General features: G+C 37.4%; 5 protein-coding genes across 12 annotated transcripts; 3 read left to right on the top strand and 2 right to left on the bottom strand.

The window, feature by feature from the left end:
- The first annotated feature begins 18,276 nt into the window (after nt 1–18,276).
- On the top strand, nt 18,277–21,099 carry LOC149817247 (uncharacterized). Its single transcript, XM_089987915.1, has 2 exons — nt 18,277–18,493; nt 20,179–21,099. Exons 1-2 carry the CDS (start codon nt 18,280–18,282, stop codon nt 20,943–20,945), a joined length of 981 nt encoding a protein of 326 aa, XP_089844041.1. The 5' UTR covers nt 18,277–18,279; the 3' UTR covers nt 20,946–21,099.
- Nucleotides 21,100–32,715: 11,616 nt separating this feature from the next.
- Nucleotides 32,716–37,759, top strand: LOC149817248 (scarecrow-like protein 1). 4 transcript variants are annotated; one of them, XM_089987228.1, is made up of 4 exons: nt 32,783–33,061; nt 33,400–33,437; nt 35,750–35,782; nt 35,984–37,759. In XM_089987228.1, the coding sequence occupies exon 4, from the start codon at nt 36,115–36,117 to the stop codon at nt 37,666–37,668; it is 1,554 nt and encodes a 517-aa protein (XP_089843354.1). In that variant the 5' UTR covers nt 32,783–33,061; nt 33,400–33,437; nt 35,750–35,782; nt 35,984–36,114; the 3' UTR covers nt 37,669–37,759. The 4 variants fall into 4 exon arrangements, with proteins under 4 accessions (XP_089843353.1, XP_089843354.1, XP_089843351.1 ...); XM_089987227.1 differs by lacking the exon at nt 32,783–33,061 and adding an exon at nt 32,716–32,735 and having other exon boundaries at nt 35,750–37,759; XM_089987225.1 differs by having other exon boundaries at nt 35,750–37,759.
- A 4,253-nt stretch (nt 37,760–42,012) lies between these two features.
- LOC149817249 (small RNA degrading nuclease 5-like) lies at nt 42,013–79,853 on the bottom strand. Of its 4 annotated transcripts, none has more exons than XM_089988207.1 (14): nt 79,433–79,853; nt 70,901–70,957; nt 70,755–70,820; nt 67,427–67,560; nt 66,889–67,001; nt 66,233–66,340; nt 66,071–66,141; nt 65,405–65,464; nt 46,787–46,842; nt 46,154–46,214; nt 45,759–46,026; nt 45,292–45,473; nt 44,895–45,190; nt 42,013–42,220 (listed from the first exon to the last, which is right to left on the bottom strand). In XM_089988207.1, the coding sequence occupies exons 1-14, from the start codon at nt 79,652–79,654 to the stop codon at nt 42,097–42,099; spliced, it is 1,818 nt and encodes a 605-aa protein (XP_089844333.1). In that variant the 5' UTR covers nt 79,655–79,853; the 3' UTR covers nt 42,013–42,096. The 4 variants fall into 4 exon arrangements, with proteins under 4 accessions (XP_089844333.1, XP_089844335.1, XP_089844334.1 ...); XM_089988209.1 differs by having other exon boundaries at nt 44,873–45,190; XM_089988208.1 differs by lacking the exon at nt 70,901–70,957 and having other exon boundaries at nt 79,433–79,723.
- Nucleotides 79,854–81,466: 1,613 nt separating this feature from the next.
- LOC149817250 (putative gamma-secretase subunit PEN-2) lies at nt 81,467–85,924 on the bottom strand. Of its 2 annotated transcripts, none has more exons than XM_089988211.1 (3): nt 85,811–85,924; nt 84,388–84,684; nt 81,467–81,790 (listed from the first exon to the last, which is right to left on the bottom strand). In XM_089988211.1, the coding sequence occupies exons 1-3, from the start codon at nt 85,836–85,838 to the stop codon at nt 81,630–81,632; spliced, it is 486 nt and encodes a 161-aa protein (XP_089844337.1). In that variant the 5' UTR covers nt 85,839–85,924; the 3' UTR covers nt 81,467–81,629. The 2 variants fall into 2 exon arrangements, with proteins under 2 accessions (XP_089844337.1, XP_089844338.1); XM_089988212.1 differs by having other exon boundaries at nt 84,388–84,675; nt 85,811–85,916.
- A 6,443-nt stretch (nt 85,925–92,367) lies between these two features.
- On the top strand, nt 92,368–103,260 carry LOC149817251 (thioredoxin M5, chloroplastic-like). The gene is made up of 2 exons (XM_089988213.1): nt 92,368–92,683; nt 102,782–103,260. The coding sequence occupies exons 1-2, from the start codon at nt 92,678–92,680 to the stop codon at nt 103,103–103,105; spliced, it is 330 nt and encodes a 109-aa protein (XP_089844339.1). The 5' UTR covers nt 92,368–92,677; the 3' UTR covers nt 103,106–103,260.
- The last annotated feature ends 37,064 nt before the right edge of the window (nt 103,261–140,324 follow it).

Genomic DNA, 140,324 nt, shown 5'->3' on the forward strand with positions numbered 1-140,324 from the left:
TTGCAACAATTAGACTTAGTTTTTGCTAGTTAAGTTTATGCAGAAGTTGACCTTTGTGTGTCTAGAAGAAGGTAATTTTGTATGTTTTCACTGTGGCCTCAATGCTTTCATTAAAATCTAATGCTTCACACCAAAGCAAACAGAACATGGAAGTTGAATGTAATTCTTGAGCCAATATATCTGACAAGTCTCTTTTAGCACTTGCAACTGGGATTAAACAAATCCATCACACACACAATTGCAAGAGCACAACCACAGAGAGAGAGAGAGGTTCAAATCAGTCTCTTGAGGTGTTGTTGAGCTAACCAACACACCAAGGCATGCATGGCTAATTTGAATCCACTCACCCCACAAACCATATTTTTATGTTTTTGTTGTATTGTAAGGCAAATCATGCATAACTTCCCTTTACGCCTTTCATTACCCAAAAAAAAAGAGCCTTCTCTTAACCTACATATGGATTTCACTCAGTTCATAAACAGATTACCATAACCAGCTATGGTGAATTAAGAAATGTTTAATTTCATGGTTTTATTCAGACAATTACTAATCAATAGATTCGTGGCAATGGGAAGTTGAGAGAGAGACCAATAATTATTTGTATCCTAGAAAGAAAGAAAAAGTACCTTTATTTAGCCAAAACTACCTCAAACAAATTGCTTTATACCAATAACATGTTCAGTGATAAAATTCTGCTGAAAGAGGTTTTAATAGATAATTAACAAGAACAGCAGGCATTGTGGAGAACATGATCTAGAATACAAAAATCGACTTGATGTTCAAATTCAGTCTTGTGATGGTAATTATAGTCAATATTCAGAAATCTAACAGTCAATAAAAATATTTGAAAGTTAATATTCCCCCAATCCATGCTTACAATGGGATCTGGGACTAATTCTTAGAGAAATATAAGTCAATATCCATCAAGACTGGCATTGCATTGGATAGCTATGCAACTCCTTACAGATTTTGCCAAGGAGGTGTTAAGCTCAGCTAAATATTCCATGTAATAGAATCCTTATTAAAGAAAGAAGTAAAAAATAGTTTCCATAATCAGAAATGATTTTACATAAAGTTTTTATTCCATGTCCTTATGAATAGCTGCAGCAACCTAATTCCTCTCACTATATGTCAAAAAACCTTGTATGGGATTAAATTGTTGATGAATAAAACTGTGCATCGAAAAAGTGAGCAACAGTTAGAAGTTATAATCAATATAAATTAGCACATTAATGGCACTAGTGGTACCTTGTATTTTTAAGAAATAGGCACAAATAGATATAGATGAACAGTCATCCTCAAACCAATTAAAGATGTAAACTGGAAAGCATTTAGGATATGTTTATGGAAATTGGTGGACTTAGGGACTGATGTTATGTTCAATCTTTTTCCAAATCTTTTGGTTAAAAATAGCACGTATGCCCGATTGTGAATGTGCATGTGTGGGTGTGCACTTGTGTGCGTGTTTGTGTGTGTGTGCACTTGTGTGCGTGTTTGTGTGTGTGTGTATATATATATATATATATATACATATATATATATATATATATATAGAGAGAGAGAGAGAGAGACGGCATAACGTCAGACACTTAAAACGTCCAACGTTAATCGAACAGGGTGCAGGCCATTGATTGCATGTGTGGATCAACGCACACTGTGCGTCAAAAAAGACACTTTAGCGGCGGTCGTGACCTAAAAGTGTTTTTTGCAAAAATCAGACCTGCAAGGCGTGTCCGACTTGCATTTGACGATTTGGGTGTCCGATGATACACCCCACTATATATATGAGTGGACTATCATTGGACGCTCAAACAATCGAACGAGCGTCAGACGGGCAAATGCACACCAACTGTATGAAAAAAAATGCTTTAGTGACGATTTCAGGGGTCTTACAGAAAAAACCATGTTAGCCTAGAGGGCTTTTTCTTTTAATAATGTGTGTCCAACGTAAACGTGGAACGTTACCCCTTACTATATATATATATATATATATATATATATATATAAAGAGAGAGAGAGAGAGAGAGAGAGAGATGCAGTATGGGTGTTTTTGGAAAGGGCAAATTCCATTTAAGGGCAAACCTTTTATCTTTAATTACAGCAATGACCAACACTTTTTTGAATTTCTTGATATGGGCCTCATATTTCCTGAAATTTGTCGAATATAGTTCTCAGGTTAATCTCAACTATCTTGGAAATTGTTATTCTTTTTAGTTTTTATATTTACCCTTTTGAAACTGAAAAATAAAGATTTACCCTCGTAAAAGGTGAAGGTTATGTATTTTATTTATTTAAAGGTATTATTGTCATTTCACTGAATTTAAGATAAGATTTTAGCTTGAGTTCATGGTGAATGGCATGAGAAGGTCTCTGTTTGGCAGCTTCCACTAAAAAACAGAGGCCAATATCAGAAATTTCAAAAATGTGAGGCCAAATTTTTCTTTTTGTTATTTTTAACCAGTTATACAACTATACCATTGGGTTTTCAACCTGCAACGTCCCAACACATGGTAAAGAAAAAGAAAAAAACAACCAATATTAACATTGCATTTGCTTAGGAGGCAAGTTGGTTGAGGGTGACTACAAAGTATCCATGTTTGTCAATGTCAATGCACACGCGCAGCATGCATACTCACAAAAGAATCCTCTAAAAACGATCCTATGATGCGGCATATGACGCATAGGATCCTATGTCAATCCTAACCATCCAACTGATGCATCTGGATATCTGGGATTACTTCGGCTGAGAATACGGATAATCCTAACCATTGCATAGATAGACAGGATCGACATTGGATGGATTCAATCATATGCCATATGATGGGATCCATGTTCATCCATTGATGCTAGACACAATATCAACTGTAGCAGTTGCAAACAAGCTAATTAATTAACCCTAAGATGTCTCCATGCATTTGCTTGATATCAAGCAGCCCTTCTATGCTCTAATTTTGTGATAAAATCTTCACATGGGACAGCAAAAATCCCTTGTCGCAAGGTCAAAACTGAGTATACTCCCTAGTGGGTCGTATATGGGAGACATCTAGGATTTTTACCAACTGAAGGTCAGCCAATTTGAAGGAGAGAGGATCCTGTCAAACGCTGGGTGACATTAGCAATATGTCACAGTATCCGCTCTCAATTTGAAGTCCGTCATGGGGGAGGGGGAGGGGGTGGTAGTGGTAGTGGTGGTGGTGGTGGTGGTGGGTTTCCCTTGAACTATCCAAAAGAAAAAAGATTAGTCATGAGAGAGTGAGGCAACTTGATCCACCAAACTGCTTGAAAGCTAAGATTTAGGCAAATTGATGGCTGCCACTCTGTTAGCCTAACACAATAAGGTAAGTTTGGTAGTTAGAGAATTTTGTCAACTTGCTAGTTTGTCAGCCACCCGTACCTATTTTTTCACACAGACTGCCAAATGAACTTAGCCCCATTAGACCTCGTACCAGCACCTCAAATAAAATCAGATCCGGGTTCGGTCCCACCTGAGTCCAGATCAGATCAGATCAGATCCGTTGACCCTATCTAATAAGCTCCAATTCCAAAGTTCAAGGTCCTGCAAGTTTTTGCAGAGGCTAACCTTCCGTCCTTTATTTGATGACAAAATAATCCTAAAGTGAAAGGACCATCTTAACTTAACACTATTTTTAAGTCTTGGTTTCAGGCCTAGACTTGGACCCTTTAGCTTGACTTGAATCAATGACCAGACTCACCAGGAATGCACTGGACCTACATGAAATCTAGCAACAACCACATGTACACCTTAACTGAACTGCCCCATACTCAAAAGACCCTAAAACAGGAGAGACGATGGCAAGCACATTTAGAGCAACTCAATAAGCCTGATTGGAAAATGGGCCAACCCTATTTCCAGATCCAATTCCAACAAATCAATCCATGAGAGGTGTAGACCCAAACCCAAACTTTGGGTCAGGTTTCGAGTTGAAATCTTGAATCTTCATTGCAGCCAAGGAATTGAGACGGCTTGGGCTGTAAATGAGGTGAGCTTGTACATAGCTCTGAGGCTCGGACGAGCAAACGAGGCAAGCTTGATCCACCGACCGAGCTCGATAAGGCTCGGTTAAATATATATTAAATTAAAATATAATATAATATATATTATATGTTTTTTTTCACCGGCCCCCTTCCGGGTTTTTTTGCCGAGTTTTACGATCTCCCCCTCACCCCTTCATCTTCCTCGCCACGCAGTTGCCCACCGGTCATGGAGGAGGTGGGTGCAGATTGGTCCGAGCTGAGGAAGGAGGCCCATGGATCGGAGGAGAACTCTTTTTTTTTCTTTTTTTGGAGACTTGCAAGAGGCAGTGGTGTCCCACAGTCAGTGGACTTTCCAGTGGTCAGGCAGAAGGCCACGACTGGGCGGATGCGGATCGCCTTCTTCTTAAGGCCCTTGTTTGCCCCGCAGGGTCATCGTCGCAGCCCCGCTCAGATCCAAGTCCTGATCCATATTAACTTACAGAAATAGACTGACTGAGCCTAAATCCCATATCCAAACCCAAGATTAGGTTGATCTCTTAAATCACATCTAGATATGGATTTCAAGTTGGGACCTGGGCCCTGCCCTACGCTTGGATCTACAAGCTCTTGTTTCAACAAACGGGGTCGGAAAAAGAAAAAAAAAGTTAGTTGCCCACTTAGAAATATTTTGGATAGTCCAAAGAAAAAAGAAAAACCATCACCCGCCTGCATATTGGCTGACCTCTGGTTGGTAAAACCCTTGAGGTACCTTCATTTATTAGTCTTTTAATCATAATTAGTATAAAATTTGACCAAGTAAGGGTTGACCAATTAATTAGGATTTTTTTTTGTTTTGCAGATTAATCACGATTTGTCAAGGAATTTAAACAGTGAGGTTGACCATTTTTTTTGCCGATTAATCACAATTTGCGGATGGAAGCACTTTCAGATGTTCAGATAAACCACATCAATGAATCGGATTAATGTCAAAGACACATGATTACAAATTATTTTCTACAAAAAACAGAGCAAATGTGAATGTTAGTAATTCACCACCAAGGTGGTATGTCATGTGGTAAGCGGGTCTCATGTCAAGCTGAAGGCCCAGGATCGAACCCCGCTGTCACATTGGGCTGCTGTTGCTTTTACACTGTTGGGGGCATGTAAGGCTGGGTGGCAGTGTGTCCCCAACTCGGAGTTTTACCTTTCAGGGAGGCTAGTGACCCGGTTATCGGTGAGGGTTCCTTCATCAAAAAAAAAAAGAATGTTGGCAAATCTAGATTCTCTTTAGTCTTGTACCACAATCTGGCAAAATGACATAAAGTTCCAAAGCAGTTGTCAGCATTCCCCAACTAGATCAATAATTTCAATGCCTAACCTTGCCATATTCAAAAGTAAATGAAAAAACCTTGTTCTAGTTGAGGCCCTACCTCCAATTACATCTCCAAGTAAACAAAACAGTAGGCTTGTGAAAAAACTCATATTCGATGCAATGAACATGTTCTGAGTCCACCTTATTGCTTTCCTGTTTTGTTAGGTTTTATTTGTTGTGTTCTTCTTGTGAAAGGGACAATAATAGTTGGTGATTTGGATCCTATAAAAAGCTCCAGTTTTCATTTTGAAAACTCACCAACATACAATTCTTACAATGGGTATGGCAGCAGAAGAATGACACTTGGATCCACAGTGGCCCAACCACACGGATTTACTGACGATCGCTTCTCACATTATGTCTGCAAACTTTAGAAATCCTTATATGGCTTAAAATAGGTGCCTCGGGCATGGTTTCATCGCCTCAGCACCTTCTTACTTATCCTTGGGTTTACTGCATCCAAAATTGACACCTCTTTTCATGGCATTCTCAGGGAATTCTATTATTTACCTCCTCATTTATGTTGATGACATCCTTGTCACTGGAAGCTTCCCTGCTCTAAGTTCTGACATTATCACTCTGCACTACTTTTTAGGCATTGAAGCCAGCTTCAACTCTCAAGAACTTTTTCTTACACAACATAAGTATATGATGAACATTCTTAGTCAAACAAATATGCAGGATGAATAGGCATTCCTTTGTCTCGTTATGATGGAGATCCTTTGCCCTAACCCTACCCCGTATTGACAAGTTGTTGGGTCACTTCAATACTTAATACTTACCCTGATTTGACTTATGCAAATTAATAAAGTGTGTCAGTTCATGCAAAATCTCTCAATCATGCATTGGGCTGCAGTCAAAAGGATCTTGCGCCACAGCAAACACACCATTGGACATGGCCTTCTAATTTGTCCCACCACCAACTTTCACCTCACCGCCTACTTAGATGTTGATTGGGTCAGGAATCTTGATGATAGAAAATCTACTAATGGCTTTGCAGTATTTCTTGGGGAGTCTCTTATTTCTTGGTCTACTCGCAAACAGCTCGTTGTTGCTCGCTCCAGCACCGAGGCTGAATATCTAGCTTTATCTTCTATTGCTGCTGAAGTCTTGTCTCTAGTATATTTCCTTCAAGAGTTACACATACCACTAGCTTTTACCCCTCGCCTTTTTTGTGACAATGTCGGTGCTGCTTACTTATCAGCAAATCTTATTCAGCATCAGCGCACCAAGCATATCGAAATAGTCGTACACTTTATTCATTGAAGTATGTTATGTTTCATATGCCGATCAGCTAGCTGACACCCTGGCTAAGTCTCTGCCTCGAGCCCGATTTGAGTTGCTGTGAGTCAAGCTCAACACCCTCACTCGGTCATTGAACTTGAGGGGGCTATTAAGGAATGTTTATCTACTACAAGCAAGAGAGGATGTAAAGATAACTACTGTACTCAAAAAGTCAAGCTAGCAGTGAAGGAGGATAATGATAAACATAGCAAAGTTGTTACAATAAAAAAATCTATCCTTGTAAAACAAGAAAATTCAGGATATAATGTAACAAACTATTATAAAGAAATAATAAAAATGTCTCTCAGCTTAGAAAAATAAAGAGGAGAGATTGAGAGAGCATTCCCTCTGGTGGACGTAGACTCATTCAAGAGGCAAACCACGTATATCGTGTGTCCCTCTATTCTTCTGCTTGTTTTTCTTATAGTTTGAAAACAACAAGATGGTGCAATTCCAACGCGTCCACAATTCCATCATTTGTATTTTTTTGTATGATGAGGAACCCTCACCCAAGCGAAGAAAAACCTTGGGCGGGAACCCACGACCATGCTGCCTAACTTGACCCACCTCTAAAAGCTATGGACTAGGGATGGCAGTCGACCGGGGGGAAACGGAGCCCCGCCTCACCCCGTTTGGACCGGGGATGAAGGGCATGAAACGTGGATGAAGGTTAAAATCCATCCACGTGCGAGGATGGAGGTGTGGATGGACTTATGCTTTCCTCTGCCCCATCCCTATCACTATCCCCACCCCGTCCCATCCCCAATCCTTCCAAAGGATGGCACTAGACCAAGGGAAAATAAGGCCCCGCCTTGCCTCTATTTGAACCGAGGATGGAGGTGGGGGTGTAGGTTAAAATCCATCCCTATGTAGGGATGGAGGTTCGGATTTTGAGATGGGGCAAGGGTGGAGACCTTGTCCCCCGCCCGGTCCATTGCCATCCTTACTATGGACACATCCGTGTGACAGCAGAATTTGATCTGGTGCCTTCACTAATGGAGTTGAAAGAGCTCTACTCATCTGACAGAGGCAACTTTATGAATGTTATAAAGTTGACGCAGCGTCACGAATTACAAAGCCATAGGGTGACATCCCTCGCTGCAAGGCATGAAATTGAGAGGGTGGTGTATGTCCCCCCCCCCCCCCCCGATGATTCACTGAATCCCACGTCTGTGTTCGGGGCTTTGAATAAGCATCACGTATACAAGCACATGGGGCTTGTATTCCCGTGTATGTTGACATAACTTTGCATCGGACTCTGGTGTTGTTGCAAAGACTTTAGTACCCTTTCTTGCTATTCTTCTCATAAAGTGATGGTTTGAGAAAATGACAAAAATGCCCTTCATTCAAAAAAGAAAAACAAACAGTTCAAAAAAAGGACAAACATGTCCTCTATCCAGAAAGTCGACGATGATGTTGACTCTTCAAAGTATTCTTCTTCTTTCTCCGTTCAAAAAAAGGACAAACATGTCTTCCATGCAGAAAGTCAAGGATGATGTTGACTCTTCAAAGTCTTCTTCTTCTTTCTCCGTAAAACACTGTAAAACCTTCTCTTTCTCTCTAGAGAAGAAATCAAGGGAGGCAAAGAGTTCTTTCTAGAGAAGGCCATGAACATCAACCCTCTCACTCTCTCTCTCTTCTCTCTCTACTTCTGTGCACATCCAACAGACGATCCTACATTACTCCATCAAACACCGACTGACCTGCACACTAACTGTAGCATGGTTCAACTTGATGAGTTGTGGAGCCAGATTCAGAGATTTTGCCCTTACGGGAGGGGAGTTGGGGGGCTCCCACCGCTGTGGGTAGCATCGTTCAACTTAATAAGTTGTGGAGCCAGATTCAGAGATTTTGCCCCTACAGGAGGGGGGTTTGGGGCCTTCCCCCGGTGCAATAAAGTGTTTTGTTTAATCGTGGTGCTCATGTTTCCTTTGATTGTTTCTTGCTAAAGGTTTTTGTAACACCCTTTCCCATGATTTTTCTGTTTTTTTTTTCTGGCTTGAAGATGGTGACTTCTAAAAATTACTGTTCAATTTCAGAAAATGAACTTGTTATAGAGATCAGATTTCAAATCCGTAAAAAACGGTGTCTTTTTTATTGAGTCTAGTTTATTTCTGACAAATTTCAATAATTTTTATGATCATTTCATTCCCCATTTTGATTAAAAACCAGACTCCTATTATTCTGCATTTGCACAGGTTTTTAGTTCATTTTGCAAGAGTCATATCTCTCCAACGGGAAATCATTTTCTAAATGTGTAAAAAAGGTTTTCTTCTTTTATTTGTCTAGTTTATATCTAAAATTTTTTATAACTTTTTATACATATTTGATATTTTAAATTTGTTAAAATTCGAGACTAGTTACAGATTAATCTTATTTTCACCATGATTAAACAAAACAGTTCCAGTTTTTTAAAAATTTGTAATATCAAATAAATATATAAAGTTATAAAAAATTCTAGATATAAACTAGACAAATAAAGAAAAAAAAAACCTTTTTACAGATTTGGAAAATGATCTCCCATTGGGGAGATATGACTCTTGCAAAACCAACAAAAAACCTGAGTATCTAAAACGATATAGAGTGTGACAGAGTCTTGATTTTCGACCAAAAAATGGTATGAAATTACCATAAAAATTATTGAAAATTTGCAAAAATAAACTGGACTCAATAACAAAGATGCCGCTTTTTACGGATCGGAAATCCGATCTCCGGTTAGGGAGATACGCTCCCAACAAGTTGGTCTTGATTCAAATAGTGATTTACGTGTGACGGCTTACTGAATAGCGATTTGTAGTGTTATTCAGTAAGCCGTCACGCGTAAATCGCTATTTGAATCAAGATCAACTTGTCGAGGGCGTATCTCCCTAACCGAAGATTGAATTTCCGATCCGTAAAAAGTCGCATCTTCATTATTGAGTTTAGTTTATTTTTGTCAATTTTCAGCAATTTTTATAGTAATTTCATACTTATTTTTGGTCAAAAACCAAGACCATGTCACACTCTATATCGTTTGAGTTACTCATGTTTTTAGTTCATTTTGCAAGAGTCATATCTCCTCAATGGGAGATCATTCTTCAAATCTGTAAAAAAGGTTTTTTTGCTTTATTTGTCTAGTTTATATTTGTAAATTTTTATAACTTTATATATTTATTTGATATTTCAAATATATAAAAAAAATGGAACTATTTTGTTTAATCATGGTTAAATAATATTAATCTGTAACCAGACCTGAATTTTAACAAATTTAAAATATCAAATATATATAAACAATTATAAAAAATTTCAGATATAAACTAGACACATAAAGAAAGAAAACCCTTTTTACAGATTTGGAAAATGATATTCCATTGGGGAGATATGACTCTCGCAAAATGAACTAAAAAATATGTGCAACTTAAATAATGCAGAATAATAGGGGTCTGGTTTTTAATCAAAATAGGAACACAAATGACCATAAAAATTGCTGAAAATTGACAGAAATAAACTAAACTCAATAAGAAAGACACCGCTTTTTACGGATTTCAAATCCGATCTTCGATTAGGGAGATATGCCCCTGACAAGTTGGTCTTGATTCAAATAGCAATTTACGCATGATGACTTACTGAATAGCGATTTATAGTGTTATTCAGTAATTCGTCACGCGCAAATCGCTATTTGAATCAAAACCATCTTATTGGGGGCGTATCTCCCTAACCGGAGATCAGATTTCCGATCCGTAAAAAGCGGCATCTTCGTTATTGAGTCCATTTTATTTCTGTCAATTTTCAGCAATTTTTATAGTAATTTCATACCTATTTTTGGTCGAAAACCAAGACCTTGTCACACTCTATATCGTTTGAGTTACTCATGTTTTTAGTTCATTTTGCAAGAGTCATATTTCCCCAACAGAAGATCATTTTTCAAATCTGTAAAGAGGGTTTTTTTGCTTTATTTGTCTAGTTTATATTTGAAAATTTTTATAACTTTATATATTTATTTGATATTTCAAATATATAAAAAACCAAAACTATTTTGTTTAATCATGGTTAAATAAGATTAATCTGTAACCAGTCCTGAATTTTAACAAATTTAAAATATCAAATATATATAAACAGTTATAAAAAATTTCATATATAAACTAGACACATAAAGAAAGAAAACCCTTTTTACAGATTTTGAAAATGATATTTCATTTGGGAGATATGACTCTCGCAAAATAAACTAAAAATATATGCAACTTAAATAATGCAGAATAATAGGGGTCTGGTTTTTAATCAAAATGAAAAAATAAATGGCCATAAAAATTTCTGAAAATTGACAGGAATAAACTAGACTTAATAAGAAAGACACTGTTTTTTACAGATTTGAAATCCGATCTCCGGTTAGGGAGATACGCCCCCGACAAGTTGGTCTTCATTCAAATAGCGATTTACGCGTGACGGCTTACTGAATAGCGATTTGTAGTGTTATTCAGTAAGCCGTCACGCGTAAATCGCTATTTGAATCAAGACCAACTTTTCGGGGGCATATCTCCTTAACCAAAGATCGGATTTTCGATTCGTAAAAATCAGCATCTTCGTTATTAAGTCTAGTTTATTTTTGTCAATTTTCAGCAATTTTTATAGTAATTTCATACCTATTTTTGGTCGAAAACCAAGACTCTATCAAACTCTATATCGTTAAAGTTACTCATGTTTTTAGTTCATTTTGCAAGAGTCATATCTACCCAACGAGAGATCATTTTTCAAATCTGTAAAAAGGGTTTTTTTTTATTTGTCTAGTTTATATCTGGAAATTTTTATAACTTTATATATTTATTTGATATTTCGAATATATAAAAAACCAGAACTATTTTGTTTAATCATGGTTAAATAAGATTAATCTGTAATCAGTTCTGAATTTTAACAAATTTAAAATATCAAATATGTATAAACAGATATAAAAAAATTCAGATATAAACTAGACACATAAAGAAAGAAAACCTTTTTTACAGATTTGGAAAATGATATTTCATTGGGGAGATATGACTCTCGCAAAATGAACTAAAAAATATGTGCAACTTAAATAATGCAGAATAATAGGGGTCTGGTTTTTAATCAAAATAAGAAAACAAATGACTATAAAAATTGCTGAAAATTGACAGAAATAAACTAAACTCAATAAGAAAGACACTGTTTTTTACGGATTTCAAATCCGATCTCCGATTAGGGAGATATTCCCTTGACAAGTTGGTCCTAATTCAAGTAGCGATTTACGTCGTAAATCGCACACGATTTATTGAAAATACTATAAGTTACAATAGCGATTTACACATAATGATTTACTGAACAACACCATAAATCACTGTAGTGACTCATGAAATACACTAAGCGATTTGTAGTGTTATTCAGTAAGCCGTCACGCGTAAATCGCTATTTGAATCAAGACCAACTTGTCGGGGGCGTATCTCCCTAACCGGAGATCAGATTTCTGATCCGTAAAAAGCGGCATCTTCGTTATTGAGTCTAGTTTATTTCTGCAAATTTTAAGCAATTTTTAAGGTAATTTCATACCTGTTTTTGGTCAAAAACTACGACCCTATCACACTCTATATCGTTTTAGATACTCAGGGTTTTTGTTCATTTTGCAAGAGTCATATCTCCCCAACAGAAGATCATTTTTTAAATATGTAAAAAGGGTTTTCTTTCTTTACTTGGCTAGTTTATATTTGAAAATTTTTATAACTTTATAAACTCATTTGATATTTCAAATCTGTTAAAAACCGAAACTGATTACAGAACTTCTGGTTCTGTAACAGGTTCATTTCTTGAAATTGAACGGTAACTTTCAGAAGTCACCATCTTCAAACCAGAAAAAAAAAACAAAAAAATTGTAAGAAAGGGTGTTACAAAAACCTTTAGCAAGAAACAACCGAAGGAAACATGAGCACCATGATTAAACAAAACACTTTATTGCGCCAGGGAAAGCCCCCAAACCCCCCTCCTGTAAGGGCAAAATCTCTGAATCAGGCTCCACAACTCATCAAGTTGAACCATGCTACAGTCAGTTTACAGATCAGTTGATGCTTGATAGAGTAGTGTAGGATTGTCTGCTAGATGTGCACAGAAGTAGAAAGAGAAGGTTGAGAGAGAGGGTTGATGTTCATGGCCTTCTCCAGGGGGGATTCCTTTCTCGGATAATTCTGCAGTGCATCAAGTTGAATGATGCTACCCATGATGGAAAGAGCCCCCAAACCCCCCTCCTGTAAGGGCAAAAACTATGCTACTAACGCTAGGAGGAGCCTCCAAACCCCCCTTCTGTAAAGGAAAAAACTTTGAATCATGCTCCACATCTCATCAAGTTGAATGATGCTACCCACGTTGGGAAGAGCCCTCAAACCCCCCTCCTGTAAGGGCAAAAACTATGCTACCCACGCTGGAAGGAGCCCCCAAACCCCTCTCTAGTAACGGCAAAAACTCTGAATCAAGCTCCACAACTCATCAAGTTGAATGATGCTACCCACACTGGGAGGAGCCCTCAGACCCCTCTTCTGTAAGGGTAAAAACTCTGAATCAGGCTCCACAACTCTTCAAGTTGAATGATGTTACCCACATTGGGAGGAACCCCCAGACCCCTCTCCTGTAAGGGTAAAAACTCTGAATTAGGATCCACAACTCATTTAGTTGAATGATGCTACCCACGCTGGGAGGAGCCCCCAAACCCTCCTCCTGTAAGGGTAAAAACTCTGAATCATGCTCCACAACAGTAAATGTGTAGGTCAGTCGGTGCTTGATGGAGCAATGTAGGATCTTCTGCTGGATGTGTACAGAAGCAGAAAGAGAAAGGAGAGAGAGTGAGAGGGTTGATGTTCATGGGCTCCACCAGAAGAGATTTTTTTCTCGGATAATTCTGCAGTGCAGAGACTGGGTCTTAAATAATCATCTTCGGGGCACTTAAATCTTTACAATCACTCATTTTCTATAATCATTATTTTTTTTGGCACCAATGGAGGAGAGGGTAATTAAGTCTTTGCAATCGCATCAAACTCCAATGCTAATTAATGCTGACAAACATGGGGATACGAGATGCATAGTCTTAAATACGTGGTGCTTTTTGGGACCCCCGAGCATGAGATGCTCTGTTCGGGGGGGGGGGACATATAACCTGCTTCGCATGAAATTAGTTGCATTCTCCTGTGGGTTGGTGAGACCTCAAGTGTTTTACCCATTTTTTTTAAACCCAATGACACATCAGTAGGCTCGTTCATAATTGACTTGTGACTCGGTCGGGTTATGTTAACTTTATTTTTTATCTAAAATATGTAAATATATATATATATATATATAATTTTTAAGATATTACTAATATATTATATATAATATTTATTATATGATGTTTTTATAATATATTTAATGCATAAGTTTATTAATATATATATAATCATCTTTTTATGTATAAAATACATAATATTTATATTATATATCATGTAATATATATAATTATATATGAAATATATAATATATTTGTATGACTCGGCCAAATCATGAGCTGACTTGACCAAGTCATACTAAAACTCGGCTGACTCAGGCCGAGTTTTGTTCATGTATAGGTCATCCACTGGTTTGACCCAGTAAATAACCTGAGTTGACCAGGTGAGTTTTTAAACTGCAGTTTATACAACCTCAGACTGTGCAATTTGCAGTGAGTGCTTGGGTTTTCCTTGGCCTAGCTAAAAAGAGTTGCAATATCGAAGTCTTTGACCAATTTATATAGTTTCGCCATGAAATGAATTGATTAAGAACTAATTTACATGCTTAGAAAAGTGGTCAACTTGGGCCAAGAGAGAGAGGGAGAGAGGGGTGGGATTTATGTTGGACCACATATTTCAAGATCATCATTGATTAGGATTCGGGTCTGGGACATATCAATAAATATCCATGACCAATTTTTTGTGCTGTCCAATGGAATTTAAAGCTTTAAATTCTTATTCTTGTTAACAATAAGGGGAAAAGAGATAAATTCAAGAAAAAGGAAAAAAGGGTCATATAGAAACAAGAAAAAAGAAAGCCACATTGAGTTCATTATAGTTACATTAATAGGGATTTAAAAAAATTTTATTTTTTTATTTTTTTTGATAGGCAAGCTGGGGTTAGGCGCAGAACAACAGCCGCTCCATGTGGCAGAGGGATTTGATCCTGAGCCTTCAGCTTGACACAGGACCCCGCTTACCACATGGGATACCACCTCGGTGGTTGAAATTTTAAATTTTTCAAGACAACTAGTGTTTATGTTTTTCTTTTAAGATGAGAAACCCTAGCTGAGAACTAGGTCACTTAACGGGCCTGCCCCCTGCAAGGTAAACCCCAGGTGCGGTCACCGACAGGCTCACTCCGGCCGGCTCCGGCGACTCGAGTTGGTGTCAACTAATGCCTATTTATTGTTTTAATTAATTACTAATTTATATTGATGCACTAAATTTACTTAATATATATATTTAAATAGTGATGGGCAATGATAATGAGGTAATTTTTAGCTGGTTTGAAAGCTTATGATGTGCACTTTAATTTTTGTTTCCAGTGCAAGCTTGAAAACATCATCTTTTAGGCAAAAAATGCATTTGAAAATTGTTTAAAAAAAAATATTTTGGGTAAAATCCCTATGATTATGATTGGTTGAAATTGGGTCATGATAGGACGTTCAATTGGAATAGCACTATTCTTACATATAGTGTTGGTTCCTATTACTCTTAAGGGCTTTGAAGAGAGAGAAATATCAGGATCACTTGTGATATATGAAGATCAGGATCTCTTTTGATATCCAAAATGAATGTACCCGGGTCCAGAATTGGGTCCATCAATGGTAATACTTGCTTAGTCCACGTTGTCTCAAGCAGACTGTGTTGCATATAGCTTTCTTTGGTATAAGAAAGTTCCAGTCTGACCTGGATCCAATCCGTCTTGTATAACTTGTAGGATTATGTGGGCTGGGATCAGTTAGAATTTGGACCAGATGCAGTTAAGGAATATGTTATCTAGAGGACTCCAAAAAATGTACGAGGAACAAGGGGTGGGCATCAAGAACAAGTAGGGTTGAAAACGGGTAGGATGTACTCATACAGACTATATCCACTTCTACGGGTATAAATAGGATCCAAATCAGTTGGAGTTCCAACCCAGATCCAGATCTAACCCATACTGTTGGATCCACATAGTATATATCTGAATCCTGGTTGGATTTGGATAAAATACAGCCGAATCAAGTCAGACCCAGGTTAAAACCGACTTAGCATATAAGGTTGGATTTGGATCAGGTTTGGACCTAATCTAACCTCCTTTAACTTTTCCACATGAAAATTCATGTGCTAATTTTCAGTAGGTCCAATATACAAGGACTCATTATCATAACCAGGCGCAGAATCTGCTATGAGATTATGGGTTTGTTTTCAACTATGCAAGACAAGAATGTGGACTTGAATGCAGTATCACTCTATATGGACATAGACATGAACTACGGGCGTAAATGGATCAGATATGTTGGTATCTGATCCAAATCTTGCATGTTGTTTTTGGATTCCAATCTCAAAAGTAAGATCCGAATGTACATTGGAAACAGATTCAGATTTGCTAAATCAGATTATTTTTTTAATTCAGATCAGTATTTCTGGTCGGATCTAATTCAGATTCGGACCAAATTCTGACACAATTGTATTTTACATGTAAAAAGCTTGTTTTTAATTTGTTATTACTGGATCGATCCAGTATTAAACAAAAGACTTTTTTTTTCATTTCTTCTAAAAAATGTATAAAAATAACTAAAAAATGAAACACATATTATATTAATTACATCTAGGAGTGTCAACGGGTTGGGTTTGGTTCAGACCCAGGTGCGACCAGACCTGGCCCCGATTTTCGGGTATGGTATTGAGTCCAAACCCAGGTCTAATCGTATCTACCATAAGAGAAACCATTCCCAGACCCGTTAAGAACGGTATTAACCAGACCCGGGCCATACCCGGTACTTTTTATCATTTTTACATTGAAAAATGTGGGTCTTAATCAGAACTCAGGTTGGGCCCAGGTCTGGTATAAAATTTCACAAACTATACCTTGATCGGACTTTTGGGTCCCGGCTCCGGTCTTAATCAGGTCTTCTTATTTATCACCATACCCAGACTTTGGTACGGGTCGGGTCCGGGTAAACCTGACCCTTTGACACCTCTAATCACATTGTGTTAATATCGCGATAAAATGTGGCTCTCGAATTAGGAAATACATTGAAAATAACATTCTTTTTAGACATTAAATCAGCTTATTGATGGGTCAAATGAGACGGCTTGATAGTTAGGTCATAGTTAGGTCAGACTATCATAATCAAGGGCTCTCAGGTTCAAATCCCATTGGTGTTATCCCTTAGTTTACCTAAAAAAAAAGAGGCGCACATCACGTCAGATGCAGCTCTGACGGAGCTGCCTTGGATGCCCTTCATCCACTTGATGAATGGCATCCAGAATACCATGGTTGGATAGGGTGATTCTTGGATGGATCGCACAATTTTTTTGGGACCCATTCAAGATTTAGATGAACGGGGCGGGGCCTACGGCCTAAAAAATGAACGGCTGAGTCCAAAAGAAATGAGATGGTGTTCTGGATGCCGTTCATCAAGTGGATGAGCCATTAAATCATCTTATTTTGTGAATAAAAAACCAGCGAATGAGAATGTTGGCAATTCTGAATTCTCCTAGGCCTTACCATAATCAGACAGAGAAAATAACACAAGCTTCCAAAGAGATTGCCCAACTAGATCAATAATTGGCCCCGGGGGCAGGTGTCCTAGCCTCGGAGTTTTACTATGCCGGCACGACGATCGTAAATATGGCAGGCTGAGTCAGCGCGATCAGGTCTTCGTCCCGGCGGTGCGGTTTCTTCGAGTTATAAATCCACAAAAACAAAACTAGATCAATAATTTCAATGCCTAACCTTGCCATATTCAAAAGTAAATGAAAAAACCTTGTTCTAGTTGAGGCCCTACCTCCAATTAGGGGTGGCAATCGGGTCGGGTTGGCGGGTCATCATACCTCAACCCGAACCCGACCCGTTTATTAAATGGGTCGGCTGTGGCAAACACTAACCCGACCCATTTAATAAACGGGTAACCCGACATGACCCGCCAACCCGTTTAATAAATGGGTTGGGTTGGGAAAACGGGTTGGCGGGTAGCAGGCGGGTTAGCGGGTCGGGTTGGTGGGTGGGTTGGCGGGTTAGCGGGTTGACCTGCCCGCCTAACCCGTTTATTAAACGGGTCAGCGGGGCTGGCGGGTTGGCATACCCTCAACCCGAACCCGACCCGTTTAATAAACGGGTTAGGCGGGTCGACCTGTTTATTAAACGGGTTGGCTTAAGCCCAACCAGAACCCGCCTAAGAGGCGGGTTGGCGGGTCGTGTCAGGTTTTGCCACCCCTACCTCCAATTACATCTCCAAGTAAACAAAACAGTAGGCTTGTGAAAAAACTCATATTGGATGCAATGAACACGTTCTTGAGTCAGCCATATTGCTTTCCTGTTTTGTTAGGTTTTATTTGTTGTGTTCTTCTTGTGAAAGGGACAACAAGAGTTGGCAATGTATGATTTGGATCCTATAAAAAGCTCTAGTTTTCATTTTGAAAACTCACCAACATACAATTCTTACAATGGGTAGGGTAGCAGAGATGAGAAGTTGCATTCTTCTTTGCTTTTTGATGATCATGGTATCTGTTGAATGGGAGATGGTATCAGCAGGACAGCCCTATGGGGCATATTGTAAGGACAAGAAGCAATCTCATTGCTTCTTGTCTTACTACAGGTGCCCTAGAGATTGCCCTTACGATTGCGAGGTTGATTGTGTCTCTTGCAAGCCGGTCTGCCGTAAGTACTCACAAACTTCTCCATCTTCCAAAGTCTGAAAAGACTTTATGTATTACCATTTTTTTGTCGCTAAAAATACACCCTCCACCAGGGCTCTGCTCATCTGCTAAGGGCAACTTGTGAATATCACCAAGTTGAGAGAGTTCAAAACCCATGCATGGATTCCCATCCCTTGTTGCAAGGCAGAAGCTGGATGTACTCTCTTGTGGGTAAAGGAGACCTGGGGTTTTACCTCCATGAAATCAATGATGAGGCATTTTTGTTCCTGATTATTCCAAAAAATAGTCTCTGTATAGAATCATCATAGTAATTAAGTGTAATATATGAGGAAAGCATAACATATATAATCTCCTTATATCATCCATCTATCTATCTCTCTATATATATATATGCTAGATGGGTTTTTCAGCTTCTTTCGGGCCCTATAAATGTGTTGGGCATGGTAGATTTACTAAGAATCCACAATTGGATAATGTGTTTTTGATAAAAAAAAATGATGTTTGGAGCCTCAAATTTTTACAATGATTTTGGTCCGATGATTTTTCGAACTTTATAAAAACTCACCCATGTATTGGAATCCAACGCTTCAAGAGTTGATCCCTATAAAATCAAGTGCACAAATCACATTTGTAAGGTCAGAATTTCAAAATAAAATAAAAAAATCCCAAAAAATCTATTTAGCATTCGATTTAGCACCAAATGGGTTTAGCACCGACCCATTACTCTATATATACATATTAGGTGGCAGCCGCCTCCCACATTTCTAACCTACCTTTATCCTACCATGCTTTTGAAGGATTTTTTCATGTTTTATCTCAAATCTGACAGTACAGATTTATTCTTCATGCTTGATTTTATACGAATCTACTCTTGGATTGTCCGATTCTGATAGGCAGATACATTTTTATCAGACTTAAAAACCAACAATCTAAGATTTTATTAAATATTCAAGGCTAAAAAAAATTATTAAAAAACATGATTCAAGTATCCTTTTCTAGCAAATCGACCATGCCAAAAACATATGTAGGGTCAGACTTGCAAAAAACAATATGAAAATATCATTCACTAGTGGTAGGCTGGTGGCAGGCAGCTATCACTTTTCCTATATATATCACTAATCTTAAACTAGTTCTTAAATAGTTGGTTTTATAATTGATAATGCTCGTGGAATAGAATATTAATAATGATTAACTTGACTAAGTCCAATCTCTTATTATGCGTCGTGTTGGACTTAGGGTTGCAAAGGGGGATCTGGCTTGGATCTGTTTTGCTAACTAGTGGTGGATCCAGTTTTCCCTGAGTGAGTCTTGGTATAGATACTCAGACAACATGGTAGAGTTCTAGGGATCCGGTTGTGATCCAATCTGGTTTGGCATTCTATCAACGAGAAACGGGTGAAATGTATAGGTTTTCCTACAAAATATGTAAATCGGGTCAGGTTGGAATTTTATCTGACCCATGTCTGACCCTATTTCTTTATCCAATTCTGACCCAGATCTGACTGGACCCGAAATCAATGTTCCAAATTCAATACATTTACGAAAATTGGAGCCGGTTTTATGATCGGCATCCACCCAATTTTCATCTGGTCAAATCAGAATCAGATAAACATCCAATCCATTTGCAAAACTGGAATTGATGAATGTTCAGATCCATAATCTTGATTGATTTTGAATGTTTGACAGGTTGTGACAAGCCGGGTGGGGTTTGCCAAGATCCACGGTTCGTTGGTGGGGATGGAGTCACCTTCTATTTCCATGGCAAGAAGGACTCGGACTTCTGTCTTGTATCAGATTCCAACATTCACATCAATGCGCATTTCATAGGAAAAAGGAGTGAGGGAATGCAGAGGGACTTCACCTGGGTCCAATCTATAGCCCTATTATTTGGGTCCCACCAAGTCTACATTGGTGCCAACAAGGTTGCTACATGGGAGGACTCAGTTGACCACCTAAGGGTCCTATTTGATGGTGCCCCTATCCAGCTACCGACTCATGCGGATGCAAACTGGGCTGGGCCTGAGCTCACTAGCATCACACGCACACATCACACCAATGGCATCACACTTGAGGTCCCGGGACATTTCATGTTGACCGTGCGTGTCGTGCCGATAACTGAGGAGGAGTCACGCGTGCACAACTATGGAATCGGAGGCGATGACTGCTTCGCACACCTTGACCTTAGCTTCAAGTTCTTCTCACTTAGCCCAGATGTTGATGGTGTTCTTGGTCAGACTTATCGTGATGAGTATAGAAGCCCCGTGAAAATTAGCGCCTCGATGCCGATTATGGGCGGTGACCGGAAGTTCTCCTCCTCACATCTCTTCGCTACCGATTGCGCTGTGGCACAGTTCAAAGGCCGCACTGATGAGATAACAGTACCAGGCAACTTAGAGAGTGTCATGAGCTGCACCAGTGGGTTCAGTGGGCGTGGTCTTGTCTGCAAGAAATGAAGAAAATACTAAAACTAAGTGATTTGGTATAATAAAGACATCTTAAAAATATGGTATTGGATAACGAAGAGTAAAAGAAGTTTGGCAGGATCTTGCATTATATCTATTATTTGACTATGTACTAAATAAAAGTTAGTTGCTTCTCAAAAAAAAATGTGCATCTCTCTGTGAGCTTCATATTTTTTTATTTTGGTGCTACTATATGTATATTTGCAGGTAAAATTATCATTGTTTCTTGAATAGTCTACAATTTGAATGTGAAATCAATGTAATGAAGCAGTGGTTAAACTTTATCTATGGACATAGTTGGTGTACTTTGTGTTCTTTTTTAAGTGAAGGAGATACCAGATAACTCATTTCCCTCCTAGCATAAGCTCATCGATGTGCATTTTGCATAGTTTATTACTACCCTAATAGGTTTAATCAAAATCAATACATCATAATCAAGATTTGGTTTAGAAGGTGCTGGATCAAACCCCTCTGGCACATGGGTGTGTCTGTAGCTTTCGAAGGTAGGCGACATAAGGCAGGGTGGTCGTAGGTGTGTGGCCACACCAATGGTTTGCCTTGCTGGGCGCAGGTCCATTAAGTGGCTCGGTTATCGGCAAGGGTTCCTCGTCATCAAAAAAAAGTTAAGATCTGATTTTCAAGATAATGAAAAAACAATGGCTTACAATTCCATCGTTAGTATTGAATGGAACTGTGTGTACTTCCTGATGGGCAGGGGTGACCTCAAGAGTTTTACTGACCAGAGGCTTGGCAACGTGTGGTTGGTGGGAGAGTGGTTAGGATAGAGATCTCATGAATCTCAGATGATCTTGAATATACCCGAGAGAATCCAAAGACTCTAAGTCAAATAGTTTGAATAATCTCAATTGGACCACTAAATCACCAATAAAACTTCTGATTCTCTAGCTAGATTTCACATTATGGTAATTTATTTCATTGCTATGATTGATTTTTAAATGAAATAGGAGAAAAAAACATTTTCTGCGATCTCTATCTCCTTAAATAAATATGAGAGCAGGGGTCGAATGACATGTTGGATATTTTGAATGGTGTTACATAACTTTTAATGAAATCCATAGATATTCAAATATGCATTTGATTATGTTTACAAATTATTATTTATGTATTGCATGCAATTATGACTTATGGAAGATATTATCTTAGTTTTTATCCGTTGTGGTTGCAGGATGAGCTCATTTGAAAACTTATATAAGTCGTGTTAATTTAGACAATAAAAAAAACCTCAACTTTAGAACTTTGGATACACATGTGAGGTTAAGGATAAATCTTGAATGAGTTGAGGTGATACAATGTGACATTTATTTATTTTTATAATAGGATCTTCTAAAGATTAGGCCTTTAGGAAATGGACCTACTCACAGTGCTATTATGAAAAAAACACCTAAGGATTCGATTGAAAACCATAAATCATGCATTACCTATACTTGCACTAAACCCAACATTATCTCTGCCAGTTAGGCAATTTGTTATGTTTGGAGTAGGTAGTTCTGTTGAGAGGTAATGATTGATAACCACATTTATTATTTGCCTTCGAGATAAGATTGGCTATGTAAACTTTTATCTTAGACAATCAATGTATCCTATAATGGTATTATATGTTTATATATTGAGTGAGCAAAGTTGTTTTGATGCTCATAATGATGACTAGCTTGAGTGCATTATATTAAGATCAGACCTGTAGTATATGTCTTTCAATATAGTCTCAGTTAGTATGTTAGCAAATATGCATATATTGATTTCAAGTTGTGATTTTCCAAACAAGTTTTTTGTAAATCGTTTTTGGGACATGTTTAGAATTATCATTCTTGTTAAATTTTGTTTTTTCTATCCCTAAAATCAGTATAACTTCTAAAGTTTTATTTTAAATATAAATATTACCTAATAAAGGATGGTGTTGTCAATTAAAAATTATGATTAGAGGTTGGCATCAATTGTGACTCATTTTTCTTAATGAAAGGTTAGAGTCCCAATACTCTAAAAATGGGGGGTCTCCCTTTTAAAGATGAGCAATAGGAAAATCCTTCTGGGTAGCCTTGTGCTATGTAGCCAAGAGGCAAGTTCAAGTCCACCTCATTCAATGTGCTCATAAACCTAGAATGGACACAATAGCTTGAGTTTGATTCTTTTTTTATTAGGGGTGAAAACAGGTCCGATTGAGGCAAGATCATGCCAAATTCGAATCCTAATATGAAATGCAAACAATAGATTTGAATCTGAATTCATATTTGAATAAGATCTAAAGATGTTAGATTGAATCTAAATTCGAAATGCATGTGGTAATACTAGATTCGAAAAAGAATAGAACAAAACAAACTTTACATGTCAAAAATGCATTCAAATCTATTGTTGACCTGAATCCGGCCCAAATATGAAAGTGATATGATTGAACATATCTGAATCCGATCCAAATCTATATTTGGATTTTACTTAAAGGATCCATGTTTAGAAAAAAGATATGTTAGACTCTGATCTGTTTGCAACCCTACTTTGCATAATGATTAGAGTTAAAGTAAGTTAATCTAGTCTTGTGCCTTAAAAAAAAAATCATCAATATAGATTGGAAAGTTTTTGCTAGTGGAAGGTATGCTTTCTCTTTATCTTTTTTAATGTTGTTATCAACTTATATATATTATTTATTCAATTTTATGCTTGGATCCTATTGATTTGGAGAAGGCTTACGATAGAGTACCTAGGGACGTTCTCTGGTGGACAATGATAAAGAAAAATGTTTCTCTCAAGTACATTAGTATAATTAAAGATATGTATGAAGGAGTAGTAACCAATGTCCGCACTTGTGGAGAGGTGACAACCAATTTTCCTATAACGGTTGGGTTACATCAAGGATCTGCTTTAAGCCCTTTCCTATTTGCTATAGTGATGGATGAGCTTATGAGATCAATTCAAGAAAATGTGTCGTGGTGTATGTTGTTTGCTGATGATATTGTTTTGATTGATGAGTCTAGAACTGGGGTTAATGCTAAGTTAGAATTATGGAGACATACATTGGAAGCAAGATGTTTTAAGTTGAGTAAGAGTAAGACAGAATACATGGAATGTCGATTTAGTAAGCAACGAAATAGAGATGGGAGTGTAGTGAAGCTTGGTGAGCAAGACATACCGGTGGATGATTCTTTCAAATATTTGGGATCTATCATTCAAAAGTATGGAGAAATTGATGGAGATGTAAATCATAGGATAAAGGTTGGGTGGATGAAATGGAAGAGTGCAACTGGATTGTTGTGCGATCGTAGAATGTCATTGCGGTTGAAGGGAAAGTTTTATAGGACAACTATTAGGCCCGCTTTACTATATGGTACGGAATGTTGGGCTGCCAAGAGATATCATATTCAAAAAATGAGTGTAGCTGAGATGCGTATGCTGAGATGAATGTGTGGAAATACAATAAAAGATAAGATTCGGAACAAGGAGATACGTAAGAAGGTAGGCATTGCACCCATTGAAAATAAGATGAGAGAGAATCGTTTACGGTGGTTTGGACATATTCGACGAAGGCTTAATGATGCTCCAGTTAGAAGGATGGAGAAATGGGAAAATATATTAGTTAAAAGAGGTCGGGGTAGGCCTAGGAAGACATGGATGGAGGTGATAGGAAAGGATATGAATGCTTTGAACCTCACCGAGGACATGGCATTGGATAGAAATGAATGGATGAGAAGGATTCATGTGGAAGACCCAGAATGATTTTCTTTGTTGGTTCATATCGCCGACCCCAATTGTATTGGGATGAAGGCGTAGTTGTAGTTGTTGTTGTTGTTGTTGTTGTTGTTGTTGTTGTTGTTGTTGTTGTTGTTGTTGTTGTTGTTGTTGTTGTTGTTGTTGTTGTATCCTATCATAGCCCGAAATCAAATATAAAGTCATAACTTTGCAATCGAATATCAAAATTTTATGATTTTTAATATATTTTAAAGCTTATTCAATTATGTAAATTTTGTATTTTTAGGCCCAAAGAAAATTTCTTTTCTTTCGTATCTCAAATTGTATAACAATCATGTGATGATTGTTTTGGCAAACTCTATTATTTACTTAAATAAACTTGATCTTATTTCTGATCTTGATTAAAATCATGTCGATGATTGTTGATTAAAATTACATATTTATTTTTAATTATAAGTATAAATTATTTAAAATTTGGTCCATCCAGATATGCTTATATATTTTAATTAATTATAAATAATCCCATATATTAATTTAGAATATTGATTTAATCATATAGATTTCACTTGCATATTTAAATTGACATATTGTATGAATCATAAATAAAAATGTATAGCTTCTCTCATAAGTATGATTATTTTAAATAAATACAAATAAAAAGAAAAGAGTTGTGATTGTTTCTCATAAAATAAAGTAATACGATTATATACTTATTGCAATCATATTTCGATATATCATACTCGATTGATAATACTCAATATAGTATTTGAATTTTGCAAAGTTTATAAGTTGTTTTTTTATCCTGACTTATCACATTTTCCAACATGTGATAGTTGGATAGTTAGGTTACATAATCACAACAGAGGGTTATCGATTAGAATCCTCTAGAGGGTTCTCGCTAGCTTGCCTTTCTAACAAAAAAATGGAGCTTCAAAGAAAAAAAGAGGCACTTTGAGCTTGTTTGCAAACATATGAAACACTTTCTCACCCACGAAATAGACTATTTTTATGGTCAAGAAAGGATTTTTTTGCATTGACAAATAATTCACAAATATATAATGCATTTTTGCCTGAAAAGATAACTCAAATTTTTCACAGGTCAGAAAAATCTCCTTGTGAAAGTCACTTCCACCTTTTTTCATAGGGAAACCATTCTCAAACTTATCCAAGGTGTGGCAGTCGCAAAAGCTCCTTGCAATAGCTTATCCAGCACTTAAGGATGGTAAATGAGCTAAATGAGAGGAGCTTGAAGTGTTCAAGCTTAGCTCATTCTTGTGGCGAGCCAAGCCAGGTTTGAACTCATAATGATTCCGAGTAAAACGTGTCAAGGTCCAGTTCGCTGTTTATAGAAAAAAATGCATTGTTTTAAAGCTGAAAGAAATAGGTTTACAAAAAAATACATGTAAAGTATATCTAAAATATATTTTTTACTTTCTAGCGAGATTGCACGAGTCGAGTTGGGCCGAATATATATTGTTCATATTCAACTTGCCAAGCCTATTTTATGAGTTCAAACAAGCTCTTTACAAACCCAACATGAGCTGAGCCACGAGCAGCTCGACATGTTTCCCAGCCCTACAAATACTCACAAGTTTATTCCCTAAACATTCATACATTAATATATTTAACATGCAATCACAGCCCTTTATTAAGCTGACTAATATCATGATTTTGCTGGTCGGTTCAATATTTTTTTAGTATATGATCAGATAATTAAAAAAGATTAAGATCCAAATCCTAAAATAACATGCCAGATTTGGATCAGATATGCAACCTATATGATCTGTTTTCACCCCCTGTTCATATCTTCTTTTTTTTTTTGAAAGGCAAGCTGGGTTAGGTAGACCCCTACCAGATATCTCTTATGCCCCATGTGGCGGAGGGATTCGAACCTGGGACTTCAGCTTGGCACAGGACCCCGCTTACCACATGGGATGAGTGACAGACAGTGCATTCAAATCTTTCATATCCAACAAGATCGATCCATACTCAACACATTCTTGTCTTGCATCGTTGAAAACAAACTCATGATCTCATAGCGGATTCTGGGCCCCATTATGAACCAAGTCCCTGTAGAATCGGATCTATTGAAAATGAGCACATGAATTTTCATGTGGAAAAGTTAAAACAGATTAGATTAGCTCCAAACATGATCCAAATCCAACCTTTTATGATAACAGGGCTTTAACCAAGATCTGACTAGATTTGGTTGTATTTTCCCCAAATCTGACCAGGATTCAGATATATACTATACAGATCCAACAGTATGGGTCGGATCTGCATCTGGTACCGACCTGGGTCGGAACTCCAACCAATTTGGATCCTTTTTTATACCCATAGAAATGGAAATAGTCTGTGCGGGTCCATCTTACCCGTTTTCAAACCTTCCTCGTGTACATTTTTTGGGGTCTGGATGCAAACTTTGAGGAACCAGGTCTGACCAAAAAAGGGGTAAAATTTCCTCTTTTTATTGCAACCATCTCTCTTACATATTGCTTAGACATTAATCAGATATGCCTCAACTGGATCTGGTCCAGATTCTACCTGATCCAGCCCACATAATCCTACAAGATATACAAGACGGGTTGGATCCAGGTGAGACTGGACCTTTCTTATACCAAAGCAAGCTATATGCAACCCAATCTGCTTGAGGCAACGTGGAGTAAGCCAGTATGACCATTGATGAACCCAATTCTGGACCTGGGTTCATGCATTTTGGATATCAAAAGAGATCATGATATTTCTCTAGCCCTATTCAAAAGCCCTCAATAGTAGTGGTAGGAAACAACAATATGTCTATATGTAAGGAGTAATGGGTCAGTGCTAAACCCATTTGGTGCTAAATCGCATGCTAAATAAGTTTTTTGGGTTTTTTCATTTTATTTTTAAATTCTAACCATACAGATGTGATCTATGTACTCGATTTTATAGGGATTAGCTCTTGAAGTATTTGATTCCAACACATGGTGGGTTTTTATAAAGTTCGAAAAATCAACGGTCCAAAATCTTTGTAAATTTTCGAGGCTCCAAATATCATTTTTTTCATCGAAAACACATGATCCAGGTGTGAATTCTTAGTAAATCTACCATGCCCAACACATATATAGGGCAGGAACCACATAAAAGGGACCGAATAAGAAAATCCATTTAGCACGCGGTTTAGCACTAAATGGGTTTAGCACGGACCCATTACTCTATATGTAAGAATACTGCTATTCCAAGTTAACCGTCCTACCCTTATAATCGATAAATGAAATGACCATTCTAACCTTGATGTTCATGTCCAACCTGCACCGACCCGTTTAGTGTCATCCACCATAGTAGACTTGGACCATTGATCAAAGGCACAACAAGCAGTTTGATTTGGAAATTTGACAACTCTGACCTCACAAGTAAGCCCCACTTCATTCCATTTCTCTAGATTTTGTCATTATTCTTCCAGTCACCAGAAGGGCAAATCCGACATTTCCCTTGGTCGACATCTGCGCTGATTTTGTCAAACTCTTAGGGTGTGTTTGCCTACCGCGTAAGGAGGCTCTGGGCTGCAATCTGCGTGCAGCCTCCTCCTGCGGAAACAAAGCCTTTCCGCTGAAAGTGGGGTGGTCCCTTTGATTTTAGGGCTCTCTGTGACTGTTCCAGACCGTCATTTGTCATTACCTGAAGCTACGTCGCAGGGGCCTTTACTTTTAAGCACGTGACACCAGCCTGGGACTTTTTTTTGGATATAGATTTGGATCAGCATTTTCTTTTTGGATCCAAATTTGAACCAAATCAAATCCAACCCATTTGTTTTCTTTTTTTTATATTTTTAAACATGCAGAAGAAAACATTGTTTTGACCTGTTCTTGTTGGATCATGACAAATCTGGATCCAGATTCAACTCTGTTGTATTAGATCTAATCCAGACTCTGATCTGGATCTATGGCACAAATATTGGATTTGAATTTGAATTTGGATCTTTCTTGATTCAGCTTGTATCCAAGCCGTTTGCCCCCTTAATTCTGCAAAATATGGTTGAAATGCCCTTGATTCATTTGAAAGTGACCAATTCGTCTCTCATTTATAACCTTTGAAAATTAGACAAATTGGATTGTGGGGCAGATCCCACCCAAGTCAACTTATCACCAAACCCAGCTCCATGCCAGTCCACATCTCGCATTGAAGACACGTTTCTCATTTATTCGTCTTAAAACCGAAAAGCGCGTCAAGATTAAGGCACAGCATTGCACCATAAACTGCTTATATGCTCATATTGTGTCATATCCAAGTATATTTATCGTTGCCCTTCACTATCAAATCGATATCTTTAGTAAATTTACTGCATATATATAATTTAATAATTAATAAAAACAATAAATAATTAGTTGTCATGGAAAATATGATTTTCAACCTCACTAGAATAAGCTTATATGTGCCTTTCCTTTTTTTCTTCTTTTCATATGGCCCTTTTTTTCCTTTTTTATTGAATGTATCTCTTTTCCCCCTTATTGTTAACTAGAATTTAAATTTAAAGCTTTAAATTCCAAAGCCACCGTTGCAGCACAAAAAATTGGTAATGGATTCTTACTGATATGTACAAGAACCAAATCCTAATAAGGCATCTCTATCTCTTAATGGGATACAACTTGATAATGTTGATCTTCAAACATGTGGTCCAACACCAATTTCTCTCTCTCTCTCTCTCTCTCTCTCTCTCTCTCTCTCTCTCTCTCTCTATATATATATATATATATATATATATATATATATATATATATATATATATATATATATATATATATATATATATATATATACACACACACACACGCGTGGAATAAGCTGGATGTCATTGTGAGACAGGAGTCTTTCGCGCTAGAGCTTTTGTTGGGCCCCCCACGGATTCGAAGTTGCAAGCGGTGGAGGCTGATATGGAGAAATTGGCTTCTAACTACCTGGTGGTGGGCTGTTTGGATGGCTCGCAATAATGCGATTTTTTGTCAAATTCTGGTTCTCTTTAATAAGCTTGTTCATTACATCCTGGTTGATGTTTACGCAATCTTGAGCTTGTTCTCCGATGTTCTCCCTTCACCTGCTGCTCTCTTCCCCTTATGACCATGGTTGATTCTGGTGTTTTGTGTTTGCCTTCGGACTCTCGGCCCATTGTTTAGGATTTTTTTTTTTTTTGCTTTCGTCTGCTGTATTTTGTTTGCTATGTTCGTGGGCTCAACTTTTTGTTGATCCCCTGTCATTGTAATGTTGCACTATGTCTGAATTGCCTATTATGTACCTTGGCTTGCTGTTACAAGTGAAGCACCTCTCTTCAGCTGTTTGGGCTCTGACACTTCAAAAAGTGAAGCGCAAATTGCTTTCGTGGCAGTCGTCTTATCTCTCCAGCGCTGGCCGTCTAACCTTAGTCAGACATGTTCTTTCAACTATTCCAGAATTTTTTATGTCTATGTTTGTGATGCCTGTAGGAGTAGAGAAGCAGCTGACGCGCTTGCTGGCAGGCTTTTTATGGTCTGGGTGTCAACTCAAGGGTAAGTGTCACTTGATTGGTTGGCGTTCGGTGGTCTTACCTCGGCGTATGCCTGCGCCCAGACTGCGAAGCATTGTTCTTGTCGCCAAGCAATGTTGGTTGGCCCACCAACCGGATAACCCTTGTGTTAGTTTGCTTCTTGCTAAATATGGGGATCCAACTCTTATCCCAGTTCGTCTGAGAACCCGAGGTTTGGCACTCTCGCACTTGCGTAAATCGTGGTTGAGGGCTTTCGCCTGCTTTAGAGACCATTTTGAGGACTCTGAAAATTTTGGTCAGTGGTTGCAGTGGGCGTTGGCGCCAAGCGGAGAGTTTCTCACCAAAAAAGTCTATAGATCGTTGCTTCCGCCGGGGGCTGATTGGTTGCCCGAGGATGTGCTTTGGAGGAAGGGTCCTTCCCCCGTTCTCGAGTCCTGACTTGGTTAATTTTGCACGATAGGATCCAGACCCACAGTAATTTAAAGAAGTGGGGCATTCAGCTCCCGAGTTGGTGCGTGCTTTGTCAAGCTGCAGAAGAATCTACGTTTCACTTGTTCTGGTCTTGCCCAATATTTGTGGAAGTCTTTAGCAGGACCTGGAGGCATCCGGAAGTATTTGTTAAGGAGGAGTCCTTTGTGCTAGATCTAATCTTGGGGTGCAAGAGGTGGAGGTTCATCTGGCGGACGTGGTTGCTTACTTCTTGGTGGTTTGTTTGGATGGTGCGAAACGATGCTCATTTCCGTCATATTCCAGTTAACATTCAAAAACTGGTGCATAAAATCTTGGTAGATGTTTATGCGATCTTGCGTATGCATCTTAGTGATTTTCCACTCCCTCTTGCTGATGCTACCTATCCTTTGTCGCAATCTGGGCAAGCGGCTCCGACGTGAGCCCATTTTATCTGTTTGATGTTCTTTTCTCTTGTGCTTTCTTTATTTGTTTTGGCTTTTGCTCTTGTTCAGTTCATGGGTTCAACATTTTGATCTTCATGAGTGGTAATGTTGAATTACTTTAGGCTCTCTCTCTCTCTCTCTCTCTCTCTCTCTCTCTCTCTCTCTCTCTCTCTCTCTCTCTGCCCAAGATGTCCACTTTCAAGGGATGTAAACGATCGGATTAGGGTCAGATCTAAGATAATAAATTTGGAGTCGGGTTAGGACTCGGATGCATGGATATTATACAGAACCCGAATTTGATTAGAGTATATGCCCTAATAGATCTGACTTATACATATAACCAGGTTTGAACTTCAAGCCAGACTTGGATTTGATTTGGGCTGGGATGTGAAAATCCAACAACCCAATCTGAGTCTGATTACCTTTGGTTTTGCTTACTGAATCCTACTAATTAAGCAGACTCGGATTCAGTTGGATATCCAATCCAAACCTCAACCGTTTACATCCCTACACTTCCCAAATGGCTTGGAGCTTGTCTAGTTGGACTTTTCCACTGGTCCGGACCACATTATTCCGGAAAATGTGTTGGGGAATTGCTCTAAAAGAGTACTCGAGAAAATACGTGTTTTTTTTTTGTCATTAGATGAAAATCAAGGTGAAAATATATGAATTGGTCAAGCGCGCGCCTGGATATTGCACCTCTCTTTTTGGCTAAGCCAAGGGAATATCTGCATCCTCAATCACGCCCGAGATCGGCGTTTTGATGATCTTGTTTGCGAGATCATGATTCATGTTTGGTAAAATCTCATGAGATTGAAATTCTCATGCAAATGAGAGAATGAATCTCATTGGCAGTGGCTAAACAAACATCAGAAAATGAGTGGTGAGGAACCGGCTCTCATTTGTTCTCTCATTTACATGAGAATTAGAATGACTAAGGACCTTTTGTGATTCTGATTCGTATGACACTAACTCAAACTCAAATTTGATTTGGAGTCACATGTGGCCCAGCAAATCAAACTTAAGTGGGCTCAGATCAGGCCTTTGGATATTGAGATGGATGGCAATCAAACGCCCTCCAAGATATTGCTACTCTATTGGTCCAGCTAGTGTGTTCTCATGGGTCGAAGACAAATACGAAGACGGCTGAAGCGTGCGTGTACAGTCAAGAGCAGTTATGGTATTAAAGAAATATTTCAGAGATTTCTTGTAAAAAGTGCATTTTTTTTATTTCACATGGCAAATGAACAGCAATATCCTTTTTCTTCAAATGAATTTTTGTGTATCCCATGTTAACCGTTTTTTGGAAAAGTCAAAACCAGAAGCAAACTCAGGCATTAAATGACAACAATCCTAGGTCGGTAACCTGACCCCTTCTTGCATGATCGCTACGTGGAGAGAGATTGAGAGAGAGATTCACGTGGATGGGTGGTGGGTGGTGGGTGGTGGGATGTTTCTATCTAGAGTGAGAGATTTACTAAGGTGGTAAAAGAAGATGGGTGGTGGGAGGTGAGTTTATCTTTCTAAAAGTTTAAAGTCTAAACAACCACAATCCTTTTGATTTCTGTGGGTGGTCCTGCTGGTTGCATTTCTGAGCACCTACTTTTGAATTCCAAAAAGGAAGATTCATGCTTTCCATGGCTTGTCTTCATTCTGCAAATGGGGTGTTTCTGGGCCCCTCCCCTCATGCCTCATGTAAGAAAAAATGCTTCCTCCCTTATTATATTGTTGGATCTCTTTCTTTCTGACGAAAATGCATCTAGTCCTCCATCAAAACACTCAGAAAAGGCATCTCTTTTAGCCCTTTGGGCTATGCTCTGTATGTGGACTTTTGGGTTTCCTTTTTCCTTTTTTTTACTGTTTTCTTAATTTCCTTTAGCTTGGCTCTGGCCTCTATGCTTGGCTGCTTTTCACCAAACTGTTCAGTACCGCTTTGCTTATTTTATACATAAACGCCATCAAACTTGTCCCCTGCTTCAATTTGCTTTTTGTTTTCAAGCTCACATGTTCAGGAATCCATGGTAAATTCTTTCTTGACCTTTCTTTTCCCTTGGAAGAAACCCATTTGAGGGGTCTCTGTAGTTTGTTGCCTCTCCTTGTTGTATGAAGTAATTTATGGTAAAAGTGGAATTTTTATCTTTCCTCTAATGAGCCGGTCTGTTGCGGTCTCTCTGTTCTGTTATTTAGTTCCTTTTTTATCCACTGCCTGAAAAATACAATAGTCAAACTTGGAAATTTCCTTTCGCTTGATGACATTTGATGGGTTTTTCAACTGATTAACTTTTTTTCCCTCTTTGGTTGGATTGTAGTTGTGGAAATCCTTAGTTGACATATCTTCTTTTTATTGTTTCCTCATCAGGTTGCGGTTGATCAAGGGTGGACTGGTGCAAATGCAAGGTACAATTTTCTTGTAATTCATAGATGCTTTATGGGTACAAGAATTTTGATTCTTTGTAAATTTGTATAGTCTGTGTATTTTGCTGTTTGCTGACTGCATAACCTTATTTATAGCATAATTTCTCTGTTTTTCTTTCTACAAACAAAGTTACCAAGATTGTGGACTTTCTTGCTTTCAGCGTGGATCATTTCTATGTTAATGATTGGATATCAAAAGAAGAATATGAATTGTCTTAGTTTACATTACAATATTATCTCGGTGATGGTCTTATTATCAATCTTTTTGGAATTATTTGCATGGACCATTTTCATGAGTCATGGCGCCTTGTGGAGTGTATGGTGGATGATACTGCCAAGAAACATCTCGCAGCTAACGTATATGACTCTATGCCATTCTGCGGCTTAAGTGATGTCAGTGATTGGAAGGAGAAGGGATGTAGTGGAGCTCATTGATTGCTCTGTGTGGAAATAAGAATATTCGTCGTGATGTCTCAAACTAAATCCACCTGCATGAGTTTGGTTAACTGGCTACTTAAGTCTCTATTGTTCAAGAAAAATTTATACGAAATCTTTTGCAGATGTTTTTAAAGATACCCAAGCATTATTTTGTGAACATAGAAATTATTTTCATGTTTATCTTCCTTTGGTGTAGCCCTTTCAGAGTCCCTCTTTATTGGTTTTCACTTGGTTACTAGAAATTTAGATGTGACTATCTACCTGGTTGTTGCCTAATACAAGAAAACTGGGGGAAATTGGTCCACGTTATTTTTCATTTTTTTCATAATGCTGGTAAAATTTGGTTTCTGGTGATGTACCAGTTGATGGGTTATGTTTTGTATTCATGGGTTTGTCGTTGTTGTTTTATTCAGTATTTAGAACAGCTTCTTGATAATGACTAAGCGTATATGCTTTAGTTGCAAGTTCAAGTGTTGTTTTCCCTCTTCCTATCTTTTAGCACAGTTGAGCTGTAGTAAGCTGGAGATTGCATAGCCTTGTTTTGAATATATTTCTGTTGAAACTATGTCATGTCAAACAGTGACCTACGAGATAAGAACTCAGTTGTATCCAGTGGCGTAGCTAGGATTCATGTGAGGGGGGGGGGGCAAACAGGGGTGTAGCAAAAAATATATATTTGGTGTGATAGTCGGGGGTTTGGGGGCAGCGCCCCCAAAAATTTTTTTTTGAGATAAAATAAAAAATGGGTACATATATTAATAAAAATCTATTTCATATGGACAAATCAAACTATTTGCTGCAGTCAGGGCTGGGCTAGGACTGGGCTTTTAAAAAAAAAAAAATTAACTGTTTCAGGATGCAGGACTGGGCTACAGCCCAGTCCTGCCCCCCCCCAGCTCCGCCTCTGGTTGTATCTTACTTGGACCACCATTGGTAATGAGGATACTCTTTGTTCTGGCTCTAGAGTTGCTGTCAAACAGTGACGTATGAGATAAAAACTCCTCTGCATCTTATTTAGATCACCATTGATAATGAGGATACACATTGTTCTTGCTCTAGAATTGCTCTGCGTTATGGCCTCATTTTGATGAATCATCAAATGGAGGTCCATGTCTAAGATTGCATCAGAGATGTGTATCACTTTATGCTCTCATAAATAGTTAATTCATGGACGCATTTGAATGCAATTAGTTATGATATAATTGCCCTGAGAGATTAATTTCCAATGGATGCTTTCATTTTTTTTATTATGACTCATAGTGCTTATATGTTCTTTAAGTGCTATATTATTTTCTGTAGGAACTCAAATTTATTGAGCAGTTGGAGTCATTTTCTGTTCTGGGTAGTTTTGGTAACCCTAAACCTAGCTTGCTTATCAGGAGGGGTAAAAGAAAAAGAAAAAAACTCTGCCTACTGTAAGTTGGGTTAGCAAATGAAAGTAAGTTGTTCTGGGGGATTGTCACAGATCTCTAATGTTTGTGCACTATGAAGTGACTGGTGCGCAAAGAAACTCCTTTAATCATAATTTGGTACGCCAGGGCACATTAATTCTAAGGGATTAGACACAAGGACATGCTAATTTCCCATTCGCATATCCTAATTATTACCTGCTTATAGGGCATGAGGATCAAATTTCTAAAGTTTATTAGCATCTGCTACCGTTATCTATTCATGCATTAATTCTTGGCAAAATAAGTAGGCTGAGCACGCCTCAAGAGTATCAATAACGATACTGTGATGTATATTCTTGTAGAGAAAATCCCCTAGAAATACCAGCTTGTCTATCTTTGTTATATTTATCTAGCAAATGAGATGTCTTTAACTAGTTTCTCATCAGCTATCTTGTCCTCTTTCAGGTTTCTGGTTGCTTGAATGACCTATCAACTCCCGTAGGCATCCTTCTTTATCTCGTTGTCCATGGAACTGTTTCTTGTCTTTGAAAAGAGGAGGCTGAAGGAAGAGCTCCTGTTGCAATATTGTGAAAGGCATCATGCCTTTAAGGAGTCTTGCTAAACTTCCTGCCCAGTTTCGTAGTCAACCCATCCTCTACTAACATAAAATGGCAACATTTTCTTACCTTAATGTTCCAGACAAGAGAAAGTTCATCTATGGAGGACGTGAGCCTCGATGTCTTGATAACTACAGTGAGCAGTTTTTTTCCGCTCCTGCCATAGGACAGTTCTCCATACAACCCAACTTCCATAATTCCAATAATGCTGACATGAATGGAATGATATTTCAATCTCAAAGCTCTGCTGCATATCAGACATTTGCTAGTTCTGATTCTTCTGTTGCTACTCAAGACTCACATGGTTTCTCAGATACGGCTATAAAAAGATGCCTTCAGAATTTTTCCAGTCCAGAGACCGGTCATATACTAGATACAAGTTTGGAAGATTACAGTGCAGGTGAAATTAGAACGAGACTTGAAGAACTTGAAAGAGAATTATTAGATGATAATGATGTGGGTGAGTTTGAGGAATGTCAGAACATTTGTGTCGATGGAGAATGGGCTGAATCGATCGAGAATCTCTTGTTGTCAAAGTCCCCAAAAGAATCGTCTTCCGATTCAAACCTCAGCAGCACAATAGAAACGTCTACTGCTCCAATCACCAGTCCTCTCAGACATCCACATGAAACAATGAGAAGCCCGAAACAGTTGCTCTTTGAGTGTGCATTGGCAACATCCGAAGGTAGACTGGAAGAAGCATCTACCATGATCAACGATCTCAGGCAGATGGTCTCAATTGAAGGTGACCATTTACAGAGGATCACAGCTTACATGGCGGAAGGCCTTGCTGCTCGTCTGGTCTCTTCTGGACACCGCCTTTATAAATCTCTCAAATGCAAAGAACCACCTTCTTCTGATCGTCTCTCTGCCATGCAAATACTTTTTGATATCTGCCCATGTTTTAAATTTGGCTTCATGGCAGCAAATGGTGCGATCGCTGAAGTGTTCAAAGATGAAAATTGTGTTCATATAATCGATTTTGACATAAATCAAGGAAGCCAGTACATTACTCTCATTCAAGCACTCTCTACTAGGCAGAGCAGTAAGCCGACCCGTATGAGAATCACAGGTGTGGATGATCCCGAGTCGGTACAACGTGCAGTTGGTGGCTTGAGAATCATTGGCCAAAGACTCGAAGATCTGGCAAAGGCAGTTGGCGTGCCATTCGAGTTCAGAGCAATTCCTGCTAAAACATGTGATGTTACTCCGGATATACTTGATCTCCGAACAGGGGAGGAGGCATTGGTCGTCAATTTTGCATTTCAGCTCCACCATATGCCAGATGAGAGCGTCTCCACAGTGAACCAGCGTGACCGTCTTCTCCGCATGGTGAAGGGCCTCGGTCCAAAGCTCGTAACTGTGGTGGAGCAGGATGTAAACACAAACACAGCACCATTCTTAGCTCGGTTCCATGAGGTACACGAGTACTACTCTGCTGTCTTCGAGTCTCTAGATGTAATGATGCCGAGGGACAGCCCTGACAGGATGAATGTCGAGAGACAGTGCCTTGCACGCGATATAGTGAACATAGTGGCATGTGAAGGCGAAGAAAGGATAGAGAGGTATGAAGTTGCAGGAAAGTGGAGGGCGCGAATGATGATGGCAGGATTTGAAGCATGCCCACTGAGCACCTACGTAAACGACACAATCAGAGCGCTTCTGCATTGGTTATACTGTGATAGATACAAGCTGAAGGAAGACAGTGGTGCCCTGTACTTTGGGTGGGAAGAGAAGAGCCTAGTTGTAACCTCAGCATGGAGATGAGATTAAGCTCTCTTAGAACCAGTTTGTTACATTTAATAGTTGGTGATGTATCTGATCCACTGTTTTTTCCAATTCATGTTTATATCTATGCATTTATGCTCTGCTGCTGAACTATATGTAGAGAAAGGGAGCTTATTGTTTCTCTGTCCTACCTTACATTGGCATGCACACTAGCCCAGCTTGAGCCGAGCTTGGCATGTAGAAGCTCGGCTCGTCAAGGAAGTATGTGTACAGGCTCGACTCAAGGTCGTCCTGGGTCAATGTCTAGCAGGATGCATACGGCCGGGCTTGTCATGTATCGCCCAAAAAATAAGATGCACAGGCTCAGTCGAGCTAAGCTTGTACACGTCAAGCCCGGATTAGTGTTTCACCCTGAATACAACTGACTGAGCTGGTCTGGGCTCAGCAGGCACACACACAGAACATACCGGCCACCAGCACGGCAGTGGCACCGCCTTTATTCTTCATCTTTCGCATCCTCCTCCCTCACCCCCGCTGCCCCCCCCTCCCCCAGCAAGAAAGGGGAAAGGGGAGGAGAGAAGAGAGGGGAAGAGACACAGCGAGAAAGGGGTGGGCTCAAGAGGGGAAGAGAGAGCGAGAAAGGGGTGGGGCTCGAGAAGAAGCAAAGCAAATCCGAAATACTCGTAAAACCAAGCCTTATCGATCTCAGTAGGCCGATCAAGCTCGACTCACTCGTTTGCTCAGTCTGAAATGTAGAGCTAGTACAAGCTTGGCTCATTTACAATACGAGCCGAGTTTAGCCGGTTTGTGCATTCCTTGGTATGACTGCTTATTAAGGTTGCAATCCCCACTTACACACAAAAGAATGATTAGCATGATCCAAGTATATATATATATATATATATATATATATATATATATATATATATATATATATATATATATATAGAGAGAGAGAGAGAGAGAGAGAGAGAGAGAGAGAGAGAGAGAGAGAGTGAGAGTGCTTATGACCTCTAACCAGGTTGGGGCTATCCAGCACAAGTAGCAAGAGTAATACTATCTTGGCATTAAGATATAAACATAATCCTCCATGTTAAAAACACCTGGGGACGTTTGATTGCCTTGGTCTTGGATGCACAAATCTCTGGCCCGATAGCAAAGCGGTAGACACGCAAGACAAAATCTCTTGCTAAAGAGTGCGGAGGTTCGAATCCTTCATGTATTTTGGAAACTTTTGAGGATCCCATAACCGAGGGTCTAACCGCATGCGAGATCAGAACCTCAGATCTAAGATGATCCAATCAAACACACCCTTTGCGACTGAGGGTGTCATCAGTTTTTTAGTCCTTGGCAAGTCAAGCCAGCTATCGCAGTGGTGTCACCATCTAAGCCAAGTATCCACCTCTAGTGGCACTAACCATAAAGAAAAACCTCGCTCTAATACCAAACTGAAAAACTGTTCTCTCAATGAACAATCTCCAAATTGCATTAGCGTTTGAAGGGGCTCATAACTTAGCCAAGATACTTGTGACTTGGCTGAGTTTGAATCAGCAATAAGGTCGCCGTGGCTTAATGAGTTGAGCTCGAACAATGTATACAAAGGGACATAAGGCACCTAATGTATGGCAAGTTTCCAGTTTAGCCACCTCAGCTTTCAAATATTTAAAATAAAACACCTGTCTTTTAAGAAACTGCTCTTAGTTACTTTCTTATATCATCTAACTCTAGTTGTTCTTTAAATTGACACTTTTAATTTTCCTCTTTCTTTAAATGGTTGAATGTCACTTTTATACGCAGCTCCCCCTATTTGTAGCTACAGTTAACGGCTATAAATAATTTCAATGAATAAAAAGCACAGACTGTCATCTGAGTAATTTCTTTAAAAGGCATTTATCTTAAATACTTGCAAATTGAGGCAGCTATACGTGAAAAAGGATAGATGAAGTGGTCGCCATGCATAAATGTAACATGTTGGGAGTTCAATTCTTCACTTAATTTACACATTTGTGCAAAGTGCATCATCATCCCTCTCTAGATTAACATTAACATATCATCTACCTAAAGACAAATAACTACTAGTTTTCATGTTCTACTTTGCTATATATGCATTTGTTAAAAATCATGAATCTTAAATCAATATGAAATAATTATATTATTAATTTTTTCATATCATTGTTTATGTGATTATTTTAAACCATACAAAAACCTTAGCAATTTACTAACTTTCTTTTCGGGAGCTACTACATAGCCTTGGTGTTTCATATAAATCTCTTCTCTAAAAACACTATTTAAAAATGAAGTTTTAACATCTGCTTGATGAATCTAAAGTTTGAAAATTGATGCCAAAGTGATCATGGTTCTAATAAATGCAATCCTACTTTTAAAAGCATATGTGTCAAAAAAAATAAAGTGTTTTTATTTAAAACCTTTAGCAACAAGTTTTAGCTTTAAATTTTTAAATAGAACCATCTAGTCAATTTTTTTAATCTATTTACATTACAAAGGTTTAAAACCAATGAGTAAGTCAACCAAAATCCAAGTTTTATTTTCAATGAATCTATTTCACTCTTTATAACTTTTTTCCAAAAAACAGCATCTGAATAATTCATAGCTTTTGGAGGAAAAAAAGTATTTATCTATCATATAAAGATGAAAATCAACACTAAAAATCTTTTAGTTTTCTTAATCTCGTACTTTTTCAAACTTCACAATTTTCGGGCTGACAAATCTTTTTTTTTAATTAGCTCATTTTTAATATCTTTTAAAATTTTAATAGATTTTAAAGTTAATGTTCTCTAAATTCAGTTTGAATAGATTCTAAAATAACTTTGGTTTCAATATCTATAAATGTATAAATTTTGCTATTTTGAAAATATCCAACAAAAACACAATAAATTTTTTGAACCAAGTTTGTTTAATTTTAGTTCAGTTAGTTCTATATAAGCAATGCAACCTCAAACCTTTAAATAACTCAAATTCAGTTTTTATCTTTCCAAAACTCATAAGGTGGTGTTTAATCAAAATAGGAAACTTTAGTTAAGATATGATATAAACTAAACAATGCATCACTCTATATATTATATTTAATTCCAAAACTTATAAGCATCGCATTAACCATATATCCTAAAGTAATATTATATGGTTCAGCTACACTATTATGTTGAGGAATATATAGACGAGTATTTTGCCTGTATCCCATGAATATTAAAAATGATGAAATCATTTAAAAGATAAACTTTATTTTGCAATATAATATATGACCCATGATTTTCATGAATTTTTCATTCTTTTCTCTTGAATTTAACCGTATGAATGTGACTTACATGATTGGTTTCATAAGACCCGCTCTTCAATCATCCAATTTTGATGCAAAAACAAGATTTTTTTAAGTATTGAAAATGCTCACATTTCTAGTTCTCATAATTCATCACTCATATTTAGTAACTATATATATATATATAGAGAGAGAGAGAGAGGATGTTCCATCGAACAACTTTCTCTGTTCAATTCAAATGTATGATCAGTAGCACACACAAAACATGCAAAAAAAAGACCTTTAGCAGCGATCAGCGACCACCGCTAATTCCCTTTTGCACAAAGTCAAATGCTGATTTCATTCAAAGGTGACATCGTTCAATGTTAGCATGTTTCACATATATATATATATATATATAGAGAGAGAGAGAGAGAGAGAGAGTTGGTAGTTGCACAACCCTCAAGTGTGCAGTTACCTATGGGATCACGGTCTCTATGGAGGGCCACTGCAAAAAATGCTAAAAAACCACTAAAGCACGCTTTTTGCACATTTTAGAGTTTTTAGCGTGGTTTTTAACCACGGCTAAAAGTCTCCTTTTTGTTGAGACCTTTAGCGACGATCAAAAACAGCTAAGACATTTTTCGCAGTTTTGACGTTGTTTTCAGTGTTTTTTGCAGGAAAATGCTGAGCATCCATCACTCCCACGATGGATGCTGGCTTGCACTACTATAAATTATGTAGCTACACCCCACTATATATAGAGAGAGAGGAGTTAAACTAAAACATTAGATACATTCAATCTTATTAAAATAACTAAAATACCCTTAAATGGCATTTTTTTAAGTGCATGTTTACTTTTTTGAGCATTATTGGTCTTTTGGACTTTAGGGAAATTGAAAAGTCAAAACACCTTTATAAAAAAAATAACTTTATCAATATATCAAAGTTACATTTTCTTACCACAAAAAGTAACGATGTTTTTTCAAAAATATCATTTTTTAAAGGATATTTTAGATAATTTAATAAGTTAAATTCATAAAACGTTAAATACAACTAGTTTAATGTTTGATTAACCCAACGTTAATTTAATAAGTTAACATTAATTTTAGATATTTTATATATTTATATGGTGTCACAAATGCTAGATTGAACATTCTACCCAATTACATAAAGAATCAAAAGGATGCAATAAAGACTAATGAAACAAATAATTAGTGTTTGACGGATACAAAGCAAAGTGCTACTTCTGCTTGGGCTTGAAGTTCGGTCAAAACCTTTGTCAAATTTTCACGACAGATAGTGTGGTCGCTATTCTCACGAAGCATTTGCCGCAATCTGTACAAATTTAAATACCATATTCAGTATCCTTTTTTTAGATAGGATATTCAGTATCCATTCATTGAATCATTATAGGACATCCAAACATATTACAAAAAGAAAAAGAAAAAACATATATTTTACAATAATCAGCTACTGGATCACAAATTTGAAAAGAATGAATCCCGACTTCATGGAAAGATACAAGTGTGAATCTTGAAAAACTTTAATGAACAGTAAGATGCGACTCTCTCTCTCTCTCAAGTAATTATGGGGTTTAGTATCATCAAATAATCCTATAAAGAACAATTTTGCGTTAAGATTCTTTATAGTTACATATTCAATCAAGACAACAATCAAACTCTGTTGAACAAAATCCAACACTAAAATCAACCTCTTGATTAGCCATGAAAGTCCATTTAATCAGAACACAACCCAAACAACTTGTTAAGGATACTCCTTTTGAACTTCCCTTGTTCTTAGAATGCTTTATCTTAGCTCTTTGAGTATTAGAGTAATGAACGTCATTAAATCCTCTTCTATGAAGGGATGATTGCATGCCACTAACAACATAAATACTATAAGCAGTCCAGTAGTGAAGTATGATCTCCTGATCATCAACTTGAGCAATATACCTCACTAACACTTTATCACCCTTATCATACAGTTTCGATGAGTGCTTATAGCTGTTTTCTTCTCACACCCTGGAATAGATAGATCTAGTAGACTTCAAAGCACCTCTTACAATGCTCCTATCCCAAAAAATAGACATACTAGTGATGATCAATCACCCCAAAAAATCATCAAGCTCACAAACCTTTATACCTCCACAACCATCACTGATGTGTAATAATATTACCATGTGATGAGACACTCATCCACTGAATAATTAGGCACCGGTTCCAATAATGATGAGTAAAGAATTCTACATGAAATCAATCTTAAACTTTAGGTTGCCAGATTCCTAGAGAAGTTACATGGTGACTGAATATTTCCAAAGGTCAAAAAATCAACATGGGCCTGCCATGCACCATCACACGCACACTGAGCACCCCTGTTGCTGACACAATACTGGACACACCACGACAATTGGTGAATACAGTCAAACCTATCGGACATAGTCAACACCATGTCCCTAAGCTCGTCTATTTCTTTTTTTATTTCAATTGTTCATTTTGTGCATGATTTTTATCTTAAAGTTGGTCATTGATTACATATCATATCAGTTTTCAACTTGGTTACAATCGCTGTTTGTAATTGTAGTTATTTAGAATTTGCACCGAAAACTGTATTCATTGATTATTGCTTTAAGAATTTTATATATATATATTGGCCTTGTCAGTGTGTCCTAGTTTTACACACCTCTCATGTGTGTCCATGTCTATGTGACAGATGCCATGCATGCAATGTGAGTATTCAAGGAACTAAAATAGGAAAATTCTTGGCAAAGTTCTAACAGACTGGTACTGTCAAGCATATTCACCACCTATCCAGATTGTCCTATTTCAGCATGACCAAGAGGCACTGGATTCTCTGTTGGACCATTCGTACACCTGCTCCCTTCATATGGTAGCAATTCCTCAGGCTTCCTTGCTGCAATAAAACACTACCCCATCACCCATCACCCATCACTGTCATGGCATTCAACTGGAAGTTGATATTGCAGATAGCTGAATCAAACACCACAGGCAAAAAAGGGCATGAGGTTCATCAGTTTTGATTTTAGCTTAACCTTTCCTTTGTCCCTTTCAAATGCACAGGCTTCTAATTTAGTCATTTGAATTCTGTTCTCCATGCATGAAATCAGTGGCCATCATACAACCTGCCATGAATGCTACCAGCCTCAAGGCCTCTTGATCCTTGTTTTCCTTCCACAAATAGTCAAGGAACAGTTTAGGTACATATGTGCCTATTTTATCTTTTCTTATCCATAGAGATATTTTAGCCATTCTTTTCATATCAAACACGTGATCTATGTAAAGTGATCTTCCCCAATACCTGGTCAACAAGAACTATAGTTTCACCGCTAGAATTTCCTCAGAAAAAACCTAACCAAAATGTAGCAAGACAAAAGGACCTCCAAACGGGTGATGAGTATTGTCATTTGAGATTGAAAAAGCATATAAAAAATGAAGCTGAAGATCACTTGATGCTTGCAAGGAAATGGCAGAACCCAATATTGATATGGTTCCCAAACTATCAAAATATACACAAAAAGGACAGCAATTTTCCAAATAAAATTACTTCACAAATGTTGAAGATCAATTAGCCTAGTCATTGTTATGATGCTTGATTGTTGTGCCTGTCTTATGTTCCCGATGTTCATGTATTGCATATTCAATCAGTCTCTTTAACTAGGCCACCCTTCATCCTTTTGTCATTTACCTTCTGAAAAGGATAAATGATGAAGATATCCCCTTCCCTCAAAAACGCAAAAGCATTGAAATGCTTACAAGTATACAAAAATATCCGGACATTATAACTAACAACTTGATTCTCCTTACCTATAATAGCCGTCAAAATTGAAGATGCAGAGAAATAATTGCTTGATGAGACTACGGCATGGTAATATGAGTCACTACTGTAAGACACAATAGGATACCTTTGCAAGAAGACTAATAAACCATATGGCACAAAGTTAAGACAATAAAAACAAAAATCACATCAAACCTGACTTGATGGCATGAATTACCTTTGGACAATGGCAATATTGCCATGTCCAGTTGACAGAATAAACATAGAATTAGTAGGCAATGCCTCATAAAGACTTTGTATCCTGGCATCCAAGCGAGTTAGTATGCCCTCTAGTTCAGGTGTTATGCAACTTTTGACTGAGTTTCTTTTTCCAGAGTTGCCATTGCAGGTCAGCAAAGAGATCATCTCTGCAATTTGAGCACCTAGCTTTTCTCTGTCCCTTGCTTGCATTACAAAATATGAATTCAACTCTGAGAATTGGGCCCAAACAAAATTAACTTTCTCACTCTTTACCTGCAATGCAAGATGAAATATACATGGTGATTGCGGTAATAGAAAATGAGAATATATGTATAACCAAAGTTTTGAAAATTAATAATAATAATAGTGCGAACCTCTTTTTTTACTTTTCCAAGAGCATCTTCATCAGAAGACACTGGGATCGCATGGCATGGTCCAATCGCATAGCGTTTCAATACAGAAATGTTGTCAACTATAGAACAAGTCTGGCCATTTTCACTAAAAAGTGAGACCAAATTCTTCCTCAAGAACGGGGTTCGAGAACCCAATTCAGGACCTATCATGAACGAAGATCAGAGCTTATTATGTTATATATTGAAAAGAAAGGTTTTTGCTGAAACACACATCCAAGATTTTATGGTCCAGACTAGCAATCAAGTTTGAACAAGTTAAGCTGTTTCTTTAGGCTGCCTACAGTTTTTTTTCGAAAAGAGCATGACGTGTAAAATTAATTGCATTATCAACACAGAACGTTCGTTATTTATGAATTTTTATTTTAGAACAATTCAATCCAATTTAGGAAATAATAGAATTATAACATAGGTCAAAACAAAGAAGATACCATGTTTAATCTTCAGTAACACCAAGTCCATTGCAGCTCTGGCATCCTCCACACTATCATGCCCGGTTGTAGAATTTTGAATCTCTCGAGAAAGAAACTTCCTTGCAAGAACTCGCAAAGCAGGTTTAAAATGGGCACCATGAGGATGCTTGTATAGGATGGCTGTATCAATCACAAGCTTATGTGAGATCTTCAATGCCAAAAGGTCATTCTCCAATGAGTGTCCAACGAGGATGGTTTCCATGTAAACAAGTTTTAAAAACTCTTCCTGATAATGGGCAAGCAAAGGAAATAGCACACATTAGCTGAGATACTTCTCATGTGATGCCACCATATCAGACAAAAACTATCATAAGATTGACAGAATAAAAAATATTCAAGTGACCTGAATTAACCTGAATATCTTGTAGAGTGGTGGTTACAGCATTGAGCATTTCACAAGTAATTCCACTAAACCTGCACAATTTAGAAGAAAGTCACAATGATGCAATGGTGAATGAACACAAAACTTCGAAAAAAAATACCAAAAAACTGCAAAGGAAAAGAATCAATTACTATGCATATTACAACTTAATCATATGTTGGTTGACGAGATTTTCAGTAATGAGGATTTATGTAATTTATTTTTAGGGTGCATTTGTGCACAAACCACTCTTTCCTAAGCTGACAGCGATAAGAAGAAAATCAACTTATCTTTTACCCTGTTTCACGTCAATGCCCCCCCTTATTCAGTCATCTTTACAAACAAAACATCTATTTGTGTTCTTAGGAAGGGGGTGTGGGGAATCAGCTTGAATAGTCGATATCATCTCGGACACATGAGTTCCATTCATGTTTTATGCATGACACATGTAATATGACCAAGTGCCAATGAAATCAAGAAATCGGGCATGTGTAAGTTAGAAAAGTGACTGCTTAAAGAGAAGGGAAGATTTATTATGCACACTGCCTCCACAATTATTCAGAAATACCAATTGTCTCTTGAACAAGCATTGAATAAAGATGAATACCTTTATTTCTTACATTACCTTGTGTTGTAATCAATAATATTATTAGAAGGCTTAACCAACTTATCAAGCACCACCTGCAAGATAAATAGGATAAAATGAGCAGTTTATAAACAATAGATCAGAATACAAATAGCATATAGATTTATTATGCTAATACTTGAAAAGGACAAGCAGAAGAACATAGAAACTGAAACAGCTATAGAGTTTGTAATTAACACTGGACTTGCATTCTAGCAATATTTAAGCAAACATCAAATCAGAAGTATAACTATTATAAGTGTTCCAGGTGACCGATGGAAGAGTATCAACACAGCTAAGAGAGATGGTGTCAAAAAATTATTAATGCAATGTACAAAAGGCTAAAGTTGATTATTGAAAGTATATATAATATGGTGTAGCATAGTATTATGTAAAGTAATAGTGTATTAGTTAGTATGTACATACCCCATTAAGAAGGGGGGCATACTACTCATTTATCTCTTTTTACCTTTTTCTGTACTAAAGGGGGTCGACCCTCTAAGTGAGTTAAGTTCTTCACTCACGACATCAATAGAGAAACTCGTTCCCTCCTCTAAATCTAACGTTTTTCCACTTCTTCCTCACATTTTCTAACCTAGTATCAGAGCCCTATTTGAGAAGGAGAAGAAGCATCTGGACAGCATAGGAGGGAGAACCACAGGCAGCCTTGCATCGACATTTGCGCCTCTGCTGATGTCATCCATTGAAGAATGACTGTACGGACTGCTTGAGGTTTGAGGCATTTGAGTTAGGGCTTTGCTAGGGTTCTATTTTACAGTCTTATTGAATCAAATCCCACTCAGTTTGGACGAGCTTTGGATTTTATATCATTTTTGTAATGCTTTTTCTGTTGAAGATAGTTTTCTGCTCAGATTTTGTGAAACGGTGGTGTATGATCTATTCTTCAACTGTTTGTGGCTTGGGTTATGTGTATTGGCACCGTTTTTTAATTGGGAATCTGTTAGAATTCAGAGCTTGGTCAAATCTGAAGTATTCTCAGAGTTTTGTTGATTGTGATGGCTAGCTCTTAGATGTGGTAACTAGTATTATGAATGTTCTGGGCATATTACTTGAATCGGGTGGTTGCGTTTGCTGAGTTTTTGTGCTCAGACTTTGTTGACTGTTAATTGGGAGTGTGCTATAGCATTTATCAGTTTTGTTTATGCTGATAGCAGTCCTATTGTTGGGTCGTGTGCTGTCACTGCTGAGTTTTTAAAGCCGTGCCTATTGTGAAATCTTCTCATGCTGGTTTTGATATGTTTGACTACAGTTGGTTGAGATTCCTTGGGTTTGCAGCGTGTTTGTGATATTGCTCTTGTACGTTGTTTGTGGTTTTGTGCAGTGGTTCTTTGGAGATTGTAGTTGGGGGTTGGATGAAGTATGGAGAAGGAAGGGATTCAAACCATCCCAGTAAAGTTAAATGGGACAAACTATGCATATTGGGCTGATTTTTTGGAAATATTGGTGGTTGGAAAAGGATTGAGAGGCTATCCGATGGTTCAAAAACAAAACCTAAAGCTTTTGATGAGGGCTTTGATAAATCTATTGAAGAATGGGTCATAAACAATGCATGAGTCAAAGCTTGGATTCTTGGGTTCGTAGAACCGAGGATTGCCATGAACATTTCCAAATTTCATGAGGCAAAAGAAGCTTGGACATACCTCAAACAAGTTTATAAGGAAGAGAACTAGGCAAGACATTATCAACTCACTCAAGACTTGAGAAGTATGCGCCAAGGAAGTAAGACAATTGAAGAATTCTATTCAGAGATGCAGAGAATCTGGGATGCTCTTGCACTAATGGAGGGGCAAAAGAAATGTGTTTCTTACACTTCATGTCAAACTTGTTTGGGGCTACTTGATCAGCACAGGGAGACAGACAGATTCATTGAGTTTCTCATGGCCCTTAGACAAGAATTTGATGAGACGAAAAGTGTCATCCATTCGTGAGCCAAGTTACTGCTCAATTAATTGCAGAGGAGACTAAGATAAATTCTCTTGGATCTTTTTCACCTAGGGATAATGTCATAGTTATATACAAGCAGATGGGTGGCAGAATGGGGGGGGGGGAAAGAGGAGGTGGTAGGATTGGAAGACGAGAAGGAGATGGGACTTGGAGGAAGAGGTGACCTTCGCTCTGTTCAGTGTCATTATTATAAGGGTTTTAGTTATATAAAGAATTATAGTTCAGTTCTCAAGAAAAAGAAAGGAGGTGCATATGCAACTTCTATTGAGAGTGAGGGTGTAATACCAAAGAATGAGCATTAAGGTGGTTCTGCATTGATTGGTGGCGAAGTGATGGGTAGTGGGCAGCTTCAAAGACAAGAGCAGGTTCAATAGGAGATTCGGCATCAAATCCAGCAATTGCAGCTTATTGCTTAGTCAGATGTTATCCCTTCTTCCTCTGGGACTGATTTCTCAAGTATCTCAAGTCCTTCCTCTGGTTGGTTAATAGACTCTTGGGCTTCATACCATACCATATGACACCTCAAGAGTCTGTCTTAGCTAATTGTTGTCCCTGCAGTAGCATTTTTCACACTGCAGATGGTTCTTTTATGTTTGTCTCCAAAGTAGGTTCAATTACTTGTGATTTCTATCCTGGTAGTAAATTTAATATTTCTCAAGTTTATCATGTTTCATCCCTTACTATAAATCTTATCTCTATAGGAAAAATTACCAAACTTAATTGTAATGTTATCTTCTCCTTTGTTGGTTGTATTATGTAGGATCGGTTATCAGGAAAAAAGATTGAGATTGGCCATAGGAAAGAAGATTTGTACTACCTGAATTAGATTGACATAAGGGAGCAGAAGGAAGTTAGAACAGAATATGGGGATTCAGTTTTGGATGAGTATGTTTTGTGGCACCAAAGACTGGAGCATATTTTTAGTTCTAGGTTGCAAAGTTTAGTGTCCTCGAAAAGTTTTGGAAAATCCAAGCTAGTTGTATCAAATCATGTGAAGATTCGTCAAGAGTCATGCTCAGCTATTCAAGTCTAGTGATTGGGAGTCTGAAAGTCCTTTTGATTTGGTACATTCAGATGTATGGAGTCCTCATGTTATGTCAAAAGGAAAATCATCCTATTTTGTGACTTTCATAGATGATTGTACAAGGATTACTTGGATATACTTTATAAAAAATAAAAGTAGTCTTTTTGAAATCTTTAAAAGCTTTTATGTCATGGTTGAAAATCAATTTGCAGTTAAGATTAAAACTTTGTGCACTGACTCTGGTGGTGACTCTGGTGGTGAATACATTAGTTATGCGTTTGAAAGGTTTATGCAAGAAAGAGGTGTGGTTCACCCAAAGTCATGTTCGTACACTCCTGAGCAAAATGGCTTAACTGAGAGAAAGAATATACATATCTTGGAAACAACTAGAGTTCTTCTGTTTGGTGGAGAAGTACCTAAAGTGTTTTGGGCAGATGCAGTTCAACTGAGCATTTATCAGATAAATCGTATGTCTTCTAGAGTCCTTAAAGGCATATCACCCTTTCATAAACTATATGGGAGAGTTATAAACTATGATATGTTGAAAGTATTTGGTTGTGTATATTTTGTTTTGCTGGTTGATAGATACAGAGATAAGTTATCTCTTAAAGCTGTAAAATGTTGCTTTCTTGGTTTTTTTTAGGGTCAAAAAGGATACAAGTGCTATGATCTAATTGGAAAGAAAGTGTGGGTATATAGACATGTTTTTCAAGAGAATGTGTTATACTTTAGCCAGTATGGAGACAAGTCAAAGAATGAGAGTAACTTGTCCTTTTTGGTTCCCTTTGAAGAAAGGGAAGGTGGGAGAGAAAGAATAAAGAGTCAAGGGGAGAAAGTTCTAACTAAAGGAGATAGGTTTAGTCAGACCTACTAAAGGAGACATGAAGGTGTGATTGAAATTCTGTTTTTAGATCAAGTGGATGAGCAGAGAAGTGAAGAGGTCAATCTTGATCTAACTCCTTCGACAGCAGATCCGGGACAACAACAACAAAACTTAGAGTTATCATCTTCTTCTTCCTCATCTTCTGGTCAAGTACGTAAAAGTTCTAGACCTTCTGTATTTCTGTCTCATTTTGTGTCCTATGAGTCTTTTGTACCTCATCATCGCGCTTTCCTAGCCTTAATTCATTCCTATGTTGAGCATGAGTCTTATGTAGAAACCACAGAAAAGAAGGAGTGGCAAAGAGTCATAGTTGTTGAAATGAGTGCACGGGAAAGAATGCAAGCATTGGAACTAGTAAAACCTCCTGCCAAGAAAAATATTATTGGCAGCAAATGGGTGTACAAGGTAAAGACAAAGGCACATGGGTCAGTGAAGAGGTATAAAGCCACGTTGTTCGCTAAGGGCTACAGTCAATAGTTTAGAATTGACTTCGCGAAAAATTTTGCTCTTGTAGCTCATATGACCACTATTTGTACTCTTCTAGCAATGGCATTCATATAGCAGTGAGACCTTTGGTATGTCAAGAACGCATTCTTGAATGGGGACTTACAAGAAGAAGTGTATATGGAATTACCACAAGGATACTCGGATCCAGAAGGCAGAGTGTGTAGACTTCGCAGAGCCCTATATGGTCTCAAACAAGCACCTCGGGCTTGGTTTGAGAAGTTCAGCAATAAGGTCACTTTGTTTCGAGTAGAGTTATCACGATCCTGCTTTGTTTGTATCTTCCTTTGCTCTTGAAAAATGTATATCGCTTCTTTATGTAGATGATATGATTCTCACTGGAAATGACATAAAGAAGACTGAAGAAACCAAAAAGAAACTGGCCAATATATTAGAGATGAAAGATTTAGGGCGTCTGAAGTACTTTCTTGGACTTGAGATAGCCTACTATTCAAGGAGATTGTACTTATCCCAACATAAGTATGCTACAGATTTGGTTGTAAAAGCAAGATTGGCAAATGACTTGAAATAAGTAAATTCTCCCATAGAGGCAAATTTGAAGATGAGAGCTAATGATGGTGTTGAGCCAGAGGATCCTATGGTATACAGGCAATTAGTTGGGAGCCTTACATATTTGACCATATCTAGACAAGATATAACACACGCAATCCATGTAGTAAGTCAATTTATGAGTATTCCCCGATCAGTTTGCTTGGCAGCAGTAACTATCCACTATGGTATGTTTTTCTCGTCTTCGTCAGGCAAAGAGTTGAGAGTCTTTTGTGATTTTGATTTTGAAGGCTCTACTAGGGATCGTCTTTCCACTACAGGATTTTATGTGTTTCTTTAAAGCTCCTTGATCTCATAGAAGAGCAAGAAACAACAAAGGATGGCCTTGTCTACTGAGAAGCATAATACAGAGCGATGGCTCAAGTTGTAACTGAGGTTATTTGGATTTGATGGCTATTAAGATAATTAGCAATTCCATGTGAAAAAAAAACTCAACTATATTGTGACAATATGAGTGCCATTCATATTGCAAAGAATCCAGAGTTTCATGAACACACTAAGTGATAGATTTCACTAGGATTTGTCACACGTGAAAGAGAGATGAAAGAGAAAGGAGTTGTGGTTGTCACGATTTTCAATAATGAAATCGTGACCTAAAACATGTATATATATCATTTGTTTACAGTATGGGTCGGGTCTGATATATTATCCAGACCTGGAATAGAAAATAACAAATACAAGTAAAGAATTCATAGACAAATAGACTTTTTCACCCCCCCCCTCAAGTTGATCATGGTGTTGAACCATGAACAACTTGCCTTTAAGTGTCCAAAAACGATCCTTGGTCAAGCCTTTTGTGAATATGTCTGCAACTTGTCTTTCGGTGTTAACGAATTCGGGCTCGATCTCTTTTTCTTCAACCTTTTATCTCACAAAATGTTGATTTATCTCAATGTGCTTGGCACGACTATGATGGACCGGATTGAATGACATGTTGAGAGCACTTTGATTGTCGCACAGCAAGACAGACCGAGATATCACTTCTCTCACTTCAGTTAGCAAATGTCTGACCCATGTAACTTCAGCAGTAGCGGCAGCCATAGATCTGTACTCAGCCTCAGTACTTGATCTAGCAATGGCCTTTTGTTTTCTACTGCTCCAGGATACTAAATTTCTTCCAATGAAGATGCAATATCCTGATGTAGACCGTCGTTCATCTGGATCTCCTGCCCAGTCTGCATCACAATATACAGTAATCTCGCGTATGTCCTTGCCAGATGGTTTTGGAGAATATATCAATCCATCCCCAACTGTTCCTTTCAGATATCTGAGTATCCTTTTAACAGCCTCCATATGTCCAGTACGCGGTTCATGCATGAACTGAGACACCTGATTGACTGAATAAACAATATCAAGTCGAGTGAATGTAAGATACTGTAACATCCCTATTAGACTGCGGTACCTGGTAGGATCCTTACACAAGTTTTCATCATGAGCGCTCAGTTTTTGGTGAAGAATACTTGGAGTCCCTAGAGGTTTTCAATCCTTCATACCTGCTTTGGTTAGAACGTCCATCGTATACTTGTGTTGGGTGAGGGCCAACCCATCAGCTCGGCTATCAACTTCAACTCCAAGAAAATAACGCAGGGCACCAAGGTCTTTTATTTTGAATCTCTGACTCAGTAGTTTCTTGACTTTTTTGATATGATCCTCAGAGTTTCCTGTGATGACAATGTCATCAACATAAACTAGCAATAAGGTGATCATATTTTGCCCTCTAAAGATGAACAATGACTGATCTAGTAGGGAGTGAGCAAAGTCATGCTTCTGAATCTCAAGAGAGAAGCTATCAAACCAAGAGCAAGATGCTTGCTTTAGGCCATAGATAGCCCTTTTTAGTCTGCATACATTTGTCTTACAATCTTCCTCATAGTATCCAGGTTGTTGTTCCATGAAAACTTTCTCCTTCAAATCTCCATGCAAAAATGCATTCTTAACATCAAACTGACTCAGTGTCCATCCATGTTCAAGAGTTAAGGAAAGAATTATTTGAATCGTTCTTATTCTCACAACTGGACTAAAGGTCTCATCATAGTCTTGACCTGCTTCTTGTGTGAAACTCTTTGCCACGAGTCTTGCCTTGTATCGTTCAATGGTCCCATCTGGTTTATACTTTATTTTGTAGACCCATTTGCATCCTACCACATTTCTGTCAGGCGGTCTGGGAACAATTTTCTAGGTTCCACATTCATGCAAGGCTTTCATCTCATCATTCATGGTTTCTGCCCATTTCTTAGAAGTGGTTGCCTGGTAGTACATAATAGGTTTATCCTCCTTGTTGAGAGCAGTCAAAAAGAGTTGAAAATCTATAGAGAAATTGTTGTAGCTGATTCACCTATCAATAGGATGCCACATGCGAGTGGATCTCCTGGCATCAAGGGTGTATGAGGAGGTAGGTGCAGCCTCTTGACCCCGATTTAGGAGTCCTGAAGTAGTTGTTCTCTATCTAGTGTAGGAAATGCCTTTATACCTTCCCAATTCCAATGGTGGTGCTTCTTTACAGTTCTGCAATTCCGATGTACCAACGATCGTGGGACTCTCTTCTTCATGTTGCACAGAGTCTGAAAGACATTTTTCATTCGAACTATGAAAGAGCTCTGAATTCAGCCAAGGGTAATAAACTTCAACTGAGGAAGAGGACATGTCACCTGTGCCAATTTTATGATCGAAGTTCAGCTCGTCAAAAACAGCATTTCTCAAGATTTTGATATGTCTACTAATGGGATTATAACATCTGTATCCTTTGTAGTCATCCGCATATCCCACAAATCTACACTTCTGATCCTTATCCCGAAAGTTGTTTCTCAAGGACTGATCAATATGCACATAACAAACACATCTAAAAACACGTAAGTCATGATAATCAGGATGAATTCCAAAAAGGCAATGATAAGGAGACTTGTTTTTTAGGACAACTATGGGCAGTCTATTTATCACATGTATAGCAGAATGAAAGGCTTTTGTCCACAGATTAGTGGGAAGATGACTGGCATGAAGCATACTCATCGCACTTTCAACCAAGGTTGTTAAATGCGATGAGGCGAAGCGAGGCGTTGAGCCTGCGCTTCGCCTCTGAGGCGTATGCCTCAGGTACTAAGGCGTACGCCTCTCACAACTGGTATGGAAGTGAAGCGGTGGGAGGGGAGGCATGGAGCGGCGGAGGAGCAGTTGGCCGGCACGTGGCGGTGGATCCACCGGCACTTGGGGTTAGCACAGTCGGCGAATCGGGCGGAGGAGGAAGACTTGGGGATGAAGGAGGGGATTCTGGAAGTTGATGAGGGGCAATTTGCGCATCACAGCACGCCTCAGTACCTTGAGCGTGCGCCTCGCCTCTGAGGCGTACGCTTCAGGTACTGAGGCGTACGCCTCTCACAACACTGCTTTCAACAATATGCCTATGTTTTCGCTCAGCAATCCCATTCTGTTGTGGCGTGTGTGGGCAGGACACTCTTCTTTCTATCCCATTATTTTAAAGAAAGGCAATGGAGTCATTGGATGTGAACTCTCCTCCTCCATCACATTGAAAAAATTGAATGGACTCGGAGAATTGATTTTTTACTAAGGACAAGAAGTTATGAAACAAAAGAAAAGCTTCAGACTTATTTTTCATGAAGTATATCCAGGTGTATCGAGAGTAACTGTCAACAAAAAATAGATACTACTTGCTTCCAGATCCAGAGATGACTGGAGCAGGCCCTCATACATCATAACATATTATCTCAAAAGGCTTTGAAGCTCCCTTATTAATTGAACGAAAAGGTAATACAAGACTCTTGCATAAAAGACAACTGGAACACTTTTGACTTCTCTCTTCCACCTTGAGACTTTCTTTTGGAATGAGATTATTAGAAACAAGTTTCTCAATAAAATGACTCCCACAATGCCCTAAACGACCGTGCTATAGAGAAGGCTTATTATATTCAGAAATACTAAGAACATTTTCAGAAAGACATGACTCTAATGAAGACTTCAAATCCGGGTGAGCAGGACAGGCAGAATGACATGATCTTCTTGAAAGACATACATATTGCCTTGTCTCTTTCCTTCAACGAATGTTTCCCTCGTGCGAAGGTCCTTGACATGCACAGAAAAGGGAGTAAATTCGACTGAAGCATGATTATCATCAACAAGTTTAGAAACAGAGACAATATTTTTCTTGATATTGGGAGCATAAAAGACATTAGAGAGTTCAAGAGTAGAATGTGTCATGGGGATGATAGACTTTCCAATGTGAGTAACAGGGTTGTAAGATTCATCTCCAGTGACAATCTTACTTCTTTCAAAATAGGGAATAGGTTTGAAAAGTTTACCTGCATCACCGGTCACGTGAGTTGCTGCCCCAGAGTCAACGAACCAAGTTCCTTGTTCATTCTGCTTTCTGCTTTATATTCAATCCCGACAAGGCAGACATTAACAATTCTTTAATCTCTCCACTGTCTTTGGTGCTGCTGGACTTCCTTTTGGATGTTGCCTGTGAAAAAGGTGTTTAGGTGTACGGGTCTCGGGTCTGGATATCAAGACTCCAGACCCGCCCCTTGTATGTACGTTACTATTGTTACTTTTGTTTCTTTTCTTCGAGTCTGGATATTATAATGGATCCAGACCCATATTGTACATTCAAGTATTAATATGAGTTTTAGGTCACGATTCCTTTTAACATAGAAATCGTGATAGCCGCAGACCCCTCTTGCTTCTCTTCTTCGTTTCTCGCTCTCTCCTTTCTCGATACCGATACAGGTGGAGATTCTAACATGGTATCAGAGCCGAGATCCATCTAAGGGCCGAAGAGGTTTCCGACAGGTGCGACGATCAGAGATTTGAGGTTTCCGTTCCCTCCCTTTCTACTCTTCTTCATTTCCTTTCTTCTTCTCTCATTCTTCCCCTCTTTCTGAAATTTTCTGTGTACCCACATCTCATGTGGGCTTGATATTCTCGTGGATCTGAGATTCACGAGAATCTTGTTCACGTGAACCCAGACCGTGAAAAAGGGGTGATTGTATTTCACGTGAATCGCTGAAATCGATTCACGTGAAACACCAAATCAATCACGACCCCTATTTCAAATCTGTTTTCATTTGATATTATCTGCTTGATCTCCTTTTGTTGATATTATTTGTTTGATCTCTCTTTTGCCCAGTCTCCTCCACGCATCTACTTTTACATATTCAAATATTTCAGCTTTTCTCGTGATTTTTTATTATTTCTGTTGTGTAATTTCCCTCCTGATTCTCATTTTCTATACTTGTCTGAAAATGTATCTAACGTGTGAAAGTGTTTTTCATCACATCAATCTCGCTCTTTGAGTGTATAGAAAAAGGTTCAGTCTCTCTATTCTCTGAATCTGACAGCCTGTGATCTCCTGTTCATTAAAAAAAAAAGGTTGAGCATTTCGTGAACACTCTTGTTGAATTTTATTCTCAATGGACCCTTATTCCTCTCAATCAAATCTTTCTTCAAGTTTTCTCAACCAACTCGTTTCTGAAAAGTTGACTACCTCAAACTTCTTGATTTAGAAGAGACAAATTATTCCTTTTATAAGGAGCCAAGGTCTCTTAGGTCACCTGGATGGAACCACTCCAGTCCCACCAAAATTTGTCCCGAGAGAAGAGAAAGATGATAAAGGGACGAGTTCGATCGTGTATGTCAAAAATGCAAAATTTCTCAACTAAGAAAGGAAAGATCAATCAGCTGTTGCATACATCACTTCTACCCTGTCTCAAGAGGTCCTTGTTGCCATCCCTGACAATTGTACAACACTGCAACTCTGGGAGCGACTGGTTCAAACGTATTCACAGGTTTCACAAGCGAGGATGGTTTTTCTCATAAGAGAATTTCAGTTGCTAAGAAAAGATTCCATGACCATCATGAAATATTTGAACAATATAAAGATTATCACAGATCAACTTGCAGTTATAGGATGTGTGGTAAGTGACAGTGACATGGTACAACAAACTCTGAGTGGATTGGGATCTGACTACAATATGATAGTCACTTCACTATTGTGCCTCCCTATCCTTCCTACCTTAGATGAGCTACGAGCTAAATTGATTCAGTATGAAATGACTCTGAAGGGTTTCTCTGAAAAAACTCACATTCACACAAATTCTCAAAAAGTTTTTGCCACATGAGTGACTTATGGTAGAGGACGGACGAGGAGGGCAAGGGCGAAGTGGACACGGAGGACGTGGTCTGCTTCCCATTCCCAATATGTTAACTCATGCGCAAAGACAAATATTCATCCCCACTTGCTTCCTTTGTAACAAAAGGGGGCATATCAAGGCGAATTGTTGGCATAATCCAGAAAATAAAGGAAAGGGTCCACAGATAGAAACCAAAAGAAAGTTCACAAATATCAGAGACAGTAGAGAGATTAAAGATCTGCTGACATCCGCCTTGTCAGAGTTGAAATTGAAGCAGAGTGATGAAGGTACTTGGTTTGCCGACTCAGGGGCAGCAACTCATGTGACAGGCGATGCAGGTAAACTTTCTAACCCTATTCCTTATTTTGGAAAAAATAAGATTGTCACTGGAGATGGATCCCACCATCTTGTTTCTCATGTTGGAAAACTGTCATTCCCATATCATATTCCACTCTTAAACTTTCTGATGTTCTTCACGCTCCCGACATCAAAAAAAAATATTGTCGTTGTTTCCAAACTTATTGATGATAATAATGCTTCAGTTGAATTCACTCCCTTCTCTGTGCAGGTCAAGGACCTACGCACGAGGGAAACATTCGCTAAAGGAAAGAGACGAGGCAATATGTATGTCTTTGAAGAAGCTCCATGTCATTCCGTCTACCCTGTTCATCTGGATTCGAAGTCTTCATTAGAGTCGTGTCCATCCTCTTCTGTCAATGTTTTTAGTATTTCTGAATGTAGTAAGTCTTTCTTATGGCATAGTCGATTAGGACATTGTGGGAGTCATTTTATTGATAAACTTGTCTCTAATAATCTCATTCCAAAAGAAAGTCTCAATGGGAATGAGAGAAGTCAGAAGTGTCCCAGTTGTCTTTCATGCAAAAGTCATGTATTGCCTTTTCATTCCATTAATAAGAGAGCTTCAAAACCTTTTGAGATAATTTGTTCTGATGTATGGGGACATGTCTCAATTATTTCTGGATCTGGGAGCAGATACTACATGATCTTTGTTGATAACTATTCTCGATACACTTGGATATATTTCATAAAAAATAAGACGGAAGTCTTCCTTTTGTTTCAAAATTTTATTTCCTTGGTTAAGAATCAATTTTCTGAGTCCATCCAATTTTTTCAATGTGATGGAGGTGGGGAGTTCTCATCTCGTAATTTTATTTCTTTTTTTCAAAATAACGGAATAGAAAGAAGGGTGTCCTGTCCACACACCCCACAACAAAATGGGATTGCTGAGCGAAAACATAGGCATATCGTTGAAAGTGCCATGAGTATGCTTCATGACAATAACCTTCCCATCAACCTATGAACAGAAGCTTTTCATTCTGTCGTTCATGTCATAAATAGACTGCCTATGGTTGTTTTGAAAAATAAGTCCCCTTATATTTGTCTTTTTGGAGCTCACCTTAGTTATCACGATCTGCGTGTCTTCGGATGTGTTTGTTATGTGCATATTGATCAGTCCCTGAGAAACAAGTTTCAAGACAAGACTCAGAAGTGTAGGTTTGTGGGATACGCAGATGACTACAAAGGATATAGGTGTTATGATCCAACCAACAAACGCATCAGAATCTCAAGAAATGTTGTCTTTGATGAGAAAAAATTTGATCATAGTACTGACACAACGGATACGTTCCCCAAAACAACTGAAGTTTACTATTCTTGACTGAGTTCAGAACTTTTTACTAGTTCCAATGAAGCATGTTCCCCAGATTGTGTGCAACGAGAAGAAGTGATGTTTGAGAACACTGGGACATCGGGATCATAGAATGAGAAAGAAACACCATCATTCATACCGGGCATATACAAAGGCATTTCCTATTTTAGACAGAGACCGAAAGCATCAAATCATCCAGATCATGTCTCAATCACCGATCCTATTCTCTCTCACACTCTTGAAGTCAGAAAATCAAATCGCATACGACATCCTATTGACAGGTGGGTCAGCTATAACAACTTCTCCTTGGATTTTCAGCTCTTTTTAACTACACTCAATAAGGAAGATGAGCCCATTATGTACTATCAGGCAGTCACTTCTATCAAATGGGTAGAAGCCATGAATGATGAAATGCAGGCATTGCATGAATGTGGAACCTGAGAAGTTGTTCCTAGACTGACAAAAATGTTCTCGGATGCAAATGAGTCTACAAAATAAAGTACAAGCCATATGGAACCATTGAACGATACAAGGCAAGACTTGTAGCAAAAGGGTTCACTCAAGAAGCAGGGCAAGACTATGATGAGACCTTCAATCCGGTGGTGAGAATGGGAACAATTCGAATTATTCTTTCCCTGGCTGTTGAACATGGATGGAAGTTGAGTCAGCTTGATGTGAAAAATGCATTCTTGCATGGGGATTTGAAGGAGGAAGTCTATATGGAACAACCCCCTGGAACTCTACTATTAATTTATGTTAATGATATTGTCATCACAGGAACCTCTGAAGCTCACATCAAAGAAGTAAAAAACTTACTAGGTCAAAGATTCAAAATGAAAGATCTCGGTGTCCTGCGCTATTTTTTTGGTGTAGAAGTTGATAACCAAGCTCATGGCTTGACGCTCACTCAACACAAGTATACCGTTGATGTTCTCAGCAAGGCAGGCATGAAAGACTGCAAACCTCTAGGAACTCCAAGTGTGCTTCACCAAAAACTCAATGCTCATGATGGAGATTTGTGTGATGACCCCACCAGGTATCGCAGTCTAATAGGAATGTTGCAGTATCTCACATTCACTCGACCCGATATTGTTTATTCAGTCAATCAAGTGTCTCAGTTTATGCATGCACCACGTACAGGATATATGGAAACGGTTAAGAGGATACTTAGATATCTAAAAGGGACCATTGGGGACGGATTGATATATTCACCGCAGTCATTGGGCAAGAATGAGCACGAACTTACTGTATACTGTGATGCAGACTGGGCAGGGGATCCCGATGAACGAAGATCTACATCAGGATATTGTCTTTATTGGAAGGAATTTAGTCTCTTGGAGCAGTAGAAAACAAAAGGTTGTTGCTAGATCAAGCACTGAGGCTGAGTATAGATCAATGGTTGCAGCTACTGCCGAAGCCACATGGGTCAGGCATCTCCTAACTAAAGTGGGAGAAACGATTGCTCGCTCTACCTTGATGTGTGACAATCAAAGTGCTCTCAACATGTCATTCAATCCAGTTCACCACAGTCGTGCTAAGCGTATTGAGATTGACCAACATTTTGTAAGACAAAAAGTTGAAGAAAAAGAGATTGAGCCTGAGTTTGTCAACACTGAAAGACAAGTTGCAAACATATTTACAAAGGGCCTGACAAAAGATCGTTTTTGGATGCTTAAAGACAAGTTGTTCATGGTTCAAAACCATGATCAACTTGAGGGGGGGTGAAAAAGGTGTTTAGGTGTACGGGTCTCGGGTTTGGATATCAAGACTCCAGACCCGACCCACATCCACCTATTGTATGTACGTTACTATTGTTACTTTTGTTTCTTTTCTTCGGGTCTGGATATTATAATGGATCCAGACCCATACTGTACATTCAAGTATTAATATGAGTTTTAGGTCACGATTCCTTTTAACATAGAAATCGTGACAGTCGCAGACCCCTCTTGCTTCTATTCTTCGTTTCTCTCTCTCTCCTTTCTCGATACCGATACAGGTGGAGATTCTAGCAGCCTGATGAGACTTTCCTTTATTTTCAAGATTATGCCAACAATTCGCCTTGATATGCCCCCTTTTGTTGCAAAAGAAGCATGTGGGAATGGGTCTTGATCCCTAAGTAACGGTGGGAGTGGGAAGTAATTCACGTCCCCCGTGTCCATTTTGCCCTAGTCCTCGACCATAGGTCATTCATGTGGCAAAGACCTCTTGGGTATTCGTATGAGTGTAATTATCCTCAAAAAAGCCTTTCAGAGTCATTTCATACTGGATTAATTTAACCCGAAGCTCATCAAAGGTGGGAAGAGCAGGCAAACACAGTAATGAGGTAACAATCATGTTATATTTTGATCACAATCCACTCAAGGTTTGTTGCACCATATCACTGTCGCTCACTGCATATCCTATAACCACAAGTTGATCTGTGATAGTCTTCATCTTGTTTAGATACTCCATGATAGTTATGGAGTCTTTTCTCAGTAGCTGAAATTCTCTCTTGAGAAAAACCATTCTTGCCTGATAAACTTGTGAATAGGTCTGAACCAGTCCCTCCCAAAGTTGCATGGCTGTGCAATTGTCAGGAATTGCAATAAGTACCTCTTGAGAGTGTAGAGGTAACGTACGCGACCACTGACTGATCTTTCTTTTCCCAGTTGAGATATTCTGCATTTTTGACATACACAATTGAGATTGCCCCTTTATCATCCTTCTCTTTTCGCGCAACAAATTTCAGTGGAGCTAAAGCAGTTCCATCCATATGGCCTAAGAGACCATGACTCCTTATAAAAGAAATGACTTGTCTTTTCCAAATCAAGAAGTTTGAAGTGGTCAATTTTTCAGAAACAAGCTGATTGAGAAAACTCGGAGAGGCCAGATTGGGAAGAATGGGAGGAGTTCATAGCTTAAGGTTAACAAGGTGTTCACGAGATGCACAGTCCACTGCTTGAGAAACTTGTTGGTCGTCCCCCTTTTTTTTTGCTGTGATAAATGCATAAAAGGGAGCAGAACAGCTCACGATGAACAGACTTTAATAAATTGCAGTTGGGAACTATGTTAGTTCAAGAACAAAGGGTTTCGTGAATATAGAATTTAACAACAGGTGTATTTCATGCACAACAATTTGCAGACATGACGATTTACAGGCACAACGATTTATATGCACAGCGATTTGTGGACACAACGATTTGTAGGGACAGCGATTTGTAGACACAACGATTTGTAGGCACAACGATTTGTAGCCACAACGATTTGTATGCACAACAATTTGTAGGCACAACGATTTGTTGACACAACGATTTGCGTGATTCAGCAATCAAGAAATATGGTATTCCAGATCTGATACTGATGGATGGTCAGATATGATTGTTTCAGACAAGGTTTGACAGAAATAGGAATTGCGAGACCAAGAATATTCATGATCAGATCTGAGTATTTCAGATCTGACAGAATAAGGAAGTGCAAGACGGAGAATATGCGCGATCAAGAAAATTTGGGATCTGACGTAAGGATTGAATATTTCAGATCTGACGTATGTACACGATCAGATCTGAATATTCAATACAAACCGTGAGACGAGAATAAAAAGAAGAACCGAAGTCTTTTAGGTCTAACGCAGATCCACGTCAAATCTGAATATTCAGGCACGAAGAATAGTAGAGTAAATGAAAGAAGAAGAAGGTGGAAGAAAAGTGTGGAAGAAGAAAACCTCTTGATTGGATGCAGGTCGATCTCTCAGGTCAAGCAGCTTCGAAGCCCTAGAAGGATCTATGCTTTGATACCATGATAGATTTCACTAGGATCTGTCACACGTGAAAGAGAGATGAAAGAGAAAGAAGGAGTTGCGGCAGTCATGATTTCCAATAATGAAATCGTGACCTAAAACATGTATATATATCCTTTGTTTACAGTATGGGTCGGGTCTGATATATTATCCAGACCCGGAATACAAAATAACAAATACAAGTAAAGAATACATAGACAAATAGACTTTTCACTAAATACATTTAAATAGATTGTCATTATACAAAAAGAGCTTATGAATATGGAATTATAGTTTTAGAGTATGTCAGCTCAAAGAATCAAATTGCATATGTGTTTACAAAAAGTCTTTCTCCTTTGCATTCAATTCTTTCCTTTCCAAGCTTGGAATGAGTCCTTTACATCCTTCCAAGTTTGAAGGAGAGTATTAAAAGTATATGTAATATAGTGTGGCATAGTACTATGTAAAGTAATCTTGTATTAGTTAGTATGTACATACCTCATTAAGAAGGGGGCATACTAGTCATTTATCTCCTTTTACCTTTTTGCTATACTAAAGGGGGTTGACCCTCTAAGTGAGTTAAGTTTTTCACTCATGACATCAATAGAGAAACTAGTTATCTCCTCTAACCCTAACCTCTTTCCACTTCTTCCTCACATTTTCTAACATCGATCACATACTAAGCATTTCATAATTAATGGATTATAAGACTTATTTAACATAAAATTTCAAAACTAAATAATCAAGGTGCTTATCATTTTGCACAAAATTATACTATTAGTTTAGTTAAACTGTTAAAAGGCAACTTGGTGAGCTTTATGAGATGAAGGCTCAAGCATTCTTTAGCATATTAGCCTTGAAATTGCTTGCTCAAGATGTGATTACATCTGGTCTCAATATAAGTATGCTTTAATGCCCCAATTAAAGTTCTCATGAAACTTTGATCTACTGATGGAGAACTTCTCACTTACCTTATCGCCACAGCAATTAGTAGAAGATACTATAATCGATGCCCCAAATAAAGTTCTCATGAAACTTTGATCTACTGATGGAGAATTTCCCACTAACCTTATCAAGTACAAAAAGTTGATTGAGAGCTTGATCTATCTAACCTGTCAAGACCAGATAATAGCAAATGTTGTTTATGCTGTTAGTCAGTTGATCAAGGCTCTTAGATTAATCTATTTGGCTACTGTTGGATCATTTTATATGTTTGAGATACCATGAGTTATGTGTTATTCTTTTATTCTTCTCATTTAGAGAATAGGGTATATCCAAGTCCAGAATTTGGAGGATCAACCCATGATAGGAGATCTACTATTGGTATTTGTACTTTTCTTGGGAACTCCTTGCTCTCTTGGAAAAAAAGAAAACAAAAATCAGCAGCCTATGTCCAAATCAACTATAAAGGCTGAGTGGTCATGTCCCAAACTATTTTTGAGATTGAGTGGCTTTGTTGGTTGCTCACTGACTTTGGTGTTATCGTGTTTTTGGACTTATAACTCTTTATCGTGATAATAAGTGTGATCAAAATGACTGAAAATCCAGAACTTTTAATGGTTGACTACTGTTATGCACGAAAGCCAACAAGAGTTCCTTGTTTGAACAATTTCTCTCCCTTGTGTACCTTTATGAGTAGACTGCTGATTTCTCTACAAAGTTTCATTCAGTCACAGACCTGTACCCTTGTCTCCAAACTCTCAATGGTGCTTCTTGCACCATCCAGAGTTTGAGTAGTGTGGAAATACTCATCTACATCCCTCCTTTTATTTGTGTGACTCTTGTCATATTTCTTTTGAAGAATATTACCTGTGTCGTGTAAGGAGTAATTTTAGACTTTTGTCTATATTACAGAGTAAGATGCATTTAGTGTTTCCATTTATTTTGGGGGCATTTTGTCCTATTTCTACATTTATTTTTCACATTAAAACATGTGGCACGTATAATGGGTTCACCTATCTCCTTAATAAGATTAACAGGAATACAAGAAGCTTTCTCCCTCTCAAATTCCCAGTCTACATAGGCACCATATATCTTCTGCTAGCCATTGTAGAAGTGCATAAAAAACAACTTTTGGCAAGTAACAATAATAAAAAGGGAAGTAGATACCTTTCCTTCTTTGTCCACCAGTGTCACCCTTGTAAGTTCTAGGCCATTCACTGTGACACACTGATGTCAAAAGCACCAAAAAAGTACAACCAAAATACAATCAGAGAGAGATTAAAAAAACCTATAAGCATTCCTTAAACATCTAACCCAATAGTCACTTATATACATCCCTGCAAACAAAGAACCTAAAGAGGAATAAAAAATTGTGTAGAATATTAAGCATAACAGATGAAACAATGTCATACGAACTTCAAGTAATGCAATGTAAACGGGAAGACATAACATATGCTGAAGGTTCAAATAACATGATGGCTAAGCACTTAGCACTATGCTATCAAGAAAGAGAAACTATTATATGGATATTACACAGCATAGAATCCATACTTTCAGAAATTCAAAATCTGATGAGATTTAAACTGGAAAGATTAACCAAAGATAAAGATCATGCTAGCAAGGACTATCTATATGCTACCAGAAAACATACAATATCATCAGCATCTAAATTACCAGTCCCTAAGTCAAAAATATTTTATTGTATTTGGATAAAGAAAAATTCCAGCATACATGTCTACCAGCAAAGCCTGGAAGCATTCCTTAAGAATAAGTAAGCGTTGAAATGTAACAAACCTACAAAAAAGGAAAAAAAAAAACTAGTGCAATTTTTACCATCTCACAGTCAACAGCAAGCATCTCATAGAATCTGGAACCTAAGGAGGCAGGAACGGTTGAGACAAAACCTACAGAAATAATATTAGAATATGATGAGCAAAATAGATAATAATACAAATAAAATTCTAGGAAAACAAAAATGAACCACTTCAATGTCACCTGGTTGAGTACAGCAATATCCATTTTCTTCCAACTCTTTGTCTTTTAAAGTGTAATATGAAGATGGATATGGAGGTTTTTTTTCATTGTCCAAGGTACGCACATTATCTGAACATGAAATACAGATAGATGAACCATATATTTCTTATACAGTAGCTTCAGCAGATAGTTGGGTCAAAACAGTTCACTTTCAAAAATTACATAAGGGAATAAACTATAAAGGCATTACTTCTTGTAGCGTAGGACTAAAATTTTAAAAAGAGGTTCTGGCCTCCCATAAGCTTAGATAAGCTAATCAGATATGCACAAAAAATGCACAAACATGCCTCTCACAAGCAAGATAGTTCAAAGACAGAGGTGCACACCAACACTCCACCTCTCCCCCAAACATGTGTGCACACGCACCGACACACATGCATGCACGTGTGTTCAAACACACATACAAGAGAGAGAGAGAGAGAGAGCTTTGCATGTGTGCAAGCACAAGCATGTTGGGGGGTCATAAATAATTAAGAGATGAATAATCAATGCACCTGAAACCAAGACACAAGCATATGCACAACACATGCTCAGTTTTTCAAAAAGTAATGTGCATATTCAATAAAAGAACCAACAAATATAGATATCTAAGTAATTATGGGATAAAGTAGCAAAACCTAGTTTTGTAGTCTCTTCAGATGTCTGAACCGCTGAAGATATCTCATGATACTTTCTTTTTTGTTTGCACGTTAGAAGTGCATCAATTGTTTGCATTCCATCTAGTATACAACTGCCATGTTGAGAACAAAGTAATGAGTGTTCTTATTAGAAACAGATTGGCTCACATACAGCTACTGAAGATAGAATTTAAACTCGGAGGTACACCAATCCTGTGACAGAAATGATAAGATTTCATTGAAAATGGAGAACATTGCTAGTCAAAGATCTTGAATGGCCCAGGTCCAAAGTGGCTGTTATATTGCAATACTAACTCATGAATGAAGCAACTTTAGTAGAGGTTTCCAGGAAATGCTTCTCTCAGTGACAAGCATCACAAGAACAATGGTCAGCAAGATGATGGAACGCATGCGCCTTAATATGAAAACTTTAACCACTGTATCTACCAGCTGGTGCATTGTAAAATTGCAGGATATCAACCAATACAATGAAACCAGGCAGTGGTAATTTGCAAATTGGAAAACTCAGGACACTCACCTAAGAGCTAAAACTGGCATTGGATTTCCACAACAGTCCTTGAGACCAGCAAGTAGACAGGACTGTGACATGTATAGTTGTGCATCAAGGCCTGGAACATATAGCAGCACCACTTTTGAGATAAGTGGTTTATTCTGCAAATAATAAGAGAGAAAACTATAAATAAAGGAAACACAAAGTGTTTATAACAATTACCATCAAACCCTAAAATCAGTAGAGACTGAAGCACTCTCTGTTCAAAAGTTGCAAAGCATACAAAATGAAACTAATGACTTTGATTATCATTTGTTGTCTAAACCTTATAGGGTTTTTTGTGGCAAACAGTAATCTCATTCATATCCCAAATAATGTAAAGGAAGATTTAGAAGTTCTATAGTGAAACGATATAATGGTCAATGAAATGAAAGCACTTGGAAAGAAAAGCTCTTGGGACCTAACCTTAGCAAGAAGGGAGTGAAACACTACATACTGAAGTTAAATCGCAATAAGTTGGTTGAAAAGAGCAACATGAAGACCTACAGAGTTGATTATCAAGAGACTAAAACTTTGAAAGCCAAGTTGAATTCCATTTTTGTCATTCTTGTGCTTACAACACATCAAGACATAAACCACCCAACCAACTTTATGTAACAAATGTCTTTCATCACAATGACCTTCAAGTAGTTTATGTGGCTTCTTTCCCTAGTTTCACACATAACAGTGGGAAGCAAATTATTGTTAAAAATGAATGTATATATATATATACTAGATTGTAACTAGGATTAGATTTTTTAGTTTTTTTTTTTGCTTTTTAGTTTTGAACTAGTCAACATAAGGAGTCGTTGGGCTAACAACGGCTCTATTTAGAGTTGCCCAACGGCTCTCTATGAGTCTCCTTCTCATTGTATATAAATATGGGGCAAAGCCCCTCTTCAATGTATGCTTCTTGCATGGTCATGATCAATAAAAAATAGTATTTTGTATTCCTTGTGTTTGCCCCTTTAGTAGTTGTTTGTGTGTGAGCCCATTTTGTGGCTTGTGAGTGTTCTTTTGATACTTTGGTGCTATGTAACATGGGTGCAGGTGCGGGTGCGGGTGCGGGTGCGGGTGCGGGTGCGGGTGCGGGTGCGGGTGTGGGTGTGGGTGCGGTGCGGGTGTGGGTGCGGGTGCGGGTGCAGGTGCGGGTGCGGGTGCGGGTGCGGGTGCGGGTGCGGGGGTGGGGGTGGGGCACTTTCAAAAAACCTGGCTGCGGGGGTGCGGCAAAAATATATATATATAAAGTCCAAAAGTTGGACATAAATGACCATGGGTATGTTGACTGCACCCAGGGTCAGGTTGACTGCATCGGGTGCGGGTGCGACATGGGTGCAGCACCTAGTTGGAGAATCCCTGTGACATATAGGACAAAAAAAATTTTCTTGGCAAATTTTTTTTAGTAAGTCCGAAAATTGGACCAAAATGACCCTGGGGTTGACCGCACCCGCATCGCGTCGCGTTGACGCGGGTGTGGCACCCTGCTATCCGAATCCCTGTGAGTCTGTGACATAGCTTTGGTGGAACTCTTTGAGTGTCCACCTTGTTCTCTTGGTGAACATATTTTGGAGAACCTTGTTTCCTTTCAATTATGTGTAGGATATGGAAAACCACTTCTAGGTTAAAGCCATCCTTACAAGCATGGTTCAACATAATTATTTCAAAATTTGGTGGGAAGATTTTGCTCCACAGGAGTAATAAAGGGCTAAAGTATTGTTCTTGTGATGCTTGTCACTGAGAGAAGCATTTCCAGGAAACGTCTAGTAAAGTTTCTTCATTCATGAGTTAGAGAAGCAATAATAACTGCCCAAACCAGATCAGGACCCAGACCCACCCAGGTCCAGTGAAGGTCCAACCAAAAGCAAGTGATCAATGCTGCAGACAATTGGTGGGAAAAATCACGGCATATAGAATTCTTGAGCAAGTTCAGATGGTTGACATCTTTGTTCCAACTTGAAAGGAAATGTTTATAGAGACTCATAGTGCTCCAATTTTGAGCTGGTATCGAAAAGGATGAAATGCATACAGGCTTTACAAGAAAGATTAAAACAATTAATGTCATCATTTTAATCTTTCTATTAGAAAGATCTACAGAATGGTTGTGATAGTATGTCCTCGTCTTTTTCTTTCTCCCTTCTTCCATCCCTCTCGCTTCTCTCTCTTTCCCTACTTTCTCTACTCTTCTAAAACCACTTCTAGCCACCCACACATGCACCTACTAACCCTAAACTCAATAACCTTCAGAATTGAATATTTGCAAGTCAGTTTCAAGTGTTTTGAATTCATAAACTTCAGGTCTAGGCAAGAAAGGATGCATGTTGACTCAACTATCCCTATATTAGGATCTGTAATGTGTGGTCATCTATGTCACATAAGTGCGGGTGCGGGTGCGGGTGCAGGGATGCAGCACTTTCAAAAAGCCTGGGTGCGGGGGTGCGGCAAAAATATAAAAAATTATATATATAAAGTCCAAAAGTTGGACATAAATGACCCTGGGTGCGTTGACTGCACCCAGGGTCAGGTTGACTGCATCGGGTGCGGGTGCGGCACCTAGTTGGAGAATCCCTGTGACATATAGGGCAAAAAACATTTCTTGGCAATTTTTTTTAAGTCCGAGAATTGGACCAAAATGACCCTGGGTGTGTTGACCGCACCCAGGGTCGGGTTGACCGCACCCAGGGTCGGGTTGACCGCACCCGCATCGAGTCACGTCGACGCGGGTGCGGCACCCTGCTAGCCGAATCCCTGTGACATAGGTGGTCATACTCACCATGGTGGGCTTACTAGTATGGGGAGGTCGATCTGTATTGTGCCAACGTGATGTTAAATACATTAGAGTTAGTTGGTCAGGTAAGTTTGGTTGCACCAAGAAATGTGAAATAATTTAAACATCATTAGAGGATTAGAACTCTATCAATGCTAACCAATAAGAGCAACTCATTCTGATTCCACAATCTGTTCTACTTGTGATATCAACTTCAAAGTCAGAAGCTTAATCACACTTAATAATGTATAGATGAATAGAGATAAAGGCTATTCTTTTTTAAAACGGCTGGTGTAAGCCGAATTTCCTAAAGGTAAACAGGTAAATATCTTTTCAATACACAAAAAACATAACCATGCATATTTTGTTATTTTTGGGAGGAAAAAGGAATAGCATGGCAGCATGAACTATCATTAAAAGAAAAAGAAGTTTCAAGTTTCAACAAAACCAAACAAGTTTATAAGGTTATACTATTTTAAGTTACCCTTCACTGTCAACATCCTTGAAGCGGAAAAAGACATTATAGTGTTAGAAAAATATGAAGAAAATTACTTTTATAAAGACCCATGTTGGCATGACACCGTCTCCAAGGACCCAGGTGACAAGCCCCTGAACATCCTGTTTAACATTTTAAACTATATTAGAGATCCAAATATTGGAAAAATTAGCAATGTGCTTCAACAGAAAAATAAATAGACCTCTAGATTTAAAGTTGACTTAGCACTTGGAGTCTTGATAACAGCTTCTGCTTTTCCCTTCACATGGTAAAACAATGAAAAAGGAGTCCACAACAACAAATTAAACTTATTAAATTACAATAAATAAAGATGCAATAAATTCAACTAATTTCAGAATTTACCATAAATTAGAGGTATTACCAGCATTCCTCCAATCATCTCAATATAAATCTTTTTGACATTTTATTGTTCTAACTTGCAAATTTTGTGGCATTTTTTTGAGAAAAAAAAAACTGTTTTTTTTTTCAGTTCTGAAATTTCATAAATTTTGCAATTGAGATTTTGGGTTTTAGATCAAGTAAAAGTCAAATAAGTTTTAAAAGTAGAAGTAGCATAATTTCTCTCATTCATGAAAAAACAAATAAAAGAAGCATTGTACTAGGTTACAAATAAGGGGCCATTTGAATCACCAAAAGCCCTTCGCATGGTGTCTCACAGTCTTGATGGAAACGCAATTTCTACTTTCTACAAAAAAAAAGTCATTCCCCGTGACCTTGCCTTCCCCCATTGTTTGTGCCTAATGATTTTCCAAGGTTGCAGAGATCAAATATCAAGAATGGGGTTGTGATTGATCTGATATTTCTCTGCACAAGATACTCACATGGAGGATTTATTTTTCAGGAAAAGTAAAAGAGATATATCAATCATGAAAACCAATGTATACATGTGATAGGTAGGGCAGTCAACAAGTTGGGTTGTATCGGATACGCGACCCGAACCCAAATTCCTGGGTATGGGCATGAAAAATGCCGACCCGAATAATATTCAAGTAGACCCGAACCTGACCTGAGCAATATGAGGGCCAAAATATGGGCCATGATTTTTGCCGAGTACGCAACCCGGCTTTTTTGCCGGGTACCCAACCTGATCCTAGTACTTTACATGTATTTTTAATAAAAAAAATCTTAAATTATGTCGTTCCGGGTTTGGGATTCCATTTTCATGACCCAGCAAAACTCAAACCCAAAACCCAAACCCAATCATTAATTATATGGGATGGTTCGGGTCGGCCCTGACCTGACCCATTGACAACCCTAATGATAGGTAGAGAGTACTAAAACATATTGCCTCGAAATATGGGTTTCAGTCACAACCAGTGCTGTTAAAAATGCGCCTCAAGGCACAAAAACGTGTCTCGCCTCAAGGAGAGGGCCTCTGTGCCTTGAGGCACTAAAAAAAACGTACATGCCATGAGGCGTACGCCTCATACGCTTTGAGGCGTACGCCTCAGGGTGAGGCGCCCCTTTTATTGTTTTGGTCAAATGGGGGTCAGCGCCCCATTTGACCAACATTTTGGGGCTAAATTAGTTGAGTCCTCAACCCTAATTAGGGTCGAGAACTCGTTTTCTCTCGCTCTCTCGTCTCCCAGGTCTCTCGTCTCTCCCAGCTCTCTCGTCTCCCTGGACTCTCGTCTCCTTGGTCACTTGTCTATCTCAGTTCTCTCATCTCCCTGGTCTCTCGAAATAAAAGTCGAAGAAGAAGAAGAAGGTACACATTTTTTTCTTGTTTTCCTCTTTTGCTTTCCTTCTTCTTCTTTTGCTTGCCATTATCTATAAGGTAATCTTCCTGCTCATCTTTTACATACTTTAGAAGTTTTTTCTTGTCTATTTTATTTCTATTTAATCTATTTTACGTATCGGCTAAATAGAAGGTTCATTTTTCATCGGAATCCTCTCTATGTTGGGATGGTTTGGGCTTCTTTTTTGTCTTTCATGATTTTATTTCTTACACGTGTTGTTACATTTTAACGGTCTTAGTAAGTGATGGGTTGATTTGAAAGAGAAAGTTTAAGTGCTTAGGTGATTTTCGGCTTTCAACTTGCCTATAAGGAATGGTTGGAAACGAGGTTAAGCTGGTTTGATGCATTCAAAGGGATATAGAAGGTACTGGTGGCTGAGAATGTGGTTAGAAAGAGAGAGAGAGAGAGAGAGATGTCATTGTCATTTCCAAAGAATTAGTGGCAAGTGACCATGACTCTTCCATAGAGGGTATTTACTGGAACACCAGGAAATGTCCTCAAATTTATATAAGTGACTTGAATGTATGAATCTCATTATTATTTTATTTTCCCATCAATGAATTGTGTTTCTATTTTTAAAAAAAGTGCATAAATGGTTCCCTGATAACTTGTTAATTGAATATTATAAATTGATACATTTTAACAATTGAAGTTGTTCATGTAGTAGGTCACAAAACTGGTGTTCTTTCCTTTCCTTGGAGTCTTAAAGAAAGAGAAACATGTTCTTATCCCATCAGTGAAAGAGAAACATGTTCTTCTCTCATCAGTGTAAACTTGTGTGTTTCATAGTTTTTTTCACAACTATATAATTTGTTTCCAAGTTATATAATTAGTTTCTCAATTATATAATCAGTTTCTCAGTTATATAATCAGTTTCTCAGTTATATAATTTGTTTCAACATGCAATTCTTGGTGGATGTTTAATTGGAATTCCTGTGTAATATATGTTGATTCTTATTGAATATGAATCTGAATTCATTGGATTATATGAAGTATTGTCTCGGTTTTTTTTAACTCTTTGAGTTTTTATAAATTTCAGTGTTAATATATATATTCTTATATGCATTTTTGCAATTGAACAATAGGAAAAGATGTAGGATGGAAACATGGGGCTAAAGTTTCAAATCTCATTAAACATCATAAGCTAATAGAACATGTAATTTGCAATTAATGCTATAAAGAGACTACAGGAGGCATCTACAAGCTGAAACATCACTTAGTTGGCACAAAACATAGTATAAACTTATGTGAAGTTGTTTCACCTTATGTGAAAAGGTTTTTTCAGAATCATCTAAGGGATCAGAAGCAAAGGAAACAAAAGGAAAAACAAAATAAGTTCAAAATTAGGAGGACTGTTTATTTTGGATCATCAACAGATGATAATGTGAACAAAGAAGTCAATGAATCATGTAGTATTGCAAAAACAAACACAGTTGGTATCATGGACCTCTATGTGAACAAAAAAGCACGATAAACCATAATAAACACTACTTTCAAAAGGGATGAGAGAAAAAACGTATGTCGTGTCATTGGTAAAAAAATTTATTCCAATGCCCTATCATTTAATCTTTACAATTGTCCATATTTTGGTCCAATGGTATAAACTATTGCAAATTATGAGAGAGGGTTCAAACCACCTTCTTACCACGAGATCAGAACGTGGATTTTTAAGGAAGAGGTAGATTGTATTTATGAAATTTTAATAGAGTTCAAAAAGGAATGGCCAAAAGTTTGTTGCAGTATTATGACAGATGGTTGGACAGATGTAAAAGAAAGAAACCTAATTAATTTTCTTGTGAACAGCTTATCTCGAACAATAATTTTGAAGTCTGTTGACATCAGCGATATAAAAAAAATTGTTGCAAATTTGTGTAACTTGTTTGAAGAAGTCAAGTTGATGAAGAGAATATGGTGAAATTCATTACTACATGGCAGTTGGGAATATGTTAACAGCAGAAAAAACATGTTTCTGGACACCATATGCAGTGCATTGCTTGGATCTGATGTTAGAACATATTGAAAAGATGTCAATTTTTAAAGATATAGTGGAAAAAGCAAAAAAAATACAAGATATATCTATAGTCATGAATGGATATTAAATTTGATGAGAAAGTTCACAAAGAAGAAAGAACTTCTACTTTCAGTCGTCACTCATTTTGCGACAACATATCTCACACTTCATAGTATTGGATGTTAAAAGTCGATATTCTTGTCTTTAAATTTTAGATCATCTAATTGCTATAAGAAATTTGATGCTAAGAACATTTTTTACATTGTTTTTAATGTTCATAAGTTTTGGGCTGTCATATCATATACAACTAAAGTTACACTGTCTCTCGTGAAAGTATTGCGATTAGTGGATGCGGATGAGCCTGCAATGAGATTTTTGTACGAAGCAATGGATAGAGTAACGAAGAAAATTGCTTCAAACCTTGACAATGTTGAAAGAAAATATAAACATATTTGGGTCATCATTGATAGACGATGGGACTTGCAACTTCATAAGTCTTTACATGCAGCTGCCTATTATTTAAATCTTCATTTTCATTATGCTGACAACTTCAACCCGGATGGAGAAATGAGTGGTTTTTATGATTGTGTTGAAAATTTGATTTTTGATGCAAATGTTCAATTGAAAATTACAACACAAATCGATGCATTTAAAAAGGCAAAGGGGTTGTTTGGTAGATAGGCAGCCATTACAATAAGAAAATTAAATATTCTTGGTAAATTTGCAATTATGTTGTTATTTGTTAATATTTTGTTTATGTTTTATTATTTTTTGTTAATTATAACATTATTAATGTTTTTATCATTTTTTTATTGTTTTATTTGAATGCAGCTGATTGGTGTTCATTTGGGCACAAAAATCCTGAATTAATGGATTTTGCAATTTGAATTCTAGGTTTGACATGTAGTGCATCGGGTTGTGAGAGGAATTAGAGTATTTTCTTATTGGTTTGTGACTTTGTATTTTATTTTTGAAATACATTTGTATAAATCTAATTATTTTATAATTGATTATCAATGATTTGGAATTATAGGTGCATACAAAACAGAGGAATAGACTTGAACAAGAGAAGATGAATGCATTGGTTTTTATTATATACAATATGAAATTAAGAGGGAGAAATATGAAAAGGAGGGCTACCAAAGACCCTATATGTCTAGATCATATAGACTGGGACGATGAGTGGATTGTGGAGAAGGAAGATCCAGTGTTGTCTAGCGATCCTAATTGGTTGGAAGATTCATGGTTGGACTCAAACTTTAACATAAACGACACTGAGCATGTGTCCATTAAAAAAGTCACTTCACCTCATGATTCACAAAGTTGTTCTAGGCAAGACAGGTTTTCAAGAGATCCAGGTAAAGCTATATTCCTTTTACCTTGGTATGAATATAAATGTATTTTTTTAATTAGATAAAATAAGTATTTAATATACGATTTTTTATTGAAGAAAAAAGAAAAACAAAAGAAGTGACCGACGATGTGGAGGAAGAAAGTGCAGATGATGAAGAGTCAAAGAACAAGAATGAAAGAGAACTTATTTATATGGATTCCTCAGCTGATAACATTGAAGACTTAGATATTGATGATGACGAGACACAAGAAGAGCCTAGGCCCTAATTCATACCATAGGGATATGGATATTTATATGTTTTTCTGGGTCTTTCATTTGCACTTGTGAATGTTAACACTATCATTTTGAAGAGTTTTGGACAAATATATTAACATTTGATTGTTAATGCCAATATGCATTTTCTAATGATGACATGATGTTGTTAATGTTAATATGTGTTTGGTTGTTAATGTTATTTTTTTATTGAATGAATGCTCATATTTTATTTCTTAGATACTTACATAGATCAATTTGTTGCATTAATGTTACTTTTACATGTTAATCTCATATTTTTTTGGTATTTATTTGAGATTTTTTATTTCTTGTAGGTTGTTGCTTCATCAATAAAGCATTTTTTATTTATTTGTAATTTTAGATATTTTTTTAGTTTTTTTTAGGTTTTCAAAAAAATTATTGAGGCTTACACTTACACCTCGCCTCAGTTTTTGGATGAGCGTCTCGCTACACCTCAACACTTTACACAACATTGGTCACAACAAATCCATCCCATGCCAATTAGCAGCATCATAAGCATACACAACAGCTAGAATATTTTGGATAACAAGGATGTTTAGAGAGCACTCCCTCAAGGTACAGTTCCTCTCTTTCCATGTTGCCCACCATACAGTCAAAAGCCACCTTCTCCATATGAAAGTCCATTTCTTGCTTTCCTTGAGTTAAGAAGGTCCAAGCAGAAGGTCTCGTATACTCTTGAAAATTGCAGAGACAAGACTGAGGTTAGCCCAAGGCATTTTCCTATGTTTCTGGAATAATACAACTCTAAAACAGATGCATTGCTAACACTTCCCCCATATAGCATAATGTGCATTCACTAGATCCCCTGTATACCTTTCTTTCTTGAGTTCAATTGGGTATCGACCTTGTCCATAGATATTAACCAAACAAAAGCATTCCATCTGACAAAAGGACCTAGGACCCCATAAGCTGGGTTCCAACATCAACCAGTAGAAAGAAACAACCATAAGTTTGCCTCTGTGTTACAGCTCCATTATACAGTGTCTGGCTTGTTCTCTACATGTTGTCAATCTCGTAGATACTTCATCAATTTAAGCCAGTCGGCAAACTCAGCATCCTTTAAATTCCTCCTGAAAATAATGTCCCATGACTCCCATCCTTGTTCATGTTGTCGGTAGTCTTTTACCAAGGCATTTAGGCATTTAGCGAGATGGTATTAGAATGGATATAGGTCCACCAGTTTAGAATCCTTCAACTATACTTCTGACCAGGATGGATCATTGTTCCAATACTAAGATTCATCTTGATTCTTTTCTTAAAGTCCTCCAAGACTTCCCACCAGTCTAACCAGAGTCCAAAACCCGCATCCAACTGTTATTCATTGACCACCTCCAGGGTTCATCCTTTAGTTGGTATTTCTGCTTTATGAGCTTGATCCATGGCTTCTCCTTGCACAAGCTTCACCACCATTGAGCCTTTTTGGAGTTTAATGAAGGAATTCTATAGGCCAGAAATGCACCCTAAGAGGCATTTGGTTACTCAGCAAAAAAAAAGTCAATAATAGATCTAAGAAGAGAATTTCCAATAGTGTAGCATCAAACCTATTTCCGTGCCTTTTCTGATTCTTGGATCTCTTTCCTAGAAGAGACTCATGTTTGAAACCTAAGATCTTGGCTAGGTCCCACCATATGTCACATAGGTGAGGATGCAGGTGTGGACGGTGAGGCACAGCAATTTCAAAAAACTTGGGTGCAGGGGTGCATAATATACATACATACATACATACATATATATACATATACATATATATAATTATATATATTTGTGTGTGTGCATTTATGTATTTATGTATATAAAATAGATAAAACTGGACTTTGCGAGGGTTAACGAAATCCACTTTCAGATATAAATGAACCTCAGTGCGGTTGACTTCACTTGAAGCCGTGTCCAAGTGTCGCACCTGCATTGCCCTATCAGAAGTGTCCATGTTACATAGGCCCCAATCAAAACCTACCATAGGGAAGTTTTGCAAAAGAATTTGAACAGGCCATAAGGAAATTAACTATGACAACCTTATTATATGGTCCTACACAACAAAGGATATGATAAAGTTCATGCCAACTAGAAACCAAGAAATATCAAAGTCCAAAACTTACAAACTGCCAAAAAAAAGAAGTGACCGATCCACACTAATAATGAGAAGGATTCAATAAACAAAAAAACTCTCCCATGTGATACAAGCACATAGGCAAGTAAAGGAAGTAAAATATTCAAAATCTGGGGCTGCAAGTGATTGTGTTAATGTTGTTAAATGTACCATATTCAACAATATACTGTTATAACAAACATTACTAGACAAGAATCCATGAAATCCTCAGAAATTTCATCCAATTCAATCATAGACCCATGACCAATATAAAGGACCCCCACAAACAACCTACTCTCCCTGTCTTACACGAACAAAACTAAAAGACAATTAAGTGAGCCGTCATCCCACATACGATAGTGTAAAAAAAGGCACGAGAAAATAATTAACCAAAAGATTTCACTTCCATAACTTTCTCTTCTCTCGTCCTCCCAATTCATAAAACCGTCAATTAAAGCTCTAACGTCTTCATAATCATTATGACAAGGAAAACAAAACAAATGACCAAAAAGAAAGCCCAATATCATGCAAGAGAAGAAGTGAAAACAAAATGGTAGTCTTAAACCAAAGAAAATATAACAATAAACAACAAAAAAGGACTACACACATAAACAACTCCCACCTGCATTAACTCCCTCTTTTAGTCATTAAAAAACCCGATAATCTAAAGGGTGAGAGCACACACGTATATAGAATCAAACAGGAGGAGAAAATGGAAAGGTTGAGAGCAAAAAGTTACAATCCAAACCCAACCAAAACTCAAAGAGTACCAAAAAATACACCCACCCACCCCCACACACACAGAAAAAAAACAGAACGGAACCCATATACATAGTTCCTTCGCCCTCAATCACAAAACTCACCAACTACACAAATTCCAGCATCCCCACATACACCAATGACCAACCGATGATAAAGTGAATAATAAGTCAAGAAAACCACCAATATCTCTCCATGAGAGAGAGAGCAACTTCCTCTTCCTCAATCAGAAGAATCAACAATTTATACAAATCCCAGAATCCCCACATACACCAACCCACTGAAAAGCGAAAAAAGAAACCCACCAATACCAACTCAAAGAGAGATAGAGAGAGCAACTCACTCTCCATCAATCAGAAGATCCAAGAATCTATACAAATTCCAGCAACCCCACATACACCAACGGTAAAGTGAATAAGAAGCCAAGAAAACCACCAATATCAACTCAAAGAGAGAGAGAGAGAGAGCACCTCTGGGCCATACACGTCGAAGTAACGGCCGTTCTCCTTCCCCATGGAAGAGGAAGAGACGCCGTTGGAGTTGGGGTGTTGGGTCTCGGCGTCTCGGTCGGAAGCTCGCCTCTTCTTCCCCATGCAAACAGAAACAGAGGAGGAAAGCCTCTCATTCAATCTCGAACAACAACAAGAGAGGAAGAGAGAAGCAGAGGAGGGGGAGGAGACCTGAGACTGCATAAATAATGCAACTCCCTCCCCACTCCACTCTCTCCCTCTCCGAATTTCTATTCTGTTTCTACTATGTATTCCCTATGCGTGGGAATCTGCTTCCCTAGGAAAGAAACTAAGTTACCCGCAGCACCGTGGGAAGGCCGCGTCGCACTAAAGACAAATCGGTTCCGCTCAACCCCTAGGTCATGTCTATCTTCGTTCCCCCTAGGACAAATCGGTTGTTTTGATCAAATGAGACTCACATTGATGTAATCTACGCCGTTCATTTAATGAAGATCAACATTTAAATCCCAGAAATCTGACTTGTGTAGGATTTTTGGTGATTAAAAAATGAATGGTTGATAAAACACAAAATTTTGTAATTTAAAAATTATATTTTTTGGGAAAAAAACACAATCCAATGTTTAATTCTTATTAAACCAACCATGTTGAATCCATCAGATTTGATTAAAACAACTTGAATCATAAGATTTAAGAGGGGTATAAATGGGGATGAGTGGAACCAAACTGCACGAAAGACCCCTCCGGCGGGAAACTGCCTTCTTTAGGGGGGATTGGTGAGACGCACAGGGTACAAGTGGTTTGGACTTGAATTTGCTTGATCAAATTTGTCTGATCCATCTCAATAATTTTCCCTTGAATTTGTGTTTGAATGTGGATCAGATCCGATCTGTTTTAGTTTTGGCATAGAAAACCCTTTTCTCAACCTTTTTCTGGATCAAATCCCACATATACATAGATTGGACCTAGTTCCAGATTCAGATTTACGGCTCCAAAAGGCAGATCTAGACCTGAATCAACCATTATGCTGCCCAAATTCGATTCTTTTCACCCCTATTGTCAGCCAATGTGAGGTCCAATGTGCTCTATGTTGCTGATTGTCCGGGAACGTTTTTTGTCCTAGTGGCTCTAAGGAGATCCGGTTCCATGACCTTGACCAAATGGGTCCAGCATTTTACGAGGTGCACGTATATGGGTTCTGTCACATGATGATGGAAACGCTCAAACCAGGTCAACTTGTTGCTAGCTAAGCTCCTGACCATTTTCAAGCAGATCCAGCAATCCAATTGGATCTAAAAGGATCCAACCGGTTTACAGCCTAGTGAAATGCTTTGCTCAATTTGCTCAACCCACTTGAGTTACAATGCTATGGTCAATCGAGTTGAACTCAGGGCCTAGATTAAACTCTAATAATACAATAGCTCTGCTAGTCTGGTAGGAGCAGCCAGTCCACGTCACCGTGTGTTGGGACGTTGCAAGTTCAAATCCCAATGGTATTCTTGTATAATTGGTAGGAGTCTGACTAAACCCAGCTTGCCTTTAAAAAAAAAAGTCTCATATTGACCTACACGTGAATTCCATTTCCTGGGAGTCGGCTGGGAGCAAGCTGAGCTACTCTTGGTTCATCTCGTGTTCGGCTAGTAAAGAGCTCATTCATCAAACCCTTAAAAATAGGCTCAGCATTCAGCAAGCCGAACATGAATAGTAGATATTCGACACAGGGACACCCCATTTTGGGTGATGCAAGAGGACACCTTCACACATGATGACATGGACACATGCAACCATTAATTTAATATTTTTAATTTTAATATATTTCAATATTTTCAATAAAAAGTGTATTTTTTACTATTAACATATCAAAATAATTTTATATTGAGTAAAAATTTGAAAAATTCCGTGCCCTCGTGTCCTATTTTCCAAAAACATTTCAAACTTGCAAATCAACTCTGTGTCACGTGTCCTCATGTCCACGTATCTTTGTGGCGTAGCCTGCAAATGTGCCCACCCCCTCCCAAAAAGAGAGAGAGAGAGAGATTTTATCACATTTCAAGGAGATCAGAACATTGTAAATTTTCTGAACTTCACCGTCTTTCATGGACATGACTTGAAAGCTTCACAGAGAATCCAATAAAATTTGGCAGTATCCTACCATCTCACAAGCAAAGAGATACCAAGATTCACACTGGGAATAATAAACTCAGTTCCATGCTGTTAACCCAAGAGCATCTGCTACGTTATACATGACAAGGCGCTCCCAAACAGGACCAAAGAGACGTCCTCCCCCAATAGCAAACGTTAATGCCCATGAGCAAAGAGCAGCTGTGAATAACACAAACCCAATAGCTGACCCAACCACATCTGCAAACAAGTATATGATGACCAGTAAATAGAATACCATGAGGCAGAACCAAGCTAAATTCATTAACAGTTCAGAGAATTTACATCCACTAGTTCATAACAGAGCAAAGCTACATTCACTAACTCCTGAATGATGAGGCTGGCACAAAAATTCTCTAATTCACAAACAGTTTGAAGCATTAAGAATCAACAGTCTTCACTAATTGTATAGGATTATACAGTTGATATAAAATTCTTCCTGAACGGGTAAGAATTCAAGCATGTATTAAGCACTAAAATGATGCACACGCAGTGTGTGTTGCTCCCAGTTACGGATAAAAGTGAACAGCAGGTCTTGATGGCTGATGCCACCACTCCATTTTGTGCACAAACGAAAATGGGCTTTGAAAACATTACTCTTATCTAGCTTCTGTAGTTTGACTGAAAAATAAAGTTTACAACAAACCGTTGTAAATGTATAAAATTTGACAGATATGGAGTCAAGGATCCTTGATTCCTACTTCAAGTATTAACACTTAATTTTATTCTTCAACTTGTGATTCCAATCAGGATGCATTTGGATAAGACTGCAGAGGTGGAATGTAGAAGCCCTCACTCTGATAGAAATCGGCAGAACAAGGGTTTCCATAACTGTGGGAACCCTAATTACCATCAATCTGTGGCACTGTGAACGCTGATGAGGACTCATATCCATCCATTTTTCAAAATCCATGCAGAAAGACATGCAAACAACAAAGCCTGCACATGGTAAAAGGGGAACCCCTTCCTTGTTTCCCAGGGTTCATCCAAACAGACTGATATTCACTGAAAGCTTTATGTCGAGAAGCTCTAAACCCTGGTTTGTTTGGTGGATTACAGGGTTCTATCACCCGCTCAAGCAGTGATGAGGTTTTGGAGCTTGCCAAATAGAGGCAGCTGCAATCAGTTGGTTGGCAAAACCAAATCTGGTTTTGATAATGAATGATCACCAGATGAGATGCAGTAGCTGGATGGTGGACTAATGGTAAATAGTTTGAATCACCCCATCTCACGTGTCCTTTCTTCAAAGACGGTCCACTGTCGATTCTTTAGATGGAAATAATAGTGAAGAGTTGAAAACATTTGTTTCTATGGGTTCTTCAACTCTATGCTCAAAAGCATTTGAAGTGATCTGACTTCAAACATGAACTCAGTGTGATCAAGAATTTTCCTTATGGCCTCCATAAACTAAATGGTTATCATTTCATAGAGACTCATTTTCATTTATCTATTTTGGAAGAAAATTTAAATTACTTTCCAATAAATGCAATCATTTGATTTCCAGGCCAGCCAACCTGATCCACTTCAATGTCTGGCATCCTTCTCCCATTTTATCAACATGAGAGGCTTGCTATTATGTCAATTCACAATTGACTAGTAGTATTTATGAATCTATAACTCAACACTTGTAATATCATTTCATTTAATCACAAAAATATGAAAATTGAAAAGGTGTTAACATTCCCACCCTCCTCAAAATGAGAATTAAATGCAATTCTTCCTACTATATTCTTATCTTCCCTAATTAGACTACTGAATGACCCATGCCAAATCATTCAAGATAACTATATTCAAGTTTCTTTTCAAACTCATTTTCTATGATCCAAATCTAATTTTTCAGACCTGCATCTATTCAGGTCTATGCAAAAAAGCCTGAATAAGTATTTTGCATTTGTATACAGGAAAACATGCTTCTCAACAAAGTGAATCACATCAAATATCATCCCTTAACCAAAAAGGTTGCATAACTAACTTTTTAACAATAGCTTTGATTTGATTATCATATGCCCAAATGATCAGAAGGACTTTCAGTTAATCACTGCCTCATATAAGTGAATACATCTCCTCCAGAAAGCACACTTGTCAACAAATGTCTGAACCAACTCACCGGCATTGCTACAAAGAAACAAGCCTATCTCAAGAAAAAAGTTCTAGACGTGGAAGAGAAGAAAGCATGATCAAACAGCACCATACATATTAATGGATTTTGTGAGCATTTACTTTCAGTGTTGAGCCAAAGAATGATCTCACAAACTAATCACAACATGCTGATAGCCAAAAAGTGGTGCATCTGTGTGGAAAAGGAAGAAAGGATCCAGCCAAGGACCAAGCCAAAATCAAAGAACAATAAAGTAACAACGGATCAAATGTAAAACCAGAATTTTCATCAAATAGGCCAATAATGCTCTAAGTAGTATGCTCTACTAAATAGAATATATCAAAAATATTGAACATCTATTTCGGCACTCTTAATATTCCAAGCATGCACTGCAATGAACAGATTTGACTATAAAGCAAATTAAGGATAAAAATGGTAGAAACTCCCCAATTTTATGAATCTTCAGCAGTTAAAATTTACATAACAAGAAACAGTTGTCACCTAAATCCATGCAGTTCAAGCCAAAACTTTTTTTTTCATTTAGTCACTTTTCTACCACTCTACATGTTGATCGAAATAAATTGGTCCACTATAACACCAAATCTCCAAGCTAAAAGAAACACCCTCAGCAAACAGTACTTAAAATTAATGAATAGATCTAAAATCTGTGAGTGAAGTGGCACCCAAAAGAATGACTTACAGTGCCGAATTTGAGGATACATCGAAGGTGATTTGGTTAAAACAGGGAGAAAGTAGAAGCAGTTAACGGCCCAAAGCCAGGGGAGCAAGAAAAAACCAGCCTTGAAAAAAATCCGAGCATATTTTAGTGACTCTTGCTCATCCAGACCAATGGATCCATCAATGGTAGGCCAATTGCGAGCATTTGGGGTCTGGGAAAAGGATGGAGGAATATCCAATCGGATTTCCTGAGTTTCTTCTCCCACCAAAACACGTTCTTCTTCAGTCCAGGCATGTCTCCGCAGTAATTCTGAAGATTCTGCAGCAAAAATTACTAACGATGACACTGTACAAGATCTCAAAAAAATCCTTGAAAAAATAACACAAAGAATAAAAGAACACAGGAACAAACAGAACAGAAAATCCAGTCCCTGAAACCATTAACTTAAAAAAGAAGAATTAAAAGGAGAAATCTAGGAAGAAATGCCTCTAGCAGAGTTGTCGGAAAATTATTCAAAAAACCACAAATTTCTGAGAAGGGCTTCCCAGAGAATAAAAAATCAATATAAATAACAAAATACCTTCAAGAAAGGCTTCCCAGAGAATAAAAAATCAATATAAATAACAAAATGTCTTCAAGAAGCACCATGAAGTATAGACCTAACAACCCAGAGGAATTCATTAAATTGGAAAAAAAAAGGATGGAGAAGAATCAATTCCTTCCAAATTTCAGTAGGAATACATATTAAAATTGTCCAAGGGGGCAGACAAGAATGAACCCAAACAAGAAAGAGAAAAGCTCAAATTTCCTAAACAAAATCATTAAATCTCCTTGGAAGTATCAATGAACTTATAGCTTAAAGGGATGAAAAAAATACAGTTATCACAAATATCCTAAAAAACACCAAAGATCAGCCTTCAGACACCCATCAACCCCATTTAATAAAAAGAAATAAACAAAGAAGGAGATAACCCAAAGAATACATAACAAAACACATCAAACTTATAAAATGAAACATAAAGGAAAGCAGATAACTGCAATTAATTGCCATCAAAATTCAGATAAAGAATGCACGAAGAAGCATTATGGTAGACTTCAAAGAATCAGAAGTGCCCCAAAAAGCATAAATAAAGCAACTCGTCAATGGGGGTGCTCGAATACACCCACTTACCCAGAAAAAATGGGAAAATTAGGAATACCACCAAAGGCTTCACAACGCAAAACACCCAGTTTATCCCAGTTTTCTGGATAAGTGTTCCAGGCAAGGAGATATTGAAGACCCACTTCCTAAACAACCCGAAATTTTTAACAGAAGGAGAAAAAACCCAAGATCGTGTTCGAAATTTGCCAGAAAAACTCATAAACTACAACATAAGTAAAAAAACAAAAACAAAAAAACAAACGAAAATGAAAAGGGAAAGACGAAGTAGGATCAGAAGAATACCTTCGTTAGGTGGGGCGACCTCCGCCATGGACAACTCTCTCTCTCTCTCTGGAGGAAAATATCGGCACAACTAATCGCAGATTAATTTCTCAAATAATCGTCCTACTTATTGACTGAGAGAGCGAGCAAGGCTTCTTCCATCTTTGTCGAGTAAAGTACAAAAAGGCGCCCACTACCCAGCTATTTATAAAGAACCGGTCTACTTTTTGTGTATTTCATTCAACTGCCTACATCTTTCGTTAATGCATTTTGCAATCCTTGCTAGAGATAAAATTATTTTGTTTTGCTATTGTTATAAAATAAATAAATGACCTGTGTTCTTTTTTGGGGGTGCAAGTAGGGCCTATGTCACGGGGAGAAGCCATCTCAAAAATAAGATTTTTATGATATATTAGACATGATAAAATCTTCTAACCAGGGGCAAAGCCACTATTCTAAACTAGGGTGAGCACAAATACAAAGTAAAAAATAATAATAATTACTAATAATATATTTCAAAATATATAATCAAACCTCTATTTTCTTGAAACATCATAAATTATTTATTTATGTTAGTTGATAAAAAACTCTAATATTCTAATAAAAATCAAATCACACAATATTCATGGGTTCATATTCAATAGTAAATCAAAAAAAAAAACTTAAAACTATAAACTATACATTTCTATCATTTTAAAAACAAATTAAAACCTTAATTATTATAAATAATATAAATTCTGTATTCATGCTAAGTGATAGAAAACACTAATATTCTAACCAAAATCACATCTTGCAGTATTCATATATTCATGCCTAATGATAATTAAAAAAATACACAAAACCCCTTAAACCATAACTAGACATTTACGTCATTAAAAAAACTCTAATCTTTGCAAACTTTATAAATTATGCATTAATAATTAACTAATAAAACCCTTAATATTCTATCCAAAATCAAATTAAATAATATTCATGCATTCATGTTAAATAGTAATTACACACACCTTAAAACCATAAACTAAACATTTACGTTATTCTAAAAAAACCAAATTAAAAATTTAAATCCTAACAAACATTACATTGTAGATATGCTAATCGAAAAAAAATAAAACCTTAACTAAATATCTATTTCATTTGAAAAACCAAAATAAAAGACATAAATCCTAACGAAAATCAAAGATTTAAGGATTTGATAACCAAAACCAATCATTTAATAATGGAATCACACTTAATGATAATTAAAAAGAAAATAGCTGACAAAAAAACCTAAAACTTTCATTATATATTCATGTGATTTGAAAAAATCTAAATCAACACCAAAAATCCTAAAAGATACCACATATTTATGCTAATTAAAAAGAACAAATAAAACCCCTAATATTGTAACTAAAAATCATTCATTATTCATGCCTAATTCTAATTAAAAAATAACACACATAAAATCCTAAAACCCTAATTAAACATTCATGCTATTTTAGAAAATAACTAAATAAAAAACCTAAACCCTAGCAATACATTATGCTAATTGGAAAAAAAACTAAAACCAAATCAAAACCCTAATTCTTGCAAATATCATAAATTATGCATTTATGCTAATTGATATAAAAAACTCTAATATTCTAACTAAAATCAACTTTCATTATTTGTGAATTCACTCTTAATAGTAATTAGAAAAAAATACAAAAAAACTAAAACCATAGCTTAACATTTATGTCATTAAAAAAAACAAATCAAATCCCTAAATCCTAACAAACATCACCAACATATATACTAATTAAAAAATAAAACCCCTAAAATCCTAACTAAAAGCAAGCATGAATTTATTGAATCATGTGTAAAGTTGATTGAGAAAAAAATACAAAAAATAAGTAATTAAATATTTATGTTATTTAAATAATCAAAATTAAAAACTTAAATCCTAACAAAAATCAAAGATTTAAGGGCTTGATAAGTGATAACTAAAATCAAACATTCATTAATATAATCATGCTTAAAGGTAATTAAAAAAAAAGAGCTCACAAAAGAAACCTAAATCCTAATTTAACATTCACATTATTTGAAAAAAATACAAATCAATACCCTAAATCCAGAATGCTAACTAAAAGTCCCTTAATATTCTAATAAAAACTAAGCACATTATATGCCTAATGTTAATTAAAAAAATACAAAAAAACTTTAAAACTTGACTAAACATTCAGGTTGTTTAAAAAAAAACTAAATCAATAACCTAAAACTTAATTGAACACTTAGATTTTCAAAAAATCTAAACTTATTTTGTTGTTCACACCCTGTAGATATGATATATAAGCATTATTTAGTAGAAAACAAATTTTGGATCATGTGATTTTAGGATACATGTATGTTTTTCAAGACCTTAAAAAAGTCAACAGCTCACAATGTATCAAAATTTAATGACTTAAAAAATTATATTTTTATATTAAAAAAACATGATCCAAAGCTTGATTCCTATCAAATAAACTATGTTAAAAGTACATCCATATGCTTTAACTGAGAAGATACAACCTAGCACCATAGCATTACTATATATATATATATATATATAACCCATAAAATCAAAACCTATTAAGCACTTATTTATGATTTGAAAAAAAAAAAGAGAAAAAAGGAAGAAGAAAAACCCAATGTCAGCTACTAGGGGTGCATGTAAAAGAGAAGAGACTGTCGTAGGCCCACTGCAACCCTTCGATTGTGCTAAACAATAGGTGGCCCGTAACACAAGAATCGGTATAAGAGAGAGCGGGGGGGGGGGGGTCAGCATGTGGTTGTTGTGGGGTCGTAAAGAAGGCGAGGAGAGAGTGACGGCTCCTATGGGCCTACGCCATGGGGTTGTGGGGAGGGTCGAACGTTAGGGTATTGGGGATCCCAAAGGTCGTGTCTCCCTTTGGGTCGAGGCATCGGGCATGGGTGCCCACCCTGACTTGGGGTCAGAGTCAGAGTAAGCACTGCTTTGCGGATCAAGTGGGGCACTGCTCACCTAGACCCACACCCCCTTGGAGGATTTTTGTGGGTAAAGGTGTGCATGTGCCCACCCAGACCACAACATGGTTCCGCCCTGGCTTCTAACATAGTAAATATGTGTAGGGTTAGATCTACCATTTGGTGGCTAGACCCCCCAAAAAAATAAGAGTACGTACCAATGTTGCAAGTATCAATATCGGCCCTGTATTGTTTGGCCAATGATTAAGGTGAATTGGATGATACCGATACTGAAGTGAATCATTCTTAATCATCCAAATAATAATTAAAAAATAGTCCGTGTCAATCAGACGGGACATGTGCTAAAACTATAAAATAATATTAAAATAATTAATTTTAAGTATTTTCAATATTTATTAAAAACAGCCAATTCAAGAGTGAAGTGTATCGATTTTCTGCCAACTATATGTTGTAGCTCATATGCACTGATACTGAATATATTTTTATTATATATATATATATAGCCACTTGAATATGAGAACTGAAAATATCCGTTGTAGAGTGTGAACTAAGCATTTTCAATGTGTTTTTTTTTTTTGCACACCTGAATGGTCTATTTGTTAGGAAACGACTGTTGGATCATGTTTTTTGACAAAAAAAATATTTGGATGCTTAAATATTTGGGTTATTTATGAAAACATACGCAGTTTTTTATAATTCAAATTCATAAAAAAAAACTGATATTTCAATTACATACTTCATTTATTTTGTTGTAAACACAGATCATAATAGTAGTTAGTTCCAAGGGTGACGGTTCATATTTTTATTCCCACATTTTCATTTTGCTGTGATAATTTAAACCAAAAAAGTCATGTTTACCCTTAACCATTGTATCTCTATTTCTCTCATCTCCTTTGTCCTTTCCTTTTTCTTTAAATTTATTTGCAACTTCCAAAATACCCACCAATATCTCTATTTCTCATTGCACAAGGGTGTTCATCTTAGTACAATAGATGGTACGCTCTCTCTCTCTCTCTCTAAATAAAATCACCAGTGCAAACGGATTGGTCATTCTGGTCAATGCCAATTTAACCCAATTTCTAAGCATATCCCAAGGGTCGGGTTGGCGAGTTGGCGGGTTGGGTTGGGTTGGGTTGGAGGGTTGGCGGGTCAGCATACCTCAACACGAACCCGACCCTTTATTAAACGGGTAATCCGACACGACACGATTAACCCGTTTAATAAACGGGTCAGGTCGGGTAAACGGGTTGGTGGGTTAGCGGGCGGGTTGGCGGGTCGGGTTCGGGTAAACGGGTTGACCCGCCCACCTAACCCGTTTATTAAACGGGTCAGTCGGGTTGGCATACTCCTAACACGAACCCGACCCATTTAATAAATGGGTTAAGCGGGTTGACCCGTTTACGACACGAACCCGTTTAAGCCAAACCCAAATCGGGCTAAGAAGCGGGTTGGCGGGTCGTGTCAGATTTTGCCACCCCTATAGCAAGGTAGTACTAGAGAGAGAAAGAGTCATGGTAAATTAAGAGAAAGAGAGTGGGTGGTTTGAGAGAGAGAGAGAGAGTACGTGGGTAAATTAAGAGGATGGGAGGAAATAGTGGGTGGGCACGTTCTTAAAGCGAAGAATAAATTAATAAGTGTAAAATGGGTAAAAAATATTTTAAACTATACTTAGGTTGCAGATGGTCAGCAAATTCAGCAAAGGTATGCATTTGAATAAGAAGAGTTAAAAATATGTATTTGAAATGTGGATTTTTTGGGGTATAAATATGCATTATAGAAAAAATGGGTATGTTTTTGTAAATACTCTTAAATATCTGAGTTATTTAAGAAAACATAATATTTACATAAATTTTATGCTGTCGATTTTTCAGCCTTAAAAAATCCTGCTTATACAATGCAATTGAATGATTCAAGAGTCGGTCCCCATAAAACTGATCATGTAAATAGCATCTGTACAGTGAAATAAAAAAAAAAACAAGAAAATCTCGGTTCATATTCCGATAAATATATTTTAGTGACTATATATATGGGTTAATGTTTGTTACCCTCTTGGGTAAGGAATCCCTAGGTAAAGAAAAGTAATGTTTTTATTTTCTCCAGTTTTTTTTAACATCTGACTGTCCAAATGCGATCTATATATTATATGTCAGATTTTACAAGGGATGAAAAATCAACGGCCTAAAATGTATCAAATTTTCAAAAACTCAAAAAAATATACTTTTTGTCCAAAACCTATGATCCAAGAAATGATTTCTACTATTTTGACTATGTTGAACACAGGTCAGATTTTTGTCAAAACAGCCTCCTCCTATGAGTTTTAATTAAGGATTTCTTATCCACGAGGGTAGCAAATGGTCTCTCTCTATATATATATATTACAGAGAGAGAGAGAGCGATGATAGGGAGCACCTAATAGAAACTTTAGATTTTCAATTTTTTTAAACTTTTTTTATTGATTAGACTCTCTCTATATAATCTACAAGCATTATTTAGTAGAAAACAAGTTTTTTGGATTAGGTGATTGTAGCATACATGTAGTTTTTTTAAGACATTTAAAAATCAACGGTTTACACTGTATCAAAATTTCATAACTTAAAAAATCATAATTTTATGTAAAAAAAACATGATCTGAATCATGATTCCTATCAAATAAACTATGTTGAGTATATTTATAAGGTCTGATCGAGAAGATGCAACTTACTACTATGATTTCTAGTATGCGAGAATACGAGCACCGTAGCATTACTCATATATATATATAGAAAAACTGAAATATGTAAACTAGTATGAACCGATATTTTCATAGGATTTTTTGCAAATCTAACCCTGCAGATGCATTCAACGTGGTCCATTTGCTTGGGATCAACTATCGGATTTGTATGCTTGAATATTTACAAAAATTTTGAGCCATTGATTTTTAAGTCTGATTTTTCTCATACATCGTATTCGGATGATCTAAAAGTCTGTTCTGTAAAACCAAGCATCTACATTACATCCATATAGTAAAATTTTTGAAAAAAAACTATAAAAATCTTGGTGCATACCATTTTACATATTTTGTTGGTTTACATATTTCAATTAACATACATGTTTATAACTTTTGAGAAAAATCTTAACAAAATCACAATCTTTTCAAATATTAACAATATTTGTGACTATAGATGACAGTCCACATGAGGTGTTTGTTGCATCTAGAGAACCATGGCAAGGGCAAATGATGGTGCAATTCTGCGGGGAGACCTCAAGGGTTCTACCAATCAAAAACCTGTCATTGTATAATAGAGGGAGGTGCTTATTAAGTCACGTGCACGGTGTACATGCCATATTCTCTCTCTCTCTCTCTCTCAAACTGTAGAATTTTATAGGCTAGAATTTTTTGTGTGGCTAGGATACTTTGCCATGAATGGTGATCTCGGTAAGCCTTCAAAATCATTTGCACCAAAAAAAGGCCATACTGTTCAAGCTCTCCACCATGTTGGATACTGACCATGGTCAGTAACTTGTGCTTGGGTTCATCTCATCCATTCGATTCATGAAAACACACGCACCTCACAATCTTAGCCTCAACCATAGGAACACTACCCACCATGATATTCCCAAACCAAAAAGAGTCACAAAATGAGAACAAGATAGCATCTCTTCCTCCTCCAACTCATAATTGTTGAATTAAGCCAGAAAGAGAAAAAAAAGAAGAAAACAAAAGATTTGCAGCTATGGAGGTGTGTCTTAAGGGTAGCGCCATCCTGTGTTTTTCCTTCCCATCATCTGCCAAAGAGAACCTCCTCAACCTGCCGACATTCCAAAGGCTGAGGTTGTCATCCTCCCCTTCTCCTTCTTCCTCTTATTAGTTTTCTTCGTCTCGCTTGGTGCTTCCAAGCATCAGCAGGAACCGGAGCTCACGTGTTGTGTGCAAATCTCAATCGCCCATTGATGAAGGTCTCTCTCTCTCTCTCTCTCTCTCTCTCTCTCTCTCTCTCTCTCTCTCTCTCTCTTTATATATATACACAAGTTCTAGAATATGAGAGCTAAACATATGAGCATTTTCAACACTTTTTTACAAATCCAACCATGTGGATGTGCTTGACATGGTGAATTTGCTAGGAATCAGGATAGTGTATTTTCCATGAAAAAAAATATGATTTTTTGAATGCTTGAATATTTATGAAGATTATGAGCCATTGATTTTATAAACGCCTTCAAAAAATCCCGCTTATGCATCAAAATCGATGATTCAAGGGCTGGTTCTTATAAAACCAAGCATGTAGATCATATCTGAACGGTTAGATTTAAGAGAAAAAAACAAAAAATCCATGAAAATTGTGGTTAACACATTAGTTCTCATATTATGGTGACACATATTGATGATTAAAAGCAATCTTATGATTTTTTTTTATGAAGAATGGGGAAACCATCCTCAGGATCAGAGATCTAGTGGCGGTCTCGTGTAAGCCTGTGGCCCACCCCTTGCCCTCAGGGAAGCAATCTTGTGATTGGTGATGCCAAATTATAAGTTTGGTGGTGGACAATGTTCATTGCAATTGTAGGAGAACAATGGAATTTCCCAACTCATCACCAATTTTCTAGATAATTGGGTGTGTATCCTAAATCCTACAATCACCCTTATATTGCAAAATCTAGAATTTTGTGGGTTATTTTTTATATTCTGAAAGATATTAGAAACAGGGAACTGAAATCGAGAATTTCCTTGCTGTCAATGATCTTTACCAGTAGCAGGAATCGTTTTTTTTTTAAGGCAAGCTGAGATTAGACACCCTTATCAGTTATACAACTAAACCATTGGGTTTTGAACCTAACACCCAATACAAGGCGACGTGCACTAGCTGCTCTTACCAGACAAGCGGAGCCCCCATTGGTACCAGTAGCAGGAATCTTAGAATTACAGGAAGTTCAAGATATTTTTTCTAAGAATATCTAGATTTTCCAGCAGCGTCCAAACGCACCATGGTGGCATCAGGACCTTGGTTAGTCTTGCTTGAATGTGACAAATTTTGATATATGCCCCTCACAATTTTGATAACTTCAAATGGTAATTTGATCTATTAACCTTTTTTTTTCTTGTTTTGAGTTTTAAACTCTCCTCTCTCTATGGTTTGGTTAGAGTAAAAAATGGCAAGTTTAGATTTGCAAGTTCTTTTGGAATTTTGCATTATGGTCGGGTTGGGGTCGACCTTGATCCACCCATATAAGTGATATCCGGATTCAGGTAGTTATCGGGTTGCATTATCTGATTTGCTTCATGATATTCCATGTCTGACCCAATAACTTTTTTACATTCTTATAGAATCCTACTAATTGGATTCAGATTAGTGTAGGATTTGGGATAACATCCAATCCATTGACATGTCTATTTGGCATTAAAGCCAGTCTGTCTGCGTGTATTATGAAATTCATTGAAGTCTAAAAAAATATTAAACTAATATTAAAATATTGCATGTACGTAAGTGTCCACATGTCCTAGAGTGTTCGTTCCTGTCACCAAGGACACCACCAAAATGACGTGTCCCTGTCATATAGGGGAAAACATAAGGAATTTCATGAATTTGATGACTCTTTACTATTAGAAATATTGAAAGTTCAAGTGGTCATGTTTCAAATGATAGCAATCTATAGCAAAGTGGAATGGTCATGTTTTAAGTGTTAGAGTCAAACACAATATCATGAAGCAAATCAGATAATAAATCAACATGATATGCATGTTAAACCATTGATTCAAACCGTAACAAGGTTCAATCATGTCATGTTTCGTTTTAAACCAAAATGCAGACGAGGACAACAGATCAAACATATGCATAGAACATAATAAGAACAATAATGAAAACATGTTAATATTCTGCAATAGGCTAAAGTGTATAAAGATACTCCTCTGAGAGAAGATTCGCCCCCACATATGATGCAAAAAGGATCTGGCGTCCTTCCCCCAAGATACAATAGCCTCGGCGAACTGGATAGGTGCACTTCGATGGTAGATCACCTTTCGAAAATAACTTCTATGAACGACTGTTGCAGAACTCTCCTTTCCGGCAAACGCCCTTTAGAGAGGTAAGAGAGAGTAGGGATAAAGAAAACAAAAGGTCTTGAGAGTCACTAGCGTATGCGTAACCGCAGCCCTTTAACCACGTTTTATAATATCTGAACGGATACTAAAAATGTAGAAGAGATTCGATACCCATTATGAAGTGGCGTGACCCATCAACGGAATGATCCGTTATCCATTTTTTTCCCTTTTATTTAATCCAAATGAAACCATTAATGCGAGACAAAAAAAACATTAGACTTAGATTAATGGATATGGCCCTAAAAGGCCAATTACCTGAACCAGGCCTGGCTCGACGCGGTGGGCGGGTGCGCACACACGTGTGTGTGGTTACCATACCATACCCTTGTTCTTTGGAACAAATGATTGAATCACTAAGTATGATATAAAGCCCACCACCATTTTTTTATTCTACAATATGGGACTATTCCACATCATCAAAATCCAAAAAGTACTCCATAAAGGGAGTAGTCCTCAAATTGCTTTCTTCTTTGAATTATTTACTCATCTCTTCTTACATCCAACATTCCTCTACAAATTCAAAGAATGAAAACAAAAGAAAACTAAGATGCAAGCTGGAGTAATCCGAAGCAGAACATATCATGCTTTCAGTAATGATACATTTTAGTTTGAACCACTACCTTAGTTGGCTAACTTTACCCCCACAGGAACGAAGTGAACTAAATACTTGAACTTTAACTTTTGGTGTAGGAGTATCCATTAGCAACAACATGATAAAGGTTCTGGTTATAATCTTTAAGGGCAGCGGCGCGTAAAAGGCCATGCGCCTGAATCCTGTTTCATGAGTGACTTCAAGAATAACCCAATTCCTTAAACTGCGACCACACAGTCACACTCACATAGGTGGGCTTCTCCAGAGATGCACTGCTAACATCTCGCCTAGAAGGCTTTGAACCCTTTCAGAGTTTTCACTCTTCCTTTACTTGCAGCTATAACACATTTCCAGAGTAATCAGGAAAAAGGTCACAGATACATAGTATCACATTAAGAAGGTGTTGTCCAGTTCACCCTACAACTTGTTATTACCTCATTAAACCTATTTTGTGGGATCTCAACTCAGATAGGTTGGGTTGCCACTATAGATGAACTACTAATGGATTTCAGTCTCATCCTCTCTCTGGATTTCAGGACTAATGACTTATCTAGTCCTTTCATTAATGGATCAGATGTATTCTCTTTGGATCCAACATAGTTCACAGCAACCACTAACTGAGACACCAGTTCCCTTACAGATTTTATTCTGACTTGGATGTGTCTTTTTCTATTTTTTATTATATTTTATGCTTTTAATCTTTACAATTTTGGCCATATTTTCATAAAGCACAGATATCACAAGAATTGGTTTGCTCATTAAAGAAAGTTTCTTTAGAAGTCCCTTTAACCATTCAGCTTACATTCCTGTGATATCTAAAGCACAAAGCTTAGCCTCAAAAGTAGATTGTGACAAGATGGTCTGCTTTATTGGCCTCTAGACAACTGCGCTGCCACCCAAGGTAAATACATACCCTGTTACGCCATAACTCTGAGAGTTCATGGCAATCCAGCTTGCATCACTATATCCCTCAAGTACGTTAGTGAATCTCTTGTAATGCAAACTCAAGAAAATAGTTTATTTCAGGTACCTAAGTACCATGTCCAATGCCTTTCAAAGAGTGCGAATTGGACAACTTGTGTATCTACTTAATTTTGTCACAGAAAATGAAATATTCGGTCTCGTGCAATTTGCAAGATACATCAAACTTTCAATAATCTGAGAATACCTTAATTGGGACATAGAAACCTCAGTTGTATTCTTATAAAGATGAGTAGAAGGGTCATATGGAGTTGCTACTGATCTTCATTTGTCATAGCCAAATTTCTCAAGTATTTTCTCAACATAGTGAGATTGAAAAATAACTATACCATTAGCTGACCGAGTCAACTTTAAGCCTAAGATCACAGTTGCAATACCCATATCCTTCATCTCAAATTTACTACTAAGAAACAACTTCGTCTCATTCACAATTCTCATATTGGAACCAAACAATAGAATGTCATCTGCATATAAGCATAAAATGATACATGCTTCACTTTTAACTTTACAATAAATACATTTATCAGATTCATTGACAATTAAGTCAAATGATAAAATAGCTTTATCAAATTTCTCATGCCATTGTTTAGGGGCTTGTTTTAGTTCATATAATGACTTAACAAGTCTACAAACTTTATTTTCATTACCAGAAGCCATAAAACCATCAAATTAATCTATATAGATTTCTTCTTCAGATCGCCATGTAAAAATGCAGTCTTCACGTCCATTTGATGGACCGTGAGATCATAAATAAAAGTCAATGCAATAAGCAACCTAATTGTGGTCATCTCTGTAACTGGAGAATAGGTATGAAAATAATCTATTTCTTCATTTTGTTTGAACCCCTTGGCAACTAGTTTAGCCTTTTACTTATTAATGGATTCATCTGATTTTAACTTCTTCTTAAAGATCCATTTGCACCCAATAGTCGCGCAACCACTCGGAAGGTCAACCAATTCTCAAGTGTCATTAGAGACAATGGAGTTCATTTTACTCTTTATGGATTCTTCCCAATGCCTTGCTTCAGGTGAAGTCATTGTATCTCAGAAAGTGAGAGGATCATCCTCCATAAAGTAAGTGATATAATCACTTTCTAAATCCTTGGTAATTCGTGGTCTCTTGCTCCTTCTTGGTTCAACCACTTCCTTAGACTCATTTGGTCTACAGTGGAAACAAGATGGCTCAACCCTCACATTTGTCATCCTTTCCACATGTTCGAGAATGAAACCAAAAGTTGAAGGTATATCTTATGAAGAAAGATTCTGACGTACACCAACTTTTATGGGCAATACATCCTCGAAGAATGTAGATTCTCGAAGCTCAATAATAGAGTTTACATCTATGCTAGATATCTCTGACTTAATTCGTAAGAACTTATAGGCATAGTTGTTCTCTACATAACCCCAAAAGACAACATCTATAGTTTTAGGACCTAGCTTCTTTCTGTTGTGCTTTGGGACAAGTACCTTTGCAAGGTACCCCCACACTTTGAGGTATTTTAAGCTAGATTTTCTATTTCTTCAGAGTTCAAATGGTCTACCATCCTTATACTTATGGAGAACTCTATTCAGAATATGGCAAGTCGTATTCAGAGCATCCTCCCACATATAGGTAGGTAATTCAGAACTCTCAAGTAGAGCATTTATCATGTCAGTTATGGTTATATTCTTTCTTTTTACAATCCCATTAGATTGAGGAGAATATGGAGCAGTAAACTCATGAACTTTGCCAACAGATTGACAATATTAATCTAATTTGTTAGACGTATATTCTTCTCCCCTATCAGACCTCGATCTTTTAAATTTGCTACCAATTTTTGTTTCTGCTTCATTCTTAAAAATAAAAAACTTATCAAAACCTACATCTTTTGATTTTAGCAGATACACATAATATTATTTAATGCAATCATCTATAAAAGTGATAAAGTATTTTTTATGATTTATAGTTAACACTCTATTAAACTCACAGATATCTATGTGCACCAAATCCAATATTTCAGAATCTCTAACAATCGTATGGAATGGTTTTCTACATTATTTTGCTTACACACAAATTTCATATTTTTTAGTTTTATCTATAGAATGTTCAGAAATCATCTTCAAGTTCATCATGCATTTTACAAAATTAAAATTCACATGACCCAATCTATTACACCACAAATCAGATGATTCTATATTGTAAGCAACCTTAGACAATAAATCAAGAGAAATATCATTCTCTAATTTATTACTGCAAACATGTTCAACACGAAGTTTAAACAAACCGTCATCTAAATACTTTTTGCCAATGAATGTTTCAGAATGCAAAATAACAACTTTATTACATTTAAAGTTAAACTCATAACCCTCTCTAACTAGACATGAGCCACTTAAAATATTCCTTCTAACTACAGGCACATGGTGCACTTTGTGTAGAGATAGAACTCGTCTTGAAAGAAACTTCAGGTCTTTGCGTGCAATCTTCAACACCTTTGCAGTCGTGGAGTTGCCCATAGTCACGGATCTGCCTGCAACAGCTTGGTAAGAGACAAAGACAAACTTATCAATACAAATGTGGGCATTAGCCCCAGTGTCAACCAACTACTAAGTTGGCTCATAAACATGATAGATTTGAAGGTTAACAGAAGCATACCCATCACTGGTCTCAACGACCTCAGTCACCATATTGACTTGAGGAGTATCATCTGTGGTCTCATGAACCTTGGACTTCTTGAAAGGACATCCCTTGGCCCAGTGCCCAACCTGTCCATAGTTCCAGCATGGTTTGTTCTTTGTCTTTTTCTGGATTTTGGCCTTGAGTTTGAATTGGTTTTTCATTACAGGTTTACCTTTTTTGCCCTTGCCTTTAAAAGATCTGGTCATAACTTTAGGTTGTTCAGTTGGCATCACAACTTATTTCTGACTTGTATGCTCTTCTTCAATGACTATGGCTACCATAAGATCATCCAAGGAAATCTTTCATTTACGGTGCTTGAGAGACATACCAAAGTCTACCCAAGACTTAGGAAATTTTTTCATGATGGTCATTACTTGAAACTTCTCAGGAAGTTTCATATCTGGCTCAGCCAAACTATGAAGCAATAGTAGAAACTCATGTGCATGTTTAGTGACCGACTTGCCCTCAACCATTTGATATTTTAGAAACTTGGCAACAGAGTACTTTTCAAGACCTTGGTCTTCGGTATTATACTTTTTGTCAAGTTGATCTCATAGAGCTTTAGCAGTGGTAGAGGAGGAACTATATACGTCAAACAAAGTGTTGGATAGAGCCAACAGAATGCAACCACGACATATACCATCATTCTCTTTTCACTCTACAGCCACAATCACAATAGCGGGATCAGGATCAGTATAAAAATACGTAGGGCATTTGAACTCCAGAACAGAAATCAAGCTTATAGTCGTGAACCAGATTTTTATACGTTGTTGCCAACACTTGAAATTCTGACCGGAAAACTTTTCAGACATACCGGACATGTCTACTTTCGATATAAAACTAGATGAAATCGATATGCTTAGAATCTTCTCTAAGACTGCTAGAGTTAAACACAGTATCATAAAGCAAATCAAATAATAAATCAACATGATATGCATGTTAAACCATTGATTCAAACCGTAACAGGGTTCAATCATGTCATGTTTCATTTTAAACCAAAATTCAGACGAGGACAACAGATCAAACATATGCATAGAACGGAATAAGAAAAATAATGAAAACATGTTAATATTCTAAAATTGGCTAAGACGTATAAAGATACTCTCCTTAGAGAAGATTTTCCTTCACATACGGTGCAAAAAGGGTCGACATCCTTCCCCTAGGATATAATAGTCTCGGCGATCTGGATCGGTGCACTCCGATGGCAGATCACCCTTCGAAAACAACTTCTATGAACTACTGTTGCAGAACTCCCTTTTTCGGCAAAAGCCTTTCAGAGAGGTAAGAGAGAAGCAGGAATAGAGAAAATAAAAGGTCTCGAGAGTCACTAGCATATGCGTAACCGCAACCCTCTAACCACGTTTTATAATCCCTGAACGAATACTAAAAATGTGGAAGAAATCTGATATCCATTACGAAGTGACGTGACCCCTCAACGGAATGATCAGTTATCCATTTTTTTCTCTTTATTTAATCAAAATAAAACAATTAATGCAGGACAAAAAAAGCATTGGACTTAGATTAATAAATATGGCCCATAAGAGCCAATTACCCAAACCCGAACCTGGCTCGGCTCGGCTCGACACGTTGCGACGGGCTGGCGGGCGCGCGTGTATGTGTGTGGTTACCATACCATCTCCTTGTTCTTTAAAACAAGTGATTGAATCACCAAGTAGGATATAAACCCTACCACCATTTTGTGATTCTACAATATGAGACTATTCCACATCATCAAAGTTAAAAAAGTATTTCATAAAGGGAGTGGTCTCCAAATTACTTTCTTCTTTGAATTATTTACTCTCATTTTCTTACATCCAACATTAAGTGATACCACAATAGCCTAAGAGGGTTGGCCTAGTGGGGTGGTGGAGTAGAGCATTGGCTGCTTGACGGGCGGTTAAGGGTTGATTCTCATAAGTGTCACCCCTCAGCACAAGGCAATGTGTAGCAAAGACCCCGGGAGTAGGGGTTCTGGGTTCGAAGTTTTATGTTGCAGACACAATGATCTTATATGGATGTCTTGCTGAGCCAGCGCAACCAAGTCTTCCTTCAGGATGGGGTTTCTTTTGGTTATAAATTTAAAAAAAAAAAAAGTTATACCAGATTTGCGATTTAAAAATATTAGGGTTCTCGAAATTTGTGTCTTGTTAATAGTAGTGTAGGAGTTCATGAACTTGGTTTCAAGCCTTGCCCAAATAAGAACTAGTGTTAAACACAGGTCCATAATTAAGCTATCTACCAACTTTCTACTCATCAGGTAATAGTAAATAGTATATTAAATGCTGAGAGTAATGGATTTGATTATAAATCATGATTAGTTGTAGATTATGATAATTTGATATGGTGATCACATATTGATTTTGGAACTTTTGCCCTAATGCTGTGCTGCCACGTTTACAAAGTTCCACGATACTTTTTTATTTTGTTTTTTTCATTTAATCCGGCATGATGGCCACCAAGTCATTTTCCTTATTTAAAGCTTTTCTCTCAAACTTTTATATATATATATATATAACAAAAAAGTGATAGTTGCGCAATACGTGCACATATACAATGGAATCACGGTGTCGCATGTGATGGACAGCCAGCACGCAAAAACAGTTCAAAGAATGAAAAAAAATTAGTTTTGGGGTTTTTTAGCATTAGTGGCGCTTTTGCATCAAAAGTGCCGCTAACACCCCCCCTAAAGGATGCGCTTGGTATTTTAAAAAAGTTTTTAGCGGCAGTATGTCTCAAAGGAACTTGGACCTTTGTGCTTTAGAACTGTCGGTAAAATCTTTTTTATGTAATTTTTTATGGTTTTCAGCATTTTTTGTGAAAAAAATGCTGAACGTCATCACATGTGCGATGGACACTCAGCAAAACTCCACTGGTAGCTGAACACCTACGGATTGTGCAGCTACCACTTACTCTATATATAACAACCTAGCAAACTTTGTTTTATTTAGTTGTCTGGTAGGAGTAGTGAGTGCACGTCACCTTGTATTGGGAAGTTGCAAGTTCAAAACCCAATGGTGTAGATTGAATCAAAACAACTTTATTCATGAGATTCCAACTAGATTGTATGTACAATCAAAATATGGAACCTTATATATAGAGAGTAATGTGTTCCTTAGGCCTTTTTTGTGATTAGGTCTTGTTAGGTCCCTACAAAATTTTTAGTTTTAAGCATTTTTTTTCACATCTAACACCTTAGATGTGATCTATAGGTTTTGTTTAGTGGGAACCGGCTTTTGGATCGCCAGAATCTGACCTTTATAAAGGTTTTTTTGGAGATAAAATCAATGGCTATGAAAGTACCAGTTTTTTCTGGTTCAGGAAAACATATTTTTTTGTTGAAAAAACAGGATCCAAGAGTCAATTCTCACTAAATCGAGCATGGTAAACACATATAACGGTTCAGATCTACCATAAAACACTTAAAGCTATGGGGGCAGAATGAGAAATGGTGCCTAACATGTTCAGTTCTTATATATATATATATATATATAATTGGTTTCCCCAATTGAGGTCCAAATCACAACAACTCAAAATGATTAATCATCTATAGCTTAACATTAAACAATAATTGAATAAATTGTTGGAGCACTAGATCAAAATCAACCAAATGAGTAGGTAGGTTTGTTATGTTCAGCATTATAAGATAATGGCATAAACCCTAGAAGACAAGTTATTTTCAATTGCCAAATCAAACTCAACCTAGTCAAACCATACTGATTCAAGAGCACAGCGGAATGCAGTTTTGGTGGCCACTGAATCAGGCTGGAACAGTTCGGTCATTGAGAGCAAGACGCCGGTCTTAGTCGAGTTCTGGGCTCCATGGTGCGGACCCTGCCGGATGATCGCCCCTGTGGTCGATGAATTGGCAAAGGATTACGCCGGGAGGGTCGCCTGCTTCAAGCTCAATACTGATGATTTTCCTGCCATTGCTACTCAGTATGGAATTAGAAGCATCCCCACAGTATTGATGTTCAATAACGGAGAGAAGAAGGAGATTATTATAGGAGCAGTGCCCAAATCCACCTTGACTACTACCATAGAGAAATACTTATAAGATAAAGAAGAATTTGCAGTAATTACTTTGATCAAGATGGGATATTATGTGACTACTTAAACTATTGTTATATCTTAATACAACGTGCTACTTATGTAATTTTTGTATCATTGTAACTTAAATTGATGCTCAATATATTGTCAAAATGCTGAATATTAGTTAAGCCTTCCATTTTGTTGTAATTGGTTATGTAGGACTGATATATCATATTGTGTTCCAAGCTTAGTTGGATCTCATTTGCCCAATACCGGTATCTTGGAACATATATCCGGGTCCAGTTCCACACATTGGTCATAAAATTAAATGGCTTCATCAACTAGGGGATTTTTATACACACTACAAGAAAATCGTGGATTAGCGACGGCTTATATCCATCGTTAATCCGTCGCTAAACAGTTTAGCGACGGATTAGCGATGGATAAAGGCCATCGCGAATTTTTGCTCGCTAATTAGCGAAAAAACTTATCTGTCGTTAATTTCGTCGCTAATTTGTGACAGATTAGCGACGGATATTATCCGTCGCTAATCCGTCGCTAAATTTAAAAAAAAATAAAAAATAAAAAAAATGATCCATGTCGGGCGGTATTCCGGCAGCAATAAGCCGGACTTATACCGCACCCGACAGGCATCGTCGTCCTCCGTGAACCGGCGTCGTCATCCTCCGTGAACCGGCGTCGCCGTCGTCCGCCGTGAACCTATGCTCTTCGGCGTCGCCGTCCTCCATGAACCGGTGCCATCATCTTCCGTGAACCGGCGTCGCCGTCATCCTCCGTGAACCAGCGTCGCCGCCCTCCGTGAACCGGCGTCGTCGTCCCTCGTGAACCGACGCCGACGTCCTCCAGCGATCGCCGACCGTCCTCCGGCGTCGCCGTCCTTCGTGAATCGATGCTCTCCGGCGTCGGCGCCGTCTATGAACCGGCGCCATCATCTTCCGTGAACCGGCGTTGCCGTCATCCTCCGTGATTAACCAGCGTCGCCGTCCTCCGTGAACCGGCGTCGTCGTCCTCCGTGAACCGGCGTCGCCGTCCTCCACTCTCATGTACATGCTCTCCAACGCGCTCTTCGACGTCGACGTCCTCCGAAAAAGTCGGTTTAAATCGAGCGCGATCGATTAAAATTTCGAACAGGGAGAGAGGGAAAATTTCGCGCTCGGTTTAAATCGAAAATTAGCGAGGGATTTAGCGAGGAAATTTTTCTGTCGCTAATCCGTCGCTAATTAGCGATGGATTAGCGACAGAAAAATTCCCTCGCTAAATCCCTCGCTAAAATGTTTTCTTGTATTGAGAATTAGCGACGAAACAATTGTTGTCGTTAATCCGTCGCTAATTAGCGACGGATTAGCTAGAGAAAACTTTCATCGCTAATTCGTCGCTACTTAGCGACGGATTCATGAAGAAAGTTTTCTCTAGCTAATCCGTCGCTAATTTGCGACGAAAAAAATCCGTCACAAATTTTCGTCGCTAATTAACATTTTTCTTGTAGTGACACTTGATGATCCATTCTCATCATGTAACAAACGTCTCCTGGGTCTATAACCACCAACTTAGATGTTCACTCCTTCAAACTGAGCTGGTCAATATCTAGTCCTTTGTCTCAAAGGGATCTGCACACCTGGTTAGGTGCGCCAAATTAAGGCATTCAAGTTAATGGACATTGAGAGTTCGATACCTAGAGTGTGTTCCTTGACACAAAGCTGAAAAAGTAAGGGAAACCAAACCTCACCGTACTCCAACCCTTATCATTTTTAAGAGCCACAACATTGAAGGGTGAAACCAGGGACGGAGCCATGAATTTAAGCTAGGGTGGGCACAAATGCATAATGTTAGCGTGCGTGTGTGTATATATATATTGGTTCTTACCAAACCCATACCTAGCTCCAAATTTAACTATTTTTTTTAGAGTAAAGGTTCAAAATTTGATGTCATTTGATTCTCAAATGCAATCTTCAAAGTAAGATTTAAATTTACATTGGGATGGGATTCACATTTGCCACAACAAATTAACATTGTGTTCAGATGGGATTCAAATCGTTATTTTTAGTGAGATCCAACTTGGATTTGCATCAAATCCAATATGGTTGCATTTCTTTGCACTTAGGAGGTTTAGGGTTTTTTTTTTTTTCACCGGATCCAATTTAACTACATATATTTTACATCCTGCTTCAATCTTACCTCTTTGGATGTGCTTTTGAATTCATGTTTTACTCATCCAATTTGGATTTAGAATTGGATACGGTATAGTCCAATTTGGATCCGATTCATTTTCAACCCTTACTACTAAAAGCTAATGCATTGTTATAACTATGATTGAGAGAGAGAGAGCTTTAAATGAAAAAAAAAATAGCAGATCAGGTGATCCAAAGTGATTGGACCGTCCATTGCTTCGTATGTCATGGTCCTTGTGTACATTGTGGACGGTGAAGATGCCAACAGATCACTTGATCTAAAAAAATGTGTATGAGAGAGAGATATTAGATGTCACTTTTAAGGAAGTAAATGAAAAGCACAAGATAAAAGGAAAGGGGAGAGAAAGAAACACCCCCTTATCTGGTAGAATTGGTTCTACCATTTGAACTCTTCCACTTAGCAGGAGCTCATAAATAAATGATCAACAAAACTTTAACACATGAGAGAGAGAGAGTTATACTTTACTCAAAAAAAACAAACAAATAGGGCATATCTTTTTTAATAGGGTAGGCACTGACCACCTTGGCCAATCCCTACTTGAATTTTTAGGTGAAAGTGGGCACGTGTCCACCCTTGTGTGAGTAACAGTTTCTCCACTTTTTCTCCACATATGACATAAAACTAAGGGTGTTAATGGGTTGGGTTTGGTTCAAATTCAGGTGGAACCAAATTTGGATCAGATCTTCGGGTATGGTATCGGGTCCAAACTAAGGTCTAATCAGGTCTACTATGAGAGAAACCATACTCGAAACCAATAAGACCTACATGAACCAGACCATACCCGGTAAAATAATATTTCTTTATATTTTTTACATTGAAAATTTGTAGGTCTTAATCGGAACTTGGGTCGGGTCCATGTATTAATCAAACCTTCGGGTTCGGACCTGGGTCTTAATCAAGTCTTCTTATTTGTCACCATACCCGGACCTTACAGGGTTTAGTCCGGGTAAAACCAACCCATTGACACCCCTACTGAAAACACTTGAGCCAGCCAGTTAGGCAGATAGCCAGCAAAATCTTAGCCGGAAATAGCTCACATGTTTATCAGGTCAAGTTGTAGTCGACTAACCCAGTGGTAAGTGGGGTCCTGTATCAAGTTGAAGGCTCAGGATTGAATCCCTTTGCCACATGGGGCAGCTGTTGTTCTGGTAGGGGTCCGCCTAACCCAGCTTGTCTTTCAAAAAAAAAGTTCTAGTGGACTAAAGTAATATTTTAGTGGGCTCTTTTTATATGTTCATACCTGGAGGATTCTAGGTTCAGGTTGGGTTGGATACTCAAGCCAAACCTGACCCTAAGTCTAACATGACCTTAACCTAAATTTAATAGTTCCATCATCATCATCAAGTCGCTATAGTTCACAACTTCAGGGGGGGTTAGTTAAACTTCTAGACCTGTCATCATCATGGTCGACTTGACCTCCCCAAGGTAAAATATAAAGGGAGGGATCCATGGAACTTTCTAAGACATGCTATTTCAAATATTATTAATCATTCCTATAAAAAAAATAGAAAATAAATAATAAAATTTTGCTTCATTAGATAGCACTCCAATGCAATAGGTATTTTGGGTGGATTTTTAGTGAATCCAGCCTTGCAGATGCATCCATTTATTAGGAATGATTGGCGGGTCATGTATTTTTTATAAAAAAATATATGATTTTGGATGCTTGAACATTTATGAGAATTATGAGCCATCGGTTTTCAATCCTTAAAAGATCTTGCTTATGCATCATAATCAGCCAATCCAAGAGGTGGTCCTCATAAAATCGTGCATGCAAATATGATGTAGGAGAGGAACAAAGCAAACCGAGTCTAGTAGGGTTCATTTGATTTCATCTTAGATTTTCAGTTCTTGTATTATTTAGATATTTATATTTGGATATTGGTTGATTGTGCATGATCCATATCTTTAGGTTAAGTTTTATCTTTTTTAGAAAGTTGTTAGATTTTGAAGTTGCTTGATTTAGGATTCGGTTTTATTTATTTATAGATAAGTTATCTTTGTAGTTAGGTAGTTTAGTTGATTGGGATACAGGATCAGTTTCATGTAAGAAGCTTAAGTTCAGTCTACCTTTACTGGATCTGGAGTACTCTTTGTGATTTGGGTACCAACTCGAATCTTGTGGGTTTATTGCACAGTTTGAATTTGGACCAAATCAGGTATGATCTGTTCTGTTAATTTGTACAACGTAGGCCCAAGAAGAACTCTCGGATTCGTTTGCATCTGGACCGAATCCGATATGCTGGAGTGGGGTCCACTAAACACACAGCGCAACAATCGAAGGAGATTCTTTATAACCGAAGGGCACCAGAGGGTGGTGTGTGTTCTCCCCCGAAGACGGACTCTTTGTTATTTGACGGTCTCAATGAGTGCCACGTATGTAAGCACATGAGGCTCGAATTCCCGTGTGTGTCGGCATCACTTAGCATCGGAGTCCAGTGTGGGTGCAAAGACTTAAGTACCCTTTCTAGCAATTCTTGCCATGAAACGCCGGTTCAAGAAAATGGCAAAAATGTCCTCCATTAAAAAAAATGAAAACGACGGTTCAAAAAAAAGACAAAAATATCCTTCATCCAGAAAGTCGAGGATGATGTTAACTCTTCAAAGTCCAAACAACGAAACAAACATGAACGCACTCTTTCTTTTCTGTTTGAACTTTCCGTCGTCATCTTCTTCTTCTTCCTTATCTGTGAAACACTGTAAAACTCTCTCTCTCTCTCTCTCTCTCTCTCTCTCTCTCTCTCTCTCTCTCTCTCTCTGTAGAAAAGAAATTAAGGGAGGCAAAGAGCCGGCGATCCGATGGTGATCATCGTCCTCTTTCTGCTAGCAGTGGCCGGAATGCTGCCCCCGTCCAATGGGCAACCGACTATGGCAACCCTTTCGCCACCTTCGAGGGATACCTACAACAAAATCTTCCTTCAGTACACCTACAACGAAGTCTTTCAAAGTACAATCCGTCTACCCCTACGTCGGCAATACTTTCGATCAGGGTTATGCCTTTTAGGCTACCCTAACGCTGCTCAACACGGGCGTTCGCACGCTCAAGTCTTGGCGAGGATTTGTCGGGTTTTGGCACTACGAGGTCTTCATCTCGACCTTCGATGTTTTGCTATGTGATAAGACCCATCTCCCCGCCAATGTCGTGAATGGCATGCTCCTCTTCGACTTTTCCATCACGGACCTCAAGACTGCCATCGAGATGGCTGAGGCCTACAGCCTGATCACAACGAAGATCGTGCTCAAAGGGGATGTGTTCGACATCGCGATTTACGATTTACATACAATAGCGATTTACGAAAATCGCATAGTGCAAAAAAAATGGCAAATCGCAAAATCAAGTAGCGATTTATGAAAATCGCATAGCGAAAAAAAATGGCAAATCGTTATGCGATTTTTTTAAATCGCTATATCGAGTAGCGATTTAGGAAAATCACGTAGAAAAAAATGGCAACTCGCTAAGTCGAGTAGCGATTTACAAAAATCATGTAGTGAAAAAAAATGAAAAATTGCTAAATCAAGTAGTGATTTACGAAAATCACATAGCGAAAAAAAAAATTTGCGAAAAAGGGTGTTACGAAAATCTCGAGCAAGAAACAACCAAAGGAAAAACATGAGCGCCACGATCAAACAAAATACTTTATTGCTTTTTTTCGACAGTTACAAGAGGGAAAGAACAGAAAGAATTTATACAAGGCCTCAAAAAAAATGCAATAAAGTGTAAGGGAGGAGCCCTCGGACCCCCCCCCTCCTGTAAGGGCAAAAACTCTGAATCAGACTCCACAACTCATCAAGTTGAACCATGCTACAGTCAGTGTGCAGGTCAGTCGGTGCTTGATGGAGCAGTGTAGGATCGTCTGCTGGATGTGCACAGAGGCAGAAAGAGAAGAGAAAGAGAGGGTTGATGTTCATGGCCTTCTTCAAGGAGGATTCCTTTCTCGAATAATCCTGCAATGCAAGGACTGAGTTTTAAATAACTTGCAACCGCTCCTTTTCTAGAATCGTCGTTTTATGACACCAATAGAGAAAAGGGTACTTAAGTCTTTGTAACTGCATTGAACTTCGACGCTAACTGATGCTGACACACATGGGGATACGAGCCATACATGCCTACATATGTGGCGCTCATTGGGACCTCCAAACACATGATGTAGCTAACGACCGTCTTCGAGGGGAGAACATATAACCTGCTTCGGAAGGGCACCCGTTGGTTTCTCTCTCCTCCGCATCACTCGGATAACTCCAACCATTGTCCTGCCCGCCGCAGAGTCCGGATCGGGTGTAATCACATGGGCACAATTTTTGTGCATTAAGCACCTGATCGCCCTCCATCAAGTCTTAAGACTGATCGGGTGCTTAATGCACACATTTTTGTGCCATGTGATTGCATCTGATTAAGGGGATGTCTTTCAACTTACGATAATACCCTCACATATTTCTCCAAAGGACTCTCTCACCCTCATTCTGGGGCGCAGTTTCATTTACTCCGATCACAAAACCGCGGCGTCGCTTGGCCATCCATTTTGCTATATACTAAATGACGAAAACACCCATCACTTTCTAACAATGTTTTGGACGATGGTCGTGCTTGTGAAAGGGTATTTTGGTCTATGACTTTCTTCTACGTTTAAGAGATAATTGGTTGGTAACTTGGGCACGTGTTTATTTATTATTTTTTTACTGGATTCACATATATTTTGGATCTGAATTCATTTTCATTTTATTAGATCCAAATTCAATTTCAGATGTATCACAAATAATTTGAATTTTGATCAAACATGATCTGCTTTGTATATGATTTGTCTGCATCCCTATTGATGAGATATGCATTTATCAACAGGTTCGGCATTCGACCTATCAGGGTGCACTGAGCATGTTCAAATAATATATAACAGGGTTCGGGTCAGGTTCAGCTCGATCTTGCCCGAAAATCTGAGGTTGGGTTCGATCAGATACACAACATCGAACCGATCAATTGATCACAACCGGGTTGGGGTTGTCAACACCATGCGGTCAATTCCATAGACCGACTTAGTTGAGCAAACCCTGGTTCCAAACTTAGGTGTCGGACATGGGTCGAATCTTGAATGTGGGTTCTGACCCAAATGCTCAAACTCAGATGGATCCAAAACGAAGCCTCAGGCTGAAGCCAGAATATCTCATGAATAAAAGAGATTGAGGTTAGCAAGTTACCAACCACATTTATTTAATATAAGTCCTTATCCTAAACATATGCAATTAAGTAAATTCTCAAATGTCTAACTATCCCACCAGGTTTCACTCATCTGGTTGGGGCAACTTGTGAATGTCACAAAGTTGAAGTTGGAAACCCACAGGTAGCGTCCCTTGTCGCAAGGTCGAAGCTGAGAATACTAACCGCTGCGCGAAGAGACTTCCAAAATTTTACCAAAATGATGCCAACTTACATGCTGTCGGTGATAGGGTTCTTTGGATTATTTAAAAAAAAAAAATGGCCAGTTCGAGCTTGCCCAAGTGGTTAAAGCATTCTTGATAAGGTGGTGGAACTCCATCTTGCTCAGGATTGATACTTCTTGATAGGGGTGGCAAAATCTGACACGACCCGCCAACCCGCTTCTTAGCCAGGTTCGGGTTTGGCTTAAACGGGTTCGTGTCGTAAACGGGTCAACTCGCATAACCCGTTTAATAGACGGGTTAGGCGGGCGGGTCAACCCGTTTACCCGAACCCGACCCGCCAACCCGTTTACCCGACCCTGACCCGTCGCCAACCCGTTTACGTGAACCCGACCTTCCAACCTGTTTACCCGACCCGCCAATCCGCTCGCTAACCCGCCAACTTGTTTACCCGACCCGTTTATTAAACGGGTTAACCGTGTCGTGTCGGGTTACCCGTTTAATAAATGGGTCGGGTTCGTGTTTGCCACAACCGACCTGTTTAATAAATGGGTCGGGTTCATGTTGAGGTATGCTGACCCGCCGACCGACCGACCCGCCAACCCGGCCCGATTGCCACCCCTACTTCTTGATATCAGACAGTTGGTTTGCCTAGTGAGTACTCTCTATAAGTTGCTCGATATTTGTTTACTCGGAGAAACTGCCCCAGGCGCAGAGACCTAGCCATACTGGCTCAACCTACCATACTTACTGTCGCTATCCTGTCAGCATAAAACTCGGATAGCTTATCCCTCATTCCCATAGAATTGCCAAGTTTCGGCTTTAGCAGCGGTCAAGCCGCCAAAGCCTCCATTCCACTACGCCAAACCCTTTGGGTCTAAGGTAACCACAGCTTCCAGGCAGGTTCTTAGACATCAAAAGAAAAATCTCAATGTTTGTGTCTCAACCTGATGAAGTGACCAAAATACCCTTATAATGAATCCTTAAACATTGAACCTGTTCACTAATAAAGTACAAGCATTGCTTGGATGGTGAGCAGAAAAGTTTTTTAAATTATTTTTTGAACATATTTTTGGAAGCCTGCCAATCTATTTGGCTGAATTTGCGCTTAAAAAGTGTCTCATAAGCACGTTTATTTTGTAATTAATTTATTAATAAACCATGTTGAAAAACTATTGATTCTTACGATTTCAACCATGATAAAAACTTGATATTGTTATGACTAATTATTTATTTAAAGAACGCATCGTGCTCATGTCACGTTGCCTATATGCTTGGCTGTATGACAAAGCCATATAATTAAATATAAAATGTGAACTTAAAAAAACATCAAATTTTTTTTTTTTGAATTTATAACCTGAAAAAATCACACTTGGCACGAAGACCTGGTCGTGCTGGCTCATCCTGTCATATGGTTGCCGTACCCAAAGGCACAGTTAATTTTTTTTTTTTTTTAAAAAGCCCAGCCCTGACTGCAGCAAATAGGTTGATTCGTCCATATGAAATAGATTTTTATTAATAATTATAGCCATTTTTATTTTATCTCAAAAAAAAAAAAAATTCGGGGCGCTGCGCCGGAACCCCGGACTATCACACAAAAAATTTTTTTTTTTGCTACACCCCTGTTTGCCCCCCCCCCCACATGAATCCTAGCTACGCCACTGGCCGTACCAGCAGTGGGTAGGACTCCTGCCCCCGGGGCCTATGCTGAAGAGGGGTGACACACTAATCGCCTGGTGAGACCATTTGTCATATTTTTTTTAAAGGCTGAGAGCATTTCTCATATTGCTCATCTGATACATTACAACTAACCATGGTGACAAATATCGTGATATTTATTAAAATCTTGCAAAACAAACATGATATTAATTTAATGTAAACTTTTTAAACGGTTAAATCTCACGAGATTTTTGTTTTGTGCAAAATCTCATGATATTATCGCAAGATTTACTAAATCTCACAATAATATTGCGATATTGTTTGTCACAGTTTTTTTTTTCCACGGGTTCTTAAGCTTGAAACCCTAAGTGAGTCCCCACTCCCCACTTGTTTGCCAAAAACACAAACGTGTGGCTCTGCCTGTGAGAGCACTGAGAGGCAAGCCGACTGCAACAGGTTCATCTCTCTCTCTCTCTCTCTCCACGCACACGCATTCATATTGGGTAGAGTTATTTTTGGTCAAATGTTTAGCTTCTCTTTGTTTGAAGTGTTTGAGGGAATTCCCCAGCCAAATGTTTATTCATGAAAATGACATTGTCAAATGCATGCATCAAAAGACAATGTCCATCAATTGTTTGTTGTAATGCCTGAGAGGAATGTGGTGTCTTGGAACACTGTGATTGGTGGGTTTGTTCAGAGTGATGTTGCTTGTGTGCATGTGGGATTATTTCCACTGGATGGGTTTAGTTTGTTCATACATAGCCTATTTGTGTATTTTCTGTTGGAAACTCTCTAGTAGGTTCACTGTTGGAAAAAACATGCAAAGTTTGTGGTATGTGGGTGTTTCATCTCTTTTGTTGGTTTTTTTTTTCCATTCCGGCTTCCGTTATTTTGGTAAATATGTTTGTTCACATTATTTAAAAAAAGAATGGTTTCTGGTAATTCTGTCAGATATAACGAGTGAACAATGAATTGCTATAAGGGTGTAGCTTCTTCTTAAAGAATACAAACTGAAGAGCCAAAAGTTTTTTTGGCTTATTATACTGAATATGATTATTAGTAAGTTTTTGTTTTGCTTATTTTATTGAGAAAAATTAAGACTTCGAATAACCTGAAATGGGTCATCCATATGGTGAGCTTTTGTGTGATTTGTTACTATGATGATGAGTCTATGACATATACACTGTGAAGTTGGCCTTTCAAAAGCTTTCTACGATAGCATGGCCAGGTCTAAATCCCTCTCATCATCAAGGAAATTGCATTAGATATTTATTGAATCATTGTGACGTTCTCAATGCAAGCTTTCTAGGTAGCCTGTTCATACATAGCCTATTTGTGTATTTTCTGTTGGAAACTTTTGATTTCTTAGTTAATAGCAAAATGAATAGTCTTTTTGTATAAACTTGAATCATGTTTGTTTTCTTGGTCAATTTATTTTTGTTCTTGTTTTAGTTGATGCTTGACACTTATTTAAATGAAATTACATTTGATGCAAATGCTTGATACTTATTTGATGTTTGATACATATGGTTAGTAGGATTGAAAATAGATTTTATACTTTTTTTGCATGTAAAATTAAATTATTTTTTTTATTTTTTTTATTTTTTAGATTTTTGAGAATTTATTATTTTTTTACTTTTTTCCCAAGATTTTGCCAAAAAAAAAACTCGAGAAATATTCGAAAAGTTGAAAATCTCCCAAGAAATTCACTGCCGAGAAATTGCCGTTTTAAACTTTTGTCACTATGCAACTAACATGCTTTTGATATAACACAATATTTAATTTAAAATTGCAAAACTTATTTTTAGAGAAATAATTTTCATAACAAAACTTGAAGAGCCATTGTATGTTTATGACAATATAAAGGGTAAAAAGGTAATTTATTTTTCATGCAAAGTGCCTTGCCCAATCTGCTCGGTCTTAACGTTTAGCGCTCGCAAATTAACCTCAAGCCGCCACCACTGAAATGACAAAACTATCCGCAAGAAAATCCAATCTTACACTAAGGCCATGTTTCGAATTGCCGGTCGGTGGCAGCTAAGAGTGCAAATAAGAAATTGTTAAAATTTTTTATTTTTAGCAAATCCACGCGGTGGTTTAGAATAAGCTTAATAGTTCAACTCAGAATTTAGTCCAGTTGTTTGAAAGGCATCTGAAAAAGCTAAAATTATTAACATGAAGCCCACTTAGAAGATAGCCGAAACAGTAAGTCACGAGCTAAGAAATTGGTTTTTTCTTGAGACTAGCACCTCGTTCTGGTGGAGAGTGAAACGTGGAACCCAGGGCAGTGACAAATATTTAAGCAAGGTGTAACGGAGCGGTTACAGGATGAGCGTTATCTCCTTCTCCCTCTCCCACAAATGAAAAGTGGAAAGAACAAGCTAGGAAAATTATCTCTCAATAAGAAAGGGGGGAGACAGCAGCAGCGTTATTCTTCACTCATACTATAAAAAGCCGTGAGTTCCCTCTGTTGAATTTGGCAAAGAGGAGAGAGAGAGAGGAGACATCCATAGAGAAAATAACGATTGAAAGAGAAGAGGTAAGAGGAGAAGAGGAGAAGGAAGAGCGACACTGAAGAACACCACCGCCAATCAGGTAAGCACATCCTCTATCATTTTTGGAAAAAAAAAGAGGTGCAGTCCACTGCGTGGTTGCCGACGATTTAAAGATAACAGTGGTGAAGGCAAGGGGGTTGCCTCTGTCCTCACAATCGGCAACCAGCAGGTTGCTAATGACGGGAAAGAAAAAGGGAGAAACGGTAGGGATGGAGGGTGAACCCTACCACCTGCCATTCACGGTGAAGAGGCGCAGAGGGGTTCGTCCCCTCTGCCCTCACCACCCAAAGCAGATTATATGTTTCCCCCCCCGATGATTCACTGAATCCCACGTCTGTGTTCGGGGCTTTGAATGAGCACCACGTATACAAGCACATGGGGCTCGTATTCCCGTGTATGTTGACATAACTTTGCATTGGACTCTGGTGTTGTTGCAAAGACTTAAGTACCCTTTATTGCTATTCTTCTCATAAAGTGATGGTTTGAGAAAATGACAAAAATGTCTTTCATTCAAAAAAGAAAAAAACAAATAGTTCAAAAAAAGGACAAACATGTCCTCCATCCAGAAAGTCGAGGATGATGTTGACTCTTCAAAGTCTTCTTCTTTTTCTGTTCAAAAAAAGGACAAACATGTTTTCTTCTTCTTTCTCTGTAAAACACTGTAAAACTCTTTCTCTCTCTAGAGAAGAAATCAAGGGAAACAAAGAGTTCTTCCTGGAGAAGGCCATGAACATCAACCCTCTCACTCTCTCTCCCTTCTCTCTACTTCTGTGCACATCCAACAGACGATCCTACATTGCTGCATCGTCATCTTCTTCTTCCTTCTTCGTAAAACACTGTAAAACCCTCTCTCTCTGTAGAGAAGAAATCAAGAGAGGTAAAGGGTTCCTCCTGGAGAAGGCCATGAACACCAACCCTCTCACTCTCTCTCCCTTCTCTCTCTACTTGTGTGCCTGATTTAGAGTTTTTGCCCTTACAGGAGGGGGGTCCGGGGGCTCCCCCCCCCCCGGCGCGGATCCCGCTGCGCGGTCAGCGGGCGGGGGTCCAGGGGGGGCCGCCCTGGCGGGGGCTCGGGGGGCAGCGCCCTCCGGACCAAAAATTTTTTGGGCCTTCCAATAACGATTTGTAGTGTTATCGGGCTTTCCTACAACGATTTGTAGCATTTGTAGTATTATCGGGCTTTCCTAATTTGCGAAAGACACTACAAATCGCTATAGCGAGCCCCCCGAGCCCCCCCGAGCCCCCCTGGACCCCCGCCCGCTGATCGCGCAGCGGGATCCGCGCCGGGGGGGAGCCCCCGGACCCCCCTCCTGTAAGGGCAAAAACTCTAAATCAGGCACACAAGTAGAGAGAGAAGGGAGAGATAGTGAGAGGGTTGGTGTTCATGGCCTTCTCCAGGAGGAACCCTTTACCTCTCTTGATTTCTTCTCTACAGAGAGAGAGGGTTTTACAGTGTTTTACGAAGAAGGAAGAAGAAGATGACGATGCAGCAATGTAGGATCGTCTGTTGGATGTGCACAGAAGTAGAGAGAAGGGAGAGAGAGTGAGAGGGTTGATGTTCATGGCCTTCTCCAGGAAGAACTCTTTGTTTCCCTTGATTTCTTCTCTAGAGAGAGAAAGGGTTTTACAGTGTTTTACGGAGAAAGAAGAAGAAAACATGTTTGTCCTTTTTTTGAACAGAAAAAGAAGAAGACTTTGAAGAGTCAACATCATCCTCGACTTTCTGGATGGAGGACATGTTTGTCCTTTTTTTGAACTATTTGTTTTTTCTTTTTTGAATGAAAGGCATTTTTGTCATTTTCTCAAACCATCACTTTATAAAAAGAATAGCAATAAAGGGTACTTAAGTCTTTGCAACAACACCAGAGTCCGATGCAAAGTTATGTCAACATACACGGGAATACGAGCCCCATGTGCTTGTATACGTGGTGCTCATTCAAAGCCCCGAACACAGACGTGGGATTCAGTGAATCATCGGGGGCGAACATACACAACCCTCTCCTCACCACCGGATAGTTGCTGACGGCATAAGATATAAAAAAAACAAAAAACAAAAAACAAAATGCAGCAGTGTCGCCGCATTCAGGTGGATGACAGGAGGGTACGCTAAAACAACCACCGACAACTGTAAGGTTGTCGGAGCAAGCTGTATAGGGAAGAAGGGGAAAGACAGAGCCGATTGTTGGGCTGACTCAATCTGCACTAAATGGCAGACTAAGTTGGCCATGCTACTCGGTCTGACCTAGACCAAGTCGGGTTAGCAGGCGACTAGGGTGACTCAGTCTGGACGTGCTCAGATAGAGTAAGGAATATATATATAATGTAACAGGCCGAGCCGGGTATACATTTGTGGCAGATCGACTCGGCCTAGAAAGACTGAGTTGGGTTTGTTTACAGCAAGGCCGTCTCGGTTCAACTATTGGGTTAGACCGACTCGACCTAGACTAAGTTAGGTCTGACAGAGGCAGAGTCGGGTCTGACAAACCGACTCAATCTAGACCGAGTCGGCCATATTTTGAAAAAATATATATATATACGTAAGCGGAGATGGATATGTACACAGAGCGGGGTGAAAATTGAGATGGTGAGGATTTTGATTTTTCCAATACGAGTCAGATTTAGGTGTGGATCCAAACCCAGATTAGATCTCATGTACATAAAGTCGGTCAAAAACAAACTGAATCCAGTGGGGTTTAGTAATGATCCACATTAGAGTAAAAGTGGATTTAGATTCGAAATTCAACCGAAAGATCCAATTGAACTAAATTTGAATGGTAGTGAATGCGAATTAGGTATGGTGTAAAGACAAATGAAGCAGAAAAAATTTATTTGAACCCAGGGATGGTTGAAGAGTAAAAAGACAATTTTACCCTCGATATGCTCAATTAATAAATGAATCATAACCTTTCACCTAGATATTGAATTCAAGTGATTTTTAGATCCTTGGATTCTTCTCTTCGAGTAGGATTCATTAGCAGGATATATGATGACAAACTCTGAGAAAACAAATTAGAGTTTAGCATTAAAATCTAAGGTTGTTTTCATAATTTTTTATAAAGACTAGATTGCAACCGACGAGCAACTGCAACACTTGTGTCCATAGTCTGGGTCGGTTTGGACTATGTTATTGTGAGTAGTACATATGTTTGGCCAACGTTGTAGACTCTGAGTTGTCTACATAGGTTTTTATGCCCAAGGAGACTATTTTCGGAATAGTCGATTAGAATATAACATGAGTATCTACTTTGAGAAGGGTGATAAATATATGATTAATGGAGTAAAAATCTATAAACAACATATGTGCTTAGTTAGCGTACTAAACTATTATTAGGAGCTTAGAGCACACTATAGTTGTAATAGTCATCTCTAATTTGTAAATGAAAACTTACTGAATTGTAAGCTCACCCGATCTCTTGGTTGCAAGTCAACAGAAGGAACTAATCGTGGACTTGTGACCCAACTGCCATTAGACTTCACCGTACTTGAAGTATTATTCAGTTTACTTTTTCTATTTATTTTGCTCATGTACTTGTGACAAATTTTGGATGGTAACAATTATTATTGATGGATGTATGGACCTTTAATTCTTATGAAAAAAAAATCTGGCATGGTTTTGAGGTTATTTTTTTAATTTTCCTTTGAGAACTGACATCCACGAACCCGGGCTCGAGAGGCCTCAATTTGAGTCATTACACAAGGGTAGGCACAAATGCACTGTCACTCAAGAATCAGCTCGTCCACTAGTGACTTGAGACTCGGTAAGGTCAACTCGGTGACTTGTTTGGGTTTTGACATGATTTCTTCTAAAATCCTTAAATAAATCAAATAATATAATGCTAAGTTATAACTAAGTTGCATCTAGTCATTTATTAACAACAAAAATTAAAGTATCAAACATCTAAACCAGTGTCTTCAACTATAGATTATATAACATAGTTCATTTAAGCAGTCTAGCAATATCCATAAAATTCATTATAACTTGGGGTATTGCTTCCAACATTCATAAGTTCATTCAAACATATTTTAACATGCTCATCAAATATTCAAATATGTAACTTCATAACTTACTTATCAATTCATTCAAAAATATAAATTTATTTTCTGCTCATAAATTTTTTCAAACATTAAAAGTTCAAACACAAACATAATTTTTTTTTAATGTTTAAACACAAACGTAAATTTATTCAAACTCATTTCAATATATCCATCAAACATTCAATCATATAACTTTGTAACTTGCTCATTGATCATGCATATATTTTTGCATTTTATTCACACTATTTTATGTATGATCCGTTGAAAAATCGCATTAAAAGCTCAGTATTATCATTATTTTTTAGAAACTATATTGAAATTAAAAATATCAAAAAATCACATATTTCAGAACTTGCTCTGCATTTTTAAGTGTTTTGTTTAGTTTAGAAGCTTCTAATCTATAGTTTAATTAGATTATGAGTTAGTGAATTAATTTTAATTAGTTTAAAATTATTATTTTTACAAGTTTTCTAGAGGCGACCTCTTTTAAAAATTTTGAAATTTTTTTGGTCTTTTATAGAAAAACATGTTTTGACCTAGGAATTAGTATAAATAATATTTTTAGAGTTGCAGCCCACATTTTTTCCTCTTAAAAAAATGCAGACATCTTCTTCCTCTGCTCTTCCTCTTTCTCTTCGTTTCCAACCGGTTCTCCCTCGTTATCTTCTTTTCTCCCTTTTGATTCATCTTGCTTTTGATCTTTTTTTGTGGCGGATTTTTTTTGTCTTGATCGACAGAGGTTCGTGCTACTCAAGGAAAAGACCATCTTCTTTTTCTCAACTCCTCCATCGGAGGTAAATTGCACAGTTTGCTTCTTCTCCCCCATTTCTTCGTAGTTTTGTAATTTTAGTTTCTGCATGTTATTCATTATATCAATGCATATAGTTATTTATTCATTGTATTCTTATTGCATTCATTTAGTTTAGTTATTTCTCTCATCTGAACATTAAAAAAAAAGGAAAAAATATAGCAAAGAGTTTAGTTTAATGAATTTTCTTGATTTGCATGCCCGATAGATAGTTGTGATTTTTTTAGTACTTAGTTTTAAGTCATGTTAGTTGTTGTTTTCCTTAGATTTAATTCGTTACTTTCATAAATTAGTTAAGTAAAAATTAAGTAAATAGGCATTTTCAAGTTTGTCGAGTTGGGTTTCAGTACTAGTGTATGCATTTTTTTTAAATTTTTTTCGGTTCATAGATCTGACGTTTTTAGTCAATAACAAAATGGTTAGTTTGTTTGTTTCTGGGTAGTTTGTTTTGACATGTTAAACTAGTTTTGATTGATTGGTGTTAGTTAATTGTTAACTCTAAAATTGTTAGACTAATAGATATATAAAGATAGATAGTGTTTTATTCTATTTAGTTCCAGCACATTAATTTTTGGTATTTAGTTTATAAAGTAGTAGTTAACCGTGATTATTGTTTTGTTTACTTAGATAATTAATTATTCTTAGTTGGCATCTTTAATTCACAAGTATTAGTTTCTTTGTTTTTCAGCAATTAGGTTGATAATATTCAATGTTCTTAGATTATTCTTAGATTAATTAGAACTTAGCATAGTTAGCATAGTTAATTGATTTAGCCAAATTCGCATTATTATCGTGTTGTTTTATTTATTATCGTTTCCTTTTTAATTATCAATTTTCTTGATAGTGCTTGTTTGTGTAAGCGTAGTTGTTGGAGTTAATGTTAGTTTTAAATTCATTTAGTGAGATCAGATTTATTGCACTTATGTAATCTTAGTGTAGTATTGATTTCCTTCTTGCATTTAGATTAGATTTATTGTTAAATAATAATAGTCATTTTTTTGTGTTTTACTCCTTTTCTTTATTGTTACTCATTAATAAATAGTTATATTAGTGATCTTAGTATTTTCAATTTCCATGTGGTTAGTTACATAATTAATTAGTTAGATTAACTTATTTAGTTTATTTTTCAGTTAGTTACATTGCTTCTTAATGGTTAAGTGGTTAGTTCAATTGTTAGTTCATGATTTGTTAGGCATTTATTTGTCTTCCTTCTTGTTAGTAGTTTGTTATTTAGTGCATAATTGGGTTTCTTGTTAGTTAGTTTGTTTTGCTATTTTGTCTTATAGTGTAGTGGTTAGTTACATGTTATGGGTATTTTGTGTTAGTTTGTTTTTTGTTTTTGTGATTTTTGGCTGGAACTAACCTTCTATTCTTGTGTAGTTTTCTTTCTCATTTTTGTGTTTTGTGATTTTTTTTTTGCAGGAAAGCTCTTGATTGTGCGGTGAGTCCTCAAAAGTACCCTAAGAGAGCCTTCTGAGCCTCCTAGAAGGTCCCCTCAAAAGACCCTTCAAGCTCTTTAAGCAACCATCAAAAGAAAGAAAAGATTACAGCAACAATAGAAATGACTAAAAGCTCGAGCACTGAAGACCTTTTCTTTTATTTTTATATTAGGATTTACTTTATTTTATTTATTTAATTCATTGAGTCTGTAATAAAACTGTTTTTTTTTTAAGCCCTCAGCAGAGGGCCGTACTCTTAGTTTAACTATTTAATTAATTCATTTTATTTTGGCAATAAAGAGTAGTTTAGCTTTTATGGAATACAAAGTACTTCCTAGTGTTTCCTAAGATCAGCCCAGACTCCACCACTCGTGCGAGCCAGTTTTTAGTATTTGGTGTCTGGCTTTCATACTGTTTTTATTGAAAATATTGTTTTAACAAATTCATTTCATAAAACTTACCCCACTCATCAATTCATTAAAAATATAAATATATTCATTGCTCATCAATTCATTAAAAATATAATTATATTATTTTCTCATAAATTTATTTAAACATTCAAAGTTCAAAAACAATTTTATTTATTAAAAGAAAGTACTTTTCATGAATAATGCAGTGTGACTCAAGCTTCGATCTTGAAATGCATTCAACAAGACATGACAAAGAAATACAAATATTCTATAAATAAATAGTCAATTAGTTAGTTAATCTTCTAAAAAATCTATAAATGATATCATAAACATTTTATAAATAATTCAAAAAAGTACAAGCCACTCAAAATGAAAAGAAGCATAAAAATATTTTATAAATTTTATGTCTTTCAAGCATGTAGAGACAAATTGAAAGAAAAAAAAACTTGTAACACCACAAAATCCAGGACTTGTAACTTTTTAGAAAAAGTTTGAAGTCCTTATAATCATTCATTCATCAGAGTTTTAAATAGTAATTCAACATAAAATGGTATTTTTGAAACAACAAGTCAACGGACCTGGAGCGCACTATAGTACAAACTTTTCCTTAGACAATGGATTTGAAGCTACGTACATTCATTGAAACCAAATAGATTCTAAAATGCAGTTTCAGTAATTTAGAGTTTATATAAAAGAGGAATTTTCAAGAAAACCTTTATGAAAATTACAAAGATGTCCTCATGAGTGAAACATCAGGGAAAGAGTCTTATCTTGATACCATCATGTCATCGTACCATCACCTATCTCATAAACCTAAACATCACATGTACCCATAAAATTGGTTAGTTTCATAAAAATTAGTATGTGCACAAGCAAGACAATAAAGAACAAAATTAAGCAATGCATGTTATTCTAATGTGTTAAGTGATTTTAACAAGTAATAAACTATAACTAGCACGAGCAATTGATTACACAAGCAAATAAGCAGTTCATAATTATAAGATATAAGTAATTAATTAACATAGATAAACAATTAATTAACACAAGAAGCTCAATCACAAGTATTGTGAATAAAGCTAACATATACATCAAATGCATTCATAGTACACAAATCAACAAGTTAACGTGAACAAATCTAGATTCGACAAGTATTATGAAGTAATCTAGATTCAACAGTAATGTGAGCATGATAACTTTTATTTCGATATTAGCTGGTCTTGCGGGTTTGCACAAGACACGACACGTAGAAACAACTGAGACTAGTTCATGGTCTATTTTTCTATGTATTTTCATTACCCCCAAAAGCTAGTTGAGTTTGTTGATGGCTAGTGACCGAGAGACAATTCCCCAAAGGTATTCCTAAATAACGGATGCATCCTACTTTTGCAGAAGTCTATGAGATCTACCACCTAGGATAATTTTTTATAGTCACATCCCCTAACTCTGATGGCTAAGAACACCGAGTCATTTGCCCGAGGGGTAGTTGTTAACAACCCGTCCATCAGATTTTTGTACCAATCCATCCTCTCCCTTGATAAAAACAGTGGGTCGAATGGGTGCATCAGGTGTTATTTAGTTGAAGAGCCATTGTACATGCTTTGGTTTTTCAACCCACTCGAGCATCTTGCCTGTGAAGGCAAACATCACCATTATGTGATTTCAATAATATGTCATTGCACGTTTTGAGGTTACCACATGTAACGCCCCGGGGTTTTAAAACCTTTAAAAATGCAGTTTTTTTTTTTTTTTTTTTTTTAAACAGCGGAAATAATTTTTGATTTTCGGTTTCCTAAACCTCAGGCACGTCACATTCCAATTAACAACAAAAACAACAATAATTTATATCAACATTATATACATAGTCTTTTCACAAGGTTCAAAAATGAAAACATTTAGGATTAAATTTAAAATAAATCCTAAATTAATCTCAGGATCTTGGGAATCTGGATTCTTCGATGCCACACTTGTCCAACATCCATTGTAAGATTTCTTATTCCATATTTGAACCTGAAAATCCCCATAAAACAGGGTTAGACTTATGATAGCCAAGTAAGTCATTAATCAAAACCATACAATTCAAATATTAAGCATGATTTCAATAATTTACAAATCAAAATGCATTTATTCAAGAACAATTATGCAAAATAAGGCAATTAAAAACAATTTAAAATAATGCATAATCTCAGATCAAATTCTGTGAAAGAAAGAGGTCATTGTTTCGATATTAACGCCCTCCTGGTACGGTGGAGAGTACTCCAATCTCAAACTAAGTATTCCGGGGGTATATTATTCTATTGTGGATTACCCGGATACCTGAGTGAAACGGGCTTCCATGCGAGCGGTCAACGACCGGGAAGATTCTCAGCAATGGCGAGCAAACAAGGAGAGTTGGATGCATCCACTGGCATGCGGCAGCCTTGAGACCCGTTGTCTCGACCTCCTCAACCCGAGTGACAGGAGGTCCAGGGAATCTATTGCTCCCAACAATTATCATCTTCACAATGTCACTCCTGGTTGTACCACTACCCCTTCCAGGGTAGGCTAAACCTAGATGGGCTTGAAGGATTCTTTTATAGGACTTTTCATCTTTTCAAAAACTAGGCTCAATAGCCAAATCATTCCTTTCAAATAAACACGGTTCATATGTATCCAGCCCATCCAGAATTTTGCTCTATCATAACGAGCATTCGCCTGTGAAGGCGAGAATTAAGTTTGTGTAGACATGACTCATGCAGCAATAAAATCTTTCAAAAATCAACATGCTATACAAAATTCTTCTATTTATCAATATCATCAATGTCTTAACCATAGTATTCGATTTAAAATCATAAGATTTGAAATTGAAATATGCAGATATTGAAATATGCATTTGATCATAAATCAAATTTAGATAATCATGCATGAATCAAAAATATGAATCAAAAGCATGTCTAATATAAAATTATAAGATTTTGATAGAATAACTTACTTGGATTTCGATAGGATAAAGCGCCCGTGCTTTGATTTAATCTGATAGAATTCATTATATTAGTTAATATTTTTATATCAAATTTTGAGTAGTATTTGCCCTATGATTTAAAGAAGTATCTTTTGAAGAAATTATTAAAAATCTAAAAAAATTTATTTGTAATTGACTTTAAAACTTTTATAAGAATTTTCACAGAGTTTCCTCTGTAATAACTCAAATGTTCAAAAAAAAAGGTTTGAACTTGAATTCGAGTTGTAAGAATTCGAACATGACTTTGCGTCACAAATATTTTTATAAAGGTTTTTCAAAAATTTTGATTTAAATATTTAAAAGGATTTTTGAAAAATTTTAACAAAATTTCTTTTATAAAAATCAATTTTTTTCTGAAATAATTATAAAAATTTTGATATATCTTCTACTAAAAATTTCTAAACTATCTGAAAAGCTTTTGCCAAAATTCTGATTAAAATAATTAATCTTTAGAAATTATTTAAAAATTTGGTCAGAATTACTGCTATACTAATTCTACTTTTTTCAAAAATCTTTAAATCATTTTGACAGAACTCCTGCTATAAAAACTTAATTTTTTCAAAAGTCTTTTATAAAATTTTGCCAGAACTACTGCTAAAGTAGTTTGGAATACTTAAAAATATTTAGAAAAATTTGAACAGAACTTCCCTTGCGTAGAGGCTGGGTTGGATTAAATTTTGACAAAATTGTCAAAATTTAAATCCACACAAAGTAGAATTGGGGTTTAGAAGGAGAATTTGAATTCAGAAGATGGTTCTTGAATACTAACCTTGTTTAGTTGATTTGAGCAGCGCTTCCGCTATCCAAATCTCACTTTTCTGCTAAGTTTAGCAGAACTCCTGCAGGTAGTGCTTCTGAGGCTGTTTCTGATCTAACGGAGCTTCTTGCAGAAGAACGGACTTTGCTAAAAGAAAGAGGAAAAGGGCTAGAAGAGGTTTCTCAGAAAAAATCTGAGATTCTACGGAGGTTTTGGTTTAAAAGTTAGAGAGAGAAAATCAAAGGTAGAGAGAGAAAGTAGGAGAGAGAGAGCTTAGAGAGAGAAGGGAGGGTTTTGAACTTGAGTAGAGAGAGAGGGGGTGAGGGGTATTTATAGGAGAGAGAAGGGAGGTCGCCCCCCCCTTGTGGGGCCCACTTTGGTGACATTTGTCACCAAAGTAAATAAAAAATTAATTTTTGAATGACACTTGTCATTCTTCTGACAAGTGTCAAAGAGAGAGAGAGGCTTAGTGTCACCTCCTCACTGAGGAGTGACACTTGTCCTCCCATGGTTTTGGAAAACCATGGCCTGTCCATGGTTTTGGGCCAGTGGTTTTTCTAAAACCATGGTCTGAGATTAAAATATTATAAATTAATATATTTTATTCAATTTGCTACTTTTTAATACCCAAGTTAACCTTGGCTCAATTCCATCTTTCAGAAATGCCATAGGAGATTTAGAATTACTTGAGTGTCCTTCTGTAGTTCAATAAATTACATAGCCTGCCATTGAAAATGGTAAATTACCATTTTCGTCCCTGACAATTTTATTAATTCCCTGAAAATATCCTAAAAGAAAGATTACTATTTTGACCTTATATAGTTGGGTATTTTACCGAAAAATACCACTGAATTGGCAAATTACTAAGCTACCCTTTGACAATTTGATTAATGACTAGAATGTCCCTGAATTCTGATTTTTGAACAAGCCTCAACAAAATTTTATCAGGATTTTAAATATATATTCAGATCTTTACTTTGAACAATACTAACCACTATAATTCACATTCAGAATAAATAAAAATTAAAACTTGAATTTTCTTCAGAATTTATAAATCATTAAAAATTTTGGGTATTACATTCTACCCCCCTAAAAGAAAAAATTTCGTCCTCGAAATTTATGTACAATTTAAACAAACAATTTTGGATACTTCTCTCTGATGCTGTTTTCAGGTTCCCAAGTACATTCTTCAATTCCGTGATGCTGCCATCTGACTTTAACCAGAGGAATAATCTTTGTTCTCAAAATTTGATCTCTTCTATCCATAATTTCTATAGGCTTTTCCTCAACAGTCATGTCTTCTCGAATTGCTATATCTTGATGCTGGATAATATGAGATGGATCATAAACATATTTTCGCAGCATTGAAACATGAAATACATTATGAATCTGTGCATACTGAGGAGGCAATTCGATTCTATAAGCAGTTTCACCGATTCGTTCTAGAATCTTAAAAGGTCCTACAAATCTAGGACTTAACTTTCCCTTCTTTCCAAATCTGAACACACTTTTGGTTGGAGATACTTTGACGAAGACCATATCATCAACTTCAAAAGCGAGTTCTTTCCGTCTTTGATCAGCATATCCTTTTTGTCGGCTCTGGGCAGCGCGTAGTCTGTCTCGGATCAAATTTACTTGCTGAGTATAATGTTGTAGTATCATTGGTGACTCTAACTTTCGTTCACCAATTTCATTCCAATAGAGTGGCGATCGACAAGGTCTTCCATATAAAGCTTCGTATGGCGTCATTCCAATACTGGTATGATAACTATTATTATAAGCGAATTCAGCTAGCATAATATGAATATCCCAATCTCCTTTCCATTCTAGCATACAGGCGCGTAACATATCTTCCAGAGTTTGAATAGTACGCTCTGATTGTCCATCAGTTTGGGGATGAAATGCAGAACTGAACTTTAACTTTGTTCCCAAAGCCTGCTGAAGTTGGTTCCAGAATCGAGAAGTAAACCTGGGATCACGATCAGAGATAATTGAAAATGGTATTCCATGTAGTCTTACAATCTCTTGAATGTATAAATCTGCCAGACTTTCCAAAGATTGACTTATACGAATAGGTAGAAAATGAGCTGATTTAGTTAATCGGTCAATAATAACCCAAATTGCATCGTGCTGTTTTCGAGTTTTTGGTAAACCCACTATGAAATCCATAGTAATTTCTTCCCATTTCCATTGTGGAATTTCAATTTGTTGCATCATTCCACCTGGCTTCTGATGTTCTGCCTTAACTTGTTGGCAAATCAAACACTTTGAAACATAATTTGCCACATCTCTCTTCATACCAGTCCACCAGTACTTTCTTTGCAAATCTTTGAACATCTTTGTACTTCCTGGGTGGATAGTATACTTGCTTTTATGGGCTTCTTCAAGGATTTCATTTCTTAATTCAGGGTTATTTGGTACCCAAATTCGATCATTCATCAAAATACTCCCATCTTCTTTAAGTCGAAAAGAAACATCATCTTCCTGTTGGGCTCGAGCTAAAAATTCTTCATGTTGAGAATCCTTACTTTGTTCAGAAATAATTCGGATGAGGATTTCTGGTCGAACAATTAAGTTTGATAATAAAATCCTTCCTGTATTAGTTGCAAAGGGTTTCCAATTAATGAAATCTTCAATAAGTTTCCATTCTTTGTCTATGAGACTTGCCAAAGTGTCTCTAGTTTTGCGACTAAGAGCATCAGCTACAATATTCGCCTTTCCAGGATGATAAGAAAGTGTGAACTCATAGTCTTTAATAAATTCTAGCCAACGTCGCTGTCTCATATTCAATTCTTTCTGCGAGAACAAATATTTGAGGCTCTTGTGATCACTGAATACTTCAAATTGTTCTCCATATAAATAATGTCTCCAGATCTTTAGTGCAAAAACAACTGCCGCAAGTTCTAAGTCATGGGTTGGATAATTCTTCTCATGATTTTTCAACTGTCTTGATGCATAAGCAATAACTTTTCCGTGTTGCATCAATACACAACCTAGACCAGTACCAGAAGCATCTGCATATACCTCAAATCCACCATGTCCCGAGGGTAAAGTAAGCACTGGAGATGTAGTGAGCTTTTCTTTCAAAATTTGGAAACTTTCTTCACATTTAATGTCCCAATCAAATTTAACACCCTTCTTCAGAAGTCTAGTCAGTGGTGATGCTATACGGGAAAAATCTTGAATAAATCTTCGGTAGTATCCAGCAAGTCCAAGAAAACTTCGAATATCTGTAATATTCTTAGGTTGTTTCCATTCTAATACTGCTTTCACTTTAGCAGGATCTACTGAGATTCCATCTTTTGAAATTACATGACCCAAAAACATAACTTTTTCCAGCCAAAATTCGCACTTAGAAAATTTGGCATATAACTGATTTTTCCTCAAAGTATCCAAAATAATCCTTAAATGTTCCTGGTGTTGTTCCTTATTTTCAGAATAAATTAAAATATCATCAATAAAAATAATCACAAATGTATCTACAAACGGTCTGAACACACGGTTCATAAGATCCATAAAGGCTGCTGGTGCATTTGTAAGTCCAAAAGGCATGACAGTGAATTCATAGTGTCCATACCTTGTCCGAAAGGCTGTCTTAGAAATGTCTTCTTCCTTGATTCTAAGTTGATGATATCCAGATCTAAGATCAATCTTTGAAAATACCTTAGCCTTCTGTAATTGATCAAATAAATCTTCAATTCGTGGCAACGGATATTTATTCTTTATGGTAACTTGATTAAGAAGTCTGTAATCTATACATAATCTTAATGACCCATCTTTCTTCTTTACAAATAATACTGGTGCACCCCAGGGAGACATACTTGGTCTAATAAATCCCAGCTCCATTAATTCCAATAATTGTTTTTTTAATTCTGTGAGTTCTGCTGGAGCCATCCTATAAGGAGCTTTAGAAATTGGTGCAGTTCCTGGCATTAACTCAATACCGAATTCTATCTCTCTATGTGGAGGAAGTCCTGGTAATTCATCAGGAAAAACATCTGAAAATTCATGAACAATATCCAGACTTTCAAGAGAAATTTCTGCTGGTCTGGCAAGAGTAATGCTGACTAGAAAGGCTGTACATCCATTCCTCAAATATTTCTGGGCCTTTAAAGAAGAAATAACTCGATTTTTAGGAGTAGAATTGGATAATCTAAATTCTACCTTAGGAATACCTGGTTGAGAAAAAGTAACTTTTCCTTCCTGACAAAATATTCTTGCATGATGTTGATGTAGCCAATCCATACCCAATATAATATCAAAATCTGACATGTCTAATAGAATTGGGTCAGCAGGTAAATTTTGTCCTTCAATATATACTTCTAGATTCGGCAAGTATAACCCACAAAAAGATTTACATCCTACTGGGTTGACCACTTCCAGAGCACAGTTCAAAGACTTGATAGGCATATTAAGTAAAGTAGTAAACTTCTTGGAAATAAAAGAATGAGTTGAACCGCAATCAAATAGAGTAAAAGCAGCATGTCCAGCTATAGATAAAGTACCTTGAATCAGGTCACCCTTAGGTAGTTGATCAACATTGGCGGTATAAACGCGACCTGGTACTTTTTTATTCTGCGGTCGTTGTTGTTGTTGTTGTTGCTGCTGTTGTTGTTGTTGCTGGTACGGATACTGGGGTTGTTGCTGAGGGCGAGGTCTAATAAGGCCTCGAGCATGTTCATCCATTTCCTTTTTATAGCAGTCTTTAATGAAATGGCCAGACTTACCACAATATAAACAACCACCAGTTGTTCGGGGGCAGGGTTGTCCTGGATGGGATCGATAGCAATTCTGACACGATCTAGCTGGTAGTTGTGTAGCTGGTAATTGTGGTTGATTGACTTGAAACTGCTGTCGTGGCCTCTTTGCTGGAGGGATGAACCTTCTTCCTTCAAAATTTCTTTTAGGCCAACTCCTTTGGCCTCTGAATTGAGAAACCGTTCTGCCAGATTGATTCTTCTGTATTTCTTCCCAATCTTCTTGTATCAATGTAGCTATTTCCACCGCCTTGTCTAAAGTTTCTGGCCTACTAGTGAGGACTTTGGTTCGTAGAACTGGTTTTAATCCTCTAGTAAATTTCATTGCCCTCTCGTCTTCCGTATTATAGACATTTGGGCAATACTTCTCTAAATTTCTGAATTTAGTAATGTATTCAGATAAAGAGAGTCCTCCTTGTAGTAATTCAAGGAATTCCCTCATTTTACGGCTTCTTTCATGCTTGGGGAAATATGCAGCATAGAAAACTTCAACAAATTGCTCCCAAGTAACGGATCCATTGCTAAATTTAATTTCTAAGGTGGATGCCCACCATCTTTCTGCATCTCCTTTTAATCTGTATGATGCATAGTTCACCTTACGATCTTCAGGTACGGTCAGAACACGAAAAATCTTTTCTATTTCTCGGATCCAAACCTCTGCAGCTTCTGGATCCATCTTTCCTGAAAATGTAGGTGGATCTAATTTGAGAAACTTCTCATAAGATACTTCATTATGGTTTTGATAGGATTTTGAAGATGTAGCTGAGTCTTGCCTATTCTGATTCTGATCTCTTATAACAGCTGCCAAATTATTTAATGTTTCCATAATGAATTCTTGTTGACCATTCTGCTCCTTGGGTTGCTTCTTTGATGTTTGACGAGGCATCCTTGATAAATAATGATCAGACTTAGATTAAAGTAGAAAGAACATTTATTCATATGAACATATATATACATCAAAACCCATATTTACAAGAATTTACATATTTAACAAAAGTAAACAAAAGATATCCTATGGAAGCTTGAGGAATTTTCCCAAATAATTCCTCTTGTTTCAAATCCGCTCTGGTGGATGAGAAGGCCCTGCAATATTTGGATCTATATTATAAACTTGTTTATCTGGATTTCCTAAATATAAGCTAAGGTCATCCGTAGGTTCCCTTGGGGTATATATAGGATCAGGAGGTTGGAGTGAAAATACAAAGTCCAAAGGAGTTAAAGTGGGTGCAGGAGCAGGTATTATGGTTGAGTCGGATGAAATGACAATAGGTTCCATTGGAGGAGGAGGAGCAAGAATATCCACACGGGATTGTTGATCTGGTAGGTTTTCAGCGGCTTGCTGTCTTTTAATGCAACCCGTCTTCACTTGGCATTCTTTTTCTATATGCCCAACTTCTCCACAAAATAAACATTCTTCCAATTCCAGTGGGCAAGGTTGTGATAAATGGGTCTGTAAACACCTATGACATTTTTCTAAGTTTTCTTTTTCTTTTGTGAGACTTAGAACTTGATTTTCTAAATTATCCATCAGCCGTTTTTGTACTGTCTGTGATTCTTCTAGCTTTTGAACATCCTTGACAAGTTCTTTAATGATATTGACCAGATCTTGAGGAGTCATCTATAAGAAGAATAATGATTTAACAATAATAATAAAATAAAAATCTAAAGTACATACTTACAGTGTAATGTATGAACAAGGTGGATCTCGAACCAGATTTCCCAAAACTCTGCTCTGATACCAACTGTAACGCCCCGGGGTTTTAAAACCTTTAAAAATGCAGTTTTTTTTTTTTTTTTTTAAACAGCGGAAATAATTTTTGATTTTCGGTTTCCTAAACCTCAGGCACGTCACATTCCAATTAACAACAAAAACAACAATAATTTATATCAACATTATATACATAGTCTTTTCACAAGGTTCAAAAATGAAAACATTTAGGATTAAATTTAAAATAAATCCTAAATTAATCTCAGGATCTTGGGAATCTGGATTCTTCGATGCCACACTTGTCCAACATCCATTGTAAGATTTCTTATTCCATATTTGAACCTGAAAATCCCCATAAAACAGGGTTAGACTTATGATAGCCAAGTAAGTCATTAATCAAAACCATACAATTCAAATATTAAGCATGATTTCAATAATTTACAAATCAAAATGCATTTATTCAAGAACAATTATGCAAAATAAGGCAATTAAAAACAATTTAAAATAATGCATAATCTCAGATCAAATTCTGTGAAAGAAAGAGGTCATTGTTTCGATATTAACGCCCTCCTGGTACGGTGGAGAGTACTCCAATCTCAAACTAAGTATTCCGGGGGTATATTATTCTATTGTGGATTACCCGGATACCTGAGTGAAACGGGCTCCCATGCGAGCGGTCAACGACCGGGAAGATTCTCAGCAATGGCGAGCAAACAAGGAGAGTTGGATGCATCCACTGGCATGCGGCAGCCTTGAGACCCGTTGTCTCGACCTCCTCAACCCGAGTGACAGGAGGTCCAGGGAATCTATTGCTCCCAACAATTATCATCTTCACAATGTCACTCCTGGTTGTACCACTACCCCTTCCAGGGTAGGCTAAACCTAGATGGGCTTGAAGGATTCTTTTATAGGACTTTTCATCTTTTCAAAAACTAGGCTCAATAGCCAAATCATTCCTTTCAAATAAACACGGTTCATATGTATCCAGCCCATCCAGAATTTTGCTCTATCATAACGAGCATTCGCCTGTGAAGGCGAGAATTAAGTTTGTGTAGACATGACTTATGCAGCAATAAAATCTTTCAAAAATCAACATGCTATACAAAATTCTTCTATTTATCAATATCATCAATGTCTTAACCATAGTATTCGATTTAAAATCATAAGATTTGAAATTGAAATATGCAGATATTGAAATATGCATTTGATCATAAATCAAATTTAGATAATCATGCATGAATCAAAAATATGAATCAAAAGCATGTCTAATATAAAATTATAAGATTTTGATAGAATAACTTACTTGGATTTCGATAGGATAAAGCGCTCGTGCTTTGATTTAATCTGATAGAATTCATTATATTAGTTAATATTTTTATATCAAATTTTGAGTAGTATTTGCCCTATGATTTAAAGAAGTATCTTTTGAAGAAATTATTAAAAATCTAAAAAAATTTATTTGTAATTGACTTTAAAACTTTTATAAGAATTTTCACAGAGTTTCCTCTGTAATAACTCAAATGTTCAAAAAAAAAGGTTTGAACTTGAATTCGAGTTGTAAGAATTCGAACATGACTTTGCGTCACAAATATTTTTATAAAGGTTTTTCAAAAATTTTGATTTAAATATTTAAAAGGATTTTTGAAAAATTTTAACAAAATTTCTTTTATAAAAATCAATTTTTTTCTGAAATAATTATAAAAATTTTGATATATCTTCTACTAAAAATTTCTAAACTATCTGAAAAGCTTTTGCCAAAATTCTGATTAAAATAATTAATCTTTAGAAATTATTTAAAAATTTGGTCAGAATTACTGCTATACTAATTCTACTTTTTTCAAAAATCTTTAAATCATTTTGACAGAACTCCTGCTATAAAAACTTAATTTTTTCAAAAGTCTTTTATAAAATTTTGCCAGAACTACTGCTAAAGTAGTTTGGAATACTTAAAAATATTTAGAAAAATTTGAACAGAACTTCCCTTGCGTAGAGGCTGGGTTGGATTAAATTTTGACAAAATTGTCAAAATTTAAATCCACACAAAGTAGAATTGGGGTTTAGAAGGAGAATTTGAATTCAGAAGATGGTTCTTGAATACTAACCTTGTTTAGTTGATTTGAGCAGCGCTTCCGCTATCCAAATCTCACTTTTCTGCTAAGTTTAGCAGAACTCCTGCAGGTAGTGCTTCTGAGGCTGTTTCTGATCTAACGGAGCTTCTTGCAGAAGAACGGACTTTGCTAAAAGAAAGAGGAAAAGGGCTAGAAGAGGTTTCTCAGAAAAAATCTGAGATTCTACGGAGGTTTTGGTTTAAAAGTTAGAGAGAGAAAATCAAAGGTAGAGAGAGAAAGTAGGAGAGAGAGAGCTTAGAGAGAGAAGGGAGGGTTTTGAACTTGAGTAGAGAGAGAGGGGGTGAGGGGTATTTATAGGAGAGAGAAGGGAGGTCGCCCCCCCCTTGTGGGGCCCACTTTGGTGACATTTGTCACCAAAGTAAATAAAAAATTAATTTTTGAATGACACTTGTCATTCTTCTGACAAGTGTCAAAGAGAGAGAGAGGCTTAGTGTCACCTCCTCACTGAGGAGTGACACTTGTCCTCCCATGGTTTTGGAAAACCATGGCCTGTCCATGGTTTTGGGCCAGTGGTTTTTCTAAAACCATGGTCTGAGATTAAAATATTATAAATTAATATATTTTATTCAATTTGCTACTTTTTAATACCCAAGTTAACCTTGGCTCAATTCCATCTTTCAGAAATGCCATAGGAGATTTAGAATTACTTGAGTGTCCTTCTGTAGTTCAATAAATTACATAGCCTGCCATTGAAAATGGTAAATTACCATTTTCGTCCCTGACAATTTTATTAATTCCCTGAAAATATCCTAAAAGAAAGATTACTATTTTGACCTTATATAGTTGGGTATTTTACCGAAAAATGCCACTGAATTGGCAAATTACTAAGCTACCCTTTGACAATTTGATTAATGACTAGAATGTCCCTGAATTCTGATTTTTGAACAAGCCTCAACAAAATTTTATCAGGATTTTAAATATATATTCAGATCTTTACTTTGAACAATACTAACCACTATAATTCACATTCAGAATAAATAAAAATTAAAACTTGAATTTTCTTCAGAATTTATAAATCATTAAAAATTTTGGGTATTACACCACAGACCTCTCATCCGACTCATCGTAGTACAAACATGTTGTACCTATCTAAAAGTACAACTACGATAAGAGGGGTATGGATTTTTGAAAAAAAAACTTTATATTAATGTGTTACAAAATAAACGGTGTAATCATTCTAGTTTAAATTTGACAAACTTTGGTCCTTTAAACAAATACGAGTATCTTGCCAGTGGAGGCGAACATTATCATTATGTGATTACAACAAAGTGTCCACTACATGTTTCGAGGTTACCACAAACCACTCATTAGAGCACAAACATATCGTACATGTCTAAAAGTACGACTACGTTGAGAGGAGTATATGTTTCTTAAAAGAAACCCCAACAACATTGTTTTGCAAAAGAAGTGATGCAACTAATATTTAATTTGACAAGATCCTATCTTTTAACCACTTGAACAACATTGCATAAAATGCAGGATACGAGATCACCATTGATCTTTCATCCAATATATCGCAGCATCAACATGTTGCGCATGACTTGTGATACTACTATTGATAGAGGTTTCTCAGCAAAAACCCTGACGAAACTCATGCCCTTGCCCCTAATCAGGGTTATCCGAGTTATATCGAAAACTCAAACACTTCTCTCAAATGCGTCGACTTGGGAAAACTTAGTTGTTATTTTGCAACCTATAGGCATTCAAACTTTACTTTGCAAAACTGTATATTTGGAAAGTTGGATTCACGAAGAGAAAACCTTTTCTTAAGAATTTTATTGCTCACGTGCAAACCCGCATCTTTTGAAAAATAGCATAAATAGAATATGTTGTAACCAAATATCTTATTTTGACATGACTTTTCTTTCAAACCGTGGGTACAACATGGTGCAACTTGCACGAAGCGAGATCACCACTGATCTCTCATCCGTCTATTGCAGTATCCATATGTTATGCATATCTCGTGATGCCCGTTTTGATAAACGAGGTAAGGGTCTCTCAACAGAATCACACCCAGACACATGCTTGTGCCCTTGATCGGGTTTATTCGAGTTGTATCAGATACACGAACCGAAGTTATAAAACACTTCTCGGAAAATGCGCCAACTTGGAAAGGCATAGTTGTGATTTCACAACTTGGAAGACTTTCAAACTTAACTTTGCAAAAATGTGTGTTTGAAAAGCTTGATTCGCGCAAAGAATCCCCTTTTTAAAGAATTATGGTGTACAAGCAAAAAACTCATCTTTTTAAAAAAAGAGTAAAAACAGGATACACTCTTGTGTATCCTACACATTTGCGTTTATGTAAGTACATATATAAAAAAATACAAGTTTGTGCACATTTTCGTGCGATGACAAGTACAAAACATACTCGATGTGCAGAATCACACATCTAGCGTAAAGTGTGCAAGCAGTACACGAGGTACAAAACCGTACCATAAGCAAATGAATGCATAAGATATGAAATCGTATATTGGCTAAATAAATATGTGAGCAAATAAATGCGTAAAGTAATGCACAATGTATGAAATCGTACATCGACTAAATAAAAGCGTAAGCAAATAAATGTGAGAGCAAAGCCTGTGCACGAAGCGTGGTGGCAAGTAAAGTCAGAAAACAGTAAAGGCAGGAAGTAAATACGAAAGTAAAAGCCTGTGCACAGAAACTACGGCGGCAACAGAAAGCAGTAAAGATAAGAAAGTAAATGCAAAAGTAAAAGCGTGTGCACAAAAAGCGCGATGACAACAAAAAGCTATAAAGACAGGAATAAAGAATGACAAGGATCACGAAACCGTGTTCTTGAGTTAAAGGCGTACGTATATAGATATACATATACATATATATGCATGCATTTATCAGTTTTTCTTATTTTAGATTTAATTGCCTAATTTTAGTTTGTCCATTATCTATTTTTTCATTTTAGTTTTAGTTCGTCTATTGTCCTCCGTGCAACTTTCTCCTACCTTGGAGAGTCTCGAGGTTGCACATGTGTTAGAGTATAAGTGGCGAAAGAATCAGGCCTTGGGGCACGAGCGAGATCCATTGTGTGAGCTGCAAAAAGTAAAAGGTAAGAACTTATCCAAAAAAGAATATAGGGGCATTGCCCCTACCCACATATTTGACTTTGAAGGGAGGGGTCAGGGGTGCAGCCCCTGCATGTTGACCTGTTCGAAAGGGGAAGGGGGCAGGGGCGCAACCCCTGCCCGCGTGTCTGATAGGGGTGAGAAAGTGAAGGGGCAGCGAGAGGGGGTGGGCTCGGCTGTCAGGCCGAGCCCTACCCTAGGCCAAAGGGAGGCGACACAGAGAGAGGTAGGGGCTTTGCCTCCTGCCTACCGGAAACACAGAGAGGCAGGGGCAAAACCTCTGCCTGTTAAAAGGTCGGGAAGCTTGGAAGAGGCAAGGGCTTTACCCTTGCCTATCGAGAAAATAGAGGGAGGCAAGGGCCTCACCTCTGCTTGTCGGAAAGCACAACGACAAGGGCAAAGCCCTTGCCTGACGAAATAAGATAGACCCCCCTGCCTTATGTAAAATAACAAAGACAGGGCCCAAGTGCCCGCCTGTCGGAAAGACACAAGCAGCAGGGGCGTCGCCCCTGCCACCTTGCCGAAAAAAGAAAAGCAGATGAAGACTTAGAAGAAGACAATGCAGAGAGAGAGAGAGAGAGAGAGAGAGAGAGAGAGAGAGAGAGAGAGAGAGAGAGAGAGAGAGAGAGGAGATCGAATGGGGGTTGCCGATGTCAGAGAGTTGGGACATGTGCAGGAGAGGGGGAGCAAGAGACGAAGAGGGTGTTCTTGGGGTGCACAACGTCGGGTGTCAGAACATGAGCAAAAGGGAGGGAGGAGAGCAACGACGGGTGTGGTTGCGGGCATCAGGTCGCTGGAAAAAGGGAAAGGAGAGTGAGTGGCGGGGGATGGGAGCTGAGAGGCGTCAGGGTTCAGCCGCGGTGAGCGAGAGATTGCAACAGAAGGGGGGGGGGGGGGGGGGGCGTCGACAACATGGGGATGGCGTTGGGGGAAGGCAACCTGCCTGCCAGTGGTGGGTGGCCGAAAAAAAAAATGGGAGAGAGAGCAGGGATGTCAGGCGAACAAGGAGAGAGATGGCGGGGGAGGGTTTTGTGTAATGCAAACCCTCCTCTGCGTGCTTTAAATAAGCACGCGCGGGGGGGTATTAAAAAGGGGTTTGGATCCGGGTAGGATCTGTATTTGACCCGGATTTGGTTTTTTTTTTCTTGTAAAAACATGGGTTTTACTAAACTAAATGAAAACCTCAACCTTAAAAAACATCATTCATATTTTTCATATTTAAACTAATTGAAACAGAAAATAACAAAATCTCTAAATTATTAACTAAAATAAAGCATGCAGATCATGTATAATGTTGATTAAAAAAATGCAAAAATAACTAATTAATATGCATCTCATTAAAAACTTAAATATTAATTTAAAAAATATAAAAAATCTTAAACCTAAATGCTAATATAAACCTTAATTCTTACATCATCAATTATGCACTTATGTTATTTATGCATGTAGAATCATATTTAATGTTAATTTCAAATAAAAAAATCTAAAACCTAATTAAACACATGTGCTATAAAAAACTAAACGAATAACTAATTCTTAGCAAATATCATTTATAGTTTTCATACATAAACTATATAAAACAAAAAATAGCAAAGCCCGTGAATTTTTAACTAAAATAAAGCATGTACGTCATGTATAATGTTAATTTAAAGAATATAAAAACAACAAATTAATATGCATTTCATTAAACACCTAAATGCTAATTAAAAAAGTTACTCAAAATCTAAATGTTAATCGAAACTCTAATTCTTACATCATCAATTATGCACTTATGATATTCAAGCTTGTATAATCATGTTTAATGTTAATTAACAAATACAAAAAACTCTAAAACCTAAAAAAATATTCATGCTATTTTCCATAAACTAAATGAAAACCTCAATCATAACAAACACCATCCATAGTTTTTATACATAAACTAATTAAAATAAAAATTACAAAACTCCCAAATTTCTAACTAAAATCAAACAAAGATAATGTATAATGTTGATTAAAAAATACACAAATAACTAATTAATATACATCTTATTAAAAACCTAAATGTTAATTGAAAAAAATACTAAAAGTCTTAAACCTAAATGTTAATTGAAACCCTAATTCTTATATCATAAATTATGCATTTATACCATAAATGCAATAGAGAGTATACCGCGTCTTGTGCACATTACGACAACGATATGCATGGTGCATTGGATGGATGCGTTGCTCGGGGTTGGGCCATGAGGTCGCAAATCAAGAGAGAAAGATTGAGAAAGTGGGGGCCGAACTGTGGGGTCGTGGGTAGGGGCATAGCTATGAAGAGGGGGCCACAAGTGGGGTTGCGGGGTGGGGAGAGGCATGGACGCAGGGAGAGAATCGTGAGAGAAAGAGAGAGTATGGCGACCCGACTATGGGTTCACGGGAAGGGACAAAGCAATGAAGAGGGGGTGGGGCACAAGCCCACGGAGCCACAAAGGTGGGGTCGTGGGGAGGGCAGAGCCTGAGAAGCAAGAGCGAATCAAGAGAGAAGGGGAAAGAGATAGAGAGTGTGTGGGACTAGGGCCTAATGATGGGGTCGTGGAAAGGGGGGGGGGGGTTAGAGGTGGGGTCATAACATCCTGAAGGGGGCAGAGTCGCAAAAGGCTGTAGAGAGAGAGAGAGAGAGAGAGAGAGAGAGAGAGAGAGAGAGAGAGAGAGAGAGAGAGGATTTTGGAAGATGTGAGGCAATACTCGTGAGCCCCTTTAGGTCGAGCACCAATGCCCACACTGACCCAGTCAAGCTGGGCACTGCCCTTGCATCTTGTGAGTGACCCATACCCCCCTTGTGGGGTTTCTATGCGTCAGGGTGGGCACATGCCCACCCTCCCCTTAACATGCCTCCGCCCATGCGTGAAACTGAAGTCGTCAAACATCACTTTAGTTCTATTATTTCCTACTACTACGTTCATCCCAAATGACTGGCGTTGGGTATTCCCCACTTCCTGACTACCTCAGACTAGGGGTGTCAATGGGTCGGGTTTAGCCGGACCCAACCCGTAGCAAATCCTATAGGGTTTGGGTATGGTAATAAATAAGAAGACCCGATTAAGATCCTGGTCCAAACTCGAAGGTCCAATTAATACATGAAGTTGGATATAGTTTGTGAAATTTTATACCAGACCCGGGCCCAACCCGAGAACCAATTAAGACCCACAATTATTCAATGTGAAAATGATAAAAAATATCATTTTGCTGGGTATGGCCCGAATTTGGTTCATGTAGTTCTTATCGGGTTCAAATATGGTTTCTCTTATAATGGATCGAATTAAACCCATGTTTAGAGCCGATTCTATACCCCAAAATTGAG

The sequence above is a fragment of the Nuphar pumila genome, chromosome 14, assembly GCF_984573655.1.
Source record: "Nuphar pumila chromosome 14, dmNupPumi1.hap1.1, whole genome shotgun sequence".
Lineage (NCBI taxonomy): Eukaryota > Viridiplantae > Streptophyta > Magnoliopsida > Nymphaeales > Nymphaeaceae > Nuphar > Nuphar pumila.

Excerpts from the sequence above, each read along its gene's own strand:
- LOC149817247 (XM_089987915.1), top strand. The coding sequence starts at position 18,280 with ATGGGTAGGGTAGCAGAGATGAGAAGTTGCATTCTTCTTTGCTTTTTG. Across the intron at positions 18,494-20,178 it reads CTCTTGCAAGCCGGTCTGCC|GTTGTGACAAGCCGGGTGGG; the intron begins GTAAGTACTCAC and ends AATGTTTGACAG.
- LOC149817248 (XM_089987227.1), top strand. The coding sequence starts at position 35,953 with ATGGCAACATTTTCTTACCTTAATGTTCCAGACAAGAGAAAGTTCATC.
- LOC149817249 (XM_089988207.1), bottom strand. The coding sequence starts at position 79,654 with ATGCAGTCTCAGGTCTCCTCCCCCTCCTCTGCTTCTCTCTTCCTCTCT. Across the intron at positions 45,191-45,291 it reads TTGGAAAAGTAAAAAAAGAG|GTAAAGAGTGAGAAAGTTAA; the intron begins GTTCGCACTATT and ends CTTGCATTGCAG. Across the intron at positions 42,221-44,894 it reads AATATTGCCATTGTCCAAAG|ATTGCGGCAAATGCTTCGTG; the intron begins GTAATTCATGCC and ends AAATTTGTACAG.
- LOC149817250 (XM_089988211.1), bottom strand. The coding sequence starts at position 85,838 with ATGGCGGAGGTCGCCCCACCTAACGAAG. Across the intron at positions 84,685-85,810 it reads GGTCGCCCCACCTAACGAAG|AATCTTCAGAATTACTGCGG; the intron begins GTATTCTTCTGA and ends TTTTTGCTGCAG. Across the intron at positions 81,791-84,387 it reads GTATCCTCAAATTCGGCACT|ATGTGGTTGGGTCAGCTATT; the intron begins GTAAGTCATTCT and ends ACTTGTTTGCAG.